The sequence below is a fragment of the Giraffa tippelskirchi genome, chromosome 7, assembly GCF_054371585.1.
Source record: "Giraffa tippelskirchi isolate mGirTip1 chromosome 7, T2T-mGirTip1v1.2.pri, whole genome shotgun sequence".
NCBI classification, from domain to species: Eukaryota; Metazoa; Chordata; class Mammalia; order Artiodactyla; family Giraffidae; genus Giraffa; species Giraffa tippelskirchi.
In genome coordinates, this window is record NC_137281.1 from 120415354 (window position 1) to 120522906 (window position 107553).

General features: G+C 43.8%; 1 protein-coding gene across 17 annotated transcripts; it reads right to left on the reverse strand.

Moving 5' to 3' along the window:
• Positions 1-2605: 2605 nt before the first annotated feature.
• Positions 2606-107221, reverse strand: GLDN (gliomedin). Of its 17 annotated transcripts, XM_081508252.1 has the most exons (17): positions 106580-107221; positions 105670-105830; positions 105127-105479; positions 100507-100587; positions 92692-92810; positions 90804-90877; positions 89515-89554; positions 79686-79814; positions 36963-37014; positions 23333-23350; positions 22858-22965; positions 14489-14626; positions 12138-12275; positions 8741-8824; positions 7055-7180; positions 5899-6049; positions 2606-3130 (listed from the first exon to the last, which is right to left on the reverse strand). In XM_081508252.1, the coding sequence occupies exons 9-17, from the start codon at positions 37003-37005 to the stop codon at positions 2653-2655; spliced, it is 1284 nt and encodes a 427-aa protein (XP_081364378.1). In that variant the 5' UTR covers positions 37006-37014; positions 79686-79814; positions 89515-89554; positions 90804-90877; positions 92692-92810; positions 100507-100587; positions 105127-105479; positions 105670-105830; positions 106580-107221; the 3' UTR covers positions 2606-2652. The 17 variants fall into 17 exon arrangements, with proteins under 17 accessions (XP_081364378.1, XP_081364382.1, XP_081364381.1 ...); XM_081508256.1 differs by lacking the exon at positions 105127-105479 and having other exon boundaries at positions 107193-107221; XM_081508255.1 differs by having other exon boundaries at positions 105127-105830; positions 107193-107221.
• Positions 107222-107553: the final 332 nt, after the last annotated feature.

Consider the following 107553-nt stretch of genomic DNA (forward strand, 5'->3'; position numbering starts at 1 on the left):
AAACAGTGACAGACTTTATTTTCTTGGGCTCCAAAATCACTGCAGACAGTGACTGCAGCCATGAAATTAAAAGATGCTTACTCCTTGGAAGAAAAGCTATGACCAACCTAGACAGCATATTAAAAAGCAGAGACATTACATTGCCAACAAAGGTCCATCTAATCAAAGTTATGGTTTTTCCAGTAGTCATGTATGGATGTGAGAGTTGGACCATAAAGAAAGCTGAGCACCAAAGAATTGGTGCTTTTGAACTGTGCTGTTAGAAAATACTCTTGAGAGTCCCTTGGACTGCAAGGAGATCCAACCAGTTCATCCTAAAGGAAATCAGTCCTGAATATTCACGGGAAGGACTGATGCTGAAGCTGAAGCTCCAATACTTTGGCCACCTGATGCGAAGAACTGACTCCTTAGAAAAGACTCTGGTGCTGGGAAAGATTGAAGGCAGGAGGAGAAGGGGACAAGAGAGGATGAGATGGTTGGATGGCATCACTGACTCGATGGACCTGTGTCTGAGTAAGCTCTGGGAGTTAGTGATGGACAGGGAAGCCTGGATGCTGCAGTCCATGGGGTTGCAGAGTTGGACACGACTGAGTGACTGAACTGAACTAGGAGCAAGTTAAACTGGATTTTCTCCTGGCATCCAAAGGGACCAGATCACATTCTTTAAAACTATATTTGGATAGTTATAAAGTAATTATATACTGTTGGGTAAATGATTCATTAAACTCTGATGTATCTATACCATTGTAGTATCATTACTGATTAGTAAGAACTATTGATGATGCAACAACTTGGATAAGTCTCATGCTGAGTGAAAAAAGCATTCTCAAAAATTTAAACTGATGGTCCCATTTCTATAATTCTCACGATGACAGAGTTAGAAAATAGAAGGGTTGCCAGGGATTAGAAAGTGAGAGGAAGGAGTAGTGTAAAGGATAACTGTTGTCTAATCATGGACTAGATATGAATCTAGCTGTATGAATCTGCATATGTGATAAAATTGTGTAGAACTATACACACATGTCAGAGAAGGCAATGGCACCCCACTCCAGTACTCTTGCCTGGAAAATCCCATGGACGGAGGAGCCTGGTAGGCTGCAGTCCATGGGGATTTCACTTTCACTTTTCACTTTCATGCATTGGATAAGGAAATGGCAACCCACTCCAGTATTCTTGCCTGGAGAATCCCAGGGACGGGGGAGCCTGGTGGGCTTCCATCTATGGGGTTGCACAGAGTCGGACACGACTGAAGCGACTTAGCAGCAGCAGCACAAAGTAATTATCCGCCAATTAAAAATTTTTAAAAAGTCACAAGGAGAAAAAAACCAGATATCATATATTAAAAAGAAAAACTACATTAGGGTAAGAAAAGTTCATTAACTGCTTTTTTGACAGGGGGACACTTAATTTTATGCTGTTCTCACCCTTGCCCTTTACCATAAACTCAAAGCATATAAATGACTACTTTTTAGTCTGAAACAAAACAAACAAAAAAAAATATAACAAACAGGCTCAGGTGAATAAGCCCTTCTAAGAATCAGGCTCACTTTAATATTCTAGATCAGGGGTTGGCAAACTATTGCTGTAAAGGGCCAGAAAGTAAATGTTTTAGGTTTGGGAAGCTGTTACTCAACTTTCTTGCAGTGATTCAACTCTGCCAGTGTACAGCAAAAGTAGTCACAGACTATAATACGCCTGTGACTGTGTTGAATAAAACTTTATTTACAGAAACAGACAATGGGCTGGCTTTGGCCCAAGGGTCACAGTTTGCCCATCCCTGTTCTAGACAGTAACCACGAATGGCACCTTTCTTCTGCAAACTGCAAAGTGCCTCTCAAGTTTCTCACTGGATTAATGTCCACTTGCACAGTACTGACTCTGAGAGCAGATCCAGGTCTAGGGCAGAAAGACCCTGCAGGACCTGCAGATTCAATGTTAACGAGCGGAGCTGCAGATCAGCATGGTCAGAAATTGGCAGGGACCCAGAAGTGCCCGTTTCTGCTTCAATGCAGGCAGCTATTTCTGGCTTTGACTAATTTTGGCCTGATAGTCAGGAGGTGAGGATGATGCCCACTTTGACGCTCTGGTGGCAGGTGAAGATGCAGAGAAACGTAATAAATTAGGGGTAATAAGGTACCTCAACAGCCTTAAAGGGTCAGTGCAGCTTCCAAGACAATAAACATAAGTCGGCAGTAAGGAATTCATTGCTCAGGCCACCAGGCTGATCAATTCAGAGGTAAATCTGCTCAGCCATGGCTAAAAGCCAAAAATAAAATCCAAAACCAAATACGTAAAAGTTGCGAGAGCAGCAACAGCTAAGAATCACAGAATTCCCTACAGGTAAGGAAATCTTACCAATCATCTTAGCCAGCCCTTTCATATTACCAGTGGGGAAAAACAAGACCTAAACAGGGAGAGGTAATTTGCCCAGCTAGTTTGTGAAGGAATCACCAAATGCCAGCCATTTTTGAGTTCCAGTCTGTTAGTTTCTCCTACAGAATCAGAATTAAAGGGGAAACACCACATAAGCACCCGTGTCGTGAGATTATGACAGCTAATTACCTGACCCCCCTTAAAGACAAGTTTCCTTTTGGGACACACATGATACCAGAGAACAGCTGAAATTTACTGAGGGGAATAGAATGCTTCCCATCACTGGTGTAATGCAGCTGACAGAAATTGTACAGGATAAAGCATTAAATGGCCATCTTCCCAAGAATACAAATGCTGATCTCTCATATTGTATGATAACATGGCAAGAACAGACTGGGAAGTCCTTAGAGCAAAGTTTGCATTGATCTGTTTCCCTCCTAACAGATCAAAGGCAAACGTTATCCTTGTATCTTTGGTGTCAGTGACATAGAGGATCCCTCGGGCAATGAAGGCGTTGCCGGCCTTGGACTTGGGGTACGTAGTGTTGATGTGCTGCACCACGGAGAAGGTCCTCTCCTCCAGCTGTGCGACAAGGATGCTTGAGCCGTCCACACTGGAAGCATAGATAATCCAAAGGCCCTTTTCATCTACAGCTAAATTGAAGTACGTCTTAGAATTCGCAAAGAGGTATTTTCGATCAAAATATAAGGCATTTTCAAGCTTCAGAGTTTGGGATGTTTCTTTGCCAAATTCAAACCTGAAATGCGTAAAAAAAAAAAAAAAAAGTAGATATGAGACACCATTTTTGTGGACAAGGGTGGTTTTTAGGCTCCTCTGTTAAACTAGGGTGGGGCCTGGGATTCTGCATTTCTAGTAAGTTCCTGGTTGTGCTCATTCTACTATTACATCTGCAACACCGTGAGCAGTGAGGATGCAGAGGCTGGTGGCTACATCTCAGTGTCCACCTACTAACCATGTGACCCTGATAAAAGTCCTTCATTTTCTGAATCCTCAGGTGTCTGCTGACCTCCTGATACGCCCTCTCAAAGCTGCAAGGGGCCTTAAAAGATAATCTAGTCTGTCATTTCATTTTACTAATGAGAAAAGGAGATGTGACCAGCTCAGGAATACAGATAAGCAGTTTAAACTCAGGCTTTTGACCTCCAAGTTTGGGGGTGATTCTTCTACTCCTCGCTGGAGTTTTAATACAAAAATTTCACAGCAGGCTCAATGAAGGAAGTCAGCTGCTGAGAAGTGAAGTAGCAAAGTCATGGCTGTAAAGTCATTTTTCTTTCTTTGGTAAGCAAGTATATTTATGAAGTGACGGCGTGAAACCCCATGCCTCTCAGCTCCTGGAGGCTGTTTGATTTGGCAGACTCCAAATCTACATCATAGCAAAAGTGGATTTTGATTCAGCTTCAGGAATGAAAATTCAGGGACTCAAGGCTAAAAGAAAAGACAAGCACTAGAGGGCGCCATCGAGCAGCAAAAGAACTGTGACAGGTGCGACGCTGCGGGTATCCATTGGAGTACAGCAAGCTTGAAGCCAGTTAAGAAATCCTGAAGTAAATCTGAAAAGAAACTAGACAAGAGTGAGGGCTTGAGAAGGTCTTTCATGCCCATCTCTGCTCTCGGGGCTCCCCTTCCTCTGAATGCCAGAGATTCAGGACTGCCATTGGGTCCCTGTCTGGTACTGGCACTGACAGTTGCTTTTCTTGATAAGGCTCATCTCTTCCAGCAAAAAATGGCCTAATTCCAGTCTACCTCTGATTCTCCTCCCAGACTGTAGCCAGGCACTGGAGCCGGGCCCCAGTATAGTTGTTCTAACCTCATACAAGCTTAGTGTCATTAGAAGCCACTCTTTCTTAGGGCGGCCGATCCTCCTCTGGGCCTCATTCACCCCAGAACACCCCTCGTAACTGCTCTCAGTTGCTCAGCCATGTGTGACTCTTTTGCAACCCCATGGACTGTAGCCCCCAGGCTCCTCTGTCCAAGGGGTCTCCCAGGTGAGAATACTAGAGTGGGTAGCCATTCCCTTCTACAGGGGATCTTCCCGACTCAGGGATTGAACCAGCTTTGATTGAATCTGTTTGGCAGGTGGATTCTTTACCACTGTGCCACCTGGGTGGCTCTATATATATGGGAGCCACAGGGCTTCCTAGTGGTAAAGGAAGACAGTGCAGGAGACAAAAGAGATGTGTGTTGGATTGCTGGGTTGGGAAGATCCCCTGGAGGAGGGAATGGCAATCCACTCCAGTATTCTTGCCTAGAGAATTCCATGGATGGAGGAGGCTGGTGGGCTACAGTCCATGGGGTCACAAAGAGTCGGACACAACTGAAGCGACTTAGCACACATGCATATGCAGGGAGCCACAGGACTGAATGAGAACAAATGTCACAGAAAGCAGTGTGTGTGGAGAGAGAAGGCTTCTGAATGGGTGGCGAGTCAGTTATCTTTTTCTTTTAGCGCAAGATTCTGTCTAGATGAGGTAGCCAGGAGGTGATGAGGTGGTGAGGGAGCCCAGGATAGGGGGGCGGTGCAGAGGCACAGGAGGGGGTGCCTCCAGTCACGGCTGACATGTGTGTCTAACACGGCTGGTTTAAGCGTATGGTGTACTAGCAAGCCCATGCCCATGGAGGAATCCAGTCCTCCATCAAGACACAAGTCTCTTGTTTGGAATGATGAGGACCATGGCTTTCATAACACTGGAATTGTCATTTCCAATGGGTGTACAGTTGGAGGGCTGCACAGGTTCTCATCCATCTTTCCATTTGTAGTGAGGACACGGAAGTCACCGGAAGTGGTATCTCTCCTCTGAGGTCACAAATAAGTAGGTGGGAGGGTTGGAATTCACTGCTCCCTTGATTTGCCCAAGATGACCACTTCTGCCTCTGAAGCCCAGCACTTGATTTCTTCTTGAGCCATGCAGACAAACTTTAGCAATTCTTGTGCGGAGCCAGGAATGTGCTGTCCTGGGCCCCGACTACCTGGGTGGCCACCTCTCCTGCCCATGGAAAAATGGAGGGGAGGCGGCTTGGTGAGGGCTCTGTCAGGATGACAGAACCACCTGAAGGCCTTGCAGTCTCTACTCCTCAGAGATCTCAGCTGTGACATGAAATTCTTCACACCCACCAGTTTTCAGAACAAAATCGATTTGGGGGTGTGACACCTTCCTGCCAGAGGGAAGCCTGGATTCTGCTCTTTCTTTCCCAAAGGATGAGAAAGCTTCCGCTCCCCACCCCGCCCCACCCGCCGTCGCTCCCAGCCTCCTTCTCTCTGGCCCTGACCTTACACTTGGTTCCAGACCAGCAATAATTGCAGTGGGGGCTCACTCCTTGTGACCTGCAATTCATTCAGTCAGCAAACCCTGACTGACCTCTGGCTGTGCGCCAGGCCCCAGGGACATAAAGAGGGTAGAACCACAGTTCCTTCCCTTAAGTAGCTGAAGTATGACTAAAGCGCCACACACAGTAGGTGCTAGCTGGGATGGGTGAGGAGGGGCAGCGGGGCCCCGAAGGACTCACCTCACTATGGTGTTGGAGCCTCCTTTGTGGTAGTAGAGAGAGTTGTTGTGAACAGTGTGCCCACAGCCGTGGAAATAGTACGGGAGGTGGATGAGCGTGTAACTGCCGTTCAGCAGTGAGGGCTGGTCTTCGAATTCCTTCACTCTGATGCCTGTAGGAGGGAAGCCAGGGAAAGGCAGTCACAGCTTGGAGGCGAGTCAGGGGAGGAGGGGTAAAAGGACGGAAGGTGAGAGTCAGACATCCTGTAAGAGTCCTTGTCCAGTTTCAAGATCCCAGGCTCCCAAATCCTAAGGCCAATTCTCTTCCATGGATTCCTGAACCATCTTTTGAACACAGTAACCAGAGTTGCCTTTGCTTCTCCCAGGAAAACGGTACCATGCCCTCTCCTACAATTTTATCAACTTTTCTGTCAGACTGCCACAGGCCTGCATCGTGACGAACACCTATGCGGTCACCTCCCACTACTGCACTCCAAGGGGCCATGCTGGCTCAATGGCCTTGCTCTTCCGTTTAGAGTCACAGATTCCCTCTCAGCTGGTCATCTGGACAGTTACTACCAGCTGATTAGTGAGCCTGGATGAAAGCAAAGTAGCATGTCTGAGCTATTGCTCTGACTAGAAGGCATGGCCAGGCATCTTCTGGCATGAGGCCACTGCAATTCCTGACCACATCTGTTTGGGACAGTGTGATGCAGTAGATCTTCAAGATGGTACCTCACCCTCTCCCCTGGGCTCTCAGATACTGTGGTATCTGAGAAAAGTGGCCAAAAGGTTCTCCTTAAAGAAAGATAGCCTGTGCAAAAAAAAAAAAAAGAAATTGTCTCTGACATTTCTTCCTCATTATGGTTTCAGGGTTTATAAAGGGTTTGTCAGTCAGGATGCTATTTGTTTCCTCCTGGACACTTTGCCAAAAAGCCACAGTGGAGGTGCCCTGGTCATGTCCCTATTATCTGAACTGTGAGGTTTGTCACCAGTGTGCTCAACTGAGAAGAGCATTCTGCCCACTCATTTGAGCTTTCTAAAATAAAAAAAAAAGCAATTCTGTTACAGCAATGAGCAAGGATTTCAGACACAGAAACAGGATAAGCCTGAAGGGAGGCAACAGAGGAAAGACAAAATTACAACAGAGATATGGATCATCCACCAAGTAAAAGCACCTGAGAAATGCTCAGTCACCCAGATGCGTTCATCACTCTTGTTAGCAGACTCTCTTATCCAAGTCCCAAACGTCTCTTTAACTTTCAACACTTGTATTGGATTTGCAATGGATGTGATCATGGATTCTATCAAAAGAAGAGAAAGTTACTCACCTCCCAATTATGACTGTCACTCACAAATTGGCAGTTGCCACTGGCACTTGCCACCTACCTCTACAAGGATTAAATCATGTGCTGATGCAGCTGCTGACTTTCCACATCCCCTGAAAGGAGCTAAGGGTGAAGAGCAGAAATGAGGCACTCTGTCCTCAGTAGGGGTGGGAGTGGGGGACTGGTAGAACAGGTATTCAGATAGTTAGATATTTTCAGGAGCTGATTTTATGAGCCCAAGCCGAAGAATTGATGCTTTTGAACTGTGATGCTGGAGGAGACTCTTGAGAGTCCCTTGGACTGCAAGGAGATTAAACCAGTCCATCCTATAGGAAATAAGTCCTGAATATTCATTGGAAGGACTGATGCTGAAGCTGAAACTCCAATCCTTTGGCCACCTGATGCGAAGAACTGACTCACTGGAAAGGACCCTGATGCTGGGAAAGATTGAGGGCAGGAGGAGGAGAAGACGACAGAGGATGAGATAGTTGGATGGTATCACTGACTTGATGGACATGAGTTTGAGTAAACTCTGGGAGTTGGTGATAGACAGGGAGGCCTGGCATGGTGCAGTCCATGGGGTCACAAAGAGTTGGACATGACTGAGCAACTGAACTGAACTGAACTGAAGTCATGTATATCTTCATATGGTGGCTCAGACACTAAAGAATCTGCCTGCAATGTGGGAGACCCAGGTTCGATCCCTGGGTAGGGAGATCCCCTGGAGAAGGAAATGGTAATCCACTCCAGTATCCTTGCCTGAGAATTCCATGAACATAGGAGCCTGGCGGGCTACAGTCCATGGGGTCACAAAGAGTCAGACATGACTGAGAGACTAACACTTTCACTTTCTAAATATCTAGAAAAGCACCCAAATCCTTCATGGTGATGACTGCTCCATGTGACTTGCAGAAACCTTCTGCAAAAAACATGTGCTTGATTGCATGTACTCCTCCTCCACCAAAATCACATCTATACTGACCTTTCCCCCTACTGCTCTTGAGCAGTTTCTCAGAGCTACCTGAAATGCTTTCTCCTGGGCTATCGTCCTCATTTTGCAACAAAAGAAACATGACTCACAACTCTCACATTGTGCTTATTTTATTTTATTTTTTTTTACTCCATATGACTTTAAGGTATCTGATTTCTGAGTTTTAAAATGGGATGCTTTGGGACTTCCCTGATGGTCCAGTGGGTAATAACCTGCCTGCCAATGCAGGGAACACAGGTTCGATCCCTGGTCCGGGAAGATGCTACATGCCGCAGAGCAACTAAGTCCGTGCACCACAACTACTGAGCCCACACTCTGCAGCCCTTGAGCCACAACCACTGAGCCTGTGCAACACAACTCCTGAAGCCAGTGCACCTAGAGCCTGTGCTCCACAACAAGAGAAGGCACCACAATGGGACGTCCTTTTATTGCAACTAGAGAGTAGCCCCCGCTCACTGCAACTACAGAAGGCCTATACACAGCAATGAAGACCCATACACAAATAATTAAAAAAAAAAAATAAACAGGATGCTTTGTTTCTGTACCTGCTTGTGGGGAATGGTGTTCACTGACTTTCTCATCAGTTTTTCCAACCAAGGTATCATCATTTGGTACAGCACATGTCTCACCTAAAACAACAAAGATAATCAGAGCAAATGCAGTTGGCACAGTGAGATGTGTATAACTTTATAACTGGTGCTTTCTGCCACCTCATTCCAGATTCGAGTTCCATAAGCATCCTTGGTTTTCGCTTGCTTGCTTTTAAGCACCAACTCATACGCTTCCAATTTTTTTTCCTCTGCCTGGGGAGTTCCCAACAAGCATTTCATGACCATAGTTGCTAAGAATGTACAATCCCAAGAGGATGTCAGCAATAGGAAAATGTCACCTGAGTCAGCTATCCTAACCCTCAACAATTTGGAGGCAGAGAGGCTTACTGACACGTTCCTGGCCACTCTGGGCAGGTGGGAATCTATCACAGTTTGCATTTTCTGGAGGGATTTTCACTCTCAGGGAAGCTGATGGGGATAAGGAAGAAGCCTCATGATGGGGTGGCCCATTTCACCCTGTCTTCCTGAACTGCCAGGGAGCAGAGGAAGAAGCCTAGAGATAGCCCAGACCAGAGAGGTTGGGGCCCCTTTCCCCTCCCCATTTCCCATCTGTTTTTTTCTGCTTGAAGACCTGTGGGACCCAGGCCCTTGAGGGGCACCTGATTCATAGTTGGTTTGAGGCTATGACTAAGCATAAATTCATCTTCCTTAGCAAATGGGCTGAATTCAGACCTTTGGTGAAGAGGTGGCTCAGGTGGCAGAAGCAGGACAGAAGGCGGGAGTATTGTGGCCAGTGTGGAGATGAGAGGGACCAGACCGGCTGGCAGCAGGTCTCAGCAAATCAGGCTTTCTGGGAAAGGCCAGGACCCACTTCCCTAGGCAAATTCTTAGGGTTTCCGATCACCTTGTGGTTGCTAGATAGAAAGGAGCACCTCCACCGTCACTAGGGAAATGCATAGAATAAACTAGAGAGTTGTCTTTATCAGTAAAATAAGGAGGCTCTTCTCTAACCTCCCTTTAGCTGGATGAGCCCTGTCTCTCTGAAGCCCTTCTACCATGGATGAGAGCGGTCTCGGGGCTGTTAGACTCCCCACACACAATCCTGCCTCTCGAGATCCCTCCGGAGTTTCCACTTAGGCGCCTGGGCTTCGCACAGAGAGGGACAGAGAGACTCTCCCATTCTTAGTCTGAAAAAAAGGTCTCATCAACTCGTGCAGGACCTACCCACCAGCTTCTAAAGCTGAGGGGGTAGAATGGGGTTAAAGGGAAGGGCTAGAATAAGCAAGAGTGAGGGTCAAGCTCAGATGCTGGATGCCTGGCAACCAGGACTCACTTCCGGGAGGTAGAGCAGAAGAAAACAGCCTCTCTTTTAAAGCAGTTTTCACAACCCTGAAGCCCAACCCCTGCCGACCAGCCTCTTAGCAGACAGGCTAGGCTGGGAGGGCACCTCTCCAGCACCCCTCTCACTGCTGACAGAGCCTCTGGCAAGTCCGAATTCCACAGAAGCAGGGTCAGACTTCCCCTCCTCTCAGGGGATGGTTCCGCTCAGCCCGCACCCCCAGGGAAGCTGAACAGAGGGCTGATGCTAAGGGAGGGGGTGGTGTTGAACTAACAGCCTGCTCACTGCTGGGCAGGGTCATAATCAGGCTCCATTTACTGGGCGTGGTGGTGACGTCTCTGAAAGCTCAGATTCACCCACTCTGACAGCTGAGTGTGTGCGCCACCCCCTGCCCACCCCCCACCTAAACATCTTCCAGAAAGAACAGTGTACCAGACAGAATGAAAGAGTGTTTAGGAAAGTGGTGGAGAAATCCACAGCAAGTGAGAAAGAAACCCCAGTCAGGACCCTCTTCTCCGCTTGCCAGGAAGCCAGGCATCCAGTTGTGCCTCCTCATGGCCCAAGTTAGGGGAACAAGTCCCTGAACATGGCTGTGTGGAGAAGTTCTAGCAGCATCTGAGAAGGACTTTTCATCACACGACCCTTGATTTCTTCTTAGCTCTCAACCCCATGGCCACTCCTGTCACAACTGGCCGAAGAACAAGCCATCCAGGCCTGCCAGAGATCAGGTGCCCTTGCATACTTTGCCAAGAAAGGTCCGTCTAGTCAGAGCTATGGTTTTTCCAGTAGTCATGTATGGATGTGAGAGTTGGACCGTAAAGAAAGCTGAGCGCGGAAGAATTGATGCTTTTGAACTGTGGTGTTGGAGAAGACTCTTGAGAGTCCCTTGGACAACAAGGAGATCCAACCAGTTTATCCTAAAGGAAATCAGTCCTGAATACTCATTGGAAGGACTGACGTTGAAGCTGAAACTCCAATACTTTGGCTACCTGATGAGAAGAATTGACTCATTTGAAAAGACCCTGATGCTGGGAAAGATTGAGGGAGGGAGGAGAAGGGGATGATAGAGGATGAGGTGGTTGGATGGCATCACCGACTCAATGGACATTAGTTTGAGTAAACTCTGGGAGTTGATGATGGACAGGGAGGCCTGACGCACTGAAGTCCATGGGGTCACAAAGAGTTGGACACAACTGAGCAACTGAACTGAACTGCCCTTTGTTGGCTTATTCTCAATGTGTGGATTTCTGGCTCTGAAAGGAAAATGCTCCAAGCAGGGGCTTTACAGGCAGGCAGACTGGGGTTTGAATCCCAGCTGTTGCTTTACTAACTGAGTGACCATGGACAGACTCTGTAGCTCCCTGGGGTTTCAGCTTTGTATCTGTGAACTGGTCAGAATACGACTCCTATATCTTAGGGCTAGTATAGAATTAAATGAACTGAGCACTAAGGCCTATGCCTACAATGTCGCTAGCATTGTTAGCAAAGCTTAGAGGTGGTGATGGCAGTACTGGGGTATCTATGGGGAGTTAGATGATCTGAATTTCCCCATCATCTCCATCCCTCTAGCATCGGTCAAGCCCTCCATGCTCCAGAGATGGTGGATCTGGCAAGAAAGAGGAATAGTCTGGTGATGGCTCAGCCTTTATAGAGAATCCACCTGCCAAATAGGAGACCTGGGTTTGATCCCTGGGTCAGAAAGAATCCTTGGAGAAGGGAATAGGTACCCCCTCCAGTAATCTTGCCTGGAGAAGTCCATGATGGAGCCTGGCAGGGTACAGTCCATGGGGTCGCAAAGAGTTGGACCCGATTGAGTGACTAGCTCAAGTGAAGGAAGAGGGATGAGGGCAGGAGGCAGGAGGCCCGATTCTAAACCTGCCACCAGTCCTTACCCTGTTCAGGCCTCCTAGGTTGGTGGAGAGGGGGAGGGAATACTCGCTTTGGGCAAAATCTCCCCTTATTTAAAACAATCTGGTCACAAAGTCTGGGTGAAGCCCGAGAGCTTGGGATTGTTAACTGAAGAGGTGGCTCCCTAGGGCAGGGGTGTGTGACCTGGGCACTGGCCATTGAACATGTTTGGCTGCCGAGGGCCTTTGGATCTTCTGCTTCCAGGGGGACCCGGAGGACCTGGAGGGCCTGGGGGCCCAGGTGGGCCAGGTGGGCCAGGTGGGCCTTGGTCACCTTTGGCACCTGGAGAAAGAGAGAGAAAAGCAGGGGTGGGAGTTGATTAGAGAGCTGTAAGCAGAGATGGGTTCCACACAAGGGAAAAGGAGATGGAGCCACTCCAGGGAGGCTGGCCGAATCCTGGACAGTGGCCCTCTAGCACTCACTCATGCAGGGTCAAGGGAGCTCCCACAGAAGGTGCTGAGTTTCAACTATGTGCCAGGAACTGTGCTGGGAATTTTAGAAATCTCCCCTTCGTCCCTCCCAAGTACTCTATGAGACAGTACCAGCAGCTCCTTGGGTGACCCGGGTCTCAGGGAAGTTCAGGGATTTGCCCCAGGTCACAGCTGGAGCAGAGCTGCTCCCCCCCAACTCAGGGCTGTCTCACTCCTTAGCTCATCCTCTTTTTGTTGGCTGATGTTGGGAGATCTCAACCCTGGTTGTTTATTAGAATCACCCGAGGAGCTCAAATACAATTATAATGCCTGGATCCGATCCCAGATCACTTCATCAAAATGATGGGGAAGCTGGTCTTCTGTAGTTTTTAAAACCTCCAAGGATGCTTCCAGGCATGAGAAACACTGCTCCGTGTTGTAGAAGAGATCAGGGGGCAGCTGTCCAGCTTTGTGACCTTGGGCAGGCAGCATATCCCTCTGAGACTGGTTCTTCATTTCCAGATTCTAATACTCCCTGCCCTGCCCTGTGAGAACCCACTGAGGTCACCAGGGTGAGTGCTCTGATGGTTGGATTCCCTACACATCAGCAGGTGGAGTCATTACACACTTCTAACTTCAGGTGGCCATGTGGGTACAGCCCTTTGCAGGGGCCTTTGTTTCTGCAATTCGCATAAAGATGCTGCTAGTCTGGGATATTCAGTCCTTTGGTTCTACACTCCATTCCTGGGCTGACTGGTGATCTGAGATCTCTTTAGCTGCCTCTTCCCTGCCCCACCAAATAGGCCTTTTCAGCTGCTTTAGAACCGAAGGGGCAAGCAGGAGTCACAGAGGCTGAGGGTGGTTCGAAGCCCCCAGCAGAAAAGGCAGAGATCGTGGCAGATGTGGTCCAGCCCTCCTATTGCTTCTCTGCCCTCTGACCAGAGGACACACTGAGCTCTGGCCTGGTCTCTGGAGTTGGAGTACACTCAGAGATGCTGCTTTTCTGAATGCTTTGTGGTCACCCTCATTTGTTTGGTAATATAGGGGAGTGTGATATTCTGGATGTATAGATTTCCCATATAACTGAATATAACATGATCTTATAGTTTCAAAATATATTCACCTATATTTATGAATCCTGTCAAAACACCTCTTAAATTTTACATATTTTGTACACAACCTCCTGTTTTTGGAACAAGGTATGCTAAACCTAATTTGATTTTTCCTGGGTGCTTTGATCTTTATGCAGTACCTGGTAAATGGCAGGTGCTCAAGAAATTTTGAAAGCTGGATGGGACACCGATTCAGGGTCACTGTCCTGAACATCTATCATCCTGGCTTCTTGAGGACAGATATTATGTTTTACTCATTTTCATATTTCCATTTTCAGCTGTTAAAGCAAAGTTCCTAATTCATAAATGGTGTTCTCTGATATTCAAAAATGCTTATTGAACACATGAATAGGATAGTTATGCTTTTATAGTACAAATGGTCCCCAAAGCAAAGTGCTTTTAAAATTCTGCCTCTTTCTCCTCCATGACCATGAGCTGTCACTTACCCTTTCCACCATGTCATTGGCTTTCTGAGGCTTGCTGTGCCATAGACACCAATTACCTGCTTTTAACCTGGGCTGGAAACCAGATAAAGAAGATCAGTAACCATATTTGCCTCAATCCTATGTTAAGAATCTTAGGATAAAGGTCTGAAGATGGCCTGAGCTCAACTCTGAAGCTTGTACTTTCTGTCTGTTGTCCTCCGAAATTTCTCACTTCTCTTGTCCTGGATTTCACTGGATTTAACAGATATTTGGGAAAAGAAAGCTTCCTTCATCCTAAATCCACCCAGCCATGACATGGTGCTTTATCTCAACTACTTATGCTTAGATCTCAGATTTGGTCTTACCAACATTGGGCTTATACCTGGTTTTCTCCTTGTCAAGAGCACAGGACTCTAAAACATGCTATGAAACAGATGGGCATCTAGGGCAGTTAAGGAGAGATGACCCAGAGCAGCCTTGGTACAAGAAACCAGGATGGTTTCTGGGCCCATTCACCCCAGGAGAAGACCACAGCACCAGCCGCTTACCTGCGGGGAGCACATCATTGGACACGTCCCCTTTGTCTCCCTTGTCACCCTTCTGCCCTGCTGGGCCCTCGTTTCCAGGCAAGCCCAGCTCACCAGGGTCTCCCTTTTCCCCTGGAGTTCCTGTGGCTCCAGGTGGCCCTGAGAAAAAAATGATTTATGAGCTTGTTGTGCAGGAGATTCTGGTATACTACTGCGTAATACTGTGCTTTGTGTTTTTAAGGTGAAGCAGCTTCAGAAACCAAATACATAACACTTCATAATCATTTTAGGACAGCAGCAAGGTATAAATTCATGAGAGCATATACTTCTAGGTAATTTTGTTGAATTTTTTTAAAGACATTTTGCTGAGTCAACAGGTTGGAGAGGAGTGAACCCCAAGAGGGACAGTCACAGTGAGAGCAGAAAGAAGGGGAAGCCTCATCAGAAATCTGCCCTCCTCACCCCAGCAGGGAGGGCTGAGCACGCAGAGGACTTTGTTAGGCCCTTGAACAGTGGGTGTTGTCATCTGCATTATCTGGTGCATCCCTCACAATACTGGGGTGGTAGGCTGGTCAGTTATCTTCACTCTCACTTGATAGAAATTGGAAATAAGGCCTACGTGGTTTACAACTGAGGCTGCTAAGTGAGCAGCAAAACTCTTGATTCCATCTCCAATGCCCTTTTCTGTGACATTTGGATGCAAAATGTTTTTAAGCAAAATAGCAAAACAGGTCACACTGCTTTAGGACAAGCATTATGAGGGATGGAGATAGTGTGAACAACAGGTAATGGACAAAATCTCTGTCTCTGCTCACAGGGAGACATCACTACAGGAACTACAGTCCTACTAGGAGTAGTCAACATCATCACAGTGACTCATCACAGCATTGTAAAATGGGCAGCACAGCATTCTGATACCTGGGAGAAAGGAAGCCAATCTCATGCATCATATGATGCCCCAACTCATAGCAGCTTCCAAACAGCAGCTTTGCTGAGGTGAGGAGACAAAAAAGTAGAGTTTGCAGAGATAAAGGTGGCTGGGATTCATGGGACAGAATATGAAAGAGGAGTTTATTGTGCAGAAAGAGCTCTGGTGAACTTCAGAGGGGTTTCCTCAAGTCTTTGGCAGAGTAATAGTCTGTATAAGGTGAAAGTGTACCAGGCAGGGAAAAGAATGAACAGAAAGCCACTCACTATATGGCTCTCAGAGCTTGCACAGGGAAGGGTCCTCATTCCCACCAGTCAAAGCAGAGGGATCTCAGAAAATGGCAGGTTGTGAGGTAGAGTCCTTGGAAAGACTTGTCTTAGTAGTGAGGCTAAATTAGCCCAATAGTCAAGGCTGCTGTGGATCTATCACAACAAACCTTAAAAATACTGAGCAGTAAGCAGCTTAACTGCCTGCCAGGATAGAATTCAAAATCTGAATCATTTAGTCAATGTAATGTAGCATATTAATAATTTAGGCAAGGAAAAAATTACATGATCATCTTGATGGGTATAGAAAAGACATTTGATAAAATTCAACACCTATTCTGAATAAAAATTCTCATCACACTAGGTATAGAAGGAAATGTCCTCAATATGAAAAAGTGCATCTATGAAAAGAACCTACAGCTAACATCATCTCCGGAGCTTCCCTGGTGACTCAGATAGGAAAGAATTCTCCTGCCAATGTAGGAGACTCGGGTATGATCCCCAGGTCAGGAAGATCCCTGGGAGGAGGGCATGGCTGCTCACTCCAGTATTCTTGCCATGGACGGAGGAGCCTGGTGGGCTATAGTCCATAGGGTCACAAAGAGTCGGACGTGACTGAGTGACTAGACAACAACAACAACATCCCTAATAATGAAAGACTAAATGCTTTCCCCCTAAGATCAGGAACAAGACAATGGTACCTATTCTTGTCACTTTAAATAAAGTACAATACAGCAAAGAAAAAGAAACAGAGGCAAACAGATTGGAGAGGGATGAATTAAAACTGTCTTTATATATGCTATGATTATTTATGTAGAAAATTCATTAAAAAGCTGCTAGAACTTATAAGCACCTAGAGATACTAAGAGGGAAAGTGATTGCTTACTATGTGCAAAGGTATTGCCAGATATGGATGAATTAATATGATATCCCATTGCAGGCATCGTTTGTTCATTTTGACAAGAGTCTCCTGGAGATATCACTCAACAGAGATATTTTTCAAAGGGGCAGAGATTTCAGGCAACAGAGAAGAGCCAGAGGCAAATTTCAGTGAAAAACTTCAGTTTCTCTCAACCTCTATAACCAAGAGCCCTTAGGATTCATTGCTTTTTCTAATTATGTTGCCAATCCCAAGCCCCTTCTTAAAGGTTCTGGCAGAGTGACTGCCTCACCAGCTTGGCCAGTCCCCATTCCCCAACTGTCATTCTATGACATTGCAACTGTCCTCCCTCCAGATTTAAAACCAATTCTGATCCCCACCCTCAACTTCCTACCAGCTACACAGGATTCCTATATAACCATCCCAAGAGAATCATACAGTTTCAGATAGGAAGGCACCTTAGAGGGCATTTAGATTAACCTCCCATGGGAGGTTATTATTAATAAATCACATCACACCACAGATGGCGCTGGTATACCCTGCATTGCCATCCTATCCCATTATTCCCTAAAATGTGCAACTGGCACTCCTAGCACCTTTTCTCTATGCCACGGGAGTGATAAGCTCTTTCAGATTCAAGGGACCCTACACAGACCATCCCAAGGAAGACAGCAGTGTATGGAAGAAGCTGGAAGTGTTGATCACTGTTAAAAAATGCAACAAACAGCGAAACATTTGCTCAATTTCTGCCAACCATTAAAAAAAAAAACCTCATGCAGTTCAACAGTAGAGGAGGGCCAGAGGCCCTGGGTTCCCTGCCTCCGCCAGCAGTGGGAGGCATCTTGCACTGATGGAATTGCTGGGGACACAGTGGAAGAGCATGTGAAGAAGAGCAAGGGAAGCCCCTCCAGTGTGGGTACTGGAGGCTCTACTGTGGAGTCAGTCACATGGTTGAGGGGGTGGGCGGGTGCCACAATGTATCTCCCACACCACACCGAGATCCCATGGCTGTGGGTCACCTCTGCCCACAGTTATCAGGACATCTTTCTGGAAAGCGGTTCACTCACTGAAGAGCCCTTAATCAGGGACCTCTGCACTAGCGGACGTTCTTTTGTCAGTACTTTAAATAGGCAATTTGGCACATTATCTGAAGGATAATGAGAAAAAGATGAGAACGTTGCCATAGAGTCCAGCCGGCACAATGCAGTGGAAGATAACTGACACCTTCGAAAGGTGTCGTGTGACTCACATTCAGCAAAGCTCGGGGAAAGGGTATCTTCTAGTTACTTGAGGGTTTTCTTTTTCAGGCATTTATTCTAGTCACAAAGAGCCTTTGGCATCATCGTTCAATTTCCTCTTCTTTTATCCTTTCCTTTTATGCATTTTCCCCCTTTCTCAAAAAGGCCAGTTGTGAAACAGGAGAACATTCTCACAGCTGTCATAATGCGCAGGGGCTGGTGTTTAATGCTCAGGATATTAAGGACTTTTGCTCACGGGTGTATTTTGACGCTCAGCTGTGTGTGCACATGATCACTTTTAAGCTTTCTTCAAGAAAGGGGAGGGGACGTTTTGTCTATGCACAGTCTTTGCCACCTCCACAAAGTTTTCCCTCTTCTTGGTTGGTGCAACCACCTTGGCCGTGCCCTGGCCGTGGCATGCAGAAGTACACCACCACCTCATCACATTCGCTGTCAGAGGAGCCAGACGTGGCACTGTCTGCCTTCCCCGACTCGGCCACGGGCAGGGACACTGTTGAACACTGAGTGGCCTGGATCAGGGCAGTGTCTGTCCCATGACTGCTGGCAGGCTCGGAGTCAGCACATTCTGCTGGAGAAGAAAGGCCAGACTCTGCTCGCCTTGCTTGGGTGCTGGGTGTGGCTTTCTGCTGTTTTCCTTTCCCGTCGGCAGTGCCCACTCAAAACAAGTCACTTTCCCAGCTTGAGAGCCTGGGGTTGTGTGATCAACTGGGGTCAACGCCATCATCTTCATTGCAGGGGGTGAAGGAGGACATTTTATTTTTGGCAGCACCATCTGTCACCCCACTGAGGCGGAGGAGACGGGAGCTGAGGGTGTTATGCAAAACCCAGACCCAAGGCTGGGATGAATAAGGAGGAGGATGTTTATTTCTGTTTTTGTGGGGACTCAATTTTTAGAGAAAACACTGAAGCATTAACTCTTGAGTGAGAAAGTGAGAGGCAGACAGAAAGAAAGAAAATGCTTGGTTTTGAGGCATAGCACGTCAAACTTCGGAAAAGACGCTGTTTGCAAAACTGACAACGTTTAAGTCCAATTCTCTCTAAATCTAAGTTGATGTTTTCAAATAAATGTAGGCATTTCCACTCAGATTTCCTTCCCCACCCTTTGAAACAACACTACCACCTAATATCTAAAACTAATGTAGCACTTGCTCTGTGTCAGGCCCTATTCTAAGCACTATATATATATATATATAAATTTAATCTTCCTAAAAACACTATTACTATTCTCATTTTCCAGTTAAGGAAACAGGGCAATTAAGTAACTTGCCCAAGTAGCTAGTAAGCAGAAGAGCTGGGATCCAAATCAAGACTTCAAGCTCTGACTCTGGCTTATTCCACTCTTCTTAGCATTCTTAAGATCAGCAAGTGAGGGTTAGCTTCATATTTCAATATCCTGGAAACAACTGTCAGTCTGAAGCTCTAAACTCTGGTCTCATTAGGTTAGTCTTCTTCTCAAGAGCCCACAGTGGCTCCAGGCTGCCTCCTGCAGACACAGAGCTGAAACCCCTGCTCCCTCCCCACCCCACCATCCTCACCTGGGGCCCTTCTCATAGGCAGGGCCAGCCTCCCCCGAACAGTTCCTCCAAGTAGGGCCTTTCCCTTCTCTCCTTGCAGTGCTCTCCCCATTTCCCTTCTATTTATTTCCAAGGTGTGGATCACACGTCTCTCTCTTGTCCTTTACACTTAGCTCTATGGGACAACCCATCTTCTACACAGGATCCTATTTGTCCATTATCTGCACAATTAAGTTCAGATTTTTCTTCTGGCAGCATTCCCTGCTGTACAGTATAAAGCATCTTTATATCAGAATAACCAGTTACATAATTCATGCTGTATATAAACTCTATCTTCTCTTTCAACAGGCCTGCAAGCCCTTATGGACAGAAACTATGTCCTACTGTTCTCATTCCTTTATTCCTCACTCATCAGTTCTTTACTGAGCCTTAGCTGGGGTTGGCTGAGAGCTGTGTCAAGTAACAGGATACACAAGGCACAGTCTCTGCTTCACAGACAAATGCTGGCGCACACTATTTCAAAACTGGAAGCCATGTTAGAGTTGTTGGAAGACCTGCGCCTCAGTGTACAGGTGAGGAGACCCAGGCCCTCGAAGCCAGTCAGGGTTCAAGGCAGGTGCTTCCAGAACGCCTTTCCTGGCTCCCTTCTGCTTGCACAGCAGGGATAATTCTTTCTGCCTGACACGTGGGTAGTTGATGAACTATGTGTCCTGCCTGTGTCCTGTGGGCTTCTCTGAAGGGCTGGTGCCCTCCCACCCTCCTGGTGAGACTCAGAATGAGGCTCAGCAACATCCTTAGACAATTAATAGCACTAGCTCCCAGTGCCCGGGCTTCCTTCCCCTGCTCCTGCTCTGTAGCACCTCCAGTAATGCCTCTTGGACTCAACCCCTTCCAGCCTGGAAGTGTTCAGTGCCGTCGTGTTTAAGAGCAGGGTTCCAGGAGTCGAGGCCTGGAGTCAAGCCTACCTCTGATGCTTATTAGCTTTTGGACACTGGGCATGTTATATCCACTAGTTCAACAATGACTTGATTGCCTGCCTTCACTGGCTGCACCAGGCTCTGGAGCCTGGTTCTCACGGACCTCACGTTCTCCCTAGGTGGCCAGACCATCAGCATGTCAGCGAGCAACACGAGGAGAGGATTTCAGGAAGGGATCTATGCTTCAGAAGTGAGCAGGGGATGTAACTGAGCTGGTGAGTCAGGGGCCAGACACGGAAGTCAAGGGCGATCTTAAAGAGGAGGTGACATATCAGCTGTGATTCCTCCAGGGGAGGGATGGGCCGGGGCACAGCGGTGCACAGGCCCTGGGACAGAGGGCCTGGGCCTATCTGGAAAATGGAAAGATGAGACTTCTTCATCTGGGAAAAATTAGGCCAGCAAAGAGCCCCATCTCCTGGGGCTGTCATGAAGACTCAATGAGGTAAATGTAGAGAGGACTTTAGAGTTCCTGACAGTGAATGTCAGCTATTAACATATTCCATTGTTCAGAGATCACTGCTAGAGGGCACAACCTAACCCAGTCCTATCTCTATAGAACACGGGCTCTTTAGCCTGTTTTTGGAAACAGCACTTGTTGTTCCCTCTTTCTGGAAGGCATGCCCACTCCTCCCCTCTCCCAACCCTGCCTGCCAAACCACTAAAGATCCTGGAGCTCTCTGCTGACATGATGGCCTCTCCTTCTCCATGGCCATGACTCTGGCCCTGAGGGTCACATCCTGCATGTGGCTGGTGGAGAGATCCAGACCACCATGCAGAAGGCTCTGGAAGGGCCTGGCCTCTGCTTCCCACCTCACCTGGCTGTATGCCCCCTCCCCCAGCTGCCCCAGCAGGGCCTTGGCAGGTGTGTACACCCCACTTGGACCACCGTCTGGCTTGTCCTTGTCCCTCAGGTCTGACCTCAGACATTACCTCCTGACCCTCCTTCTCTGCCCTGCTTATAACACACTGTTGTTTCCTTCCTGCACCTCACACTGTGATTACAGAGGTATCTGATTGTTGACTTTATGTCCGCCTCCCCACCAAAGACAGAAAGTTCCACGATACAATAGGGGCTGCATCTACTTTGTTTCCACACTAGCACTGGGAACCCTCTCAATAAATGCCTGCTGATGAATGTTCCCACCCTCTCCTAGGGCTCCTCCTGCTGCTCAGCCTGTCCTTGGCCTCCTTTGCTGGCTCCTCCCTTCTGCTTGGTCACTAGATACTGCTGCTCCTCCTGGATGGGCCCAGGCTCTCCTCTTGGGTGGCTCCCTCCCGAAGGGGCTAGGCCCATGGTCCCAAAACCCATCGCCTTGGGTGACTCCCTAAGGTACAACTCGAGCCCCAGGGTCTCCTCTGACTGCCGACCTGCATCTTCAAGGCCCTCTGACACCTCCTCCTGGACATTTCAAGGAGTTTCAAACTGAGCACATCCCATGCTAGGACCTAAGTCGGTCCAGGGCTCTCCATCTTAGGAAAGAGTGGTCAGGCAGGAGAAAGACCTTGGAGCCAGCCTTGGTGCTTCCCTCCCCCTTCCTACTCATATTTGCCTTCCCCAAGTACTGCTGATTTTACCCCCAAAATATCACTCAGCTCATCAACCTTTGCACACCCTACCTGCATCCCTTCTGTCTGCCTGCTGAGTGGCCTCTGCACTGTCTCCCCGTCTTGGCTCCCATGCTTGCTCTAGTTTGTCCTTCCCGGGGAGGGGGGCGGGTCACAGAAAGGCAGATCTGATCATGTCACTCTCCTCCTCAAAACCCCTCTGTGGCTTCTCATGGCTCCCACAACAGAGCCAGTTCCTCTCTGCAGCCCTGCCAGCTCTGGCCCCTCCTCCCACTCCCTGCAATTACACTGGTCTCTGGGTGGGATGAGAATGCATCCTGGGCCCAGGAAGGGAGCCAGGGAGGGCATTCACAGCCCTGGGGCTTTGGCAGGGTGGCAGGGACAGCACAGCCCTTGCTCTCTAGTCAGATGGTCCAGGCTAGAGTCTGAGCTGGTCAAGGGCTGAGCCATGCTCCCAACATGCTCTAGCCCGTCCTTAGAGCTATGCTTTTCACAGCCTCCTCCCTTCCCTGTGTGGCTGTCCAGGGAGGTATGCAGGGCAAGGGGCCGAGTACAAACCCTGGTTCTTAAAATGCTCAGGGCTAACCTGATTTGGCTGTGTTACCTCTCTGGTGTCAACTTGACCACATTCACCTCTCATCCTCACTATCCAGCCACCCTGGTTAGGGCAGGAACTGACCCATGAAAGAATTTGGGGTACCAGTACAGACACTCTTGCCCCTTCCATCTGTCTGTTTGCGTCAGAGCAAGCAGAGGAGTGGACATCAGTTCCCAGGAACACTGAGTCTCCCAGGCAGCCTGGACATACACTGTCATCAGGGTTGGACCAAAGAGGAGGCCCTTATTACCCCAGAAAACAGCAGCTTCCAGGCAACACTTAACTAGCCTCGCATTCAGAGATGCAGCACTTTTCCCCACTGCACCAGCTTTGGCTCATCCAAAATGCAATGATGGAGACAAAAAACCAAGGGATTTAATTAGAAAAACTGTGCCTAAATACCCATTTTTCCTCTTTTTCCATTGGCTCCTTTTTCGCCTTTTGGGCCCTGGGGACCAGGCTGTCCATCTGATCCGTTGTGTCCTGGTAATCCACTGACTCCGGGAGGCCCTGCAACAAAACACGGGAAACAGGAACACTGAAAAAAATTTTCACTGAAGTTAATGTTATTTCCTTTAGCCAGTGAGCCTAGGCAGGCATCAAGGCTCTCTCAGAGCTTCTCCTGCTTCTTCCTTTCCTTCCCCACCTCCCCCACCCCCACCCAAAGCAGTGACAGGCAGGGAATGGTGACGGCAGGCTCTCAAGTCGGAGGGAGCAGGAGAGCTGGTGACGAGGGTAGAGAGAAGGTGGGGACACAGCCATAGTCAGGCTGCCTCCGGACTCTTTCCCCTTCCCTGCCTCAGTCCCTTCTGAGGGATCCTGGGGAGCTGGCCACCCACATCCTCCCTGCAAACTCAGAATATCTAAAGGTTCTTACCTGCTGGGCCAGGTGGTCCTACAACAGAAGAAAAATTTAGATGATAAACCACAGATAGAAGTAAGCTAAGTTAACACCCAAACCCAAAGAATAAAGAGCATCTTCCCCCTCTTAAAACATACTGATCATCTATGAGCCCTAAGGAATTGCCCTGTGCCTTTTATTTAGAACTCAGTATATTTGCCCAAAGAGCCTTAAAAACAATTAGACAAATACCCATATCCCAATCAAACCCACTTTTGCTCAAGTTCTAGTGGACTAAGAATAATTTCTAAGTGGCTTCACCGTAGACTTCAAAGTCAACTTGATTACATGAAGTTTGGTGACCATGTGGGTGGGCCCTGCTGCAGCTTGTGTGCAGCTAGGTGTCAGGAAGTGCTGCATTTTGCAGGGCTGAGAGCCAGCTGTCCTGGGAGCAGCCCCAAATGCACTCATCCAGACAGCCTGTCTCCTCTGGGCTACCCAGGGGAGTTGAGAGCAGCAGCTGGTTTGCTGTGTTTCTATTTTGTTGCACAAAATTGCCTGAGAAAACTTGAGGGCTCAGATCAGGTAACAAATACCTTTCTTCATTTGTAATCACCCTAAAAAGGATCTAAGGTGTTCAAGTGAATCATTTATACATAATCTAACACAATAAATTACTCCACAAACAGTCTTAGTGTCAATTATTCCACTTAATAAGCACTCATACAAACCAGTCAGGTTGCAACAAGAACAGCTGAGGGTCTTTTGTTTCTCTGACCACATAAACAATCACCAATATTGGAGTGGGTGTGTGCAGGCTCAGTTGCTTCAGTCATGTCCAATTCTTTGCAACCCCATGGACTGTAGCCCACCAGGCCACTCTGTCCATGGTATTCTCCAGGCAAGAATACTGAAGTAGGTTGCCATGCCCTTCTCCAATTGGAGTGAGTAGGTCTGTCTAAAGATCCAAGTCCTGTGACTTTTCAGAAAACCACCCTTTATGAAGTACTTACTGTGTGCACCAAAATCTATCCATAGAAACCTTGGGACTTCCCTGGTGGTCCAGTGGTTAAGAATCCACCGAATAATGCAGGGGACATAGGTTCAATCCCTGGTCTGGGAAGATCCCACATTCCTCAGCGCAACTAAGCCTGTGCACTGCAACTACTGAGCCTACACACCCTGGAGCCCATGTCCTGCAACAAGAGAAGCCACTGCAAGGAGAAGCCCATGAACCGGACGGCAGTGAAGAGTAGCTCCTCCTTGCAGCAACTAGAGAAAGGCAGTGTGCATCAAGGAAAACTCAGTACAGTTCAGTTCAGTTCAGTCGTTCAGTTGTGTCTGACTCTTTGTGACCCCATGAACCGCAGCATGCCAGGACTCCCTGTCCAACACCAACTCTCGGAGTCCACCCAAACCCATGTCCATCGAGTCGGTGATGCCATCCAATCATCTCATCCTCTGTCGTCCCCTTCTCCTCCTGTCCTCAATCTTTCCCAGCATCAGGGTCTTTTCAAATGAGTCAGTTCTTCGCATTAGGTAGCCACAGTATTGGAGTTTCAGCTTCAACATCAGTCCTTCCAGTGAACACCCAGGACTGATCTCCTTTAGGATGGACTGGTTGGATCTCCTTGCAGTCCAAGGGATTCTCAAGAGTCTTCTCCAACACCATAGTTCAAAAGCATCAATTCTTCGGTGCTCAGCTTTCTTTATAGTCCAACTCTCACATCCATACATGACTACTGGAAAAACCATAGCCTTGACTAGACAGACCTTTGTCAGCAAAGTAATGTCTCTGCTTTTTAATATGCTGTCTAGGTTGGTCATAACCTTCCCTCCAAGGAGTAAGCATCTCTTAATTTCATGGCTGCAATCACTATCTACAGTGATTTTGGAGCCCAGAAAAATAAAGTCTCTCACTGTTTCCACTGTTTGCCCATTTATTTGCCATGAAGTGATGGGACCAGATGCCATGATCTTAGTTTTCTGAATGTTGAGCTTTAAGCCAACTTTTTCACTCTTCTCTTTCACTTTCATCTAGAGGCTCTTTAGTTCCTCTTTGTTTTCTGCCATAAGGGTGGTGTCATCTGCATATCTGAGGTTATTGATATTTCTCCCGGCAATCTTAATTCCAGCTTGTGCTTCCTCCAGCCCAACATTTCTCATGATGTGCTCTACATATAAGTTAAATAAGCAAGGTGACAATATACAGCCTTGATGTACTCCTTTTCCTATTTGGAACCAGTCTGTTGTTCCATGTCCAGTTCTAACTGTTGCTTCCTGACCTGCATTCAGGTTGCTCAAGAGGCAGGTCAGGTGGTCTGGTATTCCCATCTCTTTCAGAATTTTCCACAGTTTATAGTGATCCACACAGTCAAAGGCTTTGGCATAGTCAATAAAGCAGAAATAGATGTTTTTCTGGAACTCTCTTGCTTTTTCGATGATCCAGCGGATGTTGGCAATTTGATCTCTGGTTCCTCTGCCTTTTCTAAAACCAGCTTGAACATCTGGAAGTTCACGGTTCACATATTGTTGAATCCTGGCTTGGAGAACTTTGAGCGTACTTTACTAGTGTGTGAGACGAGTGCAATTGTGCGGTAGTTTGAGCATTCTTTGGCATTGCTTTCTTTGGGATTGGAATGAAAACTGACCTTTTTCAGTCCTGTGACCACTGCTGAGTTTTCCAAATTTGCTGACATATTGAGTGCAGCACTTTCACAGCATCATCTTTTAGGATTTGAAATAGCTCAACTGGAATTTCATCACCTCCACTAGCTTTGTTTGTAGTGATGCTTCCTAAGGCCCACTTGATTTCACATTCCAGGATGTCTGGCTCTAGGTGAGTGATGACACCATCGTGATTAACTGGGTCGTGAAGATCTTTTTTGTATACTTCTTCTGTGTATTCTTGCCATCTCTTCTTAATATCTTCTGCTTCTGTCAGGTCCATACCATTTCTGTCCTTTATTGAGCTCATCTTTGCATGAAATGTTCCCTTGGTATCTCTAATTTTCTTGAAGAGATCTCCAGTCTTTCCCATTCTATTGTTTTCCTCTATTTCTTTGCATTGATCGCTGAGGAAGGCTGTCTTATCTCTCCTTGCTATTTGGAACTCTGCATTCAAATGGGTATATCTTTCCTTTTCTCCTTTGCTTTTCCCTTCTCTTCTTTTCCCAGCTATTTGTAAGGCCTCCTCAGACAGCCATTTTGCTTTTTTGCATTTCTTTTTCCTGGGGATGGTCTTGATCCTTATCTCCTGTACAATGTCACAAATGTCCATAGTTCATCAGGCATTCTGTCTATCAGATCTAGTCCCTTAAATCTTTTTGTCACTTCCACCATATAATCATAAGGAATTTGATTTAGGCAGCCAAAAAAAATTTTTTTATTAATAAATAAAATAATTTTTTTAAAAAAGAAATCTTGGTCCTTCAATCTGTGGTGTTACAATCGAACTGAGGAAGGTGAATACTCTGAAACCACAGTGAGATATGAGGGAGCAACAGAGAAACAACCACAGAGGTGCTGGGACAGTCCGGGCAAAGGGCAGTCTGAGGAGGACCTCAGAGAGGGTAAGCCTTGAGTTGTAGCTCTGAAGACCCAGGGGGCCTGAGACAGCTGCAGGGGTGAGAGCTGGGCACCCCTGCACGAGCCCGGCTGGAGCAAAGGTCCAGGGGTGAGAGAGAGGAGGGAAACTGGCCCCGCTGGAGTGTGTAGTGATGAGGCCGGGGTACTTGGCGGAGGGATATGGCACAGCAACACTTGAAGGCCTGGTGGCGGGGCATAGACCGTATCTGCAAGGGGGCGCGGAACCATAGTCGAGTTTTAAGAAGGGAAGATGACACTGAAATCAGTGTGTGTTTGCGATCCTTTCTGTAGATGGAGATGGAATACAACTAGGGAATGAGATGAGAGAGAGAGAAAGAGGCGGGGGTGGGGGTTGGGAGGAGAAAATATCCAGAGGATGTTTGTAGTTTAAACTTGGGACAAGGTTGAAGATAAATGTGGTTGGTGACTGTAGCGTTCTAGAGGGAGCTAGAAATGCGAGAGGTATTTTCAGCAGAAGAACGGGCAGGACTCCATGTCTGGTTGGAGGCAACACAGGAGGCCTCTCATATGATTCAGAGCCTGGATACTGATGAGCCTATTTGACAGACATGAAAACTTTCAAAAGAGCAAGTGTTTGACGGTATGCTTTATATATAGTTCTATGTTGCGCAACAATGATTTGCTGAAAATTGCATGGCATTTTCTAGGATCAGGGTAGCCTGTAATCATACCACCAGATGGCGCCACACACGCCCTGATAAGGACGCAACGTGGACTTTCCATAGCTGTCAGAAATCAATCCACAGTCAATCCAGACTGCAGATAGAGCCAAATGCAGATGTGCAGGTTGGTAGAAAAAGGTGAATAAGCAAGAATCAACTGTATATCGTACGTTGCAAGAGTTCTCGGGACAGTCCATTTCTATGCAATGGAGTATTAGAGAGAGGTCCTGGCCGGAGCTGTATACTTAGGGCACATTAGTTAGGGCCAAGGATGTTGCTAGGATGAGGTGCTTAGATTAGGGTTTACTGACCCTGACCCAACGTCCTTGACATCCTACGGCTATAGTTCTTAGTCACTGGTGGCCTAGAGTCAGCTAGAATGCTTGTAAAGATGCAGATACCTGGGACCAATCTGGAGATTCTGATCCAGTTTGAATTAGCGTGAGGCCCGGGAACCTGCATTTTTACCAAGCACCACAAGTTACTGGAGTGCAGGTGGTACTAGGTCCCCTGGACCTGATGTGAAAGTTTTCTGGGAAAAGAATCAGTCACTATCCTTACAGGGGTTCCTGACCCTAGAAAGACTGGGAGCTACTAGCCTTGAGGTAAGAGTGAAATATCTGAGCCGAATCTGGGGATGCAGAGAGGGGGACACCCCTTACCTGGAGGGAGGCAGGTGACAGAAGCAGCACCAGGAAAGAGAGAGAGAGTGCTCTGGAGATGGAAGGGCGAGGCCAGCCCAGCAGGTCTCATGCATGCGTGCATGCTCAATTGTGTCTGACTCCTTGTGATCTCAAGGACTGTAGCCTGCCAGGCTTCTCTGTACATGGGACTTTTCAGGCAAGAATCCTGGAGTGGGTTGCCTTTTCCATCTCCAGGGGATGATCCTGGTCCAGGGGTCAAACCCACATCTCCTGCGTCCCCTACATTGGCAGGCAGATTCTTTAACACTGCACCACCTGTGAAGCCCATGCTCAGCCTTGAAACTAGAGAATTTCAGAAGAGAAAGGATGACAGTTTCAAAGAGCTCAGGAGCAGAGTAATGGTGACTGTCCCAGGGTGCCCAGGATGCCAACAGAGCTGCTTATGGCCCCTTACACCCAGAAGAAGCCCCAAATATGAGTCGCTATAATAATGTCAGATGTCAAATAACATGTGCCAACTAGCCACTAGAAAACTGTCTTGCAGGATGTTTTCTCAGCTCCTGACCCTTGTCCCCTTCTGGAATAACAGACCCTCTAGGAACACGCATAGGCAGCCACATTCATATTAAGACTGTATGCAGAGCTGTTCCCTGGGCCTGCCACCAGTGCCCTTATACAAGGTTCCATGCTAAGAAGGGGGCTCCCCACTTGGGTTGGACTGGCTACAGCTTTGAGGCCTCAGTTCCTACCCTCTGTGTGCTGGTCCACCCTCTGCAACTGGCCCTGCTGCCAGCTATTCTGCCAGTCCCAGGGCACCTGCATGGAAAAAGTATTATCTTTCCCCACATGCCCCATTAAAGTGGAGCTTTGGTCTAATCTCATTTATTTGGTGCATTTCAATTTTGGATTATGGCCATGACAACCTTAAAAATGAGAAGAGTAGAAATGGCAAATGGATATTATTTCAAGTGCCAACTCCAAACAGTTAGTACAACTTTCTACAACACCAGAAAAGAATTACCTGGGACCTGAGGCCATGCTAGGTAGCAACAGTGATCCACAACTGATGCCCGGGTATAAGATAAGAAGTGTTATCACAGACTTGGAGTCATGTCTCTGCAAGGAGAATGGGCACTGTGGATTTGAAGCATCTTGGTCCCAACAAGCAGTTCAGCAATATGATGATTTAGAGATTTTCCAACAAGCCTATATGTGGAGGCCACTGGAAGTGAAGAATTACCCAAGACCTGCCTTCTTCACAATAACCTGCTCTTCCAGAAGACATGCTTCTGGAGTCCCAAGGAAACCTGGGATCAAGGGTAAGACGCATCCAGAAAACCATATGTCATTTGACAAACTCTGCATTAGCAAAATCCCCTGACTACTCTGGCTTGTGAACTGCCCTCATATTCACCAGAGATGTCACAGGCTGCACAAAACTACACAGCATCTGTCTTTGTCCCCAGAGCAACCACAGCTGAGTCCTGGAAAAGGAACAGGAAGGGGCTTTCCTGGTCACAGCTGGACTAGCCTCAAGTCACAAGCACCTGCTTTTTCAAAGATGATTCCAGTGAAGAGCTAGATCTTGTTCTCAGGCCCAAACCCAGGGTCTGTCCTGGCAACCCTTCCTGAAGGCGTCATCTGGGAGCCTTGTAACCTTGTAACCTTTGGACCACTGCTCTCTGCCTCTCCCCCTGAAGCTCCCCAGTTCAGTCCTGGGTCCTCTCACCTCCCCGCCCCCAATCCAGGCAGCTTAGCCTATCCCTGGGTGCCTCCTTGCCTTGTAAAAAAGTACATACAACTTATACTTTTCACACCTAAGTTTTAATTGAAGAGCTTTCTGTGTAAAAGAAGACCCAATTTCAAGCTGTCAGGAAAAAAGGAACTGGCTTTTGGAAAGCATTTTTAGGTGCCAAAGAATAACCTCCTCAACCCATCTCCAGCACAGATGCGATCCTGCCAATCTCCCCTAAGTGGTCTCAATAGCTCTGGCCCACATTCACTGAACAGCCTGGCTCTCATTCTATCACTATAAAAATCAAACAGGAAGAGGCTTTTCCTGTGCCTCTCGACAGGGCTTTTGTGCCTGTAATTCTATCCATTTGAGCATTTCTCTAGTGCTCATTACTGTCACACGCAGCAACGCTGAAAAGGGACTCCCAGAGATGTAAGAAAGGTGCTTAAGCCACAAGGTTTTCAGAATAAAGGACCAAGCTGTTCTGAAGATATTTAATTTTCTGTGAGGGCTGAAATGTGACTTGAGTAATGACTCAATTAGCATTTTCTAAGAAGCCACAGGATTACAGCTTTTCTCTCTGAGGTTAAACTAAGCCAACAAGAGTCAGGTTTGGACTCAGAATTCCTCCAGGAAGCATCTTTCTTGCTAGCCCACCACCCCCATTAATCACTTACAAAAATCACAGATTTAGTCATTCTACAAATGCAACCAGAGCTCCTAATGCCTGGCAGGTAATGAGAGGCCCTGGGGAGACTACTGCAGCATAGGTTTCTTACAAGTCCATGCACACTGTGCAGGGGTTCTCAGCCTTCCCCAGTACAGCCCTGTGAAGTGACCAGGACCTCCTCAGAGCCTGGAGCCTTAGACTGAGGAGACCCAACACAAGCGCCAGATGGCTTCAAAGTCTTGTGGTTATCTTTAAAGACCTTGAGAGCTGTGCATTTACTCCATAATAGAATTTTTTTTTAATTGAAAAATAGTTGGCATACAAATTATATTAGTTTCAGGTGTAGTATCTCATGATTCAACATTAATATATATTACAAATTGATCACCACAAGTCTAGTAATCTTTCACAATACAAAGTTGCTGTGATAATATTGACTATATTCCTTATGCTGGATGCTACACTCCCGTGACTCATCTATTTTACAACTAGATGTCTGTACCCCTTAATCTCCCTCACTTATTTCACTTATCCCCTAACCCCTCCCGCTTGTCTCCTTTGGCAACCACCTATTTGTATCCGTGAGTCTGTTTCTGTCTTGTTATGTTTGTTCACTTGTTTTGTGTTCTAGATTCCATATATAAGTGAAATCATACATTTGTCTTTCTCTGTCAGACTTATTTCACTTAGCATGTTACCCTCTAGGTCCATCCATCTTGCTTCAAATTTTGTTCTTTTTTAATGACTGAGTAGTATCCCATTGTGTGTATTTATACCATATCTTCTTTATCCATTCATATATCAATGGGCACTTAGGTTGTTTTCATATCTTGGCAATTGTAAATAATGCTGCAGTGAAGACAGGGGTGCATATATCTTTTCTAATTAGCTTCTTATTTTCTTCAGATAAATACCCAGAAGTGGAATTGCTGGATCATATGCTACTTCTATTTTTAATTTTTTAAGGAACCCCCATACTGTTTTCCATAGTGGCTGCACCAATTTACAATCCTACCAGCAGTGCATGAGAGTTCCCTTTTCCACATCTCCTTGACACTTATTTTTAGTTGTCTTTTTGATAACAGCCATTCTAACATGAATGAGGTGATATCTCATTGTGGTTTTAAATTGTATTTTCTTGATGATTAGTGAAAATGAGCATCTCTTCATGTGTCTGTTGGTCATCTGTATGTCTCCCTTGGAAAAATGTCTATTCATGTCCTCTACCCATTTTTTAATTAAATCGATTTTTATATTGTGTTCTTTATATATTCAATATTTTGGATATTAACTACTTATCAGGTAAATCAGTTGCAAATATATTCTTCCATTTGCTTGGTTGCCCTTTCTGTTGATGGTTTCCTTTGCTGTGCAAAAGATTTTTAATTTTTTGTAGTCCCATTTGTTTATTTTTTCTTTTGTTGCTTGTGCCTGAGTATACAAAGCCAAAATTTATTGCTAAGACTGATGTCAAAGACTACGCTTTCTGTTCTCTTCTAGGAGTTTTATGGATTCAAATCTTATATTTAGGCCATTAATCTGTTTTGAGTTTATTTTTGCAGATGGTGATCTAGTGTCATTCTTTTGCATGTGGCAATCCAGTTTCCCAACCCCATTTTATTGAAGACATTGTCTTTCTCCACTGTCTGTTATTGGCTCCCTTGTCATAATAAATTAATTGATAATAGAAGCATCTATTCTGTTCCATTGATCTATGAGTCTGTTTCTGTGCCAGTACCATACTGTTTTGATTCACTGTGCTGTACAGCAGAAAGTAACACAACCCTGTAAATCAACTATACTCCAATATACTTTTTTTTTAAAAGAACCATACAGTTTTGATTACTATCTTTGCAATACTGTTTGAAATGAGGAAGTTTGAAGTTCTTTGTTCACCTTTCTTAAGATTGCTTTGGCTATGTGGGGTCTTTTGTGGTTTCATACAAGTTTTAGGGTTATTTCAGTTCTGTGAAAAAAACCATTAGCATTTTGATAGGGATTTTATTGACTCTGTAGATTGCTTTGAGTAGTATAGTCATTTTAACAATCTTAATTCTTCCAGTTCATGAATACAATACATCTTTCTATCTATTTGTGTCATCCTCAGTTTCTTTTATCAGCGCCTTGAAGAAAAGCTACGACCAACCTAGATAGACAGCGTATTAAAAAGCAGAGACATTACTTTGCCAACAGAGGTCCATCTAGTCAAGGCTATGGTTTTTCCAGTAGTCATGTATGGATGTGAGAGTTGGACCATAAGGAAAGCTGAGCGCCAAAGAATTGATGCTTTTGAACTGTGGTGTTGGAGAAGACTCTTGAGAGTCCCTTGGACAGCAAGGAGATCCAACCAGTCCATCCTAAAGGAAATCAGTCCTGAATATTCATTGGAAGGACTGATGTTGAAGCTGAAACTCCAATACTTTGGCTACCTGATGCGAAGAACTGACTCATTGGAAAAGACCCTGATGCTGGGAAAGATTGAAGATGGGAGCAGAATGGGACAACAGAGGATGAGATGGTTGGATGGAATCACCGACTCGATGGACATGAGTTTGATTAAACTCTGGGAGTTGGTGATGGACAGGGAGGCCTGGCATGCTGCAGTCCATGAGGTCACAAAGAGTCAGACACTACTGAGCAACTGAACTGAATTGAATTGTAGTTTTTTGAGTTGTTTTTGTTGTTTAGTCACTGTGTCTGACTCTTTTGCGACCCCATGGACTGTAGCCTGCCAGGCTTCTCTGCCCATTGGATTTCCCAGGCAAAAATACTGGAGTGGGTTGCCATTGCCTTCTCCAAGGGGTCTTCCTGACCCAAGGACTGAGCCCATGTCTCCTGCATTGGCAGGCAGATTCTTTACCACTGAGCCACATGGAAAGCCCAGTTTTCTGAGTACAAGACTTTTGTCTCCTTAGTTAAAGGTTCACATATAACAACTTCTGTATAGAACAGTCTCTTTTAAGTTGGTGGTCACTTAGGTTTGAGCATGTTCTACAAGCATTACACTTTTACCTTCGTTTCCTTCGTTTTATGTTTCTGACATCATATTTCACATCTTTTTATTTGTGCACCAATGAACTAATTATATTAGTTATAGATAATTTTACTACTTTTTGCCTTTTAAACTTAATGTTAACTTTCTTGGTAGCTGATTCACTGTCTTTACTATATGTTTGCCTTTACCATGGAGATGTTTTTCTTTCATAATTTTCTTATTTCTAACTATGGCCTTTTCTTTTCCATTTAAAGAAGTTTTTGTTTTTTTTAAAACGTTTCTTGTAAGGCCTGTTTAGTGGTAATGAACGCCTTTACAAGCTTTCTCTTGACTGGGAAACTCTTTATGTCTCCAATTCTGAATGATGAAAAGTATTCTTGGCTGTGAATATTTTTCTTTCAATACTTTCAATATATCATGCCACTCCCTTCCCACCTATAAAGTTTCTGCTGAAAAAACAGCTGAGAGTCTTATGGGAGTTTTCTTGTACATAATTAGGTTTTTTTTCTTGATGCTTTTAAGATTCACTCTTTAACTCTTGATATTTTAATTATGATGTGTCTTGGTGTGGACCTCTTTGGGTTCGTCTTTTTGGGGGATTCTCTGTGCTTCCTGGACTTGGATGTTTGTTTCCTTTGACAAGCAAAGGAAGTTTTCAGACATTATTTCTTTAGGTAGGATTTCTGTCCCTTTCTCTCTCTGTCTTCTGCTGGGACCCCTGTGATGCAAATGTTAGTACTCTCGATCCAGAGGTCTCTTAAACTATCTGATTGTTTAAAGTTCTGTTTTATTTTCAGTGTTTTGATTAGGTGATTCCCATTGTTCTTCCAGACCGTAGTCTTCCGCACTGCTGATCTGTTCTGCATCCTCTAATCTGCTGTTCATTCATTCTAGTGTATTTTTCATTTCAGTTATTGTATTCTTCAGTTCTGATTCGTTATTTTTTCTTATATTTTCTCTTTGTTGAAATTCTCACTGAGTTCATCCATTGTTTTCTCAAGTCGGTGGGCATCTTTATGACTGTTACTTTGAACACGTTACCTTGTAAATTGTTTATCTTTGTTTAATTTAGCTCCTTTTCTGGTGTTTTGTCTTATTTTTATTTTTTTTTGCACTTGAAAGGTATTCCTGTGTCTCTTTATTTTGCCTAACTCTCTGTGCTTGTTTCTATGTATTAGGGATGTCAGCTACATCTCCTAGTTGTAGAAGAGTGGCCTTATGTAGAAGGTGTGGCTCAATGGTGTGATTGCCCCTGGTCACCAGAGCACTGCTGCGGGCCTGCTGACGTGTGGAGCTAGCCTCCAGTGCAACTGGCTTCAAAGCCAGGCTGGGACTATTGTGAGTGCTCTGTGGTGTGGGGCTGGCCCCCTAAAGTGGGAGCTGCTTTGGAGGGGTGTTGGTGCCAGCTAGGACTGCCCGCTGGGTAGGGCAGAGCAAGAAGTATTTTGGAGGGACTGGCTGGAGTCAGTCCTCAAGAGAGCATCGGGGTGGAGCACACAGTGTCAGTCTGGTGGAGAGGGACAGAAACGGTGTCTGCCGGCGCTTTCATTCCCAGAGGAAGTTCCTCCAGATCCCTGTCCCTCCAGCACATGCCTTAAAATTCATCAGTGAATCTCCTTCTCATGTGACCCAAGCACTTTTCAAGCTGCTGCCTCTGTGCTGGATGTTAGAGTGAATGAATGTGTATGCAAGGAGCAGAGTCCCAGATTCCCACAGCCCTTCAGTTCTCCTGAACGAAAACCTCACTGGTTTTCAAATCCAGGTGTCATGCGGGCTCATCTTGCCCATGCATGTCCCATAGGCTGGGGAGCCTGATGTGAGGCTTCGACCCCTTGCTCATCGGGGGGAATCTCTGTGGCTGTGACATCCCTCCTGCTTGTGGGTTGCTGCATTGGGGGTGCAGGTTTGACTAGACTGTCTCTCTGTTCATCCTACATGGGTCCCTCACTGTGTCCTTTTCTTTCTGTCCTTAGTTTAGAAAATCTGTTCTGCTAGACTTCAGGTTGTTCTAGGAGATAATTGTTTTGTAAGTAGTTGTAGTTTCGGTGTGTCCACAGGAGGATGAGAGCTCAGGATCTTCCTACCCTGCCATCTAGATCCGGACCTCTCCATAATAGATTTTTAATGCAAAAATAACTTCCCACTGTTTCCTCAGAACGCTGCACCCCCTTCAAAGAGACAGGAAATGCAGTGTCTGAGACCGGGCACTGTAGGCCTGTCCTTGGTGGTCAGTGCCTGGTGGTCAGCAGGGTAGAGGGTGATGAATTGGGTGACTGGCCCCAGTTCAACATACCACCTATTTCTGATTACCCAAGACCTAGTTATTTTCCATGATCATACTACTATGGTAATAATGAAAATATTATTATTTTTCATAATTATAATTGATTTTTAGCCCATCAAAAATGTCTGGTAAAAGCAAATCAACATGTATTTTCATAACCTAAAGTGTTTCTAGGTACTCATTCTGTCCCCAGCCCTTTGGCCAGCACAGCATTCCCCATGTGAGCTTGTGAGCTCTGAAGGCAGTGGGCAGGCACTCCTCCCCTGAGATGAGAAGCCAATCTCTGCCAGAGTCAGGTATAATCACACCAAGACCACTCCCCAGGGACTTCCCTGGCTGTTCAGTGATTAAGACTCTGCCCTTCCACTGTAGGGGACACGGGTTTCAGTTTGATTCCTGGCCAGGGGAACTAAGATCCTGCAGGCCCACATGCCTTGCAGCCAAAGACAACCAAACACCATGCCTCTCTTCCCCTGCTCCATCCATCAGCCATTCCAGGTCCTAAGGCTTGATGTGCCTTGAGGTTAATTCCCTCCTTCCTTTCTATTTGTCTTTGATTCATTGAATAGAAGGGGACAGGGTGTGACCAACCTCCAGTCCCATTGAACACATAGTAGGCGTGGCACAGAGAAATTGTCATAAAAAACGTTTGCTTGACTAATTAGCTGTTTGCATCTAGAGCTTCCCATTCAAGCTATATGTATGATACGGGGAAATAACTACTTCTGGTAAGGGGTCTCTACTACTTAGCAAGGTCTTTTTCCTTTCTTTTCCCTTTTAAAACACTAATGGGAATTAGTGTTGGCCTCAGTTCAAGGTACCACATATTTCTAATTTCCCAAGACCTAGTTATTTTCCATGGCTGGATTTTTATGGCAATACCAAAAATATTATTGTTTTTCAAAGTTTCTGTTACTACTGAGTTTTAGCCCATTGAAAACACGAGTAAACCAACAAGCATTTTCATGAAGCTAGGGAGTTGCTAGGTGTTCACTCTGCCCCAGGCCCTTTGGCCAGCATGTGCGTTCCCCACATGAGCTGCTCTTGGTCAGTGCCGGCCAGCTTACCTGTGAGGCAGATACCCCTGGTACTGTTGCACAGGTCCACCATCACTCGGATCTGTGGGAAGAGAGGACCATTACCAGCAGCACGGTAGGCAGTAGACCTTGAACTTGACAAGCAGAAAACAATTATAAAAATTTCCAAAATAGCTTCAGAAGAATAGGTAGAAGTCCGAGGAAAAGTTAACCTAAAACTGAAAAGAGACCCCTGAAAGATCTGAAGATTAAGATTTTTCTTGTATCAGCAGCTATTCCTATCGACATCATCAACAGAATCTCCTTGATTTCTATCAAACTCTGAGAAGGCAGAGGATGGGGGAGGAACAGCCAAATCTAACTAAACCCAAGCTGGCTCCCCAGTGTCTGAAGGGCTCAGTCTGTGGATCTGAATAAACAGGACTGGTGAGCTTAGCAGTCTGAAGCACATACTTAACTCTGTGGGTGGGTATGGGTAAGGTACTTGACTCCTTGACATTTTGGTTTCCTCTGAAAATGTAGATTATATGAATAGCTGCCTTTAGGGTTAGGGAGCTCCATGCATGGTGTGTGGAAACTGCCCTTAGAACAGTGATTCTCATGTCATGGGGACACTGCTTACTTGCCATTGGATGGCCATCTGGAGTGCATGGTCACTGCACCGTGCTATCAGCCTGACACAAGATTCCCACACACCATTTTACACTCCTCCCCCCATTTGTTTCCCATGCTGTTGCTTGTGAGCTTCACAAAACCCAAATCTAATCGGGTCAGCCCTGATTCAAACACTTTGGTGATGCCTTGCTGCTCTAAAGATATTGCAAAATTCTTCAGTATCTGGCCTCATCTCACACCATCCCCCTCTCTCTTTCTGTTCTCTAGTTCCTCTTCCCTGGTGGCTTAGTGATAAGGAATCTGCCTGTCAATGCAGGAGACGCAGGTTTGATCCCTAGGTCAGGAAGATCCCCTGGAGAAGGAAATGGCAATCCACTCCAGTATTCTTGTCTGGAGAATTCCATGGACAGAGGAGCCTGGTGGGCTACAGTCGGGGCTATAGTCCACGGGGCTGCAAAAGAGTCGGACACGACTTAGAGACTAAAACAACAAATTCCATTCTGTCTCAGTTTGCTTATCTGTAAAATGGGGCTATTAGTAGTACTTAACATCTTAGGATTGCTGTGAAACTTAACTGAAGTTATATATGAAGTTCTTAGAACAGCTTCTTGGATGTAGGAAGCATACACAGAAGTGTTTTTTATTTTGTGAAGGCAGCAGAAAGTACAGATGAACGCATGAATCCTGAAGTCAAATTGTTTGTATTCAAATCACGGCTTTGTCATTCACAAATAGTATGACTTCAGGAAAGTTACTTAACCTCTCTGTGCTGCAGCATCCTTGTCTATAAAGGAGCTAACAGTACCTACCTTACTTATAGCATGGTTATTGGATACATGATTGAATACATGCAGTACACTCACAACAGGGCCTGGTATGGGATAAGCAAACTCTATTTATGCTATTGTTTTGATGGTCTCTTGGATATGCCAGGAATAATTAGTTAATTTATCAACTTACCATCTAAGAATTTCAAATTCATACATACAGAAATTTTTAAACCCAAGTAAGGTGGCATTTCAAAACTGTGGGAAGAAACTTTATCAGTTGGGAAATGGAGTTGAGACAGCTGGATACACATCTAGGGAAAAACATAAATACAGATCCCTATTTCACTCCTTACACTAAAAAAGTTAATTGAGCAGTTAGTTGAAAATTTTAAAATTAAAAACAAGCTAGTGAAAATGGGACCTTGGGAAAAATATTTATAATGGTATTAGCGTAGGAAAGACTTTTCTAAGGAAGAAACAATCCCCATACTATATATAGGAAAAATGCGATAAATTCAACTGTCTAATACTTAAACATTTCTATAAGACATAAAATACTATAAACAATAACAAAGGAGAAACACAAACTTAGAAGAATAATTATGCAAAGAGCTTGTATACAAAGAGTTGCTACAAAGCAATAAGTAAAGGAACAAAAAAACAAAGGAAAATGGGCAATGGATCCAGGCAGAAAGCTCAAAGAAGAAAAATAAGAGTGTCTTATCTTCACTTATAGTTGAAGAAACACATCAAATTATGAAATACTATTTTTATCTTTTCGGTTTTTAAATAAAAAGAATAACAGAGTACTTCTCACAAAGGTATCAGGAAAGGAGCACTCTCATACTGTGTTGATGGAAATGCAAAGGGACACTGCCTCTTTGGAGGGCATTTTGACAATATCTACTAAAATTTAAATGGATCTGTCTTTTGACCCATTATATTTTATGATTTATTCTACAGATACACTCATGTATGCGTGAGAAGATGTATGTACAAAGATGGTTATTATAGAGATGTGGGCAAGAGCAAAAGTTAGAAACAACCTCAGTATTTATCAATGAAGTCTGGTTAGAGAAGTTGTAGCATATTCATACAATGAAATACTGTGGAAAAGACTAAATTTAAATCCATAAAGACAACATTGAAAGATCTCTAAGATAAATGAAAAAAAAAAAACCACCAAGATATAGAGCAGCATGTATGACATGCTTTCATTTAAGTAAAAAAGTAGTACACATGAAAATGCTTCTATACACTTTCTCTCTTGCTACTTTCCAGATTCTCTGTCTATGACTTTCTAGACTATTTCTGGAGAGAACCCTAAAAAAGGAGAACTAAAACCTAAAAACTCCTCCTCAAGGAAAGAGGAGTAGGGAGCCAGGGTGGGAAGGAGCTATACTAATGCCTGCACTTAATAAAACAAAATGCACTTTTGTTTTATTCAAAAATTTTGCTGATTTCTCTCTCAAACTCTTTTTAAAGAAAACTTGTTTTGATTTGAAGGGAAAATTTGTTTTGTCTTCTACTTAGGTTTATTTTGTTTGCTAGGGGACCCAGAGGAAGACTTGTACTATATTCACTGTTTTTGAAATGTGTCACAGGTGCTTACTGACTACTTTAGAAATTTATTGTGAAATATACCATACATACCACAAAAATATAAAATGTGTGCCAATAGTATAAGATGAATAATAAAACAAACATCCATATACCACCTCCAGCCAAGCAATGCATTAGGACATCCCAGGTGTCCCTCCCAACACAAACTGTTCCCTCCTAGCCCCCAAAACTCTCTGAGCTGAAGTATGTTGGGCAGTGGGACTCTCCCTTTTGTATAGATAAGAACAGAGAGGCTTAGCAAGGTGATGTCATTTACTCAAGGTCACACAGCCTGTTATGGAAAAGCTGGGCTCAACTCTAGTTTTCCCAACTCCAGGTCTACTGTATTTTCTGTTGTGGCTCAGATGAATATTATAACGTAGCCAGAAGAAATTTCGATTCACCGCTTTTACTCATTTTCATAAATTAATGCAATCAGCTGCACTACAAAATTTATCATCTTAAAATATGCATAATTGTTCATTGAGAGAACCATTAGAGACTTCATAAATGCCTCATTTGTTGCCTGGGGGATCACAGCAGGAGAAGTAGTTGGAAACAACAGAAGCATCAATAGGGAAAATTAACCTTTCTCTCTTTTATGTTCATCACTGGTCTGGAGTTAGTTTAGCTTCTATAAAAGTGATAAAGAAGGAGTTTTCATTTCCTGATCTTTTGGCTTCATTTGTATGCTAAAAGTTAATTTAGATATTTACCAGTAAAGTGTGTCAATCTTCACTTGGGAATATTCTTTAACAAACATGGTTTATATAAGATTGTATCAAAGTAAAACATGGTGTGAAAAGGTATGACCATATGAAAACCAGAAACTTTTTTTTTTTCTGATAATAATGCTTAAGAGTTTGGATGAAAATCAGAAAATTCAAAATTGAAAGTCATAAAACCTAGCTTGTCAAGTTAAGGAGTCATATTTGGTATACAAGGTGTTCTAGATCTTCATTTAGGATTTGAGAATGGTGAACTGAAAACAGCCTTAGAAGTCATAGTCCTGGGGGCGTCAGGCAGGACCCATGCAGGACGTGGCCTTGCCCTCTCTCAAGGCCATCTACCCCCACTCCACCACTGTTTGGCTCCAATCACACTGACCATCACCACTAGTCTTTGCCGAGCCTTATAAACTGTGCTTACATCTTCACAGAGGCCTCAGCTCAAATGCCACCTCGTTAAGAAGGCTTTCCCATGAGACAAATGCTCAGGGCTGGGGCAATGGGATGACCCAGAGGGATGGGATGGGGAGGGAGGTGGGAAGGGGGTTCAGGATGGGGAACACATGTAAACCCATGGCTGATTCATGTCAGTGTATGGCAAAAACTACTACAATATTGTAAAGTAATTAGCCCCCAACTAAAATAAATAAAAAAAAAAAAGAAGGCTTTCCCTGACTCCCCACCTGAAAGTAACCCTAGCAGCCAGTCCCCATCACCTCAAGGCTTTCAGCCTTTGTAGCACTCACCGTTATCCAATATTATCTTGGCTTCTGTATGCGTTTGTTTATTACCTGTGCCTGTTCTCCAAAGAATGAAGACATTTTGAAAACAGGAGAATTTGCTATTTCGTCTGTATCCCTGTGCACAGAAGAGTACTTGTTTCCAGACCTAGAACTTTTCCACTGGTGAGATAGAGTTCAAGTAGGAAAGTATGTCAATGGTCTCCAAAGGACAGCTTGCCTTGAGAGCAGGTGACAACAGCTGTCAACCTGGGTGTAACATAAAGAATGGTACCCCCGGGTAGCTTAGGTCAGCAGTGTTGCTGAGGAGGTGGGGCCATCCTCCCAGAAGAAATGCTGTGGCATCTCAGGGTCACCTTGAGGTCATGCTGCAGTAGATGAAGACATATCACAATACGTGGGGACTTGCTTTCAACTTTTATAACATATGGCAGCAATGGAAGAAAAGGCAGCCCAAATGGGTCCCATTTGTGGCCTGACTAGATCTCCCAGTTTTCTCTCTGGATACAGAACTGGTCTCACTGGATTAGTAGAACCCATGGAATCTTGGGCAATTCAGGGGCAAGGAAAGAGCCTCTGAAGAAAAATAATGGACTTCTTGCTAATTTGGCATCAGATGGCTTGAGTTGGCTTTAATTCAAACTAAAAATAGATGGGACTAATTTGGCAGCCTCTATGAGAAAGAAAATGCTATGAACTGGGAATCTCACTTGTAAGAAGATTATACAAGGATATCTGACGAGAATGTTCATCTCTACACTGTGATGGCAAAAGCACGCGAACAATCTAAATGTTTATCAGTAAGGCACTTATTGGGCTTCCCTGGTGGCTCAGATGGTAAAGAATCTGCCTGGAATGCAGGAGACCTGGGTTCAATCCCTGGGTCGGAAAGATCTCCTGGAGAAGGGAATGGCAACCCACTCCAGTATTCTTGCCTGGAGAATTCCATGGACTGAGGAGCTTAGTGGGCTACAGTCCACGGGGCCACAAAGGGTTGGACACGATGGCGTGACTAACACACACATACACACACACACACACAACAAGGCACTTATTAAACAGATGCAAAAGAATGAAGTAGATCTATGTGTAGTAATCTTGAAAGCATACTGCTGAGTGATAAAAACAGCACAAGCCACATAACAGTACAAATTTTTGGTTGAAAAAGAACATTTAGATATGTCTGGATAAGCACAGAGAAAAGTTTGAAGGCTCATGAACCAAACCATTGAGATCTTGTTTCCTCCTGAAGACTGAGACTAGGATATAAAAGGGTAATTTTCACTTCTTAGTTTATATCATTTGAAAAGATATGTTGGGATTATGGGTGGTTTTTACTTGCTGTGTTTTTAATAATTCAGAGTGAGAGAAGAGAGCATGCAAACATTAAATGAGCCCAAAGGAATAATTCAGAGTGAGAGAAGAGAGCATGCAAACATTATATGAGCCCAAAGGATGGTTTTAATTACATAGCTTTCCCTAGGAATCACAATGTCATGTATTCCTCATTACGCCCATCACTCGGAATAACTTGGACAGATCTCTGTTTCTTCTAGACAAGTGAACTTAGAGTGAACTAGAATAGCTGTAGTGATTTTCAAGTTGTTCATTAGTCATAAGAGTTTTCTTTTTCCCACATAAATTGCCAAATCCCCAAATAGAAAACAAATAGAATGGAGCTACTTTGTGTTGACTTATCCATAAAATAAGCTAGTTGGACTAGACAGATGATTTCAAATTCTACTCCCAGGAGGAATTGGGGAGGAAGTAGGGGGAGACACCCAGAGACCTAGAGTCAAGGGAAGGAGGGATGAGAAAGCTGAGGTCCAAAGAAATCAAGTGAAGTAGCTGGCCCAGGCTCGCAGAGCTGGCTTCCAGGGCAGAAGTCCTATTTTCTACCACATTGACGCTAGTGGTAAAGAACCTGCCTGTCAATGTAGGAAACCTAAGAGATGAGGGTTTGATCCCTGAGTCAGGAAGATCTCTTGGCAACCCACTCCAGTATTCTTGCCTGGAGAATCCCATGGACAGCCTGGTAGGCTGCGGTCCATGGGGTTGCACGGTGTTGGACACAACTGAAGTGACTTAGCATGCACTACTATTTTTATACTATTTAGATTTTGCAAAAGGAATTGTGTGAAATTCAACAGGAAATGCAAATCTCTGCTTTAGTTTACTTTGAATGTGAACAAGACACTAGATTTTTACTAGTTGATTATGCATCAACCTCAAGCAGTCTCTTCTGTTCAAAAATGAAAGGCTTAATCAAAAGTGTTTCTTTCTCATCAGGATGAATAGAGCGAAATGCTGTGTCCTGCCACTGCTCATCTGCACACAAAGCCTCAGGTGATTGGCTGGCTGCCCTCTTGAACTCCCTTCCTCTCACATTTTACTCTCAGGACTGATCATAAAAAAAGGAAAAGAGCGAACCTGCCCATCACCACCAGTTTGCATGCTGCTGAAATAATATGTCCTGTCATCTCTTCTCTGCCATTCCCCAAGTACTGGCTCTGGTTTGCTGTGGAGAAAGCTGTTTAATTCCAAGCAGCCTTTCAGATGTGACCTATTTTGTAACTAAAGTTCCATTTTTCTTAGACAATGGAATACCCTTTATGGCTCTCCTTAATTGTACGAATTGCTGCTATTAGTCAGTCAGTCAGTTTAGTCGCTCAGTCGTGTCCGACTCTGTGCGACCCCATGAATCGCAGCAAGCCAGGCCTCCCTGTCCATCACCAACTCCCAGAGTTTACCCAAACTCATGTGCATTGAGTCGGTGATCTCATCCAGGCGTCTCATCCTCTGTCTTCCCCTTCTCTTCCTGCCGCCAATCCTTCCCAGCATCAGGGTCTTTTCCAATGAGTCAACTCTTCGCATGAGGTGGCCAAAGTATTGGAGTTTCACCTTCAGCATCAGTCCTTCCAAAGAACATCCAGGACTGATCTCCTTTAGGATGGACTGGTTGGATCTCCTTGCAGTCCAAGGGACTCTTAAGAGTCTTCTCCAACACCACGTTCAAAAGCATTAATTCTTCGGCACTCAGCTTTCTTCACAGACCGACTCTCACATTCATACATGACTACTGGAAAAACCATAGCCTTTACTAGACGGACATTTGTTGACAAAGTAATGTCTCTGCTTTTTAACATGCTGTCTAGGAAGGTCATAACCTTCCTTCCAAGGAGTATGCATCTTTTAATTTCATGGCTGCAATCACTATCTGCAGTGATTTTGGAGCCCAGAAAAATAAAGTCAGCCACTGTTTCCACTGTTTCCCCATCTATTTGCCATGAAGTGATGGGACCAGATGCCATGATCTTAGTTTTCTGAACGTTGAGCTTTAAGCCAACTTTTTCACTCTCCTCTTTCACTTTCATCTAGAGGCTCTTTAGTTCCTCTTCGCTTTCTGCCTTAAGGGTGGTGTCATCTGCATATCTGAGGTTATTGATATTTCTCCCAGCAGTCTTGATTCCAGCTTGTGCTTCTTCCAGCCCAGCATTTCTCATGATGTACTCTGCATATAAGTTAAATAAGCAGGGTGACAATATACAGCCTTGATGTACTCCTTTTCCTATTTGGAACCAGTCTGTTGTTCCATGTCCGGTTCTAACTGTTGCTTCCTGACCTGCATATAGGTTGCTCAAGAGGCAGGTCAGGTGGTCTGGTATTCCCATCTCTTTCAGAATTTTCCACAGTTTATTGTGATCCACACAGTCAAAGGCTTTGGCATAGTCAATAAAGCAGAAATAGATGTCTTTCTGGAACTCTCTTGCTTTTTTGATGATCCAGTGGATGTTGGCAATTTGATCTCTGGTTCCTCTGCCTTTTCTAAAACCAGCTAGAACATCTAGAAGTTCACGGTTCACGTATTGCTGAAGCCTGGCTTGGAAAATTTTGAGCATTACTTTACTAATGTGTAAGATGAGTGCAATTGTGCGGTAGTTTGAGCATTCTTTGGCATTGCCTTTCTTTGGGATTGGAATGAAAACTGACCTTTTCTAGTCCTATGGCCACTGCTGACTTTTCCAAATTTGCTGACATATTGAGTGCAGCACTTTTACAGCATCATCTTTCAGGATTTGAAATAGCTCACCTGGAATTCTATCACCTCTACTAGCTTTGTTTGTAGTGATGCTTCCTAAGGCCCACTTGACTTCACATTCCAGGATGTCTGGCTCTCAGTGAGTGATCACACCATCGTGATTATCCGGGTCATGAAGATCTTTTTTGTACAGTTCTTCTGTGTATTCTTGCCACCTCTTCTTAATATCTTCTGCTTCTGTTAGGTCCATACCATTTCTGTCCTTTATCAAGCTCATCTTTGCATGAAATGTTCCCTTGGTATCTCTAATTTTCTTGAAGAGATCTCTAGTCTTTCCCATTCTGTTGTTTTCCTCTATTTCTTTGCATTGATTGCTGAGGAAGGCTTTCTTATCTCTCTCCTTGCTTTTCTTTGGAACTCTGCATTCACATGGGAATATCTTTCCTTTTCTCCTTTGCTTTTCACTTCTCTTCTTTTCCCAGCTATTTGTAAGGCCTCCTCAGACAGCCATTTTGCTTTTTTGCATTTCTTTTCCATGGCAATGGTCTTGATCCCTGTCTCCTGTACAATACCATGAACCTCTGTCCATGGTTCACCAGGCACTCTGTCTATCAGATCTAGCCCCTTAAATCTATTTGTCACTTCCACTGTATAATCATAAGGGATTTGATTTAGGTCATACCTGAATGGTCTAGTGGTTTCCCCTATTTTCTTCAATTTAAGTCTGAATTTGACAATAAGCAGTTCATGATCTGAGCCACAGTCAGATCTCAGTCTTGTTTTTGCTAACTGTATAGAACTTCTCCATCTTTGGCTGCAAAGAATATAATCAATCTGATTTCGGTGTTGACCATCTGGTGAGGTCCACGTGTAGAGTCTTCTCTTGTGTTGTGGGAAGCGGCGTTTGCTGTGACCAGTGCATTCTCTTGGCAGAACTCTATTAGCCTTTGCCCTGCTTCATTCTGTACTCCAAGGCCAAATTTGCCTGTTACGCCAGGTGTTTCCTAACTTCCTACTTTTGCATTCCAGTCCCTTATAATGAAAAGGACATCTTTTTTGGGTGTTAGTTCTAAAAGGTCTTGTAGGTCTTCAAAGAACTGTTCAACTTCAGCTTTTTCAGCATTACTGGTTGGGGCATAGACTTGGATTACCGTGATATTGAACGGTTTGCCTTGGAAACGAAGAGAGATCCTTCTGTCGTTTTTGAGATTGCATCTAAGTACTGCATTTCGGACTCTTTTGTTGACCATGATGGCTACTCCATTTCTTCTGGGGATTCCTGCCCACAGTAGTAGATATAATGGTCATCTGAGTTAAATTCACCCATTCCAGTCCATCTTAGTTCGCTGATTCCTAGAATGTCGACGTTCACTCTTGCCATCTCCTGTTTGACCACTTCCAATTTGCCTTGAATCATGGACCTAACATTCCAGGCTCCTATGCAATATTGCTCTTTACAGCATCGGACCTTGCTTCTATCACCAGTCACATCCACAGCTGGGTATTGTTTTTGCTTTGGCTCCATCCCTTCATTCTTTCTGGAGTTATTTCTCCACTCATCTCCAGTAGCATATCGGGCACCTACTGACCTGGGGAGTTCCTCTTTAAGTATCCAATCATTTTGCCTTTTCACACTGTTCATGGGGTTCTCAAGGCAAGAATACTGAAGTGGTTTGCCATTCCCTTCTCCAGTGGACCACATTCTGTCAGATCTCTCCACCATGACCTGTGTGTCTTGGGTGGCTCCACACGGCATGGCTTAGTTTCATTGAGTTAGACAAGAGTGTGGTCCGTGTGAGCAGATTGGCTAGTTTTCTGTGATTATGGTTTCAGTGTGTCTGCCCTCTGATGCCCTCTCTCAACACCTACCATCTTACTTGGGTTTCTCTTACCTTGGACGTGGGGTAGCTCCTCACGGTGCTCCTCCTGACCTTGAACGAGGAGTAGCTCCTCTTGGCCCTCCTGCACCTATGCAGCCACTGCTCCTTGGACGTGGGGTTGCTCCTCACGGCTGCCCCTTCTGACCTTGAATGAGGAGTAGCTCCTCTTGGCCCTCCTGCGCCTACGCAGCCGCTGCTCCTTGGACGTGGGGTTGCTCCTCACGGCTGCCCCTCCTGACCTTGAACAAGGAGTAGCTCCTCTCGGCCCTCCTGCGCCTACGCAGCCACTGCTTCTTGGACATGGGGTAGCTCCTCTTGGCACACAAATGGTCCTTTAGAAACAGCTCCCTGGGAGCAGACAATGAGCCTGGGATTAAGCTAGAAAAGCGTTGGCCCAGCTGCTGAAGGGTTCGACCATAGGTGTTGGAGGAATCCCTCATGGAGTCTGAAGCTGGGGTCAGCTACCCCTCACTCATCCCTCTGAAAGGCAGGAATTCACACTGGGACCAAGATGTGCTGATAACAATCTACAGACCTCAACAGGAAAGTAGACTTTGCCTTGTCTGTGGATGAAATACTGGGGCATGACCTTCTTGTAGTCCCACAGGAAGATCAGCCATAGGTCCAGGCATTTGTCAGTGCAAGGAAACAAATGTTGGTCACCTCATGCCGATGGCTTGGGGCTGAGTGCTCTTGGTTCAAATGGGTATCTTCAGAGCCCAGCTAAATCCTGCCCAGCCTTCCCCAAAGATCTCCATTCCCACTGACTGATCCCTTTACAGCCCAGCAGTATCACCACTCTCCTTCATGTTTTTCTGGCTCCCCAACCAAATAGGCACCTATTGGTAAGAACTCTTTCATCTTCTTCCTGTATGCCCCATTCTCTCATCTGGTCCCTTTGCCAGCATTAGAATGGCATTGAGCATATAGTGGGTATTTGATAAGTATTAATACCTTACTATTGATTACTCAGTCAACCGGGAGCGGAATGTGCTCTTTAGCCAAGGATATTCTTCCTTTTTGACCAGTAGTTTATGGGAACTGAACGTTTAGCATGTGGTATCTATTTTCCTTTGTGTCTATTTGCTTAAGATAACTTTGTTTTGGCAAAGACTCCACTAATTCCTAGAAAATGGGAGCCCAGAGATTTGAGGATTATCCTATTAGGGTCCCTGAGACATGGCTGTCTCTCCTGCCCATAGCAACATCACTGAAAAACCAGGAGCTATTGATGTGCCCCTGGTTTGGAAGGAAATAACACAAACCTTTCATGCTCTCTTGAGTAGAGACATCTGGTTAGGGTTGGGTCAGCCAGACAGAGACTGGGGTGCTGAACGAAAAGTGGTTTCAAACATCAATGAAAATGCAGTGTAAAATTAAAAGACACTTGCTCCTTGGAAGAAAAGCTATGACAAAACTAGATAGTGTATTAAAAAGGAAAAACATCACTTTGCCAACAAAGGTCCATATAGTCAAAGCTATGGCTTTTCCAGTAGTCATGTATGGATGTGAGAGTTGGACCATAAAGAAGGCTGGGCTCCATTGAATTGATGTTTTTGAACTGTGGTGTTGGAGAAGACTCTTGACAGTCCCTTGGACAGCAGGGAGATCAAACCAATTAATCCTGAAGGAAATCAACCCTAAATATTCACTGGAAGGACTGATGCTGAAGCTCCAATACTTTAGCCACCTGATGCAAGAACCAACTCACTGGAAAAGACCCTGATGCTGGGAAATATTGAGGGCAGGAGGAGAATGAGGTGACAGAGGATGAGATGGTTGGATGGCATCATCCACTCAATGGACGAGTTTGAGCAAACTTTGGGAGATAGTGAAGGACAGGGAAGCCTGGCAAGCTGCAGTCCATAGGTTTACAAAGAGCTGGGCACAACTTGAGACTGAACAACCTCCAAAAAACCTCCAAAAAAAAAAAAACCCTAGGATAATTTCCTACCCTCATTTCCTACTACTCCATCCCACTCCCTCTTCTTACTGTTTCTTATGCTCTCTGTACACTCCCCCATCTCAGACCCTTTGCTCTTGCTCTTCCTTCTGCCTGAACAGCCCTCCCCTAGATGTCCACATGGCTCACTCCCTCACCTCTTTCAAGTTTTTTGTTCAAATGTCACCTTCTTAGTGAGGCCTTTACCACCCAGAAGACTTCTAACTGCATCTCCCCCTTTCTGCTCCCTAATCCTCATGCTGCTTTATTGTTCTTCATAGCACTTATCACTTTCTAATATTGCAGGTAATTTACTTATTTACCTTGGCTCTTGTCTGTTGCTACCCTCCCAGAATGTAAACCCCAACAGGACAGGGATTTGCATGGTTTGCTTATACTGTCTCTTGTGCACCCACGGTAGTACCTGTGATACAGTAGGTCAAATGAACGAAGGAATCTCCAACAGGTAGAGCAGGCCTGCGAAATCAGTCTTACCAATACCTGATACAAACTCCTATTTGGTGGATAGCAAGAATTCTTAGAAAAGACTTTAAAAAATACTCCAGGACTCACCTCCAAAACTCCTCATGTGTAAAGAAACTAGATTCAGAAACTGGCAGATATCTTAGTCTATATTTGCTCTTGCTGAGTTGTAGATGCATGTATCAGTGAAGAGATATTCATCAAATACCTCGCTAATGGTGTAGCAGAGTGGTGAGATATATTTAAAGAGACAAAGGTGACTAGAGATGACAAATTAGAGACCAAAACTGTACACAAACAAAGTTTTAGTTGTGTGATACAGATGATAAGTGCATAAGAGGTTATGGGTGGAAGAGATGAGTGTTCTGAAGTGAGCTAAGAATCACTTGTCTCCCCCAGGCCTCTAATGGATTTTTCTGAAGCAGGAGTGCTGCTGGAATAATCTTTCACTAACTGTCAATAATAATATTCTGTGCTCCCATTGTTCCTTTCAACAAGCATCTTCAGATAATTTTGATTTTTATCTAAGTATGCTTATCTTCACCTTATAGTCAGAAAAGTGTACATAAATGGTATTAAGTAACTTGTCCAGTGTTGGGGGGATGGACAAAGAATTAATCCATTATCCCAAACTCTGCCCTTTGGCATTCTTTGTACATAGCAAAAACATTTATGAAGATGTTTTGTCAAGCTACTCCCTGCTCAGCCTCCTCTTCCCTCTGCACAAGGAATAGCTATAAGAGGTTAGTCCAGAAAATATTTAGAGGAGGTCCCTGGGTTGAGAGGAGAAGGAAATGGCAACCCACTCCAGTATTCTTGCCTAGAGAATCCTGTGGACAGAGGAGCCTGGTGGGCTGCCATCTGTGGGGTTGCAAAGGGTCGGACATGACTGAAGCGACTTAGCAGCAGCAGCAGCAGCTGTGTTGAGATGCTCATCCACAACACAGTTGTGGATGCTGTTAGCATCGGAACATTGGCTGGATGAAGCTGTTGGTTTGACAAACATGCTGTTTCTGTGGGGTTCAAAAAGATTTGATCAACAGAAGAATGAATGCATGAGTTTACCTTGAACGTGAATATTTACAAATTATGCTTAGTGTAATTAACTTCCCTAAATTCAATACCCAGCATATATGTATGGTTTGAACCCATGACCCACAAAAACGACTATCTGGGAAATAACATTCTTTCTAGAGGTCATTATATAGGCTTTGGGAACTGACTTTTACTTTTTAGACTTGTAAAGACCTCTCTGATGGAGAACACATAGTTCTTGGAAGAAGGGTATTCTCTTTTCCTTGAATATTCTTTCATTCTTCAGTTTTCCTTCCCCCTTTCCTCTATTTTCATCTCATGTTCAATCTCAAAACAAATGCAGCATTCTCACATCTAAACTAACCCACTTCAGTTTCCTCAATTCTGATCACTCCACCGTCTTTGGATGGATGTGGACCAGGTGGCTCCTTTCTCTCTTCTTATATCCAATTAGTCCCCAAGTTCAATTCATCCTTATTTCTTGGTATTTCTAGGATATAGATCTTATCCATTTCTGATACCATCACCTTAGCTAGAAGAATCATTTCCTGCCTGGACTAAGACAATAACTTCCTAACTTTCTTCCTGCCTCTCATCTCTGCCCGGTGCAATCTTTCCTGTATTGTACAGCCAGATAAGTCCTATAAAATCGCTTCCTTCATGAGTGCCCCATGGAAAAGTCTCCCAATTGCTCATCAAATTCATTCTCAGCTTTTCAAAAGTAGAAATTCAAGGCTCTCTCTCCTGTGGCCGCCTTAATTCCTCTCCCACAGCCCAAACTCCTCAGTGTAGGAAAGCTTCTTGCTCTCTCAGCCTTGTACCATGTTCATTCCTGTCCCTAGATCTTGGCTCAAGTTATTAACTGTACTTGCACTGATTTCCCCTCTGTGCCTGCTCAAATCTCATCAACACTTCATTACCCATTTCCAGTTCTGTCTGCTCCACGAAACCTTCCTTCATCATGTGAGTGAGGACTGGTTTTCTCTGTCACTGCCCTGATGCTCACTGTAAAAGAATTTTCTCTAAAGGCCTGCCTGTTCAGAGGGATGGATTCCAAGGACCTCAAGTGTTGCCTATAGGAAGAAGGCATTTTCTACCTTTGAGTGAAAAGATTCCAGACCCCAAAAGCACTGAGTCACTGAAAAACTGGGGAACTATTTTGCAGTTGCTAGCTCATCATTTTAGCTTGGGTACAGTTACCCACAATGCATTTCCAAGTCCTTCACAGTTTTTACATATAGCTTATGCAGCATCTCCAAAATTCCCAGCACTTTGATGAACACAAGAAACTTTCTGAGTGGCCAGAAGATGGGGTTGCTCTATTTATAGCATTCTGAACAATTCCACAAATTGCATTTTAAGTGATCTTTAGTTGGCCTTGTTCTTTTAACTTCATCTTTCAGTAAAGAAAATTCTGTCTGAACTTCAGTTAAACTAGAAGTAAATTATATCTACTTAAAATATAGAGCTGTTAAAACTCAAAGAGCTACATAAAAAAAAAAAAGCAACTGATGGGCTGAAAAATGTTCCCTTTGTAGCAGAATTACAACCTAAAAGCTTCAGCTTGTTTTACACAACATGACCTTTAGTCTGTAGATAAAATGCATGTAAATTAAGCTTGAATGTCAACTAGATTTGGCCAAGGATATTTTTCTGAGGCAGGGAGGGAAGAAGAGTTTGAAGAATGTAGATTTTAAAAATGTCTTTTTTTCCCAGGTAAGTTATGTCTTACAAGATCTAGGGTGATTTCGATGGTTCCCCCATAGGTACCCATATCCTGGAGAACATGAGAGCCCCCACCCCAAGAAGTAAATTGTCCCCCTTTCTAAGAAGTTTTTTGCTCTACCTTCCACTCACATTTTGTCAATCTTCCAAATGAAAGCATCCAGAACATTTTTTCAGAACTGCCATCAACAGAGATCAACAGGAGTGAACAAGAGCTAGGCCAGTAGCTCAGAATGGGGGTGAAGATGACTCTCCTCGTGGGTGTCAAACCTCGTCATCAGTGGCCATGAAGCAGGGGTGAGGCCCCGGGAAAGCCCGAACTGTTGAAGAAGCCACATCAAGGCTAATTCTGTTTTGTTTTCAATGACGAGATGATTTAGGTTGGTGCAATGCCACCCTAGGCTTCAAAACGCAAAATAGGATCCCAAAGCAGCAGCTGATAACAGCACATATGATCAGACAATTCGGCACTGAAGAGACTGAAGATAAACAGTAAAGCCAGAAACAAGATACTGAGGGCATGGGGCAAGGAGGGCTACGTGATAACTCACAGCGATTAATCTCAGCAACAGCTACAGTGAACAGTTACTGGAAGTCTGCCTATACCGGGCACTGTCCTTTACCTACATCATCTCCCTTAAACTTCCAAACAACCCTATGAGGTGCATATTCAGTATTATTATCTCAGTCTTACAGAGGAGGAAACAGAGGCTGGGGGAACTTAACAGACTTGCCCAAAGTCACCCAGCTACCAAGCTGTGGGCCCAGGATGAATCTGTCTGATTCCCAGGTCCACACTACTTACTGCCATAACGTACTTCAGGGAAGCACTGGGGAGAGAGAATTTGCCTGGGAACCTGACCGTGAAGAAGAAGGAATTCCAGGTCTCCCGAGTTAAGGGTAGGCACATAATGGCAGCAGCATCAGGTGAAGACAAGCCTGGACCAGCCAAAGAGATCCTGAGATAAGGGCTTTGCGGAGGGTGAACAGCATCTCGGTATTGGAAGACTCATGGTCTGAGAAGTTGTTCTGCGATGCACCCAGAAAGAGCATTCTACCCAGAGATCTCTCAGCCTGTCATCTAGTGGGCAGTGGTGTGAAATGACAGGCAGGTCTGAGGGATTCAGTCGTCTTCTCAGAGAGGAGTGGTGCTTTTCCAGAGGGTGGAACATGACCTTGAGTTCAATTTATCCTTGGCTCAGAAGGTTGAAGGAAAGGCAGGGAAGTAGCAGAAAAAGATGGGAGTGGACAGTTCACCAGGCCCTGGGAGGTTCGTCCTGCTCAGGCCGTATGGGCTCATGGGGCTTATTCCTGCTGCCTCATCTCTGCTGCTATGGCTAGAAAGAAACTAGGAGCTTTCACATAACCACAGGACCTGAGAGTAGGTCCAGACAGTTCAATGCCTTTCATGTGGCCAACACAACTTCCCTGTCCCCACAGGTCCAGATGCTCAGTCTTGACCCACTTGTTTCTTCCAAAAGCCCTTAGAGAAGCATGACAACTGTACATCTTCACTGAAGGTTTTATTTGCATGTGTGCAGAATATGTATCAACAAAGAAAGTGTCTGAAGGATGTAGCTAAGGGGCCAGCCCTCTCCTGTCTTCCTCACATACCATCACGACCTGATACATGAACAAAATTTATGGGTGTGTTCATAGTACCAACACCAGACATAGTCTTAGCTGAGATGTAGCTTCAAGTTCTCTCTTACCCTTAACTGATACCTGGACATGGCTTCTGACGCGCAAATTTACATGTGACATCCCAAGTGCCCATGAGCACATGATGCTATGAGAAAGGCCACAGAACCTGCCCCCCCCCCCCAACCACAACAAGGCTCCATGTGTGGGTTATTGCTCTGGCCGCCCTGTCTTAGTTTGTTCTGCTCTGTCAGGCCTCTGAGCTCTCATCAGGGCCCAGTTTATATGACAGGACCTAATGGGGTATAAGTTTCTCCCCTGCAACTGAACAGAACAGATGTGGTTTGAAACAAGGCCTAGATATGAAGCTAAAGTGATGGCTATTCTAACATTATCCACTCCAGACATGGGAAGTCAGCTTAGAAGGAACAAGGCTTGAGGGCTGGCTCAGTCCCACTGCCTCCCTCTAGAGTGAAACCACACTCTCAGTGCAGTTCTGTCCTGGACTCTGTCTCCTGCAGGAGGGCTTAAACCTCAAGGTTAACACTCTGCTTAAACAATCCTGATTTAGTAGCTTAGCTCTCCACAGGTACAATGCCTAGGGCCCTCCAATCCCATGGACCACTGGCTAAATAGGAGGTTGGTAAACTTTTCTGTAAAGAACAAGATAGGAAATACCTTAGGCTTTGTAGGTCACATGGTCTCTGGTGTGACTACTCAGTCCTGTGGTTGTCATGTGACAGCAACCACAGGCAATACATAAACAAGTGGGCATGGATGAATTCCAATAAAACTTTATATTTATAGTTACTGAAACTTGAATTTCATACAATGTTCATGCATCATAAAATACTGTTCCAATGTATGGCAAAAACTGCTACAATATTGTAAAGTAATTAGCCCCCAACTAAAATTAATAAATTTATTAAAAAATAAAAATAAAAATAAAATACTGTTCCTCTTATTTTTTTCCTATCCACTTGTAAATATAAAAATCATTAAGTCACAAGCTGCACAAAAACAAATAGCAGGCTTGATTTGACCTTAGGCCATGGTTTGTTGACTCCTGATCTAAATCCTCAGCTTTTACACCATGGAAGTGACCCAGTTCATGGGGTGGGAAAGGCAGGTAACCCCTGCCACGACCCAGCTAAGGCCTTCAAGGAGATACAGCATCAATGCAAGCAGAAGCTGTGACTGCGGTAATGTGACTTTTGTCCCCTGTAAACAAGACAATGTATAATCCATGTACCTCAGAGTGGTTATCATGAAAAGCTGTTTGCTACAATGCATTACTAGTTAACATAGCTGGAATCTCCTCCATGAGAACTGCCCACAGTAAATGCTTTTGAAAAGCCACAGTGACAGGAAATCTCCATCCACTGAAGGTAGAGTTTATGTTTCGTGCTCGCGCTTAGTCGCTAAGCTGTGTCCAACTCTTTGCAACCCCGTGGACTGCAGCCCACTAGGCTCCTCTGTCCAAGGGATTTGTCATTTCCTTCTCCAAGGAATCTTCCCAAACCAGGGATCAGACCTGTGTCTCCTGCATTGGCAGGCAGATTCTTTACCACTGAGACACTAGAGAAGCCCCTACAGTTGATGTTTAGAGACAGCCAAAACCAAAACAAAATGAAACCAACCAAACCCAATGAAATGCAAAAAACCAACTCCACTTAACCACCAATAATGATAACAATGGCACAGATTCCACTATCCTTTCAAAATTAGGCTGGGAAATCAGTAGTGGGGGTGGGGGTTGTGGTGGAACTAAATAAAGCCATTTTGTTCAAAACCAAGTCTTAACTCAACCCCTAACAATGTGAGTGTTGTTTGGGCAACACACTGTCAGTCAAATAAAAAACATTTGAGAAAATTTTTGTCAATACTTAAAAGCCAAGAGATTTCACATAAAAAGACAGATTTTTTACTTTTCTTGACAAAAATCAAAAGATCAGGCACACCAGGCTCTCGTTCATGTACAGCAACCATCAGCAAAAGCCTCCCCTGTAGACAGAGCACATGAACCTTGGGTGGGCACAGTCCCTACTGTGCCCAACGGCCCCCAGCCCAGTGGCAGCTGCCATGTAACCTTTGGCTTACCGCCTTTTCACTCACAATAAGAGTAACACAATCACATGGTTCAAAAGTCAAAATAATGCACAGAGCTATGCAGTGAAAGACTCATGCCCAACTTATCCCAACCCTCCCTAAGTAAGTAGTTGTGTTCATTTATTTTTCCCCTTCTTCCTTACACTTTTGTCATTTAAAAATATATCTTGGGGGTTGTTCCAATAGCAGAACATAGAGAATTTACTCATTCTCACTTTATAGCTACCTATATCCCAGTGTATATATACATCAGTTTATTTAACTAGTCCTGTAGTGGACATAGGATGTTAGTCTTTTGTTTTTACCAATATTCTGCAGTGAATAACTATGTGCATATGTCATTTCATAGGTGACAAAGTCTTGTGCAAGATAAATTCCCACAAGCAAGATTGCTGGGTGAGAGGGTAAATGTATTTGTTATCCAAAGGTATTGCCAAATTGCCTTCCTTATGGGCTGTAGCATCTTGCATTCCAAACAGCAGTATAAGAGCAAGTCTGTTTCCCTTCAGTGTCCCCAACAGAATATGTTGTCAAACTTTTGCAGTTGCCATTCTGAAAGGTAAGAATTATATTTTGGAGCAGTAACTGTATTTTTAAATCAAGAGTTCTCTTCCTGTGTTTTTAGGAGAAATTTGCATTTCTTTTCCTGAGACCTATGCGTTCCATATTCCTATCGGATTTCTATTTCTGTTGCAGATTCCCCTATTAAATTCTTACCTTGTTAAATCAGCTTCTAGAACTGTTATATATATATGTATATATATATATATATATCTTATGCATATACATAATCTGCATATATAATATATGCAGAAGATTAGCCCTGTACCTATGATATGAGCTGCAAATATTTCTTTCCAGTTTACCATTTATCATTTGCCTTTGATAATGGTGTATGTGTTTGTTTTTATAATTGTTTGTCATGCAGTTTTTGTTGTGTGTGCTTTTTAAATGTGGTTATATTTACTCATTTATTGTTTGCTTTTGGCTTTTGAGTTATAGTTCTCATTCCCTTTTCCAAGATTAAAAATGAACTTACTCATATTTTATTCTAACAGTTTTAGAACTTCATTTTTTAAATGTAAACTTTTGATCTGTTTAGAACTTGTTAAGGCACACACTATGAGTAGTAAAATTTTCTTCCTACTGGGTGCTTGACCCAAGATTTTAGGGAGGATGATAAAGCTACCAGAATATCAATAAGGGTGAGACTTGAAGAATGGGATGAAAGAGAGAAGCTGGTGGGGGGAGGACTGAGAAGAGCGGTGGGAGGGAGTGGAGACTCTACAGTACCAACATCTCTTGCAGGAGCTCCTGGCAGATTGGTTCCCATTACTGGTCTAGCTCAGTGGTACCCAGGGCCCCTTTCATTACTTTTCTCCAAAATACTCACTTCCTTTTAAAGATTTAATGGCTGTACCAAACTAACTAATGGGCTTTCCAGGTGGCTCAGCAGTAGAGAATTGCCTGACAAGCAGGAGACGTGGGTTCGATCCCTGGGTTGGGAAGATCCCCTGGAGGAGGAAACGGCAAACCACTCCAGTATTCTTGCCTAGAGAATCTCATGGACAGAGGAACCCAGTGGGTTACAGCCCACCCATGGGGTCACAAAAGAGTCAGACATGACTTAGCAACTAAACAATAACAACCAAACTAATTGTACTTAAGTAATAATTAGTTATGTTGTCCTTTTAATAAAATCATTTACAGCTGCCAGTTAGTTTCTGGTCAGACTGTGCTAACCAGAATTAACATGCTGAGTTGAAGTACTTTCAGCCAAAAGCATAGAACTTGGAAGTTTTGGTTGGCTTGAGAAGGCTCATCTTGAATAAATGAGCCATTTTTGGAAGACTTTTTGCAATGCTGAAATTGGTCTGCATACAGTTTCTTTGTTCCGAGATCTCTCAGGACATGGGACTTCGGTAGTGAGGAGCCTCTGATCTCACCCTCACTGAAGACCTACTGGCACTATATAAAAAGGTGAGGTAAAGCGTAGACTTCAACCCTAAGAAGTTGGTACAGTTACCTCCATGCTGTATACTACATCTTTAATAGTTCTCTTAGCAATTTTTCTACTCAGGTGCCCGGTTGTTGTTGTTCAGTTGGTAAGTCATGTCCAACTCTACATGACCTGAGAAAGTTCTTTTTAAAAATTGTTTCCTCACAATAAAGTATATAAAAAGCTTTTCACCATTAAGTTTGTTCCTTTGCCTAAAGCAGAGGCCTCAAGGGAGACCTGGTGAGAGTGAGGTGCTTAATACAACTGACCAGCGTCAGGAAGGCACGCTGAGGCCCTTTGTGTTGGTGAGTGGGCACCTGCCCCTGGGCTGCCCTCCTAACAATTAATTCAGAATCTCTGGGAGATGGGTCCTAGGCATCAGTCATGTTTAAACTCCCTATATGTTTTCACTGTGCAACCACTGCTCTAGAATGGAGTTATTCAAAGTGTGGTTCTCAGATCAGCAGCACCAATATAAGTGGGAGCCTGCTATAAATACAGAGCCTCAGGCCCCAACATAGAGCTTCTGAATCAGAATCTGCATTTTTACAAGATCTCCAAGATCTTCTTCATGTGCACATTAGAGAAGTGGTGGTCTAGAGGAGCATTTCTTGAAGTGTGGCACCTGGACCACCTGTGTCAAACTCACCAAGGGGTTGGGAGGGTGGGAGATGGGCAGGTCAGGAGACTTAAGGAAGCTGGTTCTGGAGATTATAATTCTACAAGTCTGAGGGTGGGACCCTGAAATCTGCATTTTTAATGTGTTCCCAGGTGATCCCGAAGTCTACTGTTTGGGAACTACTCCCAAGAGGACTATGATGGTGACTTTCTCCTGGTCTGCGTGGAAAGTCCCTCAGTGACTCCTAAAGGTCAAAGCACACCCATTGCAAGTGGGGGATGAGTTGGGGATAACCTTCAAGTGGTTCTCATCTGGATAAATGTAATGTAATGTCTGTTCTCTAACTTGCTACAGAGCAAGTGGTGGTAGTTAAATCAACTTTCATACTGACACAGATCGAGTGTCTGCATTCTCTTGGATTAATGACTGAACAGAATGTAATCTGGATACATAAGCCTCTACCTGAAAAGCAGGATTAAAAATATAAAATGTTGATGCTCAGGTGCAATCTTCTTGGATGGTTTAACAACCCCCTAAAAAGCACAGTGGAGAGCCAAGAGAGAGTGAATTTCCCTAAAGAGATTTCTTCACTTTACAGAGGTCCTTTTCTGAAATTTTTGCTTGGGTCCAGATTTTTAAATGATAATGTGGGTAAAAAAAAAATGAACTCAGGAGTGGAAAAATGTGCTCTTTCCCAAAAGATGTGCTTGAAGTGTGTAGTATGTTCATGTAGTTATGAAAGCACTTCAGCTCATGTAAGATATTTAAAAGCTTCTATGATAATAGGATTAAGTGAATTTATCTTCAAACTGCTAGAATTCCGAAATATGGCTCACACTTGACTTGAGATGACAACTGAAATCTTTGTAAATTTAAAATATACATCACAGCTGTAATGGATAATGAAATAGAATTGAAACTACAATGTGATCCAAGTGTAATTGTTAGATAATTACTGAGCTAATATCAGCAAAAACAAATGAAGCTGAAACTGGAAGAAAGATTTTTGAGGCTTTACTTTAATGACTTTTTTAAGAGCAGTGTTTCTGAAATCTTTTTTGAGGAGCACAGTGGCCTTTGAAAATCTAATGAAAAGCTCTGGATTCTCCCTAGATGCATGAGCCTGTGAAGAGCTCACTCTGACATTTTCTGAGGTTCCATAGACTTCTTGGGAGCTTCCCAGGTGGCGCTAGTGGTAAAGAACCCTCGTGCCAATTGCAGGAGGTGTAAGAGAGGTGGGTTTGATCCCTGGGTCGGGAAGAACACCTGGAGAAGGAAATGGCAACACCCTCCGGTATTCTTGCCTGGAAAACCCCATGGACAGAGGAACCTGGTGGGCTATAGTCGATAGGGTCGCAAAGAGTCAGACACCACTGAGCGACTGAACTGAACTGAGAGACTTCTTGGAGCCCACATGATAAACCCCAGCTTTGACACTGCGTTTTAACAAAGTTGCTCTATGTTGATTTCCATTGTTGGGAACCACTTGGTACCCAAGAGTAAGTTTCCCCTCAAAAAGGTCCCTGGGGTTGATAAAATTAGGGCTGTTTTCTATTAGGTTGGCAGTCTTGGGTGGGATGAGCCGAGGCCAGGTGAAAAGCCAGACCAATAGACGATGTCAGAGAAAGAATCACTTTACAGAAGTCTGAGCTCTTCCAGAAATGTTACGTCTGTGCTCTCAGGGGGGTGCCCTACAAATTTCACCGGCAGAGCTCGGCCACTTGGCTTCTGTCACACCAGAAGGTGAAAACCTGTGTTCAAAGTTAGGAAATAGGCTCTTGAGAACATTGCCTACCCCTCATTTGTCTGCAGTCCGAACGACGTCAGATGTGGAAGACTTACCCCTTCACCCCTCCCCCGTTTAACAGATGAGGAAACTGACCCCGAGATGGGCTAAGGTGCTCGCCAAGGTGACTTCCCCAGAGGGTTCACACCCAGGACTTCTCCCCAAGGCACGGTGCCATCTGGCCAGGGGAGGAGAGGATGTCTGAGGCTCTCTCCCCACATTGTCCGCCGCCCACCCCGGCGGGGGCGTCAAAGGGAGCTGAGACCCCGCCTACCGGCACCATGGAGTAGGTCATCATCATCAGCATGTCGTGGCTCTCGGCACGGATGTGCTGCGCAGGCTCCCCGCCGTGGCTGCGCTTGTTGCGCGCGGCGCTCGCGGGGTCTGGGGGTGACGCGGGCGCCCGGCGAGGCGCTCGACTCAGCTCTGCCAGGAAGGCGCGCAGGGCGCTGTCCTCGCGCTGCTCCCGTCCCCGCTGCGCCTCCAGCGCCCGGAGCGCCGCGCTCATCCCGCGCCACTGGCACAGCGCGAACACCGTGCCCGCAGCATTGAGCGCCGAAAGCAGCGCCACCGCGGCCAGGGCGCCGCGCAGCCCCCAGCCCGTGCCCCCGCGGCCTCGCTCCGCGCCTCCAGCCATGCTCTGCGCGCCTCGGGCCGGGTCCGACAAGGCTCTGCCGCCTCTCACCCCGGCAGTCTTTATACGCCTCGGGCAAGCCGTGGGCTGGTGGCAGCGCCGTGAGTCACGCTGGCCTTTGGCCCTGCTGGCGGGGCGGGCTGGGGACAGTAGTAGCGGGGCTCGAGCAGCCCGGAGGGACAGGCCGGCGGAGAGGGGAGAGGAGCGAGTGGAGACAGTCTGCGGAGGAGGGCAGGCTCACACTCCTGGTGCCCGGCCAAGCAAACTAGCAAACCCGCCTCTCCTTCCTTCTCCCCTACTGCCCTGCCCGTGGGCATTGCCGTGGCCCAGACGGGCAAAACGAGGGTCAGACTGAGGGGGAGAGCAGGAATTCTTATGGTCTGAGAAGTCGCTGGACTCCACCCCCCCCCCCCACACTGCCCTCTCTGGAGAAAAAGATCAGCATGCCCAGATGCCAAGGCATGTGCCCACTGCCCCTGGGCAGTCTGCTGCTGGGCTGAGTCCCAGGCCGCCTGTCATTCCTCCCCAGGGTCACAAGGCCTCATGTGGCCACTGAAGACCCTACTCCGTCTTTCCTGGGAGGAGAATGGATAGAGACAGGGAAACAGCTGGCATTGGAGGGTTCAAAAAGCCATCCATCAGAAGGAGAAAAGCCCAGCCCTGCATGACAAGCAGGGGTCATCTGTGAAGGGAGATTTTCAGCATGTGACAGGCCAAGAACTCTCCCATGCGATCCATATCTGGGAGGTAGCAGGGGGATGAGAAAAAAACTCCAGAGTGGAAACCGGGAGAAAAAAAAATAGTACTCCTGGTTCTAACCTTATTCTGCTGCTACCCAGCTGGAGGGCTTTGTCCCAAGACCACTCTGGTCTGATTCTGAGGTGCTCTCTGGCTGAAGGTTTGGGATGGTGGCCAGGCCCCTACTGGACCTTACCTTGCTTAGTCTGTATTACTTGAGGGGGCAGTTGCCTCATACCTCCTGGCTACCCCTTCACAGCTCCCTCCAATTCCTGTTAGCTCACATGTTTGTTGTGCCTCAAAGGCCATTAACCACCCCTGCCCCTGGCCCCCAAGGCAGAGTCACTTCTCAGTCTCTCCTGGACCTCTTCACTCCCCATTTTTCTCAGCTTCCTCTAGAATGACTGCCTCCCTGGGGCCCCAGGGCCTGCAGAAGTCCCTGGTGGTGTGAGAAGCCACACCTTAAAGCCAAGATTGCTGTTTCTACAGCCCATTATCTCAGAGAAGGAGCTGGCTCCCTGCCATTGAGCCAGCTGGAGCTGTCAAGGTTCTGTGTCAAGGTCTGGATTCCTTAGTTTTAATCGAGGCTGACCAGCTTGCGTATTCTTAAAAGAACATCCAGGATGAGGAATCAGGAGAGCATGAAGGACCAAGTGCTTCATGAACGACCTCAACTACGGGGACATGGGGTCTGGTAGGGGATGGAAGTGATACAGACAGTGTCCCAATCCCAGCATACTATGACCTATTGGAAGAATTGCCATGTACACTCATCTCTTTTCATTTAGGCTTAGGATGCCAATTGTCAGGCTTACGACCAATAGGGAGAAGTCACAGAGAGGCAGATTAGAGGTCAGCCCCAGTAACATCTCCATTTAATTCACTAAAAGCTTACTGAGTACCTACTGTATTTCAGGCACAGTAATGGGTGCTGAGTACAGAAATGAACAAGAAGCAGAGGAAGCAGAGGAAGCAGTTGGAGTCTCATGGAGCATCCTGAGCTTCCTTTTATCCCAGCGTTCATACAGTTACTGTTGCCTGACTATCTGTCACCAATGCCCACCATTAACAACAGTGTACAGCTTCTGAAATCAGGGGCCACATCTTGTTTAACCCTGTCTCCTCCCAACACCTGACACAGTCCCTGGCTTAAAATGGGCATTCAGCAGTTACCTGTTGAATGAGCAAATTAACAAATGAATGAACAAAAGGCTATATGGTGAGGGCATGACTATGTTAAATGATGTGTGTGTAGTGATGGTAGAGTTTAAGCATGAAACTGCTTATGCCACAGAACATGCCCCCCTGTCCTTGGCAGGCTGCCTGTCTAATGGTCATGAGAGTGAACATAGCCTGACACACACATCCCCATCCCTTCTGGTTCAGAGCCCACAGCCTGTAGAAGGAGTTCCCCTTGGAACAAGCCTGGCTTTATCTGACAACCTCAGACAAAGTTGCTGCCCCTCTTGGGATATAGGACTCCAGACACTCGGCATGGACACTGGGCTGGATGGTTAGAGTACCTGAGATATTGTATTGAGAGGCTAAGAAGTGGGCAAGAAGAAGGCAAAGGAAAAGCCAGATTTCCCAGATTCTTCCACCTGATTCTTCTTCCCATTCCCTCTCCAAGTCTTTCTGTGAAAGAATACACTATTTTACAAGAAAGGAGAAGGCTGGGGCATGTTACTGTGGCCTACGAGGCAGATCTCTTCACTCATCCTCACCCCAGATGAACTGTATCCAAGCAGCTGACTTTGCTCTGTTCTCTTTCCCTGTTCTCCTCTCTCCTCCCTGCACCCTGTACACTGCACATCACCTTTCTCCTTCTCTATCTCAGGGTTGCCCCTGTTTAAGATCTAGCTCAGAGCCTCCTTCCTTGTCAGGCCTTGCCATCCATGCCCACCTCAAGCTTTCCCACTCCCTGAATTCTGCAAGTCTCAGGTACTCAGAGGTTCTGAGCAAGGGCTTTGGAATCAGATGGACCTGAGCCTGAAACTGGTTTTTATGTGACTTTGGGTACCTTACTCAGCTCATCTCAGGAGACTGTAATTGTACATATCTCATGGGGTGGTGAAGATTTAATGAGAAAATGCATGTAAAGCACTGGCATAGAGTTAATATTCGATGGACTTTAGTGTGGTTGGCTATGGGCTGTCTGAACTTGCTGACACCCATATACTGTGCCTTGTGCTACTGACCAATTTCTTAGTTCTTCTGGATCTTAGTTATTTAGTTGGGTTATACTGCGCTTAAGGAAGGGAACTCTCTTCACTGTGTCTGTCACAGCAGGGACTTATAAGTAGGAATATTTGATTAATTGATTGTCAGTGTTTTTTTTTCAGGAACAGAACTTTGAGTGGCTGGTGAACTTGGCCTCTTGTCTGAATACAGTGACTTTGAGATTGGTTATAGGCGGCCCTTCAATCTTTGGCTTCTTAAGTCTCCTGAGACTTTTGAGAGGCAGGTATGTCTATGTAGACTGCCCTGCCTAGTATTCTCTGGATGAGCTGGTAGATTCTACTTATTATTAAAAAATAAAGTTAGCTATTAATCTGGCCTGTTTTGGTGACATAGGAGGTTCAAGGTACAATGGGGACTTGGGGAGATATCAGATTCCTTTTCTGGAGACCAGAGGAGCCAAGAACATCATGTGCTGTCTTTACAATGATAAGTAGTTTTTCCATTAAAAGGCAGATGCTTCATTTTCAAAGGTTAAATAGAATGATCTTAAAAAATGATTCCAGGTTAGCTTTAGGGCTCTGGAGAATAAAATCCAGTTCAAGAATATACTCCAACTTTAATTCCAGAGCATTTTCTCCTGATGGTGAAGTGAATAGATTTCATTTACTTTAAGGCCTGGCACTTGGGTATTTTGGTCCAAAGGTTGGCAGCTATGTTGTGACTTCTGATGGTGCTTTGCTGCCTCCTCAGTTTTACTCTTCCTCTTTACCACCAGTTAGGGAGAAAGTCTCTCTGATTTTTGTCAGCATGTACATCTATCTCCCACCCAACTGCCTCTGCTTTTAACTCCCTATTTCTACATTTTAACCCCAAGAAACTTCAAGTCACCCAACCAGAGTGAGAAATTCTCTCATTTTCCTTGTTTGTTCACTCATTCATTCATTCAACATTTGTTTACCCACTTATTCGACAAATTGAGTGCCTACTTTCTGGCAGGAACTGTGCCGGGATCTAGGAATAAGATGGAGAGCAAACTGGGACACTGTTCCTGCCTTCCTGCAACCTACAGTCTAAGTGGGGAGATAATTAACCAAATAAATCTCACAGATGTGAGGGTATAATTCCAAATGAGATATTGAGACAGAGGCCCTAAAAAAACTGAGTGTGATTCTGTGAGACTGTATCACTGAGGAACCCATCCTACATGTGGAGTACGGGGCCAGGGAAGGCTTCCCAGAGAACTGATGATGGTTGAGTTGGAAACTAAAGGTGAGTCGTCATTAATAGGTGACAGTTTGGGTGGGAGATTTGCAGGCAGAGGGGATAACATGTGTGAGGCCCTAAGGAACCATAAGAAGGCCAATGTGGCTGCAGCATGGAAAACCCTGAAACAAGGAAGGGAGAGCATGCAATGAGGCTGGAGAAAGAGTTAGGGGCCAGTCTCTGTGGGTGAGATCTCATAAGACTGGGGTCTTTACTGTAAGAGGAGTAGGAAGCCAGTGAGGAGTCTTAAATGTGTGTGTTGGGGTGGGGGGAGGTTGGTTTGGTGGACCACAGATGACAGATTTTCATTTTCAGAGATTACCTTTTATTGTAGGATTTGCAGTGGCTCCTGTCACTACCGAAACTATGTGTAATCTCTAACCCCCACCAGACTAAATCTCAGCCTTTAAACCTGTTTTTCCGAATGAAATAAGAAAACATTGAGTTCCAGAAAATGCCACTTTTTCTTTCACTGCACATGTAAAGGTAATTGAAACATAAAACTTTGACTAACATTTAGATGATTTGGCTAACCTTGATATTAACTGAGTTTTTTGTATAATACCTAATAACATTTGCATTTTCTGAGAAGTCGGCCTTTGGTGCCTTAGGCTGAGACCACCAAATAATTTTATGCCTAGGACTGAGATGATGAGAGAGATGCCCTGAATAAAGCTGGATGATACTGTGTCCCTTATAAGGTTTTGGTCTAAGGTGATCAGGTAGCAGATTTCCACCTATCATAGTTATAGTTTCTTAGACCTCTGGGTAACACAATCATTGTTAGACTGGAGCTGTCCGAGGTTGTACAGTAGTGTTATTTCAGATTTCCCCTCTACCTTTCCTGTGCTTTCTTTGTTCCCTTTGTTTGCAGTAAACATACCCCTCCCCTAATCCCATCCTGCCCTTTTAGTGCATGGTGGCCAATTGTCACAGATTGGGTACCTGGAGTAGATGCTGAGATGGAATTTGGGGTACAAGATATTCTTTAGGGATCAGTACCTATGAAGGAAAGAGAGGAAGCAGAACTGAGCAGAAGGAGAAGTCCAGTTCAGTGTAGTCCTACCAAGCTTTAGCCAGACCAACTGGGAGGCTCTGAATTGAGTATTGCCCATCAGTATCCTGTGTCAGGCCAGAATGACTGGGCTTTCTCCTTCGTCTCTCTGGGTCACAGGGCAGATGTGGGCTGTACTGGGGAGGGTGTGGCCTTGGGCCAGGCAGCTCTTGAAGCTGAGGCACACCTCTCCAACTCCTTGCAGCAAGTCCTTCCTTGAAGGGGGACGTGGGCACATCTCCATGTCCACATCTCCACCTGATTGGTGACAGACAGGGCCCCAGACTCCAACATTAGTAGAATCTAAATTGTAACCTTGTTACACTGTAAAGAGAAGCTTTCTTTTTCAACTGGAGTTATGGTCTTTGAGTAAATAAAAGAAGTGACTGTTTTCAGAAACTGAAGGAAAAATATGAAGAGGAGCTCTGAGTGGTTTTGAAATGGCTAAATCCATGGAAGTAAGTTAATACTGCAAAGCCCCACTTAAGAAACTTGAACCACTGTTTTCGAAAGAATAAAACAAAGCTTTATATGTGTAGAGCAGTTCAGTTTTCAAAGTACTTTCTCATGTCATTTGAGCCCTATAATAAGCCTGTGAAGTTTGCAAGGTAAGTCTTACAACCATTACCATCCATTTCACAGATGGAAAAGCAAGGCTCAGGTTGGGTAAGCAATTTGCCCAAACATCATCCTGTTGTAACCTCACCAACATCTATCCATGTCCTCTTCATTGAAAGTGGGAAATGTTTGGGCCCAAATCTTGGCCAGTCAGGAATGCTCAAGATGATGGGCAGGAAGTAGGGAAAATAGGACAGGGAAAGGATTCAATTTGATGAAATGGAAAAGGGCTTAGAGCGGCACTTGGCTCCAAGGCTTAAAAACAAAGGCGGGGTAAGCACTCACTGCTAGAATGCGTGAGCTTCGCAAGGGAGAGGAAACCAGCCCTAGATCTGGCATTTTATGGTGGGTTCACAGAGAGCAATGATGTCAGAATATGATCTCCTGGAGACTAGGTAGTGGAACCATCATCTCTGCATCTCAGAGATGAATAATAAACCTGAAAGAAAGGTGAACTAGGAGACTAAGAGCCCAGGACCTTTTCTTCTTGGGGTCAAAAGGCAGAGTGACAAGCAAGATTATATATGCCTCATCTCTCCAGCGGCTAAGTGGGAGGGACCAAAGGGATTCCTGCCAATATCAAGACTGGTGAAGATGGCACTCCATCTACAGAGCCAGGGGACTGAAACCAGGCATTGGAGGACTGCCACCAGCCAGGGGGAGTGCAGGTCAGACTACAGATCCTGACTTCGATGGCTTTCTTTTTTTAAGAGATGTGCACAGCTGTGATATTGGGCTATGTCTCTCCTGTCTTTCCCTCTCTCTCTCATTCTTTTTTCCCCCCACTATCTTACACAACAATTAGGAATGAATTACTCTTGTGTATCATTTTACCTTCTTTCTTTTTAAAACATTTATTGTGGTAAAAACACTTAACATGAGCTCTACCTGCTTTACAAATTTTAAGTGTGTGACACAGTACTGTTGACTGTAGGTACAATGTTGTACAGCAGTTCTCTAGGATATAGTCTTTGTGCTTAACTAAAATATTATATTCTTTGATTAGAAACTCTCCATTTCCTCCCTCCTCAGTCTCTGGCAACCACCATTCCACTCTTTGATTCTATGAACTTGACTATCCTAGATACCTCACATAAATGCAATCACACAGTATTTGTCTTTCATGACTGTTGTTTTTCATAATGACTTTTTAGTATAATGTCCTCAAGGCTCATCTATGCTGTCTCATATTGCAGAGTTTCTTTCTTTTTTAAGGCTGTGTAAATGTTCCATTGGGCTTCCCTGGTGGCTCAGACAGTAAAGAATCCGCCTGCAATGCGGGAGACCTGGGTTCGATCCCTAGGCTGGGAAGATCCCCTGGAGGAGGGCATGGCAACCCACTCCAGTATTCTTGCCTGGAGAATCCCCGTGGACAGAGGAGCCTGGTGGGCTACAGTCCATGGAGTCGCAAAGAGTTGGGCACAACCGAGCAACACACGACTGAGTGACTAAGCACACAAACAGATGTTCCATTGAATGTATATACCACATATTTGTAATACATTCATCTGTTGATGGACATTTATGGCTTCCACATTTTGGCTATTGTGAATAGTGCTATAATGAACATGGAAGTGCAGAAATTTCATTGAGATCCTGATTTCAATTATTTTAGATGAATACCCCAAAGTGGGATTGCTGGATCACGTGGTAGTTTTAACTTTTTGAGGAAACTTCATACTGTTTCCCATAGCAGCTGCACTATTTTATAGTCCTACCAACAGTGTACAAAGGTTTCAATTTCTCTACATCCTCACCAACACTGTTGACTTTTGCTTTTTTGATGATAGCCAGTGTGAAATGATATCTCATTATGATTTAGATTTGCATTTTTATAATGATTAGTGACATTAAGCAGTTTTTCATGTACCTGATGGCCATATACAACAAATGTTGGCATATGTATATATTCTTTGCAGAAATGTCTATTCAAGCAGTTAGCCCATTTCTTTAATCAGGTTATTAATAGTTTTTGTGCTATTGAATTGTCGGAGTTCATTATATATTTTGGAGATTAACCTCTTATCAGATATATGGTTTGCAAATATTTTTTACCACTCCCTATGTCATCTTTTTACTCTGTTGATTGTTTCTCTTGCTGTGCAGAAGCTATTTAGTGGGATGGGAGTTGGTGATGGTCAGGGAAGCCTGGCATGTTGCAGTTCATGGGGTCGCAAAGAGTCGGACACGACTGAGCGACTGAACTGAACTGAACTGAGTCTCACTTATCTATTTTTGCCTATGCTTTTTATGTTAGATCCATGAAACCATTACCAAGACCAATGTCATGAAGGATTTCTACTATATTGCCTTCTAGAAATTATAGAATTTCAGGTCTTACACTTAAGTCTCTAATCCATTTTGAGTTAATTTTTGTGTATGAGGGTCCAATTTCATTTTTTTTAATATTTATATCCAGTTTTCTCAACACCATTTGTTGAAGAGATTATCCTTTCCCCTTTATGTATTCTTAGCATCCTTGTCAAAGATCAGTTGATTATACATCCATGAATTTATTTCTGGGTTCCCTATTCTGGTTCATTTGTCTATATTTCTGTCTTTATGCCAGTACCATACTGTTTTGTGGGAGAAGGAAATGGCAACCCACTCCAGTATTCTTGCCTGGAGAATCCCAGGGACAGATGAGCCTGGTGGGCTGCCGTCTATAGGGTCGCACAGAGTCGGACATGACTGGAGCGACTTAGCAGCAGCAGCAGCATACTGTTTTGATTACTACAGTTTTGAAATATGTGTTGAAATCAGGAAGTGTGATGCCTCCAGCTATGTTGTTCTTTCTCAAGATTGATTTGGCTATTCATGGTCTTTTGTTGGTTCACGTGAATTTTAAAATTGCTTATCCTATTTCTGAAGGAAAAAAAAAAAAGTTGCCACTGAGATTTTGATAGGGATTGCATTGAATCTGTAGATAACTTTGGGTAGCATGGACATTTTAACAATATTAAGTTTTGTTATCCATGACCACCAACTGTCTTCCCATTTGTGCATATTTTCTTTGGTTTTTCTTTTTTGTCAGTTTTGTAGTTTTAAGTATGTAAGCCTTTTACTTCCTTAGTTAAAAGACTTTTAACTTTTGGGTGCTGTGGTAAAGGAATTGTTTTCCTAATTTCTTTTGCAAATAGTTTGTTGTTAGTGTATAGAAATACAACTGATTTTGGTATTTTACAACTTCACTGAATTTGTTTATTCTAACAGTTTTTTTTATGGAGTTTATAGGGTTTTCTATTTATAAAATCATGTTGTCTGCAGACAAGGACAAATTTACTTCTTTCCTTCCAATTTGGATGCCTTCTGTTCCTTCTTACCTATTTGCTTTGGCTAGAACTTCCAGTATTGTACTAGGTTGTCCAAAAGTGGTGAACGTAGGCATCCTTACTTTGTTCCTGATCTTGGAAGGAAAGCTTTAGTTCTTCAATATTGAGTATGTTGTTAGCTGTGGGCTTCTCATTTATGGCCTTTTTTATACTGAAGTACCTTTATGCTATTCCTAATTTGCTGAGAAGTTTTCATCATGAAAGAATGTTGAATCTGTCAAATGTTTTTCTGTATCTATTGCAATAATCATGTGATTTTTATCCTTTATTCTGTTAATGTGGTGGCTCACATTAATTGATTTTCATCTGTTGAAAGATTGTTGCAACCCAGAGATAAATTCCATTTGGTTATGGTGTATGATAATCTTAATGCACTGTTGAATTAAATTTGTTATTAACAGTAAGGATTTTTGCATCTATATTTATCAGGGATGTCAGCCTGCAATTTTTTTGTATTTTGTGGTGTCTTAGTCTGACTTTTGGTATCAGGGTAGTCTCATAAAATGAATATGGAGTTTCTCTCCCCCACCTTTAAATCTTTTGGAAGACTTTGAACAGGACTGGCACCAATACTACTTTAAATGTTTGGTAGAATTCACCAATGAAGCCATCTAGTCCTAGGCTTTTCTTTGTTGTAAGGTTTTTGATTACTGATTCAATCTCTATATGAGTTACAGGTCTGCTCATATTTTCTATATATTCATAATTCAGTCTTGGTAGATTGTATGTTTCTAGAAACTTATCAGTTTCTTCTAGGTCATCCAGTTTGTTGGTGTATGATTATGCATAGCAGTCTCTTTTAATCCTTTTATTTCTGTGGCATGGGTGGTTCTGTCCCCTCTTTCATTACTGATTTTATTTGAGTCTTCTTTTTTTCTTAGTCTAGCTAAGGGCTTACCAATTTTGTTTATCTTTCCAAAGAACTAATTCTTAGTTTCATTATTTTCTATTAATTTTTTATACTCTATTTCTGCTCTAATCTTTATTATTTCCATTTTTTTGTTAACTCTGACCTTAGTTCTTTATTTTTCTTAAGCTGTGGAGTTAGGGTGTTTAATATCTTTCTTCATTTGTAGTGTATTTATCTTAATAAAATGTCCTTTTAGTATTGTTTTTGCTACGTCTTATATGTTTCAGTATTTTGTATTTATTTGTCTTGAGGTATTTTTCTAATTTTTTTTTTTTGACCTCTTCTTTGAGCTTATTATTGCTTAACAGTGTGTTGTTTAGTTTCCACACACTTGTGAATTTTCCAGGTTTCTTTCTGGTGCTGATTTCTAGTTTCATTCTATTATGGTCAGAAAAGGTAACAATCTTCTTAAATTTATTAAGGCTTGTTTTGTGACCTAATATGGATCAGTCCCGGAGAAAGTTCAATGGATAATTGAGAAGAATGTGTTCTGCTATTGGCTAGAATAGTCTGTGTATATCTGTTAGGTTCATTTGGTCTATAGTGTTGTTCAAGTCCTATGTCTTCTTATCAATCTTCTGTCTAAATGTTCTATCCATTATTGAAAGTGGAGTATTGACATGTTCTATTTTTTATTGTTCTCTATTTTCCCTTCAATTGTTGTAAACATTCTGTTGATGTTTACTTATATGGTGACGTGCTCTGATGTTGAGTATGCGTTTATGTATATGTGTATGTATGTATATGTGTGATATCTATCTATCTTCCCAGCAGAGTGACACTTTCATGTAATATACTTCTTTATCTCTTGTAACAGTTTTTGCCTTCAAGTTTATTGTGTCTGATATAAGATTAGCCACTTCTGCTCTCTTTTGTTTACCACTTATATGGAATATCTTTTTCTATCTCTTGTTTTTCAGCTTATGTGTGTCCTTAAATCTAAATCGAGTGTCTTACAGACAACAGGTATTTGGGTGCTGTTTTCTTATCTGTCTAGCCACTCTATGTCTTTTCATTGAGGAATTTAATCCATTTACATTTAAAGTAATTATTTATAGGGAAGGATTTCCTATGGCCATTTTCTTGTTTCCTGATAGTCTTGTAATTCTTTTGCTTGTCTTTTCCTCTCTTACTGTCTTACTTTATATTTTGTTGATTTTTTTTTGCATTGATGTGTCTTGATTTTTCTTTTGTGTAACTTTAGGTATTTTGTCTCTATGGTTACTTTGAGGCTTACATAAAATATCTCATAGCTATCAGAGTCTATTTTAAGCTAATAATTTAAATTCAATCAGATACAAAAGCTCCACCCTATAACTTCCCCTGATCCCTCCTTATGTTACTATTGTCACAATTTACATCTGTTCATGTTATGTATCTTTTAACATATTTTAAAATTATAGTTATTTTAGTACTTTTGTTTCTTAATGTATACACTAGAATTAAAAATTATTTACCTACCGCCATTACAGGAATACAAAAATCAGAATTTGTGTATGTATTTACCTTTACCAAGGTTTTCATATTTCTTATACTATTGTGTTGTTGTTTAGTACACTTTTATTTTAATTTGAAGAACTCCCTTTAGCATTTCTTGTACGGAGAGTCTAGTGGTGATGAACTCCTTCAGCTTTTGTTTGTCTAGAAATTCTTTACCTTTCCTTCATGTTTGAAGGATAGTTTTCCAGTTGTAGTATTCTTGGTTGGCAGTTTTTTTCCTTTGAGCACTTTGAATATATCATACCATTCTCTTCTGGCCGGCAAGGTTTCTGCTGGGAAATCACTGATTGTTTTTTGGTGGGTCCCTTCTATGTGACAAGTTGCTTTTCCTTTGCTGCTTTTAAAATTCTTTCTTTGTGTCTGAATTTTGACAATTTGATTAAGTCTCAACGTGGGGTGTTTTTGTCTTTTTAATTTGGTTCATCTTATTTAATGTTCTTTGGGCTTCGTGGGTCTAGATGTCTATTTCCTTCTCCATATTTGGTAAGTGTTCAGTCATTATTTCTCTGAATAGCTTTCTAGTCCATTCTCTCTTTTCTCTTTCTGGGATACTCACAATGCACCTATTGGTCTATTTTATGATGTCCCACAGGTCCCTAAAGTTTCTATATTCTCTCTCTTTTCCTTTTGCTTCCCTGACTGAATTGTTTTCAATGATTTGTCTTTCAGTTCATGGATCCTTTCTCTGTTTAATCAGTCAGTTGCTGAATTTCTCTAGAAAAATGCTCAATTTAGTTATTGTGTTCTTCAACTCCATGATTTCTGTTTGGTCTTTTACAATATTTTCTATCTTTTGGTAAAATTATAATTTTGTTCATGCATTGTTCTCTTGACCCCAGTGAATATCTTTATGACAGTTATTTTGAATTCTCTGTCATGTGGATCATATAATTCCATTTCATTAGGGTAGTCTTCTGGAGATTTATGTCTTTCCCTTGTTTAGCATATCTTTGCCTGATTTTTTTATTTTCTTCAACTTTCTGTGTTAGTGTCTGTGCTAGACACAGTAAACTGGCCCTGTATAGGAGGAGACATCCACCAATTAGCCTGGCCAGCAGTTCTGAGGGCCTCTCAGTCTTTCATGATAATCTAGTTCACTTCTGTTATTTGCAGTCTGCAGATGTCTAGAGTTACTGGACACTCTGTGCAACTTTTTTCTTTCCCAAAGAGAATCTGGAAACTAGGTTGTTTTTTTTTTTTTAACTGCTTACTCTATGCTGCAACATGAAAGTGTACTACGGTGACTGCCAGCTCAAATCTACGTCTTTGTTTTCACTAGCCCCCAGGTGGATAGATTTTGCCAGATTCCATCAACATTCCAAGACAAACAAGTTAGAAGCTAGTCCTGCAGGAAGCCCCCAGAAAAGTTGTGGTATTGGAAATCTGGGCCAACTCTTTCCCTTGCCAAGGAGAATCAGGCAGCTATGTTTTTTGTTTGCTCACTCTGTGCTACATAGAGAGGAGAAGCCATGGTATCTACCAGTCCACATGGCTGTCTCTGTTCTCCTCTGTGTGGTTAGACCATGCTGGACATGTCAGAGCTCCAAGACTGGCAAGAGAGAAGCCAGTTCTCTGAGTAGCCCCCTTAAAAAAAACTGTGGCACTGGACATATGGAACTGCTCTTTTCCTTCCTAGGAGAAACTTGTAGCTATGGTTTCTCTTCTTGGTCATATGGAACTGTACTGGTGTAGCAATTATTGCAAACGAGTGTTTTGACTTTCCTTACTAGCTTCAGCAAGTCTGGCTTAATGTTTGCCTAGGGTACATGAAATTTTCAGTTGGTTTCTGGGTTTCTCACTGAAGTAATTTGTCCACAAATCGTTGCTGAATTGGTGTGTTTGTAATAGGAAAGAGGGCCTAGGTCTCTCTACTGTAGTATCCATCTCAGATATCACTCTGAAATGATTTCTTGAATGGAATCATACTGTTTTCTTAAAGCTAAGCATGTGAGCACCTGATCTCTAGACTGCCCCTTCTTCTGTGATTATTAGAAGGCACCTGTATCTGGCACCAGTAGATATCCTGGCAAAGGGACCTGGCTGGGTGAGAGGGAAAGGAATCATATAGGTGCACTGAGTTTATCTTTGTTCCTGAGAGTAGGAAGTGAGAGAAAACTGGGGAATGAGAGTCTTCCTCCTGTGTCCTTGATAAGGGGACTAATACCCAACACTTGTGGGGCTGCTTCCTCTTAAGCTTCCCTAGCAGCTGGCACTGAGCCCAGGGATCAGACAGAAGGAAAGACTACCATAATACCTAAGGGGCCCAGCAATACTCTTAGAAGAGACTTACATGAAACCAAGCCAATACAGAACAATGATAACTTTAAAAATAAGATTAGGATGTAAAGATCGCAGTGAACACAAAAAGACTTTCTGAAACCAGAAGGAAAGCTCTGCAGACAAATTAAGTAGATAGAAAAGAGGTCCATGGGGTCACAAAGAGTTGGACAAACTGAGCGACTAACACTTTAAGTAATAGGAAGTAAAATTTCCAAGCTAAATTAAAGTCTGCTGATTGGAAGGTTTCAGTAAGTTGTGGGCAAGGCAAATGAGTCATAGCTTGGTAAATTCCTGAAGTCTGAGAATAAAAAGAAAAGCTTGTTCTCTTCCAGAAAGAAAGTACAAGTTACTTACAGAGGAAGAAGTATCATGAGGGCATCAAATTTCTTGTCTATGACACTTGAAGCAGAGAGGACTAGAGTGAATCGTGTGACGATTACCAGAAAAAAAATACTGCGTACTGAGAATCCTGTAGCAAGGTCTTACCCTCCTGTCAGAGCGATAGAAATATATTTGAGGATATGCAAGAATTCAATGGACATGTCACCCACATCTTTTATCAGAGAAAAAGATATTAAGAAAAGAGCTAATCAAACAATGAATGAATCCGTTTAAAGGCTTCAGGATGGAGGGAGGATAGAAAGGGAAAAAAAAACTGTTGAACAAGGATCTGTAAAATATATAATTAGTTACATTTGGATGGATAATAATAGTCCATTTAGGAATGTGTAATAGAATTGCACAAAATAGAAGAGACATATTTCAAGGGAAATGTTAATAATAGCCTGGAACTGAAAGTACTAAAGGAGAAAGAGCAGAAGTAAAAGTTTTCCACAGGTCTCATGCTGCTGTGTGAGAGTGGGAAGTGAAAGCATTCTAAAGATCTTATCCTGCAGAGGAAGAGAAATAGCAGGAGAATAGCGAATTTGGAGGAAATAGTTGGACACATCTTCACGTAATGGGTCTGCCTGTGAGTGACACAGAAGAGAAGGCAGCTGGTAGAATGGAAAGGTACAGCTCCCAAACTAAGAAGGAAAATAAAAGAAATGAATAGCAACTTGAGCTAATTAATACAAAGGAAATAGGGGGAGGGATGAAATAAGTAATGAATATTAAGTGAAATAAAAGAAATAAGTCACCGATGACTTGTTTGCTAAACACAACATATACTTTTCTGCCTCAGTGTCAGTCTTGCTCAACCTCTCTGCAACATTTGGCCACTCCCTCCCTCCTTCTTGTCGCTCCTTCCTCCCCTGGTTTCCATGATATCACTTTATTCTAGTTTTCCTTCTATTTCTCTGAGCATTCTTTCTCAGCCTCCTTCAACTACTCTTCAATTTCTTTTCACCTCAATGGCCAGTATACTTTTGGATTTTGCCTTGTGTGCGTGCTTAGTCACTCAGTCTTGTCCAACTCTTTGCAACCCCATTGGACTAACCCCATTGGACTCTAGCCCACCAGGCTCCTCTGTCCATGGAATTTTTCAGGCAAGAACACTGGGACAGGTTGCTATTTCCTACTCCAGGGGATATTCCTGACCCAGGGATCAAACCCATGTCTCCTGCATTGCAGGCAGATTCTTTACCTGCTAAGCCATCGGGAAAGCCTGGGTTTTGCCTTACATCCTCTCTATAGACTCCGACTCTCTTGGTGACTTCATCTACTTCAAAGCTTTTGATCACCACCTACCATGGAAGACTTTCAAACTCTGTCTATAGCCTATGCTTCTCTTTCGAGCTCTAGACCCACAAAGTCAACTACCAATGGGCTCTACCTGGAGGCCCATGGGGACTTCAAACTCACACCCAAACTTTCCCCAAGTCTCCTGCTGCTTTATTCTCTTCAGTTAAGTTCAGTTCAGTTGCTCAGTCGTGTCCGACTCTTTGAGACCCCATGGACCGCAGCACGCCAGGCCTCCCTGTCCATCACCAACTCCCAGAGTTTACCCAAACTTATGTCCATTGATGCCATCCAACCATCTCATCCTCTGTCATCCCCTTCTCCTCCTGCCTTCAATATTTCCCAGCATCAGGGTCTTTTCAAATGAGTCAGCTCTTCACGTCAGGTGGCCGAAATATTGGAGTTTCAGCTTCAACATCAGTCCTTCCAGTGAACACTCAGGACTGATCTCCTTTAGGATGAACTGGTTGGATCTCCTTGCAGTTCAAGGGACTCTCAAGAGTCCTCTCCAACACCGCAGTTCAAATCCATCAATTCTTTGGCGCTCAGCTTTCTTTCTAGTCCAACTCTCACATCCATACATGACCACTGGAAAAACCATAGCCTTGACTAGATAGACCTTTGTTGGCAAAGTAATGTCTCTGCTTTTTAATATGCTATCTAGGTTGGTCATAACTTTCCTTCCAAGGAATAAGTGTCTTTTAATTCCATGGCTGCAATCACCATCTGCAGTGATTTTGGAGCCCCCAAAAATAAAGTCAGCCACTGTTTCCCTGTTTCCCCATCTATTTGCCATGAAGTGATGGGACCAGATGCCATGATCTTAGTTTTCTGAATGTTGAGCTTTAAGCCCACTTTATTCCCTTAAAATGAAACAAAAACCCTTATCAAGTTCATAGAAGGAAATACCATACCCTTTTACTTTTCATTACTTTATTAGTGATGGAAATATTTTGTTCATATTTTATTTATCAATTGTGTGTGTGTGTATGTACACACAAACCCTTTCCCCTCTTGATATTTCTTATACCCCTTCCTTCCTCCCTTATACCCCTCCCTTCCTCCCCTGTGCCTTAATTTGCCTCAGCCCGACTACTGCAACATTGTCCCTAATGCTTGTCCTGTTCCCAGTCTGCTAGCTTATGCACCTAAATTTGACTCTTCAGTCTCCGTCATATGTTTATTACACAAATCTGATCATGTAACTCGTTTGCTTAAAATATTTCAGCTGCTTCCTATTGCCTTCATAGTGAAAACCAAACTTGCTGACATGATTTACACAGGGACTTCTGTGACCTGCCCCCTGTCTGTTCTCTCTGGCCTGTTTCTTACCATCCCACACTGTGCCTTATATTCCTTCTTCCAGCTTCCGGGAGGTACCCGCTCCTTCCCTGACTTCTGCCACCGCAGCACTCATCTCTAGCCTGTTTTGTCCTTCTTCCCTTCTCTATCTGCCCCAACTTAAATTCATTCTTCAAAATTATGCTGAGTGAAATGAATCAGACAAAGACAAATACCATATGATAGCATTTATATGTGGAATCTAAAAAACAAATATAACAAAACAAACAGGCTCATAGATACAGAGAACAAACTAGTGGTTGCCAGAGGGGAGAGGAATGGGACGATGGGCAAAATAGGTAAAGAGGTACAAACTTACAGTAATAAACTAAGTCATGGGGGTATAATGTACAGCATAGGGAATATAGCCAATAATATTGTAATAACTTGTATGGTGATAGATGGTAACTAGACTCATAGTGTGGTCTTTTCACAATGTATAAAAATACTGAATCACTATGCTTTACACCTGAAACTGACAAAATGTTGTATGTCAACTATACTTTAATAAACAGAACATCTTACCTCTGGTATTCCCTCTGAGGAAATTTCCTCATCCTTGGGAGGGATAAATGCCCCAACTATATGCTTCCACTGTGATTGTGTTTACTTCTCCTGGTGTGCATCCCATCATTTTATAATTGCCTTTTTACCTGTCTATCTTCCTGTCAGGCAGTGAGCTTCTTACTGTAGGCCTACATCTTGTTCATCATTAAATTCTCAGAACTTAATGCAGGCCTGGCATGCAGGAGACATTCAACGCATTTTTGAATGAGTGAACAAATACTTGATAAAATGAAATACCCTTTCTACAGTTTCTTTCTGAAGCCTTCTTTCCTGACCACAAGATTCACTCACTAAAGGGGAACTAATCAGTTTCACATTGCCATTCCCTCTGCCCAGTGAGAGAGGGTGCTCCTTTGAGAAACTTTCTCCATCCCAGATGGTATTTGAAGGGGTTCTCTATATTTGCCTACCTTGTAAAATTCCTGTCTTTGGTCCTAGCCTTCTTGGCCTCCTGGGAAACACTACTAATACCTATGTCTTTCTGCAAAGGTCCTCTCTGTTTCACAGAACACTCTAAACCTAAGGGTCCAAGCAGATACTGAAAAAGGGCCCAAGCCCCTGGAGGCCAATCAGTTGTAAAAGCTACCTGTTGGCTGTCCCTCCCCTTCCTGTTTGCCATTGCCTGCTTCATGCTGAGTTTGGGGTGGGGTCCTGTGGCTGCAGCTGGAGCCTCCTGATACAGTGCTTCAGAGTATCTTAGGGTGGACCAAGGGCTACGATGGCGAGAGCCCAGCACCCTGGAAGGAGGCACCAGAAGGCAGGAGGCAGGCCAGGGCAAGGACATGGCTCAGACTTGTGTGGGAGTGTATTAGGGCTCTTCAGAGAAACAGAACCAATATAATGTGTATATAGATAAGTATAGATAATACATAGATGGTCTATATACACATACATCCACACACACACACACACACACAGATTTATTATAAGGAATTGACTCACATTATTTTGGAGGCTGACAGATTACTCAGGGTGTTGGAAAGCTGGAGAACCGGGAATCTGATGGTGTGGCTCCATTCTGAATGCCGGCAGGCTTGATAACCAGGAAGAGTCCTTGTTTCAGTTTGAGGCCTAAGGCAGGAAAAAGTCGTTTTCAGTTTGAAGACAGGCAGGAGGAATTCTCTTTTACCCAAGGGAGTCTCAACCTTTTTGCTCTATTCAGGACTTGAACAGACTGGATGAGGTCTCCCCAATTAGGAAAGGCAATCTGCTTTACTTAGCCGATTTAAATGGTAATCTCATCCAAAAATACACTCATAGAGAACTGTATGGAGGTTCCTTAAAAAACTAAACAAATAGAGCTACCATATGCCCCTGCTATCCCACTCCTGGGCACATATCCAGAGAAAAACATGACCCAAAAAGATACATGCACCCTAATGTTCATTATAGCACTGTTTACAATGGCCCAGACATGGAGACAACCTAAATGTCCGTCAACAGAGGAATGGATAAAGAAGATATGGTGTGTATGTATATATATATACATACATAATATAATGGAATATTACTCATCCATTAAAAAGAATGAAATAAGGTCAATTGCAGCAACATGGATGGACCTAGAGAGTGTCATACTGAGTGAAGTAAGTCAGACAGAAAAGGAGAAATACCATATGACATCCCTTAAATGTGGAATTTTAAAAAAAAGATACAAATGAACTTACTTACAAAACAGAAAGAGACTCACAGACTTAGAAAATGAACTCATGGTTTTTAGGGGGATGGGATAATTATGGATTTTGGGAAGATCATGTACACACTGCTATATTTAAAATGGATAACCCACAAAAACCTATCGCATAGCACATGGAACTCTGTTCAATGTTATGTGGCAGCCTGGATGAGAGACGAGTTTGGGGGAGAATGGATACAAGTATATGCATGACTGAGTCCCTTCACTGTTCACCTGAAACTACCACAACATTGTTAATTTTCTATACACCAATACAAAATGTTTTTGGTGTTAAAAGAAAATAAAATTTTTAAAATTAACTATACTTCAATTTAAAAAAATAACTAATGCTGAAGAAAGTTTATGTTTGTGTACCAACTCTGTGATAATTTGTTATAACTTCCTCCTCCCTGATACTAAATGATTTCAAGAGAAGTTAAAAAAAAAAGAAAGAAAAAACAACACAAAAATACACTCATAGAACCACCCAGAATATTTGGCCAATATTTGGGCACCCCATGACCCAGTCAAGTTGACACATAAAATTAAGCATCAAGAGGGCAATAGGGTAAGCAGAAAATCCCTAACTCTAGCTATTGGAAGACATCCCCTCCCCCACAATACACCCCTGCCCTCTAATTTAGACTTCCCAGAGAGAGTGGTTCCACCTCCTAAGAGGTATGTTTAGAATTTATGGAGGCATAGGGAGGCATTTGTCACAATGATGGGTCCCCACTTAGTGGACATGGGCAGAAATGTCAGATGTTCTGCCGCGGTCAGGACAGTCTACACGACGAGGGACTGTCTTACCTGACTTTCAAATATCTCACTGGATGTTCATGTCTGTGAAAATCTTATTCATAACTATCAAGGTTGAGCTTCCAGCTTCATTTTATACACAAATACAAAGGTGGGTTTTTGTTCTTTGTTTTTAGCTTTAACACACATTGAATTTCTCAGGAGTGCAAGGTTGAATGAAGGTGGTAAATTTTGTTCAGAACTTTACTGAGGGTTGTTAACCATTCTGGAAAATAATATTACAAATGGCAATACCAGTCACAGTAGTTGAGTGGCCCTTAAAACACACGTGAACCTGTGTGCATTCATACGTATTGAATCCATGGTCATTCTACACATAGATGCAGATATCCAACTCCTCATTAGGTTTTACAGTTGTAGCCATGTACACATTTTTTTTTCAGGTATTGACATACTTATTATTTTACTATAAATTGTTTTTCTTTGTTCCTTGAATATAGTGTGGTGAATGTATGATCCTATTTTTTTTGAAATTATGGATTTTAGAGGGTAAATTTTGTGTATAGGCAGATTGTTTTATCTCTGGCTTGGCTTTCATTTGAGTATGAGAAAGGGAGAGTTACAAATTATTTGTTATAAAAAGAGCCACTATTCCAGGTGATCCAGTGTCCTGAAGAAATGCTTCTGTACCCATCAGTCCCAAGCCTGGCCCCGAGGGGCCTGTACAGTGAGGATACTGGATCCTCATAGCCCAAAGTGAAAGATAAAGTTATCACTTTGGGCTAACTTCAGAAATTAACAAATCCCTAGGCAAGTGGCTGATGTGCCCTGCTCCTTAGTGTCATTGAGATATTACTTTGTTTAACCAAGGGATGGAAGGATCAACGGGCTTCCTACTTAGTTACTCCCAGGAGCTTATAGACTCTGCCTCCTCCATGAAGGCTGTCTAGATCAGTTCCACCTCAAGGAACCTCTCTCTTCCCTCCCTGATCTGCCTATACTTGCTCCATTTTAACTTCTTTTCATGGATTCATTTCATATCTCCTCAAATGAGTTGTAAATGCCTTGAGGAGAGAGGTTGATGTATCCTGTGTCCCAAGGTACTCATGAAAGAATATTGAATGAATGAACGGATGAGTGAATAAATAAGTGGATGTATCATGTGGAAGGAATATTGGATAGCTCTACTAATTTATTCCTAGCGTCTGTGGAAATAAAATAGAAGGGACTGTTTTGTGCTTTCTAACCAGCCAGCTCACCAGCTAAACCCCTAGTGGTGCCTTGGGCTTTAATCAGGAATTTAATTAGCCCTGGCACCTGATTCTGGAAGAAATGGAGAACAGCAATGAGCTCAAGCCAGAAAGAGCTTGAGTGTGACATATGGTGCCATGTATCACCTGCCAGCTTCCACGTAGGTTACTTTACTTCTAAATGTTAGAAGTGTTTATTCTTTTGAGATGCTAGATAACTAAGATCTGTTATTGACTGCCTGAAACCAAGAATCTGAGCCACGTCTGGCTGATTGGGAACACATGTACACCCATGGCAGATTCATGTCAATGTATGGCAAAACCAATACAATATTGTAAAGTGAAAAAATAAATAAATTAAAATAAAAAATAAATTAATTTTTAAAAAAAGGAGTGTATACAAAGTAGTTGGAGGTGTAGAGGGTGTAGGGAACCCAGTTCTAGATTTGGATTCAAGAGACTGACTTGATCTCTTTTTCACCAACTAGCTGTATGGCCACGGACAAGCCAGTTCATATTTCCAGGTTAAAAGTCTATGAGTCAGTGAAATGCAGTAAACTACTATTTGAAGGAATTTCACAGTGATGCATTGGCAGAGGTAGATGTGCCATGAAGGGAAAGACACTCAAGCTTTAAAGCCCCTCATTATACCGGATCTTCCCAAGGCCCTGTGCCTTTATGTTTGAATGCTGTCATATGTATATTGGTCCTTTCTTTAGGTACTTCCCATAACTTCAGACGGTTTTGATTAAAAAAATATGAAAGTTTAGATACCTGGGATTTATGAGTTTAATACTAAGCTTTAGCTGTGTTTTACATTTTATTGCAGTTCAGATTTATTCCCACAAGATTTTTTTTTTTTACTGTATGGTCCATGTCACGTTCCTATTAGTTTTGCTATTGTCTTATTCTTTGTTGTCCAGGAGTTCTGGACATTTGACTTAGTTACTGCAGATGTATTTTTAATTTCTTCATTTTCCTAGAAGAGCTTTGCCTCTGGCCTCTTGGAAACCATGGCTAGGAGATGTTAGGTAAATTATGGATTGAGCTGACTGCATTAAGTAAAATTGGTCCTTACTCTGTAGCAACCTGTTTTGGACACCTGCCTTAATCAAGTGGGAGAGACTAGGGAGACTCAGGAATTCTCCTAGTTACTTGTTGGGTAAGTATGAGATGAGCTCCATGGCTTAGCATCATACTGTGAGCACAAGAAGACAGAGCAGAAAAAGCAGATGGTGAAGGAGGTGAACATCTTTAGGCTGCAAGTTCTTACAAGCACCCACAGGACATCTCTCCTCAGCTTGCTTTTCAGGATCACGATAAGGACTTTGCAGTGCGCACCCACTCCAATCAAACTGGGCCAGTTTATCTGGGCTTAGGAGTTCTCCTAATTACTTCGTCTTTCTTGTTTACCGGTATTTTATTCCCTTTTGCGGGAAGCAGAGAAAGAACTGTTTTCTTTGTTTATTTTTCCTGGTCATTTTCACCAAAGATGAGGTTACATCTCCACTTCTGACTCACAATTTGTGTCAAAGACAAGACCCAGCATTTTGTTACAGTTTTACCTATAACCTTAGTTTTCCCAGTATAATTATTTCCTCCTCAGAATTATGACCCACAGAGATCCGTATGACTAACAGTAAAAACTCTGTATCAGAGGACAGCTGAAATGGGTTTACTCTGCCTGTCTGAAACTTGCATTACCCACTTATGCTTTTTCTCATTTAAATTTAATTTCCATATGTTTGTTTACTGTTGGATTTAAATCAGTGTTTAGTTTGTTTTAAAACAGCTTTGAATTTGCCTTTTATCTTTTTGGCTCACAATTACCTTTTAGCTTATATTATTTTCTGTTTCATTCTCAACCAGCCATGAGTGGATTAGGAGAACTGGATTCTCCCACAGCTCTGATCAGTGTGTGACTTTGTCACCCAGTTTGCATTACTTAATTTCATCAGACTGTGGCTTAATAAACATAATGGCGCCTCTCTTTACAATATTTGAGTGTCCTATGAATTGGCTTTTTAAGAAAAAATAATTTACTCGTTTCTGTCAGCATTTTTACAAATATTTTCAAGCTTATATGAGAGCACATTGTCATCATATAAGCCTAATGGTAATTAGGAATAGCTAGAATAATTGCCAGCGTAGTATTTATAAATATTGATTTTGGGAAACTATGAGAAATGTTTACATTTAAATAAGGAGAGTGTCCATTGTGTTGGGGGTTGGAGGGCTGTCCTTTGACTGAAAGAAGAGTGTGAGAATAGCCCCATTCCATGGGCTGCCTCATTTTAAAACAGCACCAAGAAGTGCTGCCCAGTCTTCAAGGGGGCTGAGAGATGCTATAAACAGTGCCAGAAGGGCCACATTCTTGTCTTGGTTAAAAAAAAAAAAGCACATCTCTGGTTTTATCCACAACACAGACCCTTCTACCCTGCATGCCAGTCTCCTTCAGCCAGAAACCCTGCCTGTGGTGAAATTCCGTGTTTTCTTGTGGGGGGAGGGATCCCTGCAGGGATTAGGAGGTGGGAAGGGGACAGAGCGTGATCCGCAGGCTGGAAGGGAAAGCGCTGGCTGGCATCTCTCCCTCCCCAGGGCTTCTGAGCAGCGGAGCTGTGGCAGAGCTGACTTGAGGAGGGGGCCGCTTCCAGACATGCAGGAGGAAGTGGTGAGGGGCACCGACCTGCAGTCTGTGCTGAGCTTTGCAGTTTGCAAGCGCTCTCACATGATTGAGTGGGCGTAGGTCAGAGGCTCCAGAGCTATTTTACAGTCATAAAAGTTGGATTTCAGAGTGGTTAGATAAATTTCCCAAGAGCACCCAATTTTTAAAGACAAGGTAGAGCCAAACCCAAAGCCAGAAATTTGGTGTTGGAAGCCTTCTGCGCCACAAAACATCTCCCTCTCTTGGTTCATCTTTGATGCCTCAAATTCAACTCTTCAAAATTGATTTCTGTGGGAATGTAGTGGCTTTTTTTCTCCTATGAGACATCCATATTTCCATTCTTGAGGAAACATTGAACCTGAGTGTGACTTAGTCAGAAGTCTCCTTCCCACTTGAGTACAGACCCTCTAGAAGTTTCTTAGCAGTCAGGGGAGAAGAGGGCCAGAGAAGCCCCACAAAGTGGGCAATTGTAGGCTGCCCAAGGGCCTGGATTTGTGGGGTGGTGGGGCTGTGAAGAGGGGTCCAGAGGAGGCAGCCCAGGAGGCCACTGAAAGTGTGAGCTTGGGAGGAGAGCAGAAGGTCAATTTCCTTCTTTCTGCTGGGCCAGCTAAGGCCTGTCCAGGACCCCTGTGGTTCCAGCAGTCACTTGGTACAGAAGAAAAGGCTGAATTCCTTGGAGTCATTATAGAGGCTTAAAAGTTTAGAACCTCTGTGTAAGCAGCAGTGTTGGGAACGGTTCAGCCGGAAGTGGACTGTGCTCCCTGAAGACCTATAATTCTAGGAACTGCATTGTTTCCTAATAGGATCACCGGTTATCGACTCATGGAACTGAAAGGGGCTCCAGAGTGGAAGAGAAACCTAGAGGTCCTGCCATCAGGGACTTGCCCAAGGCCACACAGTGAGCTAGTCTAACCCCAAACTGTTGAAATTAAAGGTACTTGCGAAGCCCTGATGGGGGAGTTTGGAGAGGGAAGGTGGACACTGTGTTGTCAAGCATTAGAGTATGACAGTTTCTCTCAGAAAGTTCTCTATTCTTCCAAGAATTTAAAAAATGACAAATGAAGTGGGGGGCCTATGATATATTTTAAAGCAATTTGATGGTGTTATTGACATTTGAGTATTTCCAATTTGTTTTTACTACTTGGGTGGTGAACAGCAGCAGCAGCAACAAACTCTTACATCATACTTCACTCTAAAAGCCAAAGCAGTTCCTTTCTGTAAATATAGTACAAAAAAGAGACAGGCATCTGCATACAGTAGCTCTCTATCTTAATATTCCCTTCATGCTTCCAAATCAGGTAAGGGACTGAACAGTTCAGAGAAAACGTTAGTCTTTTCTCAGCAGGAGGTCAGAGGAAGAACAGGGCCTGGTGAGCAGGCCACCTTTCTCCAAGAATGCCAGGGCCCTTCAAACTCACAGATGAGCCCCACCCAGACCCAGCAAGGTGAGAGGAAGGAGCACTCAGTCCACCTGAAGTCCAGGAAGCAGCCCTGGCAGCCAGCAGCGGGAAGGCCGTGCAGACAGGACTTAGAAATAGAGCCTCAGCTCTACACTCTCACCTCTGACACAGGGGAGGAGCGTGCTCCCTGGCTTAGCTGCTGCTCTTAGGAATTTCAGTTTCCAGGCTTCTTTTCTAAACAGCGTTGCTCTCAACGTAATTCACTGGATATTGATGAATTTCCCTTTTTCTCCTTCTAGGGAGCTCCTCCCACAAGAGCCTAGGCAACCTCCTTCCCAGGACAGGGTCCCTCCTGCACGCTCTTTTGCAGGCCTCCAAGGCCAGAGGATGAGCCCCTATAGTGCTGTCTACCTGCTCTGTTTCCGTCTGCTAGATTCAGTAGGTGTTCACTGGGGACAGCCTCTAGATCCAGCCTGGCATGTGTGGCACTGGAGCCATCCGCTGTCTGACATCGTGGCTCCTATAGGCCAGTGAGGGAGATGGCTGTGGGGTCATGAAGGGACAGGGTGGAGGGGGGCCTCCAGAGTGGGGCTTGAGGAAGAGGCGGATGGTGCACATCCTGTCTCTTGGCTTGTTGGGGCCACAGAGCGCTGCAAGAATTGCCAGTGTCCACAAACAGAGCCTCCGGGACTGTCCTTCTGTTTTTCCCACTCCCTTGGCACCTGACCATGTGCTCTTTTGTTCTGGACTGTGGCTTACCTGTGCATCTGAGTTCTGGCCTCAGCCAGATGACAAGGCTCTTCTGCTTGCCCTAGTGCTTACTCAGCCCAGGGCTGGGGTAGAGGCAGGGGCTCCCTCCACAGGTGTTTGGGAAACACACTTGTATTGGGGGGAATCAGGTGGCTGGGGCCTGGGAGAGGGCTCGTGGGCAGTGGAGGTGTCAGGGGCTTGACTGCCTTCCTTTAGCCCCTTTCTCCCCAGAGACAACTAATTTGCTCCCAGACTTAAGGCCAATGGCTCATGACACAGTGGTGAGAAAGGACTGGGCCAAGAAGCTGTGCCATTGCATCATTTGACAGGGGCAAAATGAAAAGTAAATGTGTGTGAAAAAATGACTAATATTTGATTGTTGTTTCATAGCCTTTGATTGTTGCTTCATGGCCTGTCAGGGATTTCTCATCCTTGAATAACCTCAGATAAGGCGGGCATTGGTATCATTTCCATTTTACAGATGAAAAACCTGAGGTTCAGAGAGTGTTGACCTACTAGAGATCACACACTATTAAGAGGTAAACTAGGCCTGGATCCCAGCCTTACTTAGGCCAACCTCTGCTGTTGCTTGGCTAAAAGAGAACCTAGTACATGTGCAGTGGTACAGATTTCAGAGTTCCTTTTGTGCCCATCAGCTGGGTGTATAAGGGTATATAAATGCAACATATTGCTGTATACAAAATACTTTCAGCATGATTTTCTTGAAACTGCTGTAGCCAAAGAAGCAATGAGCCTTTGCTAATCATGTGGATTCAACTACTTAACTGGCTGTCACTTATTGGTGACAGTGATAAGTTATGAGGATTGTGTAAAAACTCTAAGAATGTCGACAAGTTTTAATGATTATTTTGACCATGCTACAACATGCGTTTGTGAGAATTGTATGTGCTTCTGCATCTGAAAAAATCTGCTTATATCTTCAAAAAACCTTGTTATGAATAAATTTAAAACAGAAATATAGATCAATGGAACAGGATAGAAATCCCAGAAATAACCCACTCACCTATGGTCCATTAATCTACAACAAAGGAGGCAAGACTATACAATGGAGAAAAGACAGTCTCTTCAATAAATGGTGTTAGGAAAACTTGACAGCTACATGTAAAAATATGAAATTAGAACATCCTTTAATGCCATATACAAAAATAAATTCAAAGTGGATTAAAGACCTAAATGTAAGACCAGATATTATAAAAGTCTTAGAGGAAAACAGAGGCAGAATACTATTTGACATAAATCTCAGCAATATCTTTTTTGATCTGTCTCCTAGAGTAATGGAAATAAAAACAAAAATAAATAAAGGGGACCTAATTAAACTCAAAAGCTTTTGCACAGCAAACGAAACCATAAATAAAACAAAAAGACAACCCACAGAATGGGAGAAAATATTTGCGAACAAAGCAACTGACACGTGATTAATCTCTAAAATTTACAAACAGCTCATGCAGTTCCATATATATTAAAACAAACAAACAAACAACACAATCAAAAAACCAACAGAAGATCTAAATAGACATTTCTTCAAAGAAGACATACACATGACCAAGAGGCACATGAAAAGATGCTCAACATTGCTAATTATTAGAGAAATGTAAATCACAATTACAATAAGATATCACCTCACACCAGTCAGAATGGCCATCATCAAAAAGTCTACAAAAAATAAATGTTTGGAGAGGGTGTGGGGAAAAGGGAACCCTCCTACACTGTTGGTGGGAATGTAAATTGGTACAGCCACTATGGAAAACTTATGGAAGTTTCTTAAAAAACTAAAAATAGAGCTACTGTATAATCTAGCAATCCCACTCCTGGGTATATATCCAGAGAAAAACATTGTTTGAAAGGATACATGTACCCCAATGTTCATTGCTGTATACAATAGCCAAGACATGGAAGAAATATTCATTATTAGATGAATGAATAAAGAAGATGTGGTACATTTATATAGTAGAATATTACTCAGTAATTAAAAAGAATGGAATAATGCCATTTTCAGCAACATGGATGAACCTGGAGATTATCATACCAAGTGAAGTAAGTCAGACAGAGAAAGACAAATATATGAAATCATTCTTATGTGGTATTTAATTAAAAATAATACAAATGAACTTATTTACAAAACAGAAACAGACTCTCAGAGAATGAGTTTATAGATACCAGGGGTATGGGTAGAGGGGAGGGATAGATTGGGAGTTTGGGATTGACATGTACACACTGCTATATTTAAAATAGATAACCAACAAGGACCTACCATATAGCACAGGGAACTCTGCTCAATACTCTGTAATAACCTAAATGAAAAAAGAATAGATACATGTATATGTGTAACTGTATCACTTTGCTGTACACCTGAAACTACCACAATATTGCTAATCAGCTATATTCCAATATAAAATAAACATTTTTAAAAATAAAATAAAGAGAAATCTTTGTCTTCAACAAATTTAAATTACTCTTTCATGTCTGATTTCAGATACTTTAAGTGGTGCATGAGAGAATAGGAATATTGATTATAGTTTTTATAAGGAAATGAATGAATATTCTATTAATAACTATTAAAATCTGCTAGACTTAGGCTAAGTCTGATATATCACTGATATATCTAGTCATAGTAAAATAAGGTGAACATATTCTGTCTTCAGCCTGATTAGGGGAGCATGTGTAGGGGTGAGAATCTTAGACTGAGCTTGGAAAGAAACAGCAACTGTTTGGCCAGAGAAAAGGGAGGTTGTGCAAGACAAGAATGGGGTGGACATGTGATGGTCTAGGGCAAAGCCTGGCATAGGGCTTGTCTCTCATACTTAGGCAGTGGATGCAGAGGGACCAAGGTCTATCTGTTGCCTTCAGGTTTGCAGGCTACAGTATCTCAGGGTGTTTCTGGTGGAATTTCCAGAAGAAAGCCAGGGTGATCAGCTTAGGGGAATATGTGGTTCATGTTGGAACACTGGACATACCACATTACTGGAAAGATACACACTGGATGACCAGAAAAATTAAACTCAGCTTTGCAAATGCTGGCAGTGATAAGAGATTCAGTTCCAATGACCAGTTGTTTATTGACTGAATGTCAGTGCAAATCAGAACAAATGCATTCTAACCATGACAATCACAGGATGGACACAAAGAACGAAGTGTCCCTGATCCCATGAAACAGCTCGCTGGAATTTGTGAACTCTAGAACCTAGAATGGGAGGACTCCAATATCTCTGCCCCATGACCAGACAAGATTGAAAGCCCTCACAGAGGACTGGGCATCTGTGGGCCCACTCTCTCCCAGGAGATCCCTCACCCACATGGGGTCAGGTGCAGAGCATGGGTGGTGTGACTCCTGGATGGGATGCCGGCTCCTGATGCAGGTGGAATGAGCACAGCTGGAATCTGGCAGGAGATTCTTAGTGCTGGTCAACCCATCAAACCAGGTAAGTCCTTGGAATCTGAGCAGGAACAGGAGACTGTCCCATGCTTTGGCAGAGATTGGGGAGATGTTAGAATGTGGCGCTCAGAACAGGTCTATGGAGTTGAACAAACATGGCTTTTTACCTCAACTTTGCTGTCAACTGAGCAACATTGAGTAGGTGACTTTATTTCTTGAGCCTCTGTTTCGTCATCTTCATCTGTAAAACAGGAATGGACATTATAACTTTATTAGGCTCAAATAAATCAGAGTAATCAGATAATGTATAAAGAGCATGCAGCACTGTACCTGACACTTGGGGAGGGGCTTACTACACAGTAAAGGAGCACCCTGGCCATGGTAGCCTCACAGAAGTAGCTAACTGAGGGGCCCAGAAAGGGTCCTCAGACTTGAAGGTAGGTCTGGATCCTAGATTTCTGGCAATTCCCAAAGTTCTCTCTTGGAGGTTTCGGGGGGGTGGGGGGTGGCGGGCGATTGGAGCAGTACACACTCCAATTCCCTGGCTATGTCAAAGTGTAAAACCTCCATTTCTACTCTTGCTGCTCCAGATCCTTTAAAATGCAGAACAGAATTGCAGGATGACACCAGACTAAGTGTCAAGAGAATTGAGATTGACTCTGTCACTGCCTGGCTGGGTGGCCTTAGGCAAGTCCTGAATTTAGGCATGGATTTCTTTATTTGCAAATTGGGGGCAAGATCATCTACTTGTTTGTCTGCCATAGGATCAAATCCAACCTCTTTGGCCTGGCAGTCAAACTCCTTTCATTACATTCTCTGGTCTCAACTCCCATAAATTCTCTTCATGCCCACACGGACCTACAAAACCAAACCTTTCTTCTTTTTTCCTTCATACTCAGATAGAACCTTTTTGCCTAAGTCTTGTGTGTCTAAATCTTACGTACTTCTGCATTCCTTACGGCACTTAGTACAGGATCTTTCATAAAACAGATGATCATTTTATCAATCAGGATTAGGTTTGTTCACATGTGACAGGAAAATGAAAATAGTAGCTTAAGATAGGAATTATTTCTCTCTTATGGGAAAGAGATCCAATAGAATTGGCCTAGAGCTGGGATGATGGCTCCAGGAATCAGGAACAAATGCTCCTTTTGTCTTCCTACTCCAACATTCTTAGCACATCACCTCATGGTACACTATGGCTGCTAAGTTCTAGTCATCTTATTCTCATTCATCCAGCATAAAAGAGAGGAGAAAAAGCACAAAAGGTGTCTTCTCTCCCTTGAGGAATATGTTCTGGATGCTATATGCAACTTCTGCTCATATCATCTTGTTGGCTAGAACTTCAGTCACATGGTCATTCTAGCTGTAAGGGAGGTTGGGGAAGATTCTTTTTAACTGAGCCTATTGCTATTTCTAATAAAGTTGATAGGGAAGAGGGAGAGAAGAGATACTGACATACTCACATGGTTGCATCTGTCAGTTATTTAAAAGAATGAAAATTATGAAAGCTCACTACCAAGTTCAAAGCCTCATACAGTAGATAAGATTATGATTACAAAACACCTTGTTTGAAATGGTATGAGTGTCCTGATTTTTAGGTTGGAAACATCTTGATTCTTCTTCACCTCAGGTAAGAATGTGGTGACACAGTTTTTCATAGAATGATAATTCAGAGTTATAAGTGAAGATACATTATTGGCCCCTCCCCCTTTCTACATTTTACAAATGAGGAAACTGAACTCCAAGGAGGCTAAGTAATTTGCCTGTTGTCCCATGATTAAGGAAGGAGCCAGGACTATAATGTGAATTTCTGGACTCTGTCAAGGGTTTTTCTGCTCCTCTGTGGAGGAGGGGCCCATTCAGTTTCTAGAGGCCTTGAATTCTGTGGGTCTCCCAGTCCTGGCAGGGGATGCTGCATGTCCAGTTCCCCTGTCAGCTGCATCCATGCTGGCAAGTAGTTCAAAAAGCCCATCTGGAGAGGGGGAAACTTCACAAAATAGGGGAGTGTGCTATTTAAATAACGAGGCTTTTTCACCCATAGCAAATAATTACCTCCTTTCCTTTGTACCTAGAATGCACAGGGTCCTGAACGAGGTCTTGAAGAGAAGCATAAGAAATGGTTGCTGCCCTTGAAGATGTGGATGTACAGATTCAGTCTTCTTTTCATTCATCTGTTAAAAAAATTATTTATTGAGCTTCTACTAAATGTAGATGCTGGGTCCAGGACTGGGGATACAACGGCAAACTGTACAGATATGCTTCCTGCTCTGAAATTACTTACAGTCCAGTGAAGGACAGAGACCAGTGAACAGGCAACTACAAAATAGAATTAAAAGTGCCCTGAGAGGGAGGGGACAAGGTACTCCAGGTATGTCACCTGGACTGGGGTTTTAGGGGGAGGGTCAAGGCTTAGTGGGTGAGATAACATTGAAGAGGAGGCCTGAAGATTGAAGATTGAGTGCTGTGTGGTGCATCGAGGGTGGAAAGGAAGAGTAACCCAGATAGAATATCCAAAGGAGTATGCATGAGGAGCTGAGAAGGATTTATCATGACCAGGGTAAGACAGGCCTCGGTGACGGCAGTGGAAGAGAGGGGTGGGGAATATTGAGAAATGTGATTGGAAAGGTGGGCTGGACTTTGAAAGGCCTGTTAGAGAGTTTATATTTTATCTTAAGGCTAGTGGGATCAAATGCTTGCAGCATAGCTGTATTTTAGAAAGAGTCCTCTAGCCTCAGGGTAGAATGGATTGGAGGGCCAGGTCTAGATGTAGGGAGACCACTTAGGAGGCTGTTGCAATGATGGTGGCTTGAACCAGAAAATGGCCTTGAGAGGTAGATGGAAGTGGATGGATTAGAGATGTTGCTGAGAGGCACAACCAATGGTCTGGGGTGACTATTTGGAAGTAAGACACTAGGAAAGATAGAGGAAACCAACATTCATAAAGAAAAAAATTAAAGTAACAAAGGCAGATGTTAACAAAGCCATGGAATAGGCGGCTATCCAGAAAAAGAAAATGGTTGCATGACTGTATTTTAAGGCAGGGATAACTGCTGTGGGCTGGAAAGGTATTAGAGGGCTTCTTGGAAGAGTTAAGATTGGAGCTGGGTCTTGTGTATAGGTAGGATTTTGATGAATGGAGAGGATGTTCCAGGCTGAACAATGATGCAAGTAGGAGTACTGAGATAGAACTGTGTGTTTTTTTTTTAGTAGATGGTTTGTTTGGTTGTGGTTTTCTTGGGAGAGCCACAAAGAGCTGGTCCTCCAGGGGGTACAATTAAAACTTTTGATGAAAGGAAGGACTGGAGAGATGAATCTCATTGCTCTTTCAGAGTGGTAGAGCGTTCATCATGCATCCCAAGGCCCCTTGTGTTGGAACCTCAAGGGGTCTGTGGATCACTAGACAACCCAGCATGACCAAAACCCCACAGATCCTAGCTTCCACCAGAAAAAAGACAAAAGGTTCTCCTTCCCCCAAAGGAATGCTTTTATGCTTGTGGGTTTTTGTAGTGACCCAGGTCCCCATGGTTAGAGCTGCTACACCTGGGTGTTGCATTATGATTTCTTAACCCCTAAAGAAGCCTGTCTGGCAGCCTGCATTCTGAGTGAGGCCTGTGGACCCAGCAGAAAGACTTCTTGAGCCCAAGACTGTGGAAGACACAGCTGCATAACCAGGGGTGTGGAGCAGCCTCTCTGGCCATAGGGGGCAAGTGTCCTGCCAGGTACCATGCCCTCTGTCTGAGCACCCTGCCCCACACCTCTGGGTACTGGCTCCAGCTGATGGCACCCTGATCCCATCTACTCTGTCTCAAAATCTGCTGGTATCTCCTGTCTTGGTCCAGCCTCTAGCCTCTGACATTAGCTCTAAGGACTGCTGCAATCTTCCCAGGGACCCCTTTCTAGGGGCACTGGACCCTGACAGTGACCTCTAAGGTAAATAATTACAACCACTTAAGGAGCCACAGTGGCCCAGAACTGTGCTGGACTCTTCATGCCATCATTTCTAACGCTTACAATCCTCTTGTGATGCACATATTATCCCTTTTTACTGAAGAAGAAATTGAGGGAGATTAAATGGCTGCCCAAAGCCACCAAGCCAAACTGTCCACTGTCCCACTGTCCTGTTTGTGAGTCAGGGAAGTCCAAGAGAAAATGTCAGCAGCCTTGTGCTAAGGCACTTCACAAATGTTACATTTTTATCCTCACAAGGACTTATCAAGATAAGTACTACTATTCCCTTTTTACAAACAAAAACACTGAGACTCAGTTTACTTATTCTAAGGTCACATAGACAAGAAGAGGCAGAGGTGGGATCCAGACCTAAGTCTGTTACCAAAACCTCCTCTCTCCACCTGTCCAGGTACCTAAAACAGGTGAGCATCAAACCTCATTTCCTGAATCCAGACTCCAGTGCCCAAGTAGAAAGCACACAGATCCAGGGACATAGTTACAGGAGAGTCGTGTGCCTGAGGTCCTTTCTCAGCCCACTCATGTGAGCCTTTTGAAGCTTCTATAGAGGGAAGAACCAGGACCAGAGGTGAGCAAGGGTTTTGCATAGCACCATTCGACCACTCTGTTTTCTCAGTTCCTCTGCTCTCTTCATGCCTCATGGATATGGTTCCAGGGGTTTGGGCCCATGATCCCAGCTTATGTGATGCCTACACTCCACTCCTCCAACTCGCTGCACCCCCCACCCCCACCCCACCCCAGCCTCCTATTCCAAGGCCAAGACTACTCAGCTTTGATTCAGGCTGAATGAGTCATCAAGAGTAAAACAAAGAAGTGGAGATCTATTCCTTTGCTAGATGAAATGAGCCCACCCACCTTTTGACTTCTTTTTGTTCTGACATGACAGTATGCAATGACTCAGTATTCACACTCAAAAAAGACTACTTTGTATTTTTTTCTTGAAAATGAAATGTATGAAATGAGCTGAAAATGGCTCAGGGAGGGAAAGAGGACCTCTGAGCACATCAATGCAGCCTGGAAGCTGAATGAATGTGCAGGAATATGAGGGGACAGAATTCCGTGGTGGGGAGGAGCAGATGACAAGGCCACGCCTCAAAGCCCTTCAAAACTCCTCAGTGGTAAAACCTGAAGAAGCAAGCACCAATCCCCAAGCCTACTTGACTTAGCAAGCATGTTCACAGGCACTGGAGGGAGGGAAGAAAGGACTTTTGCAAAAGAGCCTTCATATGCAGGGTGTGGGGATGGAGAACTCTGTGAGTCTCATACCAGAGAGCCTCCCCAGCCAAACAGCCTGGCTGGAGGCAAATGAGAGGATGGGAAAGGGACATTGGAGCTGACTCTCAACACTGTGTTCCTCTTGGGAGGAATGAGCCCAGAGGATCTAATCTACTACATTCTGCCCTCCTAAAGTGGGGTAACTGGCCCTGCTCCCAGTAGCTGTAGCTCACAGCTTGACTCTGGCACTGCCCAGGGCCTCTGGTTGTTGGTGTGGGAAAAGAGCACAGAATTGGGTGCCAGACTGTTGGCACTTTATCCAGCTTAGGGCTGGATGGTCTGGGGTAAAATCTCTCAGACTGTTTTCTCTGAGAAAACAGGAGGTGACGGCTCTTACCTACCTGAGAAGGTGGTGGTTGCAAGGATGAAATGAGAAAATGTGTGAAATGAGACCCATTCTATTAACTGTAAGAAGCTACACAAGTGGTAGTTATCACTGTGTTTACAGACGTGGTAAATTAAATGTTTTCTGACAGACTTAATGTTACCCTGGGAAACCGAGGCAATGGGGACATTCCATTCCATTTTTTAGCATCTGAAAAAGCTGACGTTTGAAATGAGTTTATTGGGAGTGAAAGTTCTCTATGGTGCTTCCTTTCCTTTGCAATGAATTCCAGCCTTTCTATGGTGCTTGAGATGTTCTGTTAGGAAGCTGCTGGAAAAGTTGACCTCCATTCTGGTTGCTTTGAAACTCCATTTTTGGTTCTGTTCAGTGAGCATCTCCATTTCAGTCAATGCATTTCAGTCATTACAAAGGGTGCAAAATTCGTGGCAGGACAATGGTCTCTTGTTTCACAGTATTGGGTTTGATAAATAATGTTATCATTTTTGAATAGAAAAGTCTACATAAGAACTGCTAATGGATATCTTAGAGCTGGGAGGGAACTTAGGAGACCATTTAGCTCAAACCTGAGATTTTCCAGATGAGGAACTGAGGACCTGGCAGGGGACCTAGTTTTCCCTGGGTCTCACACTTGAGTCAGTGAGCCAGGATTAATCATCTCCCAAGTGTCTTATATTTATGTGCTCCTTCCCTGGCACCAGGGTCAAGAACTCAGATATGTTTAGGGTCCAGGCAGGCGAGAAGGAGGGCATTGGTGGGTAAGATGGTAGGAAGGGATGTTCAGTTTTCTGTAAGTTTATCCTGCTTGTGGAGAATCTGTAAATTTCTTCCTTTCACCAAATTGGGGACATCTTCAGCTATTATTTTTCCAAATATTTTTTCTCTACCAATCTCTTTCTTGAGAATGCCAATGACATGGATGTTAGACCATCTGATATCTTCCCACAGATTCCTGAGGTTCTATTCATTATTTTTCGAACATTTTCTCTCTATTCTTCAGATTGAATAATTTCTATTTATCTCTTTCAGCCTACTGATACTTTCTTCTGTCATTCACATTCTGTATTAAACCTATCAAGTGAATTTTATTTCATGTATTTCCCAGTTTTAAAATTTCCATTTGGCTCTTTTTCTTTTTAAAAAATTGTTTTTTTTTTAATGAGAAGTTCTAGCTTTCCATTCTTTACAAGAGTGTTTACATCTTAAAAGATGGTTATAATAGCTGCTTTAAATTTTTTCTAGTAATTACAACATTATCTTGTCTTTTCCTTGATAAATGGTCAGATTTTTCTGCTTCTTACCATGTTGGGTAATTTTAGATTGTAATCTGGACATTTTGTACGGTATGTAATGAGACTCTGGGTCCTCTTAAAATCACAACAAAGTGACAAGAGAAAAAATGAGGACTACCCTCATACTCTTTACATCACAGGATTATGTGGATTTTTCCGAGTTCCTCAATCCAGGGGTAGAGATTTTCTCTCAGGGGTTTTAGGTACCTGAGCAGCTGGCATGGTGGTAGCATGACAGTTTGGGAGTTGCATCTGGCCTTAAGGCTGAGTTAAAAAATAAAAAAATGAGAAAAAAGAACAGGGTTTTATCCCACTCTCTGGATTGTTGGGTTCAATTTTTCAGGTCATTTGACCAGAAAAATGGGCTGTTTCTTGGAGCTGCTGCTGTCCATGACTGCCATGAAGTTTCATAACTGTACAGCAGTCATGGACAGGTCAAATCCAGGAAAAAAATTTCAAGAAACTGGCTGCTATCATATTGCTGCTGCTGCTAAGTCACTTCAGTCATGTCCGACTCTGTGCGACCCCATAGACGGCAGCTCACCAGGCTCCCCCATCCCTGGGATTCTCCAGGCAAGAACACTGGAGTAGGTTGCCATTTCCTTCTCTAATGCATGAAAGTGAAAAGTGAAAGTGAAGTCGCTCAGTCGTGTCTGATTCCCAGCGACTCTATGGACTGCAGCCCACCAGGCTCCTCTGTCCATGGGATTCTCCAGGCATGAGTATTGGAGTGGGTTGCCATTGCCTTCTCCAGCTATCATATTGATCATTCATCATATTTTTATTTTCCCCCCAGGCCCCCTACTTTTACCTACTATTCAGAGTCCTCAGTTAATGGCCTTTTATTTTTTGGTATCTTGTTCCGAGTGTTTAGTTATAATAAGTGGGAGAGAGAGTGCAATGTGTCTCCTCCATTTGGTTAGAACCAGAAGTCTAGTAGCACACATAGAATCCTTTTTTATTGTTGTTGTTGGTGCTCCCCTAAGTGTCACTGGCAGCTGCCCACTGATAGAACTTGTATTTGGGGATCCTATATACCCTAGTCAGGTGGTGCCAGCTCCCAGGAGTCTATGGCTCCAAGTTTCCTGCCTTATTTGGGTAGATATTTGTTGCACATGTTCACTTGGCAAAGATGTATTTATATGCCCCTATGTGCTATATCCTGGGGATACAAAAATGGCTAAAACTTGATCCCTGCCCTCAAAGAGCTCACGGTATAGTGGAATAACAGGAATGTGGACTAGAAATTTAGGACCCAAACTTGAGTTCTTTCTCAAGGTCTCCTGTGAGCCCCCAAACCACAATACACAGAGAGCATTTCCCACCCGTTCTGGGGCTCTGCCTTTCTAGAAAACATCTACAATTGCCTCTCTCCTCTAAGGGGGACCAACCACAAAGCACTTCTATCAAACAGTATGTAAAGTACTACTTGTAGTTTTGTGAACTCGACAAAATGCCAAGATTACTCTGTACAGAAATCTTCTTGCCCACTGTATATAGTCTTAGAGAACACAGCATGGTTTGGGGTTCCAGAACTCAAAAGGGAAGTGAAGACATTGGCGTTTCCAAAGTAGCACTTGAAATGGAAAAAGAATGGAATCTAATATTAAAAAAAAAAAAAGAGTGGGAGAAGCCGAGGCTACCCGCCAAGGAGATAATCCTTCGTAAGGAAGATGAACATCTCCCTCCCCCTGCCTCTCCCTCTGCTGCCTTTTCTCTTTGAAAGAACTTACCTTCTCTTTCTACATCAAAGTAAGACCAGAGTATTGAATTTGGGAAAGGAGATAAAAATGTGAGGAAGAATAGGGGCCAAACATTGAATTAGCACAAGTACCATACGTCAGCAAGGGTGCTGATTATCTTGCCATTCTCACCACGATCCAGAAAGACTTTGTGATAACATTTGTGGTTCCTAGGTGGTACACAAGGAGACCAAGACTCAAAGGGTGACACGATTTTCTCAAGGTCTTAAAGCAGTAAAACCAGAGATTAGAATCCAGGTCTCCTGCGTATGGGTTCTGTTTTCTCTACTGCATCAGCATCTAAGACTTTGGGGTCTGAATACGTTTTCCCTGGTGGCTCAGATGGTAAAGCATCTGCCTACAATGTGGGAGACCTGGGTTCAATCCCTGGTCCGGGAAGATCTCCTGGAGAAGGAAATGGCAACCCACTCCAGTATTCTTGCCTGGAAAATCCCATGGATGGAGGAGCCTGGGAGGCTATAGTCCATGGGGTCACAAAGAGTTGGACATGACTGAGCGACTTCACTTTCACTTTCTCACACTACTAGAGCCATAGCAGTCTTCTGTGTGACAAGTGTGTCGTTTTGAGGAGGACTTTGGGAAAAAGAGACCCTGCCCCTGACAATGGGATCTGCAGGCTCACAAAAGAGGAAGAATTCTGCTAGGAAGCCACGACCCAGCTTCTTCAGACCTAGATCTCCTTAGAGTATAATTCAAGCAAGTGTTAATCCCTCTCTCTAAAAAAATTAAAAAATCAGAACCTATTATGATACAAAGGAGGAAAAGCTAAGCTAAAGGAGGGCTCATTTTCCAAGACTCTTTCCTCTGAGCAGAGGGGTGATTTGGGAACAGAGGACAGCCAGCAAGTAGCAAAATAGCAGGTTTATCCCTCTGAGTTCCCCCCAGGCCTCAATGCTGGCCCTTGCTCTGAGGGGAGCTGGGAGCTCTGAGGGGGAAGACTTCTCTTCTTCCTAACTGGTTGGTGAGAAGCAGCTTCTCTTCCTGCTCCAGGAGGGTAGGGGTTACTTGCATGTTGCATTCAGACAAGACAGGGCTTCTCCTTGCCCATCTCCCTTCTGGCTCCTTTTTTTCTCACCATCTCATGCCCTCTGTATAATTTAATAGCAAGGAGAAAAGAAATGAATGTTGGTTGAGCCCCATCTGTACCAGACACCTTGTTAAGCACTTTGCGTTCATCTAGCAGAGGACCTGGTACATTGTAAGTATTCGATAGATGATTAGCTCTTACCTTTAGTGTCTCCATCTCCTTCATTTCACTAGAATCCAGGTACAATCCACCTAAGCAGTAGGTGACTGCTTAGTCTGATTGCTGAAGATGTAGGCAAGAACAATGTCAAAATGGCAGGGATGAAAATGAAACTAACATTAGGGCTGACCACACAGATTCTCGAGGAGGAAACTGAGGAAACCCAGAAACTGATGGCTTAGCGGGGAGCCAAGTAAGAAGATATGTGGAAGTCTATGGAAACTTAGGGCCCAAGCAGCATCTCTCAGCATCAGTTTGGACCCAAAGAGCATCTTTAAATCTTGGCTCACACATGCTCTGGAGGAAGCAGCCTTTCACACCATTACCATGCTCTGTTCCTGATGTGGCTAATTTTTAATCTCTGAAATTCTCAATTAGGCATGAGCTAGTTCTGTAAAAATGTCAGAATAAGCCCACGTATGATTATATTTCTCTGCAAAGAGAAAGAAGTTTGCCTAGGCCACTTGGCTGCACCAAACAAACAGGGTCCCAGCCAAAGCCTTTGAAGGCTTGTGACGCCAGTAGATTCCCTAGAGAGGTGCCGTGTCTTTTTGAATTTTTTTTGTGTGTATTGTATTTTGAATGCTATCTTCTCCTCTCCTTCCACTGCCTTGGCTGGGTCTTTATCACTTTCACTGTAAATTCCCCATTGGCTCCCTGCCATCAATCCAGAAAAACACAGCTAAACACAGATTTTCATAAAACATTTGCTTTTGATAGATACAAATGACTTTAGGGGCTTTCCACTACATACAGGAAAGATCTAGACTCAGTAATCAAAACCTTCCATAGCTGCTTGCTTTTCCAGACATCTCTACTTCCTGCCATGAATTCCACCTCCAACACAACTGATTCACTTAATGTTACACAAATATGCCTAGACTCCTCCAACCTTCCCAACTTCTTCCTGTGTGGACCCGCAGTCCCTTCCTTCTCAGTCCTCATTACTGATGGGACATTAACCTTCCTTTAAAGATGGGCTCAAGGTTGGTCACTTGGTCTCTAAGCAATTCCCCCATCCTCTGCAATCACACCTTTGTCTGGACTCCTCATGTCACATGAAATTAGACTGTTGTTATATCTGAAATGTGTTTCCACGTGTCGATGTGACAGCAGCACTGTGACATACTTTTCTCACAAAATAGAATAGCGTTTAATATTCTATTGAGAGGGTGGGATGAATGGAGAGAGTAGCATGGAAACATATACATTACCATACGTAAAACAGATTGCTATTGGTGTTAAGTCACCAAGTCGTGTCCAACTCTTTGCGACCCCATGGACTGCAAAACACCAGGCTTCCCTGTCCCTCACCATCTCCAGGAGCTTGCCCAAGTTCACGTCCATTGCATCGGTGATGCCGTACAACTATCTCATCCTCTGTTGCTTTTTTCTCCTTCTGCCTTCAATCTTTCCCAGCATCAGGGTCTTTTCCAATTAGTCATCTTTTGCATCAGATGGCCAAAGTATCAAAACTTCAACATCGGTCCTTCCAATGAGTATTCAGGGTTTTCCTTTAAGATCGACTGGTTTGGGGATGGGATGGGGAGGGAGGTGGGTGGGGGGTCCAGGAAGGGGAACACATGTAAACCCATGGCTGATTCATGTCAATGTATGGCAAAAACTATTACAATATTGTAAAGTAATTAGCCCCCAACTAAAATAAATAAATTTATTAAAAAAAAAAAAAAAAGATCGACTGGTTTGATCTCCGTGCTGTCCAAGGGACTCTCAATAGATTTCTCCAGCACCACAGTTTGAAAGTATCAATTCTTCAGCACTCCGCCTTTTTTATGGTCCAGCTCTCACAACGTACCTGACTACTGGAAATACCACAGCCTTGACTATACAGATCTTTGTCCGCAAAGTGATGTCTTTGCTTTCACTGTCTAGGTTTGTCATAGCTTTCCTGACAAGAAGCAATCGTCTTCTAATTTCATGGCTGCAGTCACCATCTGCAGTGATTTTAGAGCCCAAGAAGAATAAATCTGTCACTGTTTCCACCCTTCCCCCTCTATTTGCTATGAAGTAATGGGACCAGATCTTCATTTTTTTTAATATTTAGCTTTAAGCTGGCTTTTTCACTCTCCTTCTTCAAAAGGTTCTTTAGTTCCTCTTCACTTTCTGCCTTTGGAATGGTATCATCCACTTATCTGAGGTTGTTGATATTTCTCTCCACAGTCTTGATTCCAGCTTGTAACTCATCCAGCCTGGCATTTCTCATGATGTGCTCTGCATATAAGTTAAATAAACAGGGTGACAATAAACAGCCTTATTGTACTCCTTTCTCAATCCTGAACCAGTCAGTTGTTCCATACAAGGTCTGACTGTTGCTTCTTGACTGGCATACAGGTTTCTCAGGAGGTAGGTTACGTGGTCTGGTATTCCCATCTCTTTAAGAATTTTTCACATTTTGTTGTGATACACACGGTCAAACGCCTTAGTGTAGTCGATGAAACAGAGATAGATGTTTTTCTGGAATTCCCTTGCTTTCTCTATGATCCAGTGAATGTTGGCAATTTGATCTCTGGCTCCTCTGCCTTTTCTAAACCCAGCTTAGACATCTGGAAGTATCTATGTAAAATAGAGAGCCAGAAGGAATTTGCTCTATGATTCAGGGAGCTCAAACTGGTGCTCTGTGGCAACCTAGAGGGATGGGATGGGGTTAGAAGTGGGAGGGAGGTTCAGGAGGGAGGGGACATATGTACACCTATGACTGATTCATGTTGATGTATGGCAGAAACCAACACATACTGTAAAGCAATTATCCTTCAATTAAAAAGAAAAAATAAATAAAACTAGGGAGATGAAAAAAATTTTCTATTGCACAAAATACTAGGTATTTGAAATTTAAAGATAACTTTTTCACTTAAAATGTTTTATTGTTTTTAGTAGAGATGTAGGGCCCTTGAGATGGTAGAAGAAAAAGAGACGAAGGGTTTTCTTTTTAAAGCTATTTGTCCTTCCTGTGCATATTACATAATCTCTTAATTATTCCCAGTATTAAAGAAATAGTCCCTCTGAACCCTTTAAAATGATTCAAACATTGAAATGATTCACCAGTTTGAAAGAAACTGGTATCACCCTTCCAAAATTTTTTTTAAAAGAAGAAGAAAGAAAAACCAAATATTGGCTCTTCTGGGGGAAAAGTAAACTGGCTGTGCTTTCATTTTTTTAAAAAATGCACCACAGAATGGTGGAACTTGTTTCTTGCTTTTGGTAGCAAGTAACAACATGAAAGGGCTTCCTAGGTGGTGCTGGTGGTAAACAACCTGCCTGTCAATGCAGGAGATGTAAGAGACATGTGTTCAATCCCTGGGTCGGGAAGATCCCCTGGAGAAGGAAATGGCAACCCACTCCAGTATTCTTGCCTAGAGAATCCCATGGACAGAGGAGCCTGGCAGGCTATGGTCCATAGAGTCCAACACAACTGAAGTGACTTAGCACGCATGCACAACAACATGAAATAAAGGTCTAGGAAATGACTAAATTTCAGGAAAGAAACTTGCCAAGTTTCAAGAGACACAGGTGAAGGGCTTGTGTTTGACTGAAACCCACTGTTGATACCTTCCCAGGGTGTAAATTTCATCTCCAGATCCTCTCCTCTGCACTAATCTCCTATTGGGTGGGAGAACTCACAGACCTGCAGCCAGCACCACTTACCTGAGCTTTCTTTGTGAGAGGGAAAGACATGGGTTTAACCCCTACCTCAGGGATCCTTAGGAAGAGGGGAGGCTTCTTTGCTTGATTTTATATTTCAGCACCACTCCCTGAATTACTCCAGCTGGCCAGGATGCTCTTTTGCTTCCAAAGCTTCTCAAAGGACTTCAGATCTTACATCCTCCTCTGTCTTCAAGGATGTAAGAAGACATCCTTTACTGATTGTACTAGTTTTCCATTGCTACATAACAAATTACCACAAACTTAGTGGCTTCAAACAACAGAAATTTATCTTGCATGGGTCTGGAATCCATGTATGAGTTGGCTGGGTCCTCTGCTCATACTGATATCAAGGTGTTGGCCAGGGCTACAGTTTCATCCACGGCTTAGGTTTCTCTTTCAAGCTCACTGCTTGTTGGAAGAATTCAATTTCAGCTCCCAGAAGCCACCTGCTGTTCACTCTCATGTAGCCCTCTCCACAATGTGGCAAGATTGCTTCTTCAAGGCCAACAGAAGAGCATCTCTGCTGCTTGAAATCATTCTGACTTGGAAAACTTGGACTCTTTTCAAGGGTTCACCTGCTTAATTCAGGCTCACCCAGAGAAATCTCCTTTTAAATTAACTCATAGTCAACTGATTAGGGTCATTGACTTCATTTACAGGATCCCTTTTGCTATACAAGGTAATCACAAGAGTGAAATTCCTCATATTCATTAAGTCCTGCTCACTGGCAACCCCCTCCAGTATTCTCGCCTGGAGAATCCCCATGGACAGAGGAGCCTGGTGGGCTACGGTCCATGGGGTCACAAAGAGTTGGACACAACTGAGCGACTAAGCACACTCATTCTCAAGGGGTGGGGGGATAACACAGACATGAGCATGGTGGTGGGGGGGTGGGCGGCGGAATCTTGGGGGCTGTAGAGGTAGAATGATAAGAATTACCTTAGAATCCTACCTAACACATCTCTTTTCCTCATGTCAGAGGTCAGTGTGGCTCCGTCTTCCATTGAATATTTTGGCAGAACAGGCTGCAGATGACTCTACATTCCCAAGCCTTTATCATGATGTGGCCCTCTGGCCAAAGCAAGGCCCAGTAGCAGGCCAGCAGAGAGTATGTGAGGATGCAGAGGGAGTTGTCAACTGGCCCAGAGCATTGGGGCATGAGGCAGTAATGAAGGCACAAGTAGAGTAGTGAGCAGCAGCCTGTGTTCACGTGTTAAGTTTGTATTGGGTGAATTTGGTTTTGAGACAGTCCTAACCACATGACTGCTCCCCCTGCCAGCTGAGTTTTCCTGCTAGAAATATGATATAAGTCACATAGGTTATGCCCCATTCTTAGGAATCTTCCCAAGTCACATTTTCTTATAATGCACTGAAGAGTTGATACTACATTGAAACAAGAGAAGCAGCCATACGGGAGCTAGTAAACACTCTATTTTGAAGTGCAATCCTAAAGTTTACCACGTAGAGTTTATGCTCATGCACCTTTTAAAAAGTTGAAAATCTTGAATATTATGCCAAGAATATTCTCTCAAAGGAGGCACAGTGGTACTGTCATGTCACTAGGAATCTCATGGCTTACAGAGATTCTCTTGGAAGACTTTCTAAGACTGATGATTCCAATCATGTCCAGTCTGCTTTTCTTCCTTCAAAACAAGAAAATTAACTAAGTAATATTTGGAAAATGCATAAAATGTAAAGGAAATAAACATTCCTCATAACCTCATTACCCACTGAAAACCATCATTAACACGACTTGGACTGGGGAAAAATAGGGAGAGATTTACACTCCTGCAAAAGACTGTTGTCCCCCTTTAAGAATCTGCATCAATCATTAGCTAAGTGACAGTGGGTAGATGGAAAGGTGACTTTATTCAGTGATATTTCCTGCCTGGCTGGCAGCTAAAGAGAGAAGAAATGGGAGAAGGTAATGGTTTCTGCAACACCCCCAAGACAAGAGATATATTCATACTTATGCAAACCTAGTACCAGGGAGATGGCCAAGTGGGAATTTCAACTCAACATTTATCAAGCCCTCAATATATCTCCCAATCCAGAAAAACAATGAAGATGTTAATCTTTGAAATCATTAACTAAAGACCACATCAGTATTCATTTTAAACAAAGTTGCATGTTGAGCACACTTTAGGTTTCTAACAACATTCTCCTCCTTACTGGCCTTATATTTCTGGATTTTTCTGCCGTAACTGGTGAGAAGAGCTAGAAGTTCCACTCCTATCGCTCTACTGTCACCCCCCCATCCCCAACACTTTCCATTGGGACACCCCGCTGCATCCCACACCCTTCCCTATATTTGCTCCTTTGCAAGAATCACTCACACCAGCACTCTCAGCCTGGAAAATTCCAGTTCCTAGGGGACTTCTTACTGACCCACCAGCACATGCAGTTGCAACTCCAGTTGAATTCATCATGATGTCTCCTTCATCTTGGCCCCTCACTCCCCTCCCACTGCCTCCTGGTATCTAACCAGCTCCACTGGTCAGTCTCTTAGAAGGGGCCTCTCTCCAGTCATTGGCCATCCCCTGTGCACACACAACCTGCTGTTTTCATCTCCTTGTCTTTGCTCAAACTGTTTCCACCACCAGAGAGGCAGATACTTCCAAGCCCCTTCCTTTCAGAAACTTATTTTCAGCAATTCTGCTTAACAAAATCCATCTACATCTCCTACTTGGCACCTCCAAATGCTCATGTGTTTAGGGTGGGCTCTATATGTTTTCACTTGTCTGTCTTGTTAATATTCTTGACCTATTGGTAATGAAAATATTAAGAATGATTACTATCTAAGGGCTGCTAAGTGCCAGGGCATACTCCTTTTAAAAAGGCAAAGGCATAAAGAGAAGGAAACCCACTCAGAATACTAAGGGGCAGTGATTGAAGGAGTGTCAATAAATAGCCCTCTCAACCCCCTAAATTCCTCCCTTGCCCAGCCTGTCATGCCCAAATCCTCTAACAGGAGTACATGTCGTTGAGGAGTTAAAGGTTCACACCTTCACCTCCTTCAACCGCCACCCCCTCTGTCTTTCCCTCTCTTCAGTGCAAAGACTTCTGGGAATAGCAACATTCTAAGCTGTTAACAGCTGAAGCCTTCCTAGAGGACTCTGTCCCATAGTGACAGTTGGCTGAAGACAGTGAAAGAGAGATGTCCTTCAGGAATGGCTGAGATTGAGAAAGGGAGGGAGGTGGGAGGACCAGTCCCAGGAAGAAGTAGACTCCACACTCAAGGCTACCAGCACAGCACACTGTATCATTATTAGAGCCTCCCTCCTGCCTTAGCCTTTTTTGCATGCCTCAGAAAGGGTTCACAGGGCTCAACCCTGCAGGGAATCCTGAGATGTATCAGACATGTAT

Bases quoted from the DNA above. Each gene is read 5' to 3' on its own strand.
- GLDN (XM_081508247.1), bottom strand. From the start codon at position 61,282: ATGGCTGGAGGCGCGGAGCGAGGCCGCGGGGGCACGGGCTGGGGGCTG. The intron at 8,825-12,137 runs GTCACACACCCC...TTGTTGTTTTAG, and splicing joins GTTCAATGGCCAGTGCCCAG to GTGAGACATGTGCTGTACCA. The intron at 7,181-8,740 runs GTACAGAAACAA...TTCTTTTGATAG, and splicing joins ACACCATTCCCCACAAGCAG to AATCCATGATCACATCCATT.